General features: G+C 39.3%; 7 protein-coding genes and 1 long non-coding RNA gene across 18 annotated transcripts; 5 read left to right on the top strand and 3 right to left on the bottom strand.

Moving 5' to 3' along the window:
* The first annotated feature begins 8,618 nt into the window (after positions 1-8,618).
* On the top strand, positions 8,619-30,188 carry gne (glucosamine (UDP-N-acetyl)-2-epimerase/N-acetylmannosamine kinase). Of its 5 annotated transcripts, none has more exons than XM_028018066.1 (15): positions 8,628-8,769; positions 16,488-16,511; positions 16,623-16,697; positions 18,549-18,697; positions 18,772-19,018; positions 19,124-19,331; positions 20,557-20,709; positions 21,806-22,018; positions 23,977-24,064; positions 24,540-24,750; positions 25,326-25,455; positions 25,560-25,781; positions 26,629-26,811; positions 26,898-27,014; positions 28,235-28,470. In XM_028018066.1, the coding sequence occupies exons 3-15, from the start codon at positions 16,641-16,643 to the stop codon at positions 28,468-28,470; spliced, it is 2,214 nt and encodes a 737-aa protein (XP_027873867.1). In that variant the 5' UTR covers positions 8,628-8,769; positions 16,488-16,511; positions 16,623-16,640. The 5 variants fall into 5 exon arrangements, with proteins under 5 accessions (XP_027873866.1, XP_027873867.1, XP_027873864.1 ...); XM_028018063.1 differs by lacking the exon at positions 8,628-8,769 and adding an exon at positions 11,810-12,009; XM_028018065.1 differs by lacking the exon at positions 16,488-16,511 and having other exon boundaries at positions 8,619-8,769.
* A 2,430-nt stretch (positions 30,189-32,618) lies between these two features.
* On the top strand, positions 32,619-42,578 carry clta (clathrin, light chain A). 3 transcript variants are annotated; one of them, XM_028017774.1, is made up of 7 exons: positions 32,619-32,908; positions 33,527-33,555; positions 34,456-34,573; positions 35,538-35,649; positions 36,091-36,144; positions 39,501-39,536; positions 41,504-42,578. In XM_028017774.1, the coding sequence occupies exons 1-7, from the start codon at positions 32,731-32,733 to the stop codon at positions 41,673-41,675; spliced, it is 699 nt and encodes a 232-aa protein (XP_027873575.1). In that variant the 5' UTR covers positions 32,619-32,730; the 3' UTR covers positions 41,676-42,578. The 3 variants fall into 3 exon arrangements, with proteins under 3 accessions (XP_027873575.1, XP_027873576.1, XP_027873578.1); XM_028017775.1 differs by lacking the exon at positions 39,501-39,536 and having other exon boundaries at positions 32,620-32,908; XM_028017777.1 differs by lacking the exons at positions 36,091-36,144; positions 39,501-39,536 and having other exon boundaries at positions 32,624-32,908.
* A 2,900-nt stretch (positions 42,579-45,478) lies between these two features.
* On the top strand, positions 45,479-49,672 carry nansa (N-acetylneuraminic acid synthase a). Its single transcript, XM_028018885.1, has 6 exons — positions 45,479-45,730; positions 46,593-46,808; positions 46,893-46,992; positions 47,789-47,943; positions 48,426-48,692; positions 48,799-49,672. The coding sequence occupies exons 1-6, from the start codon at positions 45,599-45,601 to the stop codon at positions 49,006-49,008; spliced, it is 1,080 nt and encodes a 359-aa protein (XP_027874686.1). The 5' UTR covers positions 45,479-45,598; the 3' UTR covers positions 49,009-49,672.
* Positions 49,673-53,394: 3,722 nt separating this feature from the next.
* On the top strand, positions 53,395-70,724 carry slc24a2 (solute carrier family 24 member 2). The gene is made up of 10 exons (XM_028018981.1): positions 53,395-53,583; positions 55,384-56,531; positions 66,876-66,911; positions 67,060-67,171; positions 67,269-67,352; positions 67,516-67,595; positions 67,797-67,934; positions 69,107-69,196; positions 70,209-70,375; positions 70,475-70,724. The coding sequence occupies exons 2-10, from the start codon at positions 55,608-55,610 to the stop codon at positions 70,722-70,724; spliced, it is 1,881 nt and encodes a 626-aa protein (XP_027874782.1). The 5' UTR covers positions 53,395-53,583; positions 55,384-55,607.
* Positions 70,558-75,054, bottom strand: LOC114145427 (uncharacterized). Of its 4 annotated transcripts, none has more exons than XR_003595688.1 (3): positions 74,922-75,054; positions 70,862-70,966; positions 70,558-70,720 (listed from the first exon to the last, which is right to left on the bottom strand). It is a non-coding gene; the product is annotated as an uncharacterized LOC114145427 (long non-coding RNA). The 4 variants fall into 4 exon arrangements; XR_003595686.1 differs by having other exon boundaries at positions 70,862-71,146; positions 74,918-75,037; XR_003595685.1 differs by having other exon boundaries at positions 74,918-75,030.
* Positions 71,062-77,953, top strand: xpa (xeroderma pigmentosum, complementation group A). Its single transcript, XM_028018984.1, has 6 exons — positions 71,062-71,205; positions 75,004-75,411; positions 75,497-75,602; positions 76,446-76,611; positions 76,985-77,102; positions 77,178-77,953. The coding sequence occupies exons 1-6, from the start codon at positions 71,115-71,117 to the stop codon at positions 77,330-77,332; spliced, it is 1,044 nt and encodes a 347-aa protein (XP_027874785.1). The 5' UTR covers positions 71,062-71,114; the 3' UTR covers positions 77,333-77,953.
* A 907-nt stretch (positions 77,954-78,860) lies between these two features.
* kpna7 (karyopherin alpha 7 (importin alpha 8)) lies at positions 78,861-82,880 on the bottom strand. Of its 2 annotated transcripts, none has more exons than XR_003595684.1 (12): positions 82,735-82,880; positions 82,526-82,663; positions 82,369-82,451; positions 81,059-81,227; positions 80,860-80,959; positions 80,694-80,776; positions 80,462-80,548; positions 80,207-80,383; positions 79,826-80,081; positions 79,319-79,501; positions 79,067-79,213; positions 78,861-78,993 (listed from the first exon to the last, which is right to left on the bottom strand). XR_003595684.1 is itself a non-coding variant. In XM_028018982.1 (12 exons), the coding sequence occupies exons 1-12, from the start codon at positions 82,798-82,800 to the stop codon at positions 78,907-78,909; spliced, it is 1,554 nt and encodes a 517-aa protein (XP_027874783.1). In that variant the 5' UTR covers positions 82,801-82,876; the 3' UTR covers positions 78,861-78,906. The 2 variants fall into 2 exon arrangements, 1 of the variants encoding a protein (XP_027874783.1); XM_028018982.1 differs by having other exon boundaries at positions 79,848-80,081; positions 82,735-82,876.
* Positions 82,881-110,687: 27,807 nt separating this feature from the next.
* On the bottom strand, positions 110,688-114,770 carry LOC114143981 (fibroblast growth factor 9-like). The gene is made up of 3 exons (XM_028016397.1): positions 113,479-114,770; positions 112,095-112,198; positions 110,688-111,786 (listed from the first exon to the last, which is right to left on the bottom strand). The coding sequence occupies exons 1-3, from the start codon at positions 113,873-113,875 to the stop codon at positions 111,541-111,543; spliced, it is 747 nt and encodes a 248-aa protein (XP_027872198.1). The 5' UTR covers positions 113,876-114,770; the 3' UTR covers positions 110,688-111,540.
* Between the last annotated feature and the right edge of the window lie 6,379 nt (positions 114,771-121,149).

Raw genomic sequence — 121,149 nt, 5'->3', positions numbered from 1 at the left:
AAGTGGACTCGGCTTACTTATAAGGTGACTTTATGATATCGAGTCAAAGTGAATTTTATTTAGGGAAGACGGTGAACAGAAAAAGAAGGTTTACGTTGGCTGTTTGTGGCGACTGTCTTGTTATTCAGCCCTGCAGGAACAGAGGCTCAGAGAGCTGAATGTGCTCTATAGAGGGGCATTTCCATCTGAGGAGGCAATTTGCACTCCAGGCAGTTCCTTGCCGAGTACATCTGACTGGACGTTGATGTTTAATGGATGCTCCTTTCAAAAAAAAAAAAAAAAAGCAGACAAAATCTTTTATCAGAGATTTGGATGTTTTAATCTTTGTTAGGAACAAAGTGTTTTGCAGAAGAGAGAAAAAAAGGGGCTAAATGTCTTCCTGAGGTATCCTGCTTGGTGTTCTTTGAGTTAATCTCACCAGATTTCATCCCAGTGATTTAAAAAAGAAAACAAGAACAGTCCCAACCCGGAGAGAGCGAGGCAGGGAACTACGGGACTCGGCATCATCAACGTTGTGTTGCGCAAGGAAGGCATAGATGCAGGTAGAGGTGAATTTGGGTGTGCAGTTTTTTGCAGGAGAAGCCAGTTTGTGTGTGTGTGTGTGTGTGTGTTCGCTGGCTGCTCACAGAAGTCATCCTAATTAATAGCAGAGTGTGTTTGGCTTAAAGCAACATTCCTTAAATTAGAAAGCACAATGTTGTCCAACTTGGCCAGATGAACGACACACATTAGTGCCCGTATTTCTGTGAATATTACTAATGTTAAATAAATTATCTCTGTCTGTAATATGTCAATATTCATGCTTTGTGAGCTGCAGTCGTCACGTTTTTATTTTTGTCATCTTTCTATTTGCGTAGTTCCTTTCTTCCGCCTCTGCCACCACCACACACACACACACACACACACACACAACCTCCATGCATTGATGGCATTGATGAGGACGATTGTGCTGACACAGCAGTCTGGCAGTAACCATGTCTAATGTCTGACAGTGAGAGTCTGTTAGGGTGTAATGGCAGCTTTTTGGCCAGCGGAAATTATTAGTTTTACATATTTATATATATATCCTTTCAAGAAAAAAAATTACTTTTGAATTAAATTAATCATATGATAGTAGATTTGTTATGTCTTATTGGTAGCATATCAGGAAATAATTCACCTACCCTTATGAATGGATTAAGCAGCTTATACATAGTTTTGCATTCACACCTCCTTTTCCACATTTTGCATTGTTACAACCACAAAACCTCAATGGTTTTTCTTTTGAGTTTATATATAAAAAAATCAACATGAGTTGATTTTTTTTAAAACTTTCTCTGTTTTTCTGTCTTTGTGTCCATTACTTTTGAAATAAACCAAAAGCCAATTTCTAATAAAGTGGCGAAAGCCGTAATGAAAACAGTTGTGGAGGCCGCAGCGTCGGACACGTTGAGAGAGATTAAACGACATCTGAATCACTAATGTGGGGAATTTCAAAGAAAGTAGGTTGCCCTGGGGTTTTACTAAGAGGGATCTAAGTAAAGGGGTCTGAAAAGAATATATGCTCACCACACTTTTCAGATTTTTATTTGCGAAAAGGAAGCAAAATGTGCCCTGTTCTTTTCCACTTTGCAATCATGTGCTGCTTTGTGTTGATCCATAAAATACACTGACGTTTCTGGCGATAGCCACACAAAACATGAGGAACTTCAAGAGGTTTGAATACTTTTGCAAGGAACTCTGTCCTTTTAAAAACATTTCAATTTCAATTGTTTCACTTTAAAGTGTCGTTCATGACACACGAACGCACAAAAGACTCTCTCTGAATTGGGTTATTGTTTCCTTTCAGAATATCGATCGTGTTGCCCGCCTCGCTCTGGAGACAAAAACACACTGACGGCGAAGCGCTGATGGTGAGCTTTCCGGCGCTGTGGCCATCTGTGAATTCATTGCATGCACTCAGAGGGGCCCATGCATATTTGATGACTATGAAAAGGTAAGGCTTTGGTAGAGTGTAGTTTTGATAGTTTGCTTATTACTGTTTCTACATTGTAAAAAAAAAAAAAAAAAAAATGTTTTCAGGGTTGCACAAAAAAAGAGCAAAAGGTTTGCATAAAAATTCAAATCAAGGAACTTTTGGGTCTGATTGATTGAAAGCCCCCTCCTCCTGATGCAGTCCTGTACTTATGATTGATACTCTCTCCTATTTAAAGCTTCACCTTTGAAAATGTGCAAGGGCAGCTTTTTAAAGGGTCCCGCTGCTGTTTTCTGCTGATGTCTAGACAACACTTTAGCATTTTTAAAAAAACATTTATTTTCCTCCCCCTTACTGTCCACTCCGCATGAATGCTGAGGCTAAAAACGCGCGCGCAGCCTCTCCCTGCCTCACATGTGACTTTGCAGATATGATGGGTGCCCTTGAAAGGAACCTTGGCTTGCATTGCAGTCATTATGATGGCTGAGTGCAGAACTTTGACTACACTGCTGCCCCCCTGTGGCCAATGAGAAGAGTTGTGACTCGGGCAGAGATTTGCCTTGTTAGCCGGAGCTATTTTAAGTCATTTGATCGGGGAATTCCCCTGAATGACTGCAAGGACAACATCAGCAGCCCGGCCTGCAAAAAAAAAATAAAAACAAGTTTAAACAAATAAATGAAACCTATTACAAATTTAAAATACAAGAACATTTGTTGGAGCATTGGCACAAGTGCTATGAACAAACTGCTTTCAATATTTATCTCCAGATCTGCTTTTTTTGTCACCCTTATGCCTTTCAGATCCTTAAACTAATTTTAATATGGGATAAACATAGCCAGAGAACACCTAAGATACACAGTTCAAACAATGATTTCATTTATTTAGATGAAAATAGCTCTGCAAACCAAGTTGGCCCTGTTTGAAAATATGATTGCTGTCTTGTTCAATTATGAATTTTCTGTTTTAAATGCATTTATTTTTTTGTTCAGTTTCACTAGTTTACTGGTTACTGCCTCACCTGTAAAAAAAAAAAAAAAAAACTTAAATAGAAAAAACTAACAACAAAAAACATGATATGTCAATTTGTAGACAGGGCCGGATTTACCAGGATGTGGGCCCTTGGCCAGAAGCCACTTTTTGGTGCCCTATTCACTAAGGAAATTTTGATTTACTAATACAAATCACAGAACTTTATTTAGTCCTGCACAGCAGCAGGTATGAAGTGAAACACTGTAGCTTTAATACATCATCTAGCCAATAACTCCATGTTGTTTCCAAATAAGTCGGAAACATCATTTTCTTCATCATAAAATGGTGTTTTATGACTTCATCATTTTCAAATACTTGAATTTTTTAATATATTTTTTTTAAAGTACAAAAGTACAGCAAAATAGTGCAACTCACATGATTTGGGCTCATGAGTTTTATCTAAAGTCTTGTTTTTGCAAACATTATACACACACTTATTAAAAAAGACACATTTTTGGGGCCACCCAAAAAAAGGACGCCCTGGGCTACTGCCCCTTTCAGACCTTTGTAAAGTCTGGCTCAGGTTGTGGAGGTGGTGGTGGTGGTGTGACGGTCTGGGGCTGCCTTACTACTTCAGCAACTGGATGACCCGCTTTAATTAATGGAACCAAATGTTCTGCTGTCTGGTTGAAATGGCTACCTCAAGCTCAAGCAGCAGAAAATATCCAGAACACACCAGAAAGTCCAACTGGTTTTGGAGTGGCCCATTCAAAGTCTGGAGAAACTTTATCAAGATTCTTGGGTGTGACTTTAAACAATCATTAATGCTAGAATATGTTAAAATGTGTTTATTTGGCAAAAAAAAAACAACTAAAAAACTAAAAAGGAAGAAATATTACTACCTTCCTAAAATAATGGCCTAAATTATTTTTTTTTGCCAAAAGTAACTTTGGCCAATAAAAAATACTGAAAGACTTAGACTATTATTTTATTTAAGATATTTAAGGAGAGGAATACCTTTCAATACACTGTGTCTACCATTAGACATTTACTGATAAGCCATTGAACATGCACAGTCTTCATGTGTGTTTAATGTCATGCTGTTAGCGTCTTACTGCTAAACCTAATCAGCAGAGCTCCTCAGTATACTGAATTACCATCTGAGTGCAGGAAACACCAGATACTGTATTACCGTTTAGCTGTGTTTGATTGGTGGTGGAATGCTGTGAAAAAGTATTTACTTCTTTGTATAGTTCTTCTGTTTTTGGCTAGTTTGTCACACAGATACATAAGAGGGTTTTCCAGCAAGTCTATGCATCAGGTCATGTTCCAATGTCTCAATCAGATTCCAGTCTAAACTTTCACTGTTCCACTCCAAAAACCAACAGAATGGGACAGTGTTGTGAGAAAGTTGTTGCCCCCCCTACCTTAAAAACTGAAAATCTGACAAATATCATCTGAGTGAACAGAAAAAAGAACATTAATAAAGCAGCTTAAAACAAAGTGTGTTTGTTTTAAGTTGCTTTATTATCGTTCTCTGCTTCCTCTGGCTTTAAAAAAGTTTACTTTGAGTCTTCCCTTCCACACTGAAGAGTGTTTTTGTAACTGTGACCTGGGTAGCGCTCGGTTAAAGTGCGTTAGCGGATCAGAAGAAAAGATTTCAGAGTTTGCGTCCAGCTGCCGAAGCTAAAAATCAACTGATCCTGATCTCCGTGTAACTATAAGAAAACCTGAAGCATTCCCTCATGGGGGCGTAAACAAATCACACAATCAAAGATGGTATTCCTTTTTGTATAAAAACACAGACACTTAGTCCGTCTCCCCTTAATTTTTTATTTGAACTAATCCCGTTGGAGCCTTTTATCACTGCAGAGATAACGACCCAGAGAAAGCAGAAGCATTTTCCTTTCCTGAGCCTGAGCAACCGCACAACAAACCCGGCAGATAATCAAACTGTACCTGGAGTCACACACCGTCGGTCTTTACTGATAAGTCCTGCGACGCAGTTTTGTTAACGTGGTTGTCCGTCCAATTGGATCAGATTATTAGGAAGTGCAAGGCTGCGGTTTGTCACTCAAAAGCATGATAACATTCTCCCTCTGCTCACCAGTCAGCTGGACTGACTTTCTCACTCAGCGATCGCCATGCATAAATAAAATAAAGTACAATGAAATATAAACGGGTCAAGATGAAGGAAAAAGTGCTCTAGAGGTGTTCTGCTTCAAGACAATGGTTGTTCTTCCACTTCTTTTTCAGAAAACATTAAATGGTCAAAGTGTGGCCGTGCTAACCCCCTGCGCCACCACAGCACGCTCCACGTTTGGAGGCCTTAGTCCTCGATGCGGACGTCGCAGGTTCAACTCCCGGTCCCGACGACCTTTACCGCATGTCTTCCCCCCTCTCCTTACCCTCCTTCCTGTCTGCCTACTGTGGAAAAAATACGAGCCACTAGCGCCGCAAAAACTCTTTGGAGAAAAAAAAAAAAAGGTCAAAGTGTGTTTTTTTTTTTTAGGCTGTGTGAATTAGAGTCCCTCATGTTGCTCTACACAAAAGAAAATGTGCAAAGCATGAAGTCACAAGGCCTGCACATGAGCTGGACCTGTTCTGCAGCAGATACTTCCTCACTGTGAGAAACCTTCTTGCTGCAAGGCAACGGTGCTACCAGACCATAAACTAAATATCAATCAACGAATCCATTTAACTTGAAAACAAAAGCATTTAACTTAACGGCTCCAGTGAGTCGCCTTCCATTGATGATAAAGAATAAATGAATCGGGGAGAATCTCTTTTTCACTGGACACCTTCAGAGTTTCGATTCAATTTCACAATTGCGCTTCAACTTTAAAACTTTGAAGATTTAACGCTTGCATAATAAATGCTGATTAAGACGGCAAATAACAACTCACACTCCAAAAATGAAATGGATACGAAGGCACGTGGAATATAATCTCATCTTCCACATAGCTGTGAAGGTGAAAGATAATGGGGCATGATTTTTTTTAGAGTTGAGGTATAAAACAATATCCTGGTGAAGGACAGTCCAATCCATCATTTGAAAAAGGAAAAGCGTATGGCACAACTGCAAACCTACCAAACAAAAAAAAATACAGAAAACTGAATAATCTTTGTTAAAGGCTGCCTAAGAACTTCACCCTCAAGGAGTGGGAATAGAATACTTTTGCAATCGCTCCGTGCAGGGGTCAGAGAGTTGCTGCCGGTTTGTTCGATAAGAAACGTCCACTTCCCCTGAATACTAATGCTCGTGTCAATAAGCTGAAAAAGCGAGGAGGTGCAGTCAGAGAGCCCATCGCTATAGGCAGCGGTCAGTGCTGCAGGGCAGCACTGCTGATGGAGCAGATGTAGCTGAGAGTCAGACCCAGACTGAGAAAATCCCCTCAGAATCACGTCACTCGCTAACAAGGAACACAGACCCCACAGATGTATAAAAAGCAAAGCTGTGTTTTGTGTGTGTGTGTGTGTGTGTGGGTGTGTGTGTGTGTGTGCGTGTGTGTGTGTGAAATCCATGAAAGAAGAAACAAAGCAGAGGAGCTATAGCAGAGAAATTTTCTCCCTGTGCATGTCCCACTGCGTCACACTCTCCCTCACTGTGACTCACTCTCACACCACCTCGCCCAGCCTCCACGCCTAACTATTGATCTGCCAGATCTGGAACTGACCCTCTTTATCCTCCGTGACTTCCTGGTCCTGCTTCAGGCCCTTGATCCTGAAAACTACCCCCCCCCCCCCCCCCCCCCCCCCCCCCCGCTCTCATGCCCATGCCCTTTCTTTTCAAAAAAAATTTCGGCCTTTGTCATCCCACCCTGGCCTCCTGTTCCCGGCCTCACTCCCAGAGAACGCCCTAACCCGCGGGAAGGAGAGTTCTTATGCAACCCCAGCCTAGCTTGAGGAGGGGGAAACAACCCTGCAATGCAGCAGAGTAATAAAATAAACAGCAGCTTGTGAGGGCGGCAGCCCAGACAAAGCTCTGCAACCGTGACCGGTGCTATTTGCTGTGCACTGGTTGCTGCTATGAAGCCAGCTTTAAAAAGCTTTTATTCACATAAGGTTCTTCAGGAATTGTTTTTTGTTTCTCCTCCTTTTTGCCTGTACGGAAAAAACTTTTTTATTTTATTTTTTATTAAAGCTATTCCATCACCTTATATGTCTTTATCAAAACACACACATGTAGGCATTTCATATCTTTTTTACAGATTCAGGTTTTCATACGTTATGCTTCCCCGGACGGACCCCGTCTGATGCAGAAATGCATCAATGTTTACATTAGCTATGCATCTATACCACGTGACTGCATTTCCAGCAGTGACAACCTTTATCTAGGCACGCCGTGTGCGCGCGCATTCACGTTCCCTGTTGCCAGGCTTCCAGACGTAGCAGAGCTCTCAGATGCGCAATCTAGTAGAAGTAACTACGAACACTTCCGGTTTCCGGTCCAAAAAATAAAAGCTTTGAAAACATTCAGGTTTTCAGCTTAGTTGTAGTGCGTGAAATGCTAAATATGTTCTTTAGTCATAAATTATTCTTAAATAGCAAACTAGTTAATATTTATATTAAAAAAAAACCTATCATTCATTTATTTATTTCTAACAAATATACAAATGTTATTTACTCATTTACAGAAATTGACAAAATTGAATAATTGTAACAGTAATTATGTAATTTCTCATTTTTTCCCACTTAAGTGAGCAGCACTATTTTAGAAAATATGCAACAATCTAAAATATATATAGCTTTATTACCGGTTCAAGCTCGTTTTTATAAAAAGTTTTGGAATCTTTTCTTCTCCACATATAACATAAATTTGTTTTCACAACACTAATTTTAACAGTAAATTCAAACATTTTGCAATTTTACAATTCAGACTGTTCTGTATATATACTCATTATACATAATCATAGTTTATCTCTTATAGGAGGTTTTTTAAATATATGTACTATTTTTCCTCAAATAACATTTTTATATTTATACTATGTTTGCCTTATGCATAATATTTGGGATAATTAAAAATCCACAAAGCTATAAAATGTATTTAATTAACAAAAATAAATTAGGTTCCTCTATTTATAACCTTACTGATAATCAATATGGCTGTATTAGTAGTGTTTTTGTTTGCCTTCCTCCTCAAACAGTAGGTCATAAATGAAATTAAAAAGAACTGTTTACAGTTCACTTTATAGACTGATATGGCTGAATTTTTTATTTAATTAATGTATGACTAATAATATTTTTTTTTTTCTGTTTAGGATCACTCCAAAATATTAATTGCAGACACTAACACTTTTATGTAATTTAATACAATTTATCAAAAGTTTAATAATGTTGATAAACAAATATAAAGAGTTTAAATTTGAAAGATTATGCACCATACATACAAAGAGCCTTCCTTTTCATAGATGTGGCAGTCCACTCTGGTAAAGTCCTGGATTACTGTGACCTCGTATAATGTGTTGGATTTGATGTAGCTGGCTGAAGATTTGAGGACAGAGCCAAAGCATAATGACTTAAATGGGTTAATTAAAGCATTTAGGACTTTTTAAAGAGACTTGTAATAAGCTAATGGGGGTTCCGATAGTAAGGTTTGCTTTTTTACCGGCAGACGCAAAGAAAACGTCTAGTCAGAGGGCTTTTATTTTGAAAGCTCACACCTCGAATATCCGGTTTAGCTCCGAGAACTGTTCGGGAAATTTACAGAAAACTTCCCCGACCTCTGTACCACTGCGGCATGTTCATGTTGGCTGTTATTATATGAAAACTCGCCGCGGAGGACCGAGTGAACCTAACAATCGATGACTTCAGCCTGAACTACTCACAACGCCTCTAGTTTAAGGTAAACCTCATTACATTTGAAACTACGCTGGCGCACAAAAACCACGTATCCCAAAACATCGAAACTTTAACGAACTTGTGTAGGACTCTGGCTAGCATAGACTAAGCACAGGCCACTGCGAAACATCCAGTCAGTGAGTGAGGATGGTTTTTGGCCAACGTGTCCGTCACAGGAGGAGTGGTTAGACTGTAAAAGATAACTTCGCGGACGTAGTTATCTTTTGTTTACTCCTCCAACATGCTAGCTGATAGTAGCTTAGCGCCACTGATAAGAGTAGCTCCTTCATCTTAACTGCCAGAGCGGTTGCGACAAAATCAGCCGAACAAGAAAGTGAGAAAAGAAGAATTTATCTGGTCTTTAAAGTGAAATCGTTTCAGGAAATCCTTGACTTGATTTAGTGTTGGGTTTTAGCAGTGGGTGAAACTGCAACTCGGAGATGGGCCCTAAGTGTGGTCTTCTTATGGAGGGACAGTAGATGGCATTAGAAGTTAACAGTAGGTGTGAAGGTACAGGAACAGCAGAAAGACGTTCAAGTTTTTAACTGGATCATTACACACATCTACTTCTAAATAAAATACTTATTACTGGTGCAGTTTAAAAAAGTAGAGTAGCTTCGAAAGTGGATTGATTTAATTAACACCTAAAGTGGTGTCATAGCATAAAATACTCTTGTTTATTGATTTGATCTATTAAAACAAATACTCTGATGGAGTGAATTGATGTAGTAGAGAAATTACCTGTTCAATGACAAAGTGTTTTAATGCATCTATAGATTCAGTTAAATTACGTTCAGTGCTGATGGATGTGAGCAGGAAGGATCTTCTGTAGCAGTCTGCATTACAGCAGTTCTGAAGAAGCCTCTGACTTGAGAAGAGGAATCTTGAGGGTGTCTGTTATTTTCTTGATTTTATTACCAGTCTTCCTTCAGAGGTTCCCCTGTCATCCCCACCAGAACAGAACCAGCCTCCTTTATCGGGTTGTTTAGCCTTTTTAAGTCAGTGGTTCTGACTTAAATGCTGACTCAGCAGAAGATGGCAGAAAAGATTACACTCTTTAAGGATCAAGTCATCACAATTATCCATACAACTCAGTGTGTAGTTCTTTATTCAGGCCTCAATGACATAATCAAAATAAACTACGCCTAATTAGTAATACGTTTTGAAAGAACACTCTCCAGTCAAGATTTGTAGACTTTCTATGTCAAACTTGGAAACACAAAAAACTTAGTTGTGCTTTTAAATCCCACATATCCTGCATTAAATCCTTTAAATCTGATCTATAGGTTGTAAAAGGAGGCAGATCAAGGGCCTTTTTTATATTGTAAAAAAAACAAAAAAACTTCCTTCTAATAAGCAACATTTTTGGAAATAGCTGTCAACAAACTCCAAACATTTTTTCATGTAAACAGCTGTTTGATATATGTTCTGCTTAATTGATGCTAATCAACCGTTTTTTTTGTTTTTTGCATGTCCAACTTGTCAAAAATAAGTGATTTGTCTTTAACTTTGTAGGTGACTCCATTAATCTATTACAGCTTTTTTGTGATTGAAATCCTGGTGTGTTTTTAATACAGAACAATACATTAAAATCTATTTGAAAAAATCAAAAAGTAAAATTAATAAAACCCTTATTTGTCTTTACAATTTCTCCATATTACACAGCACTTTTCATCTGTGTGTTTTGTCTAAAAGGGTTTGTGTTACAGTCTATACTTGGAGGTACACTCCTCTCTCGCAGTGTTTAAACATAAACTCTCACCTTGTTTCCTACACACAGCCAGAACATAATATATCTCCTCTACTGACAGACTCTCTGTTCCTTCAGGTTACATGAGCAACCCCAACAGAACAATACCTGGTGTATTATGACTCTGCAGGTAGTGTTAACTTTGGATCAAGGCTGAAGTTGGGAATGTTTTGAGAACTCTCATTCTGGTCTTGGTTGAGTTAGTGATACAGCGCGTACAGCTGTAAATTGATCTTGCACGAGAATAATTAAAATCGGACTGAAATCTGTTCGATTTTTGCTGAGATTGTATTGCGTCAATATCGGTATCGACCAATGCTGAAAACTGCAATTTCAGTATCGTATCGGAACTGGAAAAAGTTGTATCACTTCTAATTTAAAGTAATATTTCAATTGTGCCAACACATTTCCTGTTACTGGAAATGTAAATAATAAATAAAATAATATTTTGGAGTCCTGGTATTCAGGGTACAGATTAGGGTGATGGCACAGAGACTCTCCAAACTCAGACTTGAGGTCCACCTCAGATTTCTTGGTTGAAAGACCAACAATCTCACTCTGCCAGGGTTACGAAGACCTTGTACCACTTCCAAAAGTCTGTAGCGGTATGAAAAGATGCAAAGTTAAAAGAAGAAGAATTTAAAACAGCTTGGATCAGGCAGAGTGGCTGTAAGTTGAGCTGAAAAACGATTGTAGGTTTCCCAGTAATGCTGTGGAAAATGCCAGAACACTGATGGGTGCACAGTTCATGGCCTATGGCTTTGTTTGCCTTTTTACTTCACCAAAGTAGCTTGACATGGAAGTGACTCTTTTGTGTACTTTGATATCACAGTAACTACTTTTTTCAGGGGGAGTTAGACCAGGATGTCGCTACCGTATCAACAGTTTGCTCAGCTTCGTTTGCAGAGCTGATGGCGTTCCCTCATGTCACACATGGAGTGACACGTCGTCAGCTGTTATCTGCCTAATAAGTTCAACATGTTTGGGGAGGATATAAATCACATCACAATCATTTTCCTTTTGGGTATATATTGCTCATTTAGAGTCAGAATGGTTTAATGTAAGATAGTTACTGTCTGTGGAATTGGATTAACAAGCAACCCAAAATCTAAGAGTTTCATTTAGATGAATGAAAGAGGAGGGACTGTTCTTTTCCACTGTCCTGTCTGCCTGCAACGCGTGCTGTTGCTGCTTCTTCCTCGTGCTCGTCCAATCACGAGCCGCGACTCGAGTCGTTGTCCTGCCTTCGTCTCACGCGGCCCCTCCCCCCATCCGTCTCCATGTCTCTGTCACCAGACCTTTCTCCCTTTCTTTCTCCTCATGTGTTTGCTGGTTGGTGCATGCTCTCCCTCTGCTGCTTAATGTTGGGATAAAAAAATAAAAAAAACCGGAGGATTGAATAGAAAAAAAGAAACCTGGAGGGGATTTTGAGCTTCTAATCAGCACATGTAGAAGATGGAAAAGCAGCCCGGTGCTTTGAGCAGAAACCCTCATGTGAGTCAGACAGCCTTTTTTTTTTCTTCTTTTTTTACCCATTCGTGGATCCTTTTTTTATTTTATTTTATTTATGTTGAGGTTCTTTTTAAAGCTTCCTCTTTCTCACTTTTGCCCGTTTGCGTGTTCGTATCTGTGGTGTGTACGTCTGCTTCGGCTGCTGTGTCATCTCTTGCGTCCTGCATGCATCCCTGCCCCCATGTCACACCGTCGGCTGCTGATGTTGTCTTGCGATGCTCGAGCGGAAGCCGCTTCGTTTCTGAATCTCATTCGGGTCGATCAGGCAACGTGTGACACCTACTCAGTGAAATTGATCGGCCCACGTGACACAGATGTGCCAACATTTTTTTAAAATGTATTTATTTAGCATTTTTAGACACGCAACACCTAGCTTATTGGTAGAAATTGACCTGAACTGATTCAAGTTCTAAGATGCTTCAGATGCCAGCCTAATTGCTTCTGATGGGGACTGGGGTTGAAGCTGATTCTCGACTGGTTCCAAAAAAAACCCCACACATGGACATTTTTTTCCCACATCCAGGAAGTCACACCGAGTTATTTTTATTTCAGCGGTGCGCCGAGTTTCTCTAAAAGAAAGTTTTCTATATTTCGCAGCGTTTTTCTTGTTAGCACAACAAAAATATTTCTTAGTAGTACGTGTAAAATCTGTTTTATGCAACAGTCTGTCAGTATTTATAGATGGCTCTGCAAACAGATGTTGTTGCACATAATTTCACGTGGTATCTACAAACACCAGCTGGTAATGCTTTTCAACGCTGATATTGTTTCAGCATGAGTACCAAGCCACGTTCATGAATGAAAATGAAACCACGTCAGTCAGGGTTAACAAGGTGACTTGGTTTTCTACCATAAAGATAAGAGAACATGAGTCGTTTTCCTGCCATGACTGACTTCACATCCGTGTTGGAAGCTCAAGAGTTTTTTTTTCCCCTTTTCTTTTGATCTTCAAATCTTAAACTAAACGATGCACAAAAGTATAATTTTTTTTTTTAAAGCAATAGTTTAGATCTAGCTAATGTGTGATTTTACTAAAGCAGGTGCTTTAGTGATCTGATACTTTATGCACACAGGAGAGAGAAAAAAAAAACATACTGGCGAGTTTGACTTGTCCGGTCAAAGCTGTAACAAAAAAGCAGGCGAACCGGGTGAGTGGAAGATTTTAGTAACAATCCCTCTGTTGACAGGTCAGTCAACAGAGGGATTGACTCACCTGTCGCTGTACCTGTACAGCGACTTCTGAACTCTCTGAGGTTCAAGAATGAAAACAGTTCTTCATGTTTCGAAGTAATTAATTTTGTCGTCACAGTGACGTCAAACAGAGCTGCGAAAATGCCTCGAAGTAACGGCTCTGTTTTTCACAGAACGACCTGAACGAGTACGACAGCTGAAATTGCTTCTAGAATTCAGATGTTGCAATTGTTTTGTGTGCAGAAATGTCAGACATGAATAGTTTTGCCCTGGGGAGTTATTTAATTGACTTTTGTGGTGTTGAAATTTCTTTAGTTAGGATTTCTGGTGACAGAGCTGCTCCTTAAATCAGCAGGGCGTTTTTCACACGGTACATTTTAATCTAATTAAATCAAAAGTTGTTTATTCAGGTGGCTTTTACATGTTCATACAAGTTAGTTTTAAAACGGTCAAGGAATGAAAACTATGTGTAAATGTGATTTTCCATATATTAGGGATTCACAATATATTGTAAAATATGTTCTGTGTAGAACTGCTTGGGCATCACTAAATGTGAGCTAATTATGAAAATGTACTGATAAATATCTGCTCATGATTTTTCTTTAAAGCAGCAGAAAATAATTTAGGAGGCTATTGATTGGTTCTGATAAAGCCTTACTATTTCAATTATCTAAACTAACCGGTTTGTAATCCTGTACCTAAACCATGACATACAAGGTTATGAATGGATTTTTATTTATGGGACAGTATACAATGTACATTATTAACCACTGATGGAGAGATGTATTGTACCAGATCATAGCTACAAATGCTACTTTCCACCTGTAGTCCCCATTTAAAATAAGTTTTTCCACAACACAATCACAGGAAATAAAATTGTATTGCACTCTGTTTCCAGTTATTCTGGTTTGAAAGTGGGATGCACCAATTTGAAAATTTGCTTGACTTAGCTACAGTACAGTGTAGAACTTATGTTTTGATTAACCATTTAATAATTGGACATCAAAAGTTGCTTTTTAAAATTATTACAGAATTTGAACCGGGCGAAGCTAATACCATGCCACTTTTGGAGTGCAAGATATTTACAAAGATTATTTTCTATCTCAAATGCAAAATGTATATAGATTTGTACAGTTTTGGCTTAATTACTACATTTAGGATGTTGTTCTATCAGCAAACTGTCTTTTTTTTTTTTTTTGAGTCTGTGTACTCCAGTTAATGCGAGATTTATTTCTAAATTAGTTGACGATTATTTCAATAATCAGTTAATCACAATTAATTGTTTCAGTCCAAAATTTGGTGACGGCCAAAATCGGAATTGGTCGGTAATCGGCCAAAAAACTGCAATCGACGCACCCATAGCGAAAACAAAAAATATTTTGAGTCTTCTATTATCGACGCAGGTATGAAACGTTACAATGGATAAGAGGCGAAGCATGGTTGTTCTAAAGTGTCACGATGCAACAAAACAAACACAAAAAAAATGTCTGCTTTGTAGAAAAGCACAAAAAGATTTGCGTGCTTATGGTGCTAGGTGAGTGAGTTTTGCTAAGAACCAGTTCTTTGTGTTTTGACTGCTGAAGCCTCAGTATCAACATTGAGCTGAAGCCTACTGAGAAGTAGAGCTGGATTTCAGAGCGGGATCAAATGCCAAATCTGAAGGCCCTACACATTGAAGAACTCGGGGCTGGAAGATAACCAACTTAACTCTTGTGACCAGTACAAGGTTCTTAAGAACACGTTTTTTTTCAGCAGCATAACTCAAACACTGTTATCGTTTTTTAAATTTTATTTATTTATTTATTTGCTTCTTTAAATTGTTGTCCTACACGGAATCTAAAGAATGTGCCAGTTTGAGCATCAAACGTATTGAAAGAGACTTTGAATGATGTGGCTTTCTGGCTGTGGAGAAACAAACAGGTTATTAACTGGTTTTTTGGACACAAGAGTCATGGAACAACTCTGAGATCAGCCAGGGATTAACGCAAATGACAGTAGAAAAAAAACGTCAAACACTTACCTTAAAAAAAACACAAAAAGCCATGATGATCCAAAAAAACACATTGTAACAATTTCATTTGACGTTTAGCACTGGCTTATCACTGTTTCAACATGTTAAATTCTGAAAAGACTTCTGAGTCGGATCAGTTATAAAAAAATAAGCTACATTTCCTTAAAGTTTGCTTAACCAGTTAAGTGGCGATGCATTACTAGATAAATATGATACACATGAGCATTGAAAATTAGCCATGGCTATAAGTGCTAATGTATACAACAAGTAAAACATATTTATCTGATGGGTTTAACTTCAAATAAATTAATCAATCAACCACTGCCTGATCAGGCTTTTCCTAGCCGCTACCAATTTCTGGTTTTCTTTTGACTCTGAAGTTAGAGAAAGACATTTAGCTTTTTTTATTCATTTATTTATTGGATAGATTAGAGGGATTTAAATCCAGCAGAAAATAGAGGAATTATAAGATTATCCTCAAAGTATATGCTCATTGTGTATTGTACATGTATTGTACATCGTGTATGCGATAGTGTATTGAATTCTTATTCAACTGTGACGAGTGTATTAATTATTTTTAGTTGACCTGCTTAAATGGTTCCTTTGTTTCCGACTATTGATTGAGTAGCAGAAAAATATATAATTTTTTGGTATTTGACTGGCCTTTTCGGGAAAAACTGGCCAATTTTCATACCTCTGGCTGATTAGTTGGTAGATTTCTAACACTGTTGCTTCTTATTGTCAGTGTACCGCTGAAAAAGCTGCTCGGACACTAAAGAAAGTTGAAAATTTCTGAGTTTAGATTAGTCTCACATTTTACTTTAATAAGATGTCAGAATATCCTGGTGTTAGCCTGCTGTTGGCCTGTTTACACTAGCATTATGTGTAATTTTCCTTTGTTGAATAAGGTGAGTTTGACACGCCTGTCCAAATAAATGCACTTATTCAAGTGACTGAGCATGAAAGTTTGCCACACCTGCATTCATGTGTTGTTCAGAACATTAGCTGTTAAAACATGCTAACAGGTTCTCCCGGCCAGTCCACATTCAAGATTCACCTGTCAAGATTTGAAGTTGAGGGGGCGGGGGAGATACTAGCTGTCAAAAACACTCAATATATCTGAAATAGAATAAAATAATGTGTATATATTTTTCTTTAGTGAAGTTGAGGCTTGAGCAGGAGATAAAGCTTCTTGGCATGTTTCATGTATGTGTCAATTGCTCTTATAGTGCAGTTTTGTTGTATTTTCATGCTTCAGACTCTAAATACATGGAAGGCTCAGGTGAGTATGACCCTATGCTTGGACCTTGGAAGGTCTACAATGATTAACCTGCTTTAGCAGAAATATTAACCTGGAGGATCATCATCTAAGCTTCTGGGCTTTGTCTCCTAGGAGCTGTACTATCTGAGAATGCAAAGAACCAAAGAGAAGATGGAGCGGGGAAAGACTGAAGTAGACCTTTACCAGGTAGGACGCTTCTGCCCAACTGGATGAAGGGAGTTGGCTAATTGTGGCAAATTTAAAAATACCCCTTATATTTTCCGCATTTTTTTCACATTAAATAAAAAAAACAATGTATTTTAATTGGATTTTTAATAGTGGCGCACCAATTTATCGATCAGCCAATTTATCGGTGCCGATTTCCTTAATTTTGGGAGATCGATGATCGGCCGATTTTTACATATCCACCGATCTTATCTAGCTTGGCAAAGGTCTAAGAATCAACCACTGTCCTTTTGTTCTCCAGTGAGGAAGGTTTGACTGACCGACCGGCCCACCAAGTTATGTCTGCACGTCTACTATTAACAATAGTCACCCCACTGTTGCCAACTCAACAACCTTCTTGCTATATTCAGCAACATTTCAGACAAAAAAAATTGAATCGGCTAAAATCAAAATCGGCAGGTTAAGCTTTATAAAAGATCGGTATTCAGCAGTCGGCTAGAAAACTGCAATCGGTGCAACCCTAATTTTTAATGGTAGATCTATGCAAGGTTACACAAAATAGGGGCCTGGAGGGAAATATGCATGATTATCATGATTTCCCACAAATAAGAATCTGAAAAGTGTGCTATGCGTTCATAGTCAGCCCTCTGACTGAGTGAACTCACACATTCAGATGTTCATTTCATGTCCATACTTTGACTAGGGCTTTTCTTCTGCAATTAACTAGTTCTGGACAATAAATTGGTTTTCTTCATTTATCAAATTTTCTGTTTTTGAAGATTGAATTTTTGGAAAACCAGGATGTTTTTTGTCACATATGCACGCTTTGGGATGTCATAGTTCAGAGCAATGCCAAGCCCACTCAAGAACTACCATTGTGTTTGTTTGACAAGCGTGCTTAGAGAATCGATGTATTTCAACTTTGAAGTCAGGTCAACTCAAAGAATGATTTAAATAAAAGAAATTTTTTTAGAGATATTGTCTGTCATTTCAATCTTTTTTTAGAAGAAAACATAGGGAAAAAATTATTTTTAATAATAATTTATTAATGAGTAATAAAATACTCATCTTTTCCATCTGTATACCAGCTGTTAAAGTCGTTTACAATAAAGTGTACGTTTCTATTATTATTCTTTTAAAAATCAGAAGCGGACCTACAAAATCCGTGACAATGCTTGAATAAAAAAATTTTTTTCCAAGGTTTGATAAGTGTTTGATTTCTGTATTGTCCTTGAAATTGAAGAAGAGACACTTTTTTTTTCTCGTGGTCTGAAGTTAAGTCAGACCAAACATTTCTTATTTACATCAGTTAGAATTACCAAACTTATTTCCATTTGCCAGAAAACCAAGAATATTTTTTGGTAACTTTCTTTGTATATATTGTGTTTAATCATTAATTTGAGCAGGAAGGTTATTTACCTTAAACATTTGTTTGGATTGTTTCAATGTAATGAATATTTAATATTGATGTTGAAATAAAAGTTGGTTTATATTTTATGTTAAACAATCCTGAAATTGTTTTTTTTTTGGTTAAATTAATGTTTAGTTCTCTGTGTACTGTATATGGTGTGTGTGAAAGAGACATTTCGTGTGAAAGAGACATTTCAAAACATAAAATTTTGTCATGTTGTAGTTTACCTGGAATACTATTACAACACATTATTAATAGTGATAAATTATAAAAAAAAATAGTGCATTGAAGTTGCCTTTCTTTTTTTTTTAGTTCACTTGTATTGTTTTTATCTCCAACGTGGTGCTGGAAAAGTTTGAAAAATTACCTTGAAAATGCTTGACTTTTACTGTGTGAAAAGTGTAAGAACCCTGTAAATACAAAGTAATGGTGACTCTGTTTGGCTGTCATTTTTTCTGCAGAACAAGAATAGACTGAAAGTGTGTGTGGCAACATGCAACAGAGCCGACTACTCCAAGTTAGCCCCCATCATGTTTGGGCTCAAATCCCACCCTGAAGAGTTTGAACTGGAAGTCGTGGTTCTTGGTTCCCACCTCATCGACGATTACGGGTGAGAACCTGGAACAACTTTCCATCCGTTCTTCATGGTCGTCAAGGTTTTAACGTTCTCCGCCGTCTCCCTAGAAACACGTTCCGTATGATAGAGCAGGATGACTTCGACATCGGCTCCAAACTTCACACCATCGTGCGAGGAGAAGATGAAGCGGCCATGGTGGAGAGCGTCGGGCTGGCCCTGGTGAAGCTCCCCGACGTCCTGCAGAGGCTTCGCCCCGACATCCTGATCGTCCACGGCGACCGTTTTGACGCGCTCGCTCTGGCAACTGCTGCCGCACTGATGAATATTCGGATACTTCATTTGGAGGGAGGCGAGGTAAGAGGACGCTGTATTTTCTGCTCTAATCTGAACTTTATCGTGTTTGTTCTGAAAATTAAAAACTATGCATTTTCTCTGTCATCTCCTTCAACCCCTGTACAGGTTAGCGGCACTATCGATGACTCAATCCGACACGCGATCAGTAAGCTGGCGCATTATCATGCCTGCTGCACGCGCATGGCAGAGCAGCACCTCATCGCCATGTGTGAGGACCACTCGCGCATCCTGCTGGCCGGATGCCCCTCATACGACAAGCTGCTGTCCACTTATCACCGGGATGACTACATGGATATCATCAAAAGCTGGCTAGGTGTGCACAGATTAATTTGGTCCAATCAAATGATGTTTATTCAGTTGCTATATCTTTTTTAAATGTATTTGCAGAATGCATTTTTTTAACATGTTGAATCCCTCTTGTCTTGCATAGATTTTTTATATATATATATATATATATATATATATATATGTAAGGCTACATAATTTTCTCAAAAGAACTCCAGCCACTCCTAACAGGCAACTTTCCGTTTTTGTTCAATTCAAAAATATATTAATTATCCCAAAAGGAAATTAAATTATTAAATGTCATAATTCATTCGCTCTCCAGTAGCAGTCAGTTTTGCAACAAATCCAAAGACACCTCTGACTGAAGACTGTTGCTGTATGACATGACATACTAACAGTCCAATATCCACGCAGAACCATGACACCATCAGTAGTTGGCAAACTACTAGTCAACCTCATTTGCTTTTGCCGCTCCTCTTTAAATCTGTCTGTTCGTCTAGTTAGAAAGGTAGTTAGAGCGATGTTGGAGTTGGGGATATAATCCTTTAGGATCCATGAATCTATGGATTTTGATTAAACAAAATAAATCCAAATTTTACATGTCTGTAAAAAATGCTAATGCTAACGGTTTCCAAGAACAAGTAGTTTCTGCTGTGGGAATACAGTTGACTACAATCAGAGACAATAGGCTGCCTTTGAAAGTCATTGAAGAGTCTTTTCTGAAGGAGAACAATCAGAGCTGATTGGAACAGCAGTCTGCAGAGTCAGGTTAGCATAATGCTAGCTACAAAGGATTCTGCAGGTGTGGCCACACTAGTCAAAACACAGCAGAAATTCAAGGAGATCAAACAGTTTTACTTTAACAATAATAAAAAAAGCATAACAAACGTGGTGGAGCATGTTCTTTATTGTGGAAATTAGTCTGCTCTCCCAAACCAGGATAAGGATCAAGAACGTCGGACGTTTGTTATACTTTAACAAGACGCTAAAGGCCTATGGCTCAAAGCAAACACGCAGGCGGGCCCAGTTAAGGCCATAAAATCAGATAAAGTTAAACTCTTCACAATACATTTTATAGAAGGGTTATAAAGTTGAGGGTATAAAGCTAAGATTGAGATTTGTCAAAGTGGGAAAAAACCCTGTTTGTCAGATTACCTTGCAGGTTTATGTTCTCACATTAAAAAATATATTGTGCAGGATTGAATTCACTTCAGTTTACAGAAGAAATTTGCTGTTTTCTGATGGCTTTGCAGGTGACAAAGTGAAGGAAAATGACTACATTGTGGCGCTGCAGCACCCCGTCACCACAGACATCCAGCACTCCATTAAAATCTATGGACTGATGCTGGACGCACTGATCTCCTTCAACAAGAGGACGCTCATCCTCTTCCCTAATATTGATGCCGGTTAGTTACATATGTCTTACAATTAATTATGTATTAGAATATAATCAAAAAGTTGATTTATTGTAAGCATTTAATTTGTTAAATGAAACACACATTTAGATTGATTAATCATACAACGATGTATATTTTAAATGTTTAGTTTTGTTAATTTAATGACTTTTTTTTACCGTGAATAAAATTGCACGCATGAAATGTTTGGGGGAAATTTACAGTATTGCATGAAATCAATGAAAAATTATGTTTTACTTACTTAGGAGGTATGTCAAGGTAGGCTGCACTGCAAAAACATTAAATGTTACTAAGTATTTTTGGTCTAGTTTTGAGTGAAAATATCTCAATACACTTGAAACGAGACAAAACTAACTTAAAAGTAACTTTTCAGCAAGATATCCGAGTTTGTTTTAAGTCAATTTCTTAACATAGATGAAAAAATTTTTGTTCTATTGGCATATTATTTCACTTATAACATGCAAAAAATGTCTAAAAATTATCAGTGAAATAATCTGCCAATGGAACTAGTACTTTTTCTTCACTATCACTGGATTATTGACTTAAAGCAAACTCCATCTTGCTGAAAATTTCTTTACAAGTTGGTTTTGTCTCATTTCAAATGTATTGAGATATTGCAGCAAAATTACCTGGTACAGTTTTGTTTTTGTAGTGTGCAGTATGTACACACAGTACTTGGTCTAGTTTACTTTTGCATGAATTACTGTGTCTGACATGGAGGAAGAGCATCTTTTTAGCAATATTTTTATTTTTTCCTTCCTCTGAACTTTCTATTAAGACCCTCAGAAGCAACTTCCTGTACCGCTAGCGTCTTTAGTAGTGACCTTTCCTTGCTTCCTATGCATGTTGTCAGTTGATTATGATGTCTTAATTAATATTCAAATTTAGTTCGAAAGGAAATTTTGGATTCTCAGAGTTGAGCGCTTGAAATAAGCTTGACATTTTAAAGCAAATTTCTGAAATATATTCTGATTTGCTGAGATGCGCAGCAGTTTTTGTTGAACCCAAATAATGCGTTTAGATTCATCCAGTTAGTTGATTGGAAACTTGTCGCTGCGACTGAAGCAAATCCGTCTCACCTAAACAGGAAGCAAGGAGATGGTGCGCGTCATGCGAAAGAAGGGCATCGAGCAGCACCCCAACTTTCAGGCAATGAAGCACATTCCCTTTGAGCAGTTCATCCAGCTCGTGTCGCACGCCGGCTGCATGATCGGAAACAGCAGCTGCGGCGTCCGGGAGGCCGGGGCCTTCGGCACGCCGGTCATCAACCTTGGAACAAGGCAAACAGGGAGAGAAACGGGTAGGTTTCACTAGCTCTAGATAGCTGTTGTCATGGTGACACCTTTAAGAATGCATTTGATTTACAAAAGTATATATATCTTTTTTTTTTTCTTTTTCCTTACGGAATAATTAAAGTCAGAAGTGTTAGAGGATATGATCTCAAGTTGCTACTTATGAAATATGTCAGAATTATTTTGCTCTTCAGCCAGAATGTATGTAAAATCATCTTTCTTTATACAGGCAGCTTATCAATTAATAATGAAAAGTAAGGTCAAATAAGTTGTAGCATTAATATAATCATTTTGATAATATTAAATGTAATAAAAACAATATCATGTAGTGATGACGTTGTGGGCAGAATACTTCCAAGACCTCCTCAATCCCACCAACATGCCTTCCATTGAGGAAGCGGAGCCTGGGGACTCTGGGTTGGACTCTCCAATCTCTGGGGGCGAGGTCGCCGAGGTGGTTAAAAAGCTCCTCGGTGGCAAGGCCCCGCGGGTGGATGAGATCCGCCCGGAGTTCCTTAAGGCTCTGGATGTTGTAGGGTTGTGTTGGCTGACACGACTCTGCAATATTGCATGGACATCGGGGGCAGTTCCCTGGATTGGCAGACTAGGATGGTGGTCCCCCTGTTCAAAAAGGGGGACAGGAGGGTGTGCTCCAATTATAGAGGGGTCACACTCTTAAGCCTCCCTGGCAAGGTCTATTCAGGGGTCCTGGAGAGGAGGGTCCGTCGGATAGTCGAACCTCGGATTCAGGAAGAGCAGTGTGGTTTTCCTCCTGGTTGTGGAAACTGGACCAGCTCTACACCCTCAGCAGGGTCCTGGAGGGTGCATGGGAGTTCGCCCAACCGGTCTACATGTGTTTTGTGTTTTGTGGACTTGGAGAAGGCGTTGGACTGTGTCCCTCAGGGAGCCCTGTGGGGGGTTCTCCGGGAGTATGGGGTACCGGGCCCTTTGATACGGGCTGTCAGGTCCCTGTATGACCGGTGTCAGAGTCTGGTCCGCATTGCCGGCAGTAAGTCGGGCTCGTTTCCGGTGAGAGTTGGAGACCCAGGACCCAGGACACGCTGGAGAGACTGTGTCTCCCGGCTGACCTGGGAACACCTTGGGATTCCCCCAGAGGAGCTGGAACAAGTGGCTGGGGAGAGGGAAGTCTGGGCCTCCCTTCTTAAGTTGCTACCCCCGCGACCCGACCCCGGATAGGCAGAAGAAAATGGATGGATGGATCATGTAGTAATCCATCCAGTAATCTAGTAATATTTTTGAGCCAAAAACAATCTGCTAATAAATTCTGGCACATGATACCGATACTCAATTGCTGTTGTATTTTTGTTAGCGCTAAAATTTAGATTTTTTTTGTATAGCTTTGTTTAAAAAGTTGGGCGGAAAAGTTTTTTTTATTTATTTATTTTTCCAAAGGCTGCTTGTCACAAAAGCCAAAAGATCCCATTTATTACAAAATGCTTAAGTAAGTTTACTGAGAGTCCACACATCTGAGAAATATATTCTGCACTGGAATATTTTTTGGAGTTTAGGAGGTTTTTAACGCCTGAATGATTCATGAGGTCACATTAAGTGATTTAAAAACACAACATTTTGAGGATGGCTAAGATATGGACAAAATAAAAGCTGAAAAAGGAGCCAGCCCATAGAAAAAGCATGAAGAACTATTACTGTCTTAATATATTATAAGACAATCTGTCTCCTTGGAAACAGAACGTTAAAACATGAGTGCCACAAGTTTCCAACACACCCATATTTTCCACATTATGTAACACATTAGCAAATGCTTTTTCCACGTTTGTCAATCTAGCAAAGGGTTGATGTTAACATGTAGTTATTTTGTTAAGAGAACACCTCACTCACAAAGAATCAAGTTACGTTTCCTTATTTTACTAATCAACCCCTCCATGTTTTGTCTTTTTAAGCATGAGTTTATCTTTAAAACTGCAACAACATTTCTGTCTTTCAGGTGAAAACGTTTTACATGTCAGAGACGCTGACAGCGATAATAAGATCTACCATGCTTTGGAGCTTCAGTTTGGAAAGCGATATCCGGGGTAGGAACTTCCTGAGTTTCCCACCGGATTGATGGGCTCCACTTGACTGTAAAAAAAGTTTATTCCAGTTTTAAGTTAAAACAAAGATGTAAACATTGATTAAGTAAGCTGGAATCCAGTAAAATATTTTTTAAATGTGGATTTAACTTGATTGACAAAGCAAATGGCACATCGTTTTACAGAGAGACGCCGTGATAGCCTGATGTTTTACCACATTTAAGAAAATCTAGTGTGACCTTTACTAGAGGGGGTTGAAAATTAAGTTCACTGAATTCTTCAAAAGTAAAAAAATTACCCAGTTTAGCAACTTGTAAAGAAATTTGTCTTTGAAACAATCATTATAGGCCCTGCGTGTTATTTAAAAAATGACACGCATAAACATGTGCATTTGTAACTACAGCTCGTAGTTAATCGAGTGATTTGATCAAAAAGGTATGTTTTTAAGAAACGTAATGACGTTAACATTTATTTACAGCTCTAAAATCTACGGTGACGGCAATGCAGTGCCCCGGATTCTGAAGTTTCTGAGTAGCATCGACCTGAAGGAGCCGCTCCAGAAGACCTTCTGCTTTCCTCCTGTGAAAGACACCATCTCCCAGGACATCGATCACATCCTGGAAACACAGAGCGCTCTGGCTGTCGACCTGGGCGGCACCAACCTGAGGGTGGCCATCGTCTGCATGCGGGTAGGGCTAAGAGACGATTACCTAAAGAGACCGATAGCGCTCACAAATTTAATGGAAAAGTTTTATTAATTTCAGTAATTTAATTCAAAAAGTGCTTTGTCATGAGAATAACTGCTGCTGTTCAGAGTGCTATAGCAAAGCATGTCCCTGGAAAGTTGCGTGGAAGGAAAAACTGTGGTGGGAAAAGACTGCATCTGTATTATTATTTTCACAGAGTTGTTCCTTCAGTTTTATTAATATGAGGATTTCTTTTAAAGTAGAGCTTGAATTTCATGGAGAGAAAAAATTTGTGAACTTAAATCTGCGATATGGACTGAAAGTTTTGTCATGATATTTTATCGTTCTATAGCACAATCTAAAACAATTAAAATGGTTGGAACTCTTTATAAAAGAATTTAAGGCTTTGAACAAATGTTAAATGAAAATTTTTATTATAAGAAATTTATTGCGATAAATGATAAATGATCTACACAACATGTAGATTTATTACCTTTCTGAATGTTTAGCTGTATATTGTGAAAATGAAACGGTTGATTCAATAATTCCCATTCTTTTCCCTTTCTCTCTTTGTCCAGGGCAACATAGTAAAGAAATACACAGAGCCTAATCCGAAGACCTTCGAGGACAGGATGCATTTGATATTAAAGATGTGCAAAGAAGCAGTGCAAGGTGCTGTGCGGCTCAACTGCAGGATTCTGGGCGTTGGTATGGAAACGTGCAGCTCCTCCCCCTGCTGGACCTAAAACAGCTGTGAAGCTGAGCTACGGGAATCTCAAACATATATTGTTTTTTTTTTCTCCACACTTTAGGAATTTCTACTGGCGGCCGTGTGAACCCGCAGGAAGGCATCGTCCTTCACTCCACCAAGCTGATCCAGGAGTGGTCCTCAGTAGACCTGAGGACCCCCATCTCGGACGCCCTGGGCCTGCCCGTCTGGGTCGACAACGACGGCAACTGCGCCGCGCTGGCCGAGAAGAAGTTCGGCCACGGCAGGGGGGTGGATAACTTCGTCACAGTCATCACAGGAACAGGTGAGAAAGCGAGTATTGCGTAAAATCACTCATTCAATTTTATGTCACATTTACTACTAACTCGCTGTTATGACATCAAAATTGAGAATCGTCACTAACACTGCAAAAATACAAAACTTACCGTGTAGTTTTGGTCTAGTTTCTAATGCAAATATCTTAGTACTGTTGAAATAAGACAAAACTGACTTACAAGTAACTTTTCAACAAAATATAGCTGGAAAGCTTTGAAAATTATTGACTTAAAAGTATGTTTTAAGTCAATGACTTCCTCAGTATTGACTTTTAAAAAGTACTAGTTCCACTGGCAGATTTTTTTTCATTTAAAACATGGAAGAAAATGTCTGGTTATAAGTGAGATAATCTGCGAGTGAAACTAATACTTTGTTTTAATCCGTATGAAGGAATTATTTACTTTTAACAAGCTGCTATTTCTTGCTGAAGGTTAGTTTTGTCTTATTTCAAGTTTACTAAGATATTTGCACTACAAACTAGACAAAAATACTTGGTAAGATTTTGTGTTTTTGCTGTTAACTGAGCATAATTGACTAAAGTTGCTTTAAGAAACCTTATTGGAAGTGAGGTGGATGTTTATTTCTACCTGTAATGACATTTTTTCACTAAGATTTAAAATGTAAAAAAAACAACATTCATTTAAAAAAAACTGAAAATGTATATAATTATATTGCATTTATGCAATCTTTTCAAGGTTTTTTTTGGTTTGTTTGTTTTTTTGGGTATTTTTTTTAACCAAGTTTAACAATTAAAACCATGATTTCTAATTCGTCACTTGAATTGTTGTATCAGGTGCACTGACAGCTTAAAAAATGTTCATATTTTGCCTCCCTAGGTATTGGAGGAGGTATTATCCATAACTCCGAGCTGATTCATGGCAGCACCTTCTGCGCCGCTGAGCTGGGTCACATCAAGGTTTCTCTGGACGGCCCAGAGTGTTCCTGCGGCAGCCAGGGCTGCATCGAAGCCTTCGCGTCCGGAATGGCCCTGCAGAGGGAGGCCAAGCGATTGCACGACGGTGAGCGCCATCATGTCTGCTATTTCATTTTCTTTTTGACAGCACTGTTCAAAAGGTTGTGACCTGTTGGGGCTTCCTTTCTCCAGAGGAGCTGCTGAAGATGGACGGGATGGATGTGAAGCTTGCCGAGCCGATCACCGCCGCCCACCTCATCAGCGCAGCCAAAAACGGCAACTCCAAGGCCAACGCTGTCCTGGACAAAGGTTGGAGCACAGACGCTGACACAATCACATATGCAGAATTTTGGTTTAAACTGCAAACCGTAAAAAATGAAAAGCCTATATTGACAAAAAAAGTAGCCATCAAGACATCTGAAATTGTTTTTAAGCGTCTTATTTTAAACATAAAATAAGGCGCTGATTATAAACACACCAGTTAACTATAATAATCGGAGTTGTAGCCATCGAAGTGATCAAAATTATAGAGAAAAACATTTTACTGTTTTATTTAATATTTCAGTTATCAAAGAACTTCAGGTTGTGAGCTAATGAGGCATTTGGGAGGATTTAGATTTTTAAATACATTAAAATGATTCATCCCCATTAACCGAGTCGCTGAAAAATAAATAAAAAGCATTCACTGAAGTTCAATATTTCATAACGTAGCTAAACATATCTTATAAAATTATTACATTCAGTCTTTTAAAATATACTAGTGACTAATGGGATTTATTTATTCTTTCTTAATGTGCAAAGATTACCCTGAGCTTTCAGCAGGTGGTATTTTTTGTGCACAAAGCTCTGCCCTTTGAGAACACAAAGCTGTTTGGTCTCGGTGTAATTGATAGACTGTACATAAATACGGATTAACTTTTTACTATACTGCTCTACATTACAATGTCACCAGGTGACTCTGAACATTTCCAAGCTATGAATTGATGATTAGAGCAAATTGTGGATGTGCCATAACTTTCTCCACCTGAAAAGAAACAAAACCGAAGTTATCATCTTTAGAAGTAAAGAGGAACAATTCAGAGTCCTCACTCAGCTTCAGTTGTTAGCTAGAAACTAGTGAAGACAAAGCGATGGTCCCAGACCTGAACCTTCAGAGACACATAAAGACAGTTACAAAATCAGCCTTCTACCACCTGAAGAACATTTTCAGGATTAAAGGACTAATGTCCCAGCAAGATCTAGAGAAACTCTGTCTATGTGTTTGTCTTTAGACACATTGATCACTGCAGCAGTGTATTCACAAGTCTGCCTAAAAAAAATCAATCAACTGACCCAGAACGTTGCTGCTACTTACAACACACAAACTCTGCGTTTTGGTCATAAACTCTGGTCACCCGTTTTTTCACTTGCGAATAGCTTTGGTCATTTTCTCATCAGCGAGTTGAAGGTTTATTTTTGCTTTGAATTAAGAAGAAAGCTGAAAAATTAGAAGGAAAATCCAACCGTGTTGTGTCTTCTTCCTGTCGCAGCGTCCCTGGCGCTCGGCGTAGGGATCGTCAACATCCTCCACATAGTCAACCCGTCTCTGGTGATTTTGTCCGGAGTCCTGGCGTCTTACTACCAGGCCCCGGTGCAGCAGGTCATGTTAGAGAGAGCGCTGTTCTCCGCCCAGAGCATCAAGGTCGTCAAGTCCGACCTGGAAGAACCGGCCCTGCTCGGCGCTGCTAGCATGGTGTTGGACTACGCTACAAGGAGGACGTACTGAGAGAACTGGAAATGCACTTGGAACATGTTTTACCAGAATATATCAAGTAAACATTGATAAAAGGAGGAAGGGCTTGTAGTAAAGACTTGAATCTTGTATTGCAATGAATCCTTATCCTAATTTAAGTTTTTTTTGGGAGAACAACCCTAGAAATCGATTGCTTGTTTACAGATATTAATGACTGTGGTTTGAAACTGGGGAGGGCTGAAGAGGTGATTAACTAGTTTATTGCACAATATTCCGAGGTTTTTTTCTAGCTAAATTATTGGGTTGTTTTTTTTTTAATCTTTGTTGTCATTTGCCATCTAAACTGTGAAGCATTTTCCATTTGCCTTTGTGTTTTGGTGAATTTAGGCAAATCTAATACTACATGTTCCATAAAGTTTATCAATATGTCGTCTGCTAACATCAGCAGCATGACGATGGCTAAGCTGATTCCACTATGGTTCAGATTATAAACCATTTGAAGCCTTTTATTTAATTTTATTTCCAACAGATCTGTACTAGTTCTTGGCTCCATCAGTTGAAACAAAGATGCTCTGGATCTACTGAATCTTTTGAAACTTTAAGCCAAATTTCTGTGTGCAATATGTCGGTGGCAATCTTACTGTTGTAGCGAATCTGTCTAATGTGTGGAAATTGGTGAAGAGGAACAACAGAGCAAATTACATGTCTGCTAACCATTACTCAAGAGGATGTTGTTTTCTAGAGAATGAAAATATTCACTTAGCTTTTAAATGTGTTTTTTTTTTTTTTTTTTTTTTACTTTTTTCCCCAATATGCTCAGATTTATGTTCTCCCATCACAGGATCTTGTGAGTTCTCCGAAACCTATTCCAAACCCAAATAGCGCCCTTGAAATAATCCCCAGACGTTCCCATGTTAAAGAGCTGCAATTCCCAAAATATTCCCTCATTTTCGAGGTACTTTGCTTCAGTTTAAAGCTAGCAGTCTTTGCTGTAAGCCCAAACTCAGTGGATCACTTTTACCTGACTGTTTTCTGGTATTAAATCTTGACTTTAGTCTTGTTTTGACAAAGTGGACCTTATTTCTTTCACTGCAGTAAAAAATCTGTTTGTTCTGATCAAATTTTATCATCATTTTATTGTGTTTGAATGTTTCTGGTGCTATTTGGGCTGCAAAATAAAAGTACTTATATGTGTTTTGGGTGGGAGAAGGAAATACTAGTTCTAAACTGACATACAAGTGGTGGGAAGTAGGCAGAGTACAGTTCCTTACTGTAAAACAAAGTTTACTGAAGCTCTTAAGCTTTGGGGGTAATTTTTATTTTTTTAACAAAACTCAGATGTGACCAAAGTGTTGAGACATTCTGCTGAATGTTCTAAATCTGTTAAACCGGCTTAATTTGTCAGGTTTCTCTATATAATTTATTATTGTCTTGTCTTCCGGAGGGGGAGGGAATGCCAGCTATTGTTGTGTTTAATGTTATGAATTTTATTTAGACTGCACATCACATGAGGCTGTACTGACAGAAAACCTTCTTACAGCTGCTACAGGCTGGATGTATAGAATGTTTTCCACATTACCACTGACCTTATGAAAACGTTCGGAGGATGCCTTTTGAAGATAAATAATGAGATTTGTATGTACTTCTACATGTGTTGTACATTATGTGCTGTATAAACTTTAAAAGTATATTTCTAGAAGCTTAATGATTTTGTTGGTCCAATTAATAAAACATTTTGCATATAAAGAGTCTTTATGTGTTCAGTTATGTTTCGCGTTAGAAGGTGGTGTCCCTCAAGGATCAGTTTCAGCACCACTTTTGTTCAACCTTCATATAGTTCATAATGTAAAATAAAACTTGATTTTGTGCATCATTTATGAAACTTGGTTGCATTTGTACACTTTCTGGCCCACCTTCATGATTTTAAGGCTCACTCAGTTTACGCTCATGTTGTAAAACCCAGCCTTTTTTTCCCTCCCACCTGCATACTTCAACAGGCAGGTGAATGTTTGCTTGTCACCTGAGATCTCAAGAGACTATCGGAGTTAATTATTAAACAGTGGGGCACAGTCCTTTAGCAGGACACAACTGTTTTGTTGCAAGGACGGCGCTACAATGTCAGCTTGTGCGCTACGGAAGGAAGGGATAAAGCTCTAAATGGATACTTTGTGATTTTGTAAAGGCAAACCTAGAATTTGCTGGGGTCAGATTAAAGTAGTGTTATGTCTCTGGTAAAAAAAAAAGTATCCCTCTTACCAAGTATGTGTTGTCTAGTTTCTAGTGCAAATATCTTGATACACTTTAAAATAAGACTAAACTAATTTACAAGTAGCTTTTTAGCAAAATATAGGAGCTTGTTTTAAGTAATTCCTTAATATTTATTTAAAAATGCTAATTCCCGTGGCAGAGTATTTCACTTACAGCAAGACATTTTTTCCTAAAAGTGAAATAATCTGCCTTTGGAACTGGTACTTTTTTTAATCAATGCAAAAGAAGGTGTACGAGGAGCAGAGAAACATACCTCTGAATCTTATTTTGTCACATTTCAACACAAAATCAATAAATTTTACAAGGATTTTATGTGACGATTTAAAAGGGATAGGAGGAAGCATAATTTTCTTTTTTTTCTTCCCTCACAAAAAACAGTTATTTCCATTTTTACTTATCTTTTTGGGCTCAATACTTTTATCCACCATGACCGTTTCACCCTGATTACAGCCGCAGGTCTTAGATTTACGGTATGTCTTGTCTTCACCGTCGAGACAAACATTTGCCCATTTTTCTTTGAGGAAAAAACTCAGGTTCTGCTAGATTCTAAAAAAGTCCACTCCACAGCATGATGCTTCCTCCACTCTGTTTCACTTGTTCTCCATAAAGATATTTATGCCCATGTTGTCTTCATGGTGGTACTTGCTCACTAATGTTCTCAAATTAAACTTTGAGGCCATCACACTTATCCTGAAATTATACTAAAACCAATTGTACTTGGTTTAGAAAAATGGACTATATTAATTGGTTTAGGGGTCTCAAACTCCAGTCCTCGAGGGCCGCTGTCCTGCAACTTTTAGATGTGCCTCTGCTGTGCCACACCTGAATATAATAATTAGGTCATTAGCAAGGCTGGGAGAACTGATCTACACAAGGAGGAGGCAATTAAGCCATTTCATTCCAGCGTTTTGTACCTGTGGCACATCTAAAAACTGCAGGACAGCAGCCCTCGAGGACTGGAGTTTGAGACCTCTGTCAATCTGAATGCAGATGGTTGCATAAGTGTTGAAAGGAAATCAGGCTGCAATACTCTCAACTTGTTTGCATGCTAAGTTTTTCAAATTATTTTGTAAAAATTAATAAATAGATAAATGAACACAAAAATATATGGTATTTATGCATTACTTTGTTTTGGTCAATCCCTGAAAGTTAAGGTGAAATACAGTGGAATCTGGGATTTTAATTAGACAAAGTATGAAAAGGTGTCGATGTTTGAATAGGCTACTTATGCAAGGCAATGTGTTGTATGTAAGCTAAATTAAGAGAAGTGGAGTACTATCCTGATAGTATTATACAAGTAGAAGGAATTAAAAGAAAAGGCTGAAAGCGTACCAGATTAAATAAGAATCTCTCAAACCTATTGCGACGACACACCTGTAATATGTATTTAAATTCTTCTGGACTGGAAGGCCCATACCGGTTCATATGGGATTCTGAACAAAGGTAGTTATTATTCTGGTTTAAATTGAGAACGTTTCTTATTAGTACTTACTTAATTTTTCATTAAAACAGTGTTCACAAAGACACAGCCACTCTTTAACATAGACTCTTTAATTATTTTTCAGAACAACGTTTACGAATAAGACATTATTACATGACTTTTGTTACTAACGTGTCAACAGAAAATCTTTTCTTGATCCCTTATAAACTTTAAGGGAAATAAAACAAGGAAATGTTAAGAACTTAACAGTATATCAACAGAGCTGTATGTAAACGCTACTTATAGTCTCTGTAACTGCGGGGAGGGTTAACAGCTTTTACACACGTAGTTGATCATGGGACCAGCAGGCAATGATTAAAGAGATGTAATTGGTCCAATTCTGATGTAATTTGTCACTGATTGGCTACTAATACTGCCAATCCGCAATCCTGCCTTTTGATTGGTTGTCCCCCTGTTTCCGCTTGGACAGCTATAGATTCGTCACCCCTCCCCTCGCCCTTCTTCCCGTTTAGCCGATAGCTCTCCGTGGGTCCCAGCACCTGCTTGTCGTTTCTCCCGTTTATCCTCCCGCAGGCTCTCCCGACATGGATGATTTTGACATGCTGAACGCGCCCGCCGCTGGAAACGGCGTGGGCTCGGACGAAGACCCGGCCGCCGCTTTCCTGGCCCAACAGGAGAGCGAAATTGCGGGGATCGAGAATGACGAGGGCTTCAGCATCCTGGACGGCGGAGAGGTCCCTTCGTCGCTCAGAGACTCCAACGGTTCGTCCCCGCTGCGCTCCGACGGAGGGACCGTAACGCCTCCATTCAGGGTTATTTCGCTGGTCTCTAGCTACAGTTAATACCTGGGGATATTACGGAGGTAGAAGACGTTAAATTATAAATGCTCGCGGTAACACAAACCGTAATTTGACACGGCATTTGGTGCGCCTAGCTAATGCTAATGCAGCTGTCATTTGTTTGCTGTCGGGTTTAGTTAAGATTAATTCGAGTTCCTGAAACAGTTCAGAGCTGGTATTATGATTCGGTGTGGTTTCATAATGTGCTTTGTTTAATAAATGCAGTATTTGCCATTGTTTCATATGGGCTTAAAGGCTTGTGATAACATCACCTTTCTTGGCCGTGCCATTCATTGCTGGTTGCCTTTCACACAACGTTACTAATAACCGCAGGAAGACATTTATGTAGGACGCGGCAACCTTTGACCCTAATGTGTCATTTTAACTGTTGGTTAGAAATGCTGACATGTCATACATAAAATTGTGCCCATATGAAACTCCTAAAGCGTTAAACATTATTACTCGAAATTTTTCCCTTTGTGTTTTTATATGTATGGTTTTATTTTCTAACTTTTTGTATTTTTTATATGTTTTTTAATAGACGGCGCCATCAATGGAGAGTTTCACGGGGTAATACTTCCATTATTTTCTCCTATAAGTTTCTGTTTCCCCCCAGTTTGACTGAATTCGCAGCTACTTATGTCTTTTGACCTTTCATTAAAGAAATGTGTATTTAGCCTTTACAGGCTTCACAAACCGATGCAAACGGATGTTTTAGTTTGGACTTTGTTTCTTTCTGTGGTCTTGATTTTGGGGGGGAAAAGTAAAAATTTCTACCTCAATTTTACTGGAACCCAAACTTTATTCTGCATACCTTCTTACACTAAACTTAATGACTTTTTTTGTTTTGAAGCTGATGAGAGTCATAGAACCACATTTATTTTTTTCAGTAGAGCATGAGAAAAATCTTGATAAATTGTTTGTTTTCCAATGTAGATACAAAACCTCCTCAAAATGAGTTTTGGAATTGACACTTGCTTGATGTGAAACTTTGCATAGAGACAAGCTTTGCACATTTTCAGGCTGAAAAATCCCCAACTGGTTTCTTTCTGTATTTTTTTTTGTTTGTTTGTTTTCTTGCGAAATGATAAGGTAAAGTCGGAGATGAACGTAGTAATGTATATGGTAGAAAATTCTCACCGACTTTCAGTTTTTCCTACATCATTACTTCAGTGTAGAACTGTGTGCCTCGAGGTTCTTGTAGTTGATGACTCCGGCTTCCTTTTCCTGTGCTGTCATTGCAACATTTCATCCTTTGCACCGTCAGGACTTCTGGCAGAGAGAGAGAAGAAGCCCACTTTTAGGAATGGATGTGGTGCCTGCAAATGAGAAATAAAGGACGAAAGATGCCAGATGCAGTGTTAGGATTATAGTCAGGAGGAATCTGTTAATCTTTCAGAAAGCTATTAAATAATACGTATACATATTTTTATCAGAACGTCATTGAAAAGTTAATGTTTTGTTTTGAAGGAAAGCAATGGCCCATCAGATGCCTATGCAGCCATTTCCAACGCCGACCGGCTGCAGGCTGAACCTGAAAGTCTCCGGAAGTGGAGGGAGGAACAACGAGAGAGGCTGGAGGTGCTAGGTAGGTTCAGAGAGACGACTCGGTTCTGAAGCAGCTCATGAACGACTTTCTGTGCTGCGACAAGTAAAAACCCAAAGAGTCAAAACCAGTAGTTCTTTCCTCTACATGGTGTGATCTGCACAGAGAAACGGTCACTTAATTTCTCTGATTTGTTGATCATCTCTTGAGTCCACTTGTGATTCATGTAGCCACATCTCTATCGGTTATCGTATTCATATCGCAGTCATATTTATTCATAGTTACATCGACCTCCTGCACTGAATTTGCAGCCTGATTTAAATGGCGAACCAGTCATTGTTTTTCCGTTTTCCTATGTTGAATAAAAATGACACATCCAGCGCAGTTTCTCACTGAAATAAAGTCTGTGCTAATGTAACATTTTTGTTTTTCGTATCAAACTTGTCAAAAGTTAGTCACATAGTAAAAATGCTCAAAAAGGCTTTGCTCAGGGTTCCTGTGCAGTCTGGAAAATACACTTTGAATATTTTATTCCTGTCATGTAAAAGTTGAACCATTCCTTATATCCTTCCTTTTTCCTTTTATCCTTTTTCTTTTTCTGTGCCATCCTTTCTTACATTTTCTTCTTTCCTTCCGATTTTTCTTACGTTTGTCCTTCATTAATCCTGTTCATTCGTCATTCTCTTGGTTTTTTTCACCTTTCATCCTTGTTTCCTGTCTTCTTTTCCTTCTGCTCTTCCTTATTTCCTTTCAATCCATCCTTCCTCCTTTGCTCCTCATCTTCCTACCATCCCTCATTTAACTTGATCCTTCCTTGTCCTTCAAAAAAAAAACTCACGACGCTGAAAAGAACTAACAAAACAAACAAAAAAGACAATTAATACAGAAATGAACAACATTGAAATTCCTTTCAATGGTAAAAATGCAGCGTTCAAGAGTCAGAGTTTAATACGTTTTTGTCTCATTTTTCATTCTTCTCCCGTGCCTCGCCGCATTCCCTCTGCAGATGCCAACTCTCGCAAGCAGGAGTCCGAGTGGAAGGAGAAGGCCAAGTTGGAGCTGGAGGACTGGCATGCCAGGCAGAACGAGCAGCTGGAGAAAGCTAAATCCAACAACAGGTAGAGGCTTTGTGGCGGGATTCCAAAACGGCAACCCAATACGGGTTTACGCTTGGGAGGCCCTCAGCTGTTACTGCAGCCTGGAAAACACGTAGAATGTGTTTAACTGTTTAGATTAAACCGAAATCAAGCATATTTAGATTAAGATTTGAATCAGCAAATCTTAATTTTAGTTAGTTTCTCACTCATCTTACTGAATGTACGCTGCTCTGCGGTGTCCTTGGTAACGACAAACACAATCACCTGTGAGCCTCTCCTCTTCTTTGAGCTGGTGAAACTCTTCATTTTTAAGGTCAAAAAAAGCTGATGGTTGGACTTTACATCTGAGTGCTAACCGATGATAATGTCTGTTTTTTTTCTATCCCCTCCTCCCTGTTACTGTTTTTTTTCTCGCCTCCCCTGCCTTCTCGCTGCTCTGTCGTTGGGCGGATGTTTGTCCAGAGTGCTGGATGAAGACTTCTACAAGCAGCCCTTCTCTGACCTCATTGGTTATGTGTATGTTGCTCCAACTAACATCCTCCTTCTTAATACCTTTTTGTTTCCCTCTCATATCGCTCACGTTTTCTCCACAGCACACATCACAGTTATCTCATAGTAAATGAGTCACCCTTTAGTATTGCCATGTTTCTTTTAAATCCAATTTATTTTAAGTTTTAGATTTCTCCCTTCATAAATACTACGTCCAGTGATGTTTACAGACCCATTCGTCTGCATGTCAACTGAGTGGATGCCTTTCATGACGCTTATTAGAACTACTAATATTAAATATTTATTAAAATGCTAAACCACTCACTTGCATGTTGTTGCACCAGAGGTAGACCGATTGATTAATTTGTCCAAAGAGGATCCTGAAATTGACTCCCAACTAACTTTCTTGTCGTTCCCAGCAATTGCCAGAAGGTTGATAAAACTGAAATCTTATTTTAAAAAAAAGTCACTTTTTTTATTTGAATTCATCGGAGTGTGAATAAAATTTGAATAAGTACCAGTGCTGCGACCGACAATTATTTTAGCAATCGATTATTCTGACGCTCAATTGATTGGTCTGATTTGACAAATTGGCACTTTCTGTAGGTTTTTTTTTATTTAACAACTTGCAACTTTCTGGACAATATTAGAGATAAATTAAAAGATGCAAATGAGCAAATCAGTTATGTTTTTGAATATGACAATAAAATTCTGTTTCCTAAAATGCAATGTGTACAGTAGCATTTCCTTAGTGTGTTCATCTGCAGCCAAAAGAATGACAGCTAATCTGCAGATTATTATTATTTTTTATTTATTTATTTAATTTTTATGAATTGGACAACAAAAGATGCTTAATAGGAGATTTTTTATTTGTAATATTTTTTACAGAGTCTGAACCAGGTGAAGCTAAAAATGTGATTGAGAAGTTCTGGGTAAAAGAGATTTGCAGACAACACAAAGTCTCATCGCAAATATAAAATGTATTTTATCTTTTGCACAGTTTTGGTTTACTTGCTGCCCTGACTGCAAATTCAGCAAATGGCCTCTCTTAGAGTCTGTGTACTCCAGTTAACAATTAATCTATTACTAAATTAGTTGACGATTATTTCATTAATCGCTTAATCACGATTAATTTGATTGTGTCAGCCGTAATGAGAACATGCTCAAACTGTTCAGAGGTTGGAATACACGAGTCAAAGTCGAGAGTAAAGGTTTTGACTAATTAGCCAATTAAAAGGAAAACTGCATCTATTTTTGTTCTTCTTCTTTCTGTAGCTTTAATACGTCGGCCCTTTAGTTTCGGTCCACTTCAACATTAAAACATGCCTCACAAGTCGTCAGTCACATTCATCCACATCGTCTCCATTCTTCCAAAACTGCTTGTTTTCATTCTCTGTTCATCACTCACACCTGTGCCGTTTTCTCCTGAAGTTGCATCAGGATATAGGAAACCTTACCAACAATAATTTGCTTCTGTTTTTGTTTCGAAATAAAGTGTTTTCATGTTTTTCTTTTACATTTTCTCTTTGACGTAAACTTACTGAGTAGGGTGCTTAAGGATTCGCTTGAAGCAGTTGTGCGTTTGCATTAATCAGTCTGTGATGTTGTAGATGATCAATTTGTTCACCTTTTGGTGTATTTTTAAACTTTAGTGCTCTGTGGTTCAATATAATGTAGCTTTATAACGTTTTAGATTAAGCTTCCCTCACCTTCAAGATAACTTTGCTTCTGACAAACGGACAACTGCTTCAAACAAGACAGCTCTCATGCTGTTTTAGAAATGTGTTTTGTAGCTGCTGACGTGCTGATAGTCGAATTTCATGGCAGACAATTGAAGGTGAAATGGGATGGCTGAAGTCGTCTTATTTCGAGATGCACCAGGAATTTGATTGGTGGCTGGATTTGATCGATTTTCATCTTGACTAGCCCGAACCGGAGAAAAGGCGGGTAGTGACTCAAAGATCCAAACTATGTCTGATCAGTGAGTTCACACTGACGACTACACTCCTGATGTTTTAAAAAGATGTCAGAAAGATTGAAGAATATTTAGGGAAATAAACCAAACTTTTTAAACACGTGGAGACGTGTCTTGAGGTTGTGAGAGTGAGTGACACTTTGAGAAGAGTGTTAAGGAGCTGATTAAAGAAATGTTTTGAGCTTTTAACCGCCTGTTTATGGCTGCAACTAGTGATTATTTTAGTTATCAGTTATATTGAAATAAATTGGCACATTCTGCAGACTTTTCATTTGACTACTAGGCTTTCCCGCCCCCACAGTATTAGAAATGCATTAAAAGATGTAAACAAAATTTTGTAAAATGAAAAAGGTACAGCCTAAAATTCAACAACACAGTATTCCTTTAGTGAATGCTTGATTATTTGTAGCAAAGGATGCATCTGTTGCTAAAAAATACTGCTAACTTATTTTGATTAATTGAATAGCAAAAGGAGCTTAAAATGTTTTTTTAAATTTATGTTTTTACATAATTTGAACCAGTTGAAGCTCAAACTAGGTAGAACATATTTGTAGACAGAAGTATTTTTGTCTTTGCAGTTTGCACATATGTTTTTGTACAGTTTTGGATTAATCATTTCTCTGAGTGTTTTTTCTTTTAGCAAATGGCCATTTTTACAGTCTGCACACTCCAGTTAATGATTAGTGGATTACTAAATTAGTAGAAGATTTCAATAACGGATCAATCATGATTAATCGCTGATGACCACTCGTGGCTAGAAGAAGGTTTTCAGTGCCGTTCTTTGACATTTTGTATTAGTTTTGTGAAGAAAAATCAAAATGTACTAAAGTCAGCTTCAGGATGTCAAAGTTTTAGGAAGAAACCGATTGAAAATGAGCCACTCATTTCTGATTGGTGCATCTCTAGTATTACAGGGGGCTGATTACCACTTTATGGAAGGTTTGTTTTGCACATCAAATCAGCATGTGGGGGTGCTGAGGTGGGATGCAACCCACTTTAATACTCCTAGCTCAAAGTATCTGCTGTGAAACGGGTTGATATGCCATAGACATGTGCAGCCTTCGGTTTGGACTTGACCTCGGAGCTCTGACCTGTATGAGGCTGATTGACAGTCGGCGTGGTGAGAGCTGGATAAAATGCTCCTTCTATTTGTTCTCACACAAATTTCAATTCATTGGCAAAGAGTTTTTTTGCTTACTGAACCAAAAGCTGCACAAAAATGATTTCTGTTGGAAGAATAAAGAAAACTGTTGCTTTGGCATGTTTGGCTTCCACATCTGCAATGAGCTAATTTTTGTTGTCTTTCATTTCACTTGCCCCTCTCCTTCTCTCCTTCTCTCTCTCTCTCTTTTGAATTCTGACTGGTGAAACTGTTTCTCCCTGTTTTCTTTTCCTCTGCACCTCAAAGCACACACATTAACCATCCTTGCTACCGCCTAGACCAGTTAAGTAAACAAACGAAACCCCAGAAACTTTTAAGTATTTGATATTTTCGAGGACGGAATCCATCTTGTGACTGTTCCTTTTTTTTTTTTTCTTTCTTATTTGTTGTTCAGTTTAGTTGCTTCGTCTTTTAGCTCCACTGATTGCTGTAATGTCCCTTCTTTGACGTCGTTGTCCTTCTAGTCCCTTGTGTTTGGTAGATGGTTGTGACGGTGAATGTTGGTTAGTTTCCCATCCCCCATTTTACTGTGTTTACTTTTTTATCATTATTATTTTGAGCTGAATTTGTGTTTACGGACAGTGTGGGAACTCCGAGTAAATCAGTGTAAATAAAGATCAACTCTGGGGGTGGTATTATGTGGGTGGGTGTTAGGACAGTTTGGGTTTTTTTTTTCATAGCCTGGAATGGATCTCAAAAGGTCTTGGTGATTAACTTTATTTATATATATATATATATATATATATATATATTTTTTTTTTACACTTTTCGGTCCGTTTTCAGATATGTCCGTTTAGTTTTTTCACACACAAGATGAAAGAAAACCATACCTGCTCCTTTGCCGCAGCACAGCGCATGGCTAAGTCGCAGTAGCTTGGTTAAAGAAAAAGGGGGGGGGGAAGCCAAAGCTTTCTGCTATTGGTCATATATTTAATGAATGTTCTCTACCTGGGTGAGATTTTTTATCAAATGTGCACCCACCAGGCAAGCTTTAGCGTATTTGTATGAGTTAATCGTGTTTAACCAGCTAAAACTCTTTTTCAGCCTTTTATTTATTTTGGCTAAGTTTGTTTTCCTTTTTGATTTAATCGGTGGTATTGTACCTCTGCTTGCTGTTGTGGCTTGTCTGACGAGTCGGGTAATTGCGGTGTTATGTGTGAGCAAAGGCGCGGCCGTGTTGCAGACAGTAAAGCTGTGGGTGTAATTAAACTTGATATTTATGATGGGACTAACCTGTGCTGAGGCCGACTCTGCAGAGCGAACAGTCCAACCCAGCCAAAAGTTGAGAAATCCTCCTGTCGGATCTAAATGTTTTGAGCAAAATGTCAAAAGTGAGGAGCTAAAGCAGAATGAAGCATGGGTGCACCGATAAGCCAGTTGGATGATAAATCGACCCCAATAATTTTGGGTGATTGGTTATCAGTCGATACTTGACTACCTCTGCAAATTTCAAAAAAATCAGCCACTGTTCCCTTTTGAACTGCTGCCAGAGACTATAGCCTGCATGTGTGTGGTTAAACAATAATCACAATAATTAGTAACAAGTTGCTATATTTAGCAACTTTTTAAAGAAAAAAAACAAAACAATATTGGCCAAAATCGGAGTTGGCAATTGAGACTTTTTAGAGATCAGCAATCAGTCAGAAAAAAGGAGTCGGTGCATGCCTGTCGTGATGACAAATTTTCCTGGGCGATAAAATTGTCCCATAAGTTATCGCAATAACAATTGGTCTCAAAACAATATTAGTGCTTATTTCAATTACCATTAATGGCATACATAATGATGCAGGAACACATTCTCAAAGATCAATAAGTTTTAAATACCAGTGAACATTTAGCACTGAAACTGGAAAGCATTTTTGAATAACCAGAATAAATAAAAAACAAGAACAACAAATAAAATTAATTATGAAGTCTCTGTAGGTAAAATTGTCTTGCAAAAGTAGGACTTGTGACGAAAGCGCCAGACTGAAAACTTGTCATGTAGTTTTTGGTAGAAAGAAAGAGATATGATAAATCATAGAAATGGAAATTGAGTTTGTTTTAATTTACCAGCTGATTAATTGATTTATTGCTTATTAGGACAGGCCAATCGGTGCACTCTTTACATGAAGGTGACCCAGCATAAATCTGTGTTGGCTCTCTGCAGAGGACTTTCTCACGTTGTTTGTTGTTTTTTTGGGATTTTTCACTTCTTCCTCCACTTACCGACCCGTTTTTCCCCTTCCACCTTCTCCTCCTCTCATCAGGGCGGCCGAGGAAGCCATGATTTCGGATCTGGACGAGAACAACCCCGGCACAGAGTGGGAGCGGGTGGCTCGGCTCTGCGACTTCAACCCCAAGTCCAGCAAGCAGGCCAAAGACGTGTCCCGCATGCGCTCCGTCCTCATCTCCCTAAAGCAGTCCCCGCTGGTCCGCTAGAGGCCAGAGATCTGGGGAAGTCCATTCCATGTCATGTTTTCCTTTCTTTTTGTTTTTATTTTTCCACCTCACACGCCAACTACTGAATCCACATCTTTTGTCTTCGAAGGTGAAGGGGGACAGCCCAGGTTTCCATTTTCACACAGGCCTGTAGAGATTATCACTTCTCTGACCCCTTTGAAAGCTTTCTGTCTTTCCACCTCAGACTAGTCAAAACCTCACGTTTTGTGGCCCCATGTTGAAGTCTCGTTGGATTTGACCAAAGTGTTTGGTCTGTGGTCCTTCGTAACACTGTAAAGGATGGTGAGTTGGGACACTAAAAGGGAAAGATTGATGTTCGTATTTTTTAAGGCTTACAGCTACACTACATCCTCCGTCGCCTCCAAACAATATCAGAATGCTGTTGTATAACCTCAACATGTCGATCCGTCGTTTGCCCTCCAACATATCACTTCCTGTCCTCCTTTTAGTGAAGTATTAGTGTCCGTTTTGTATTTCTTATCTTTCTTTTTTTGGGGGGACCAAACTCCAAATCCAGTGTACTTTACTCTGTGCAGTGCTTCATTGTGGCATATTGTGTTCAAATTTCCAATCTATGCATTTTTTCTTTTTTTTTGGAAACTTCTTTTTCCCCTCATCCAGTCAGAAGTGAAGGAAGTCCAATCATTACAAAACGTGTGACCTGTTTGTATGGGTGTTGAAACCCTAACAGTGTGTGTATGTACTTTGAGTGTACCTATGTACATATACAGAAGGCTATGTATACAGTATATAAACATTTATGTCACTAAAATTAGACCGTTGTGGTTTTAAAGACTAGATACTAGCTAGTTGTTCCTTGACCATGTGTATTCATTGTCCATTTGATTTCAGTACAAGTAAAAAAAAAAAAGAGGATGAGAATTTTGCTGTCCTGTCATTTTTCTGCTTATTACTGTATATGGAGACTGGAGCTCAGTTACAAGTGTCTCAATATCATATGTGTAGTATCCTTAATATGACAAATGCTGATGGCACCGGACTTATCACTCTTAGACTTAAACAATTGACAAAGTACTTTTTAGAGTAAAAAGTGAATTTGTAAAAGTTTATGTCCAGCAAAGAGATGAAACTATGACCAAGGTTTTGGAATCATCTTGGAAAAACATTTTGGGCATTTTTTAGTTTTTAAGTCTATAGAAAAGAGGCAGAAAATCATTTATCAAACCTGATTTGACAACTTCTTTTACTCTGAACCTTTTCCAAATGTCTGACTATTCATGTCAAATTTGACAAATCCCACACACAGAAGAAAATGATGAAAATCCATGGTAACTTTGGACCCTATCCAAATGATGCTATCCAGAAAATGCCAAACTAAGTATTTTTTGTTTTTTTTCAAATCAAACTTAATACTTGGCCGTCTTCCCCTAGTTGTCCACCATGTTGGGCACGACTCGCTCATGCTCACCCACTTCCTGGACAAGGAAGTCTTGGCATCAAGGAATAAAAAATATGAATAAATTACTTGGGGGAAAATGTTTTTTGCTTCTACGTGTCAATATCGTCCTACTTAATGCGTGTTTATCAGCTATGGAGGACCAAAACTGACAAAAATAAAAGAAATCTACATTTTTATTTTTTTTTTATTATTTCTTGTTGACCAAATACTTTTTCAGATAGCTGCGTATCCCGGTTAAATAAAATTGATCTAGTGTGGTTTATGAAATTGCCCTACAGTCCAGTGAATATAACATAATGTAACGCCATTGTTTTTTTTTTTAAATTTTATCCATTTAATTCAGCTTATTCCGGTTCTGCTGTGTCTAAAACAAGGTATGTTTTGTCTGGTAGACTTTCTTTCTTCCATGTTTCACAGTCACCAGTCGTCATTTTCAAGTTTGGCTAAATCAAGATAAGATCTCTCCTTTAATTTTGCAAAATAGTTTTAACAGCACTGACCTGTCTGACTAATGACTTTCTACTCTTTGAGCAAGTACAAAGAAATGTGTGAAATGTGTCTTATTCATGTTGCAGAGCCAAATTTTTAACCTTACCGTAGTTTTCCCACACTATGGTGCTGCTCTGTTGTGCTATTGAAACCATAGTAGCCAAAATACGAGGACCTTGAGGGGCAAGAAAACAGAAAAAGTAGACAAGAGACAGAAAAAAAACCACACAATTTGATCAAAAACACATTGTAACGTTTTTTTTTTACTTTCAGTGAAAACTAGTATTTCATTCAGATCTGGCATTGTTTGTCTGAAAGACTGGCACAAATACTGATGAAAGGACAAGCTAACTTATTTGGAATCAGCAAAGAAAAACACAATAAGTATTTAAAATACAAGTAGGTTTCTCATGCAAGCAGTCAAGACCAGTTTCATCTTAAATAGATTAACTTTTTCTCTTCCCTCATTTATTGTCCTGCACTTCCACTGATGTGTTGTTTCTGTTGCATTAATGTGTAAAGAAGCCGACCAAGTGTCGATGGCTGCTTTAATTATGGCTGACTGGGGCATTCATAGAGTCCTAAAGGAAGTTATGAATCCTGTGCAGTCCTTTGCTCCTGCGCAGAACATTGCTAAGACAGAGTGTTTGTACTTATTCCAAATGTACAATATAACGGAGAAGCCATTATATAGTGACAGAAAAGTAATGGCACGGTGTCCTTTGTTTCTCTTTGTTGGAGTTATGTTAAACTGTACATGTTTAGTAGGTGGGTGCAGACGTCTTGACAAGCCAAACAAATATGAACAACATGCAAAAGAGACACAAATCTATAATCTAATTTATGAGAAAACAAAACAAACAAAATAAGTTATTATTTTGCACTAGTGGTCTTTATTACCTCAGTAGCTACACAGGAATGACAGAGAGAAAAGGGGAAGGCATGGCATAAAGGAACTAAACCCTGGACAGCTGCAACTAGGAGTGTAACCTTAGTATGTGATGCAGCTGTTCTTCCACTGAGCCACGAGACATAAGAAGGATTTTTTTATTAGACACCAATGTTGGGGGAAAAGAAGGAAGTGAAAAATCTAGGGGGAGTTTTTTCTTTGTTTGTTTTATTTTTATTTTAAAATCAGAACTAGGTCGAAGCACCGAGTTTCTTTAAATCAAGACTATAACCCACCTGTTTAGAGTTTCCTTTGAACCATAATAAGTCATAAATAATAAGTAGAATTTTAATTTTATCACAGTAAAACTAGTGTAGCCAGCAAACAGCAAAAGACATGCAAATTTAATTTATACAGTTTTTTTTACCAACCCTCCACCACCACCACCACCACCCTTTTCTCAAATGAATAGTTAGTATTTTAATACAAGACTCAAACATTGGTTAGTTTCTGCTAAGAACATTGAAACAACTAAAACATGAACTTCGTGACGTTTTTTCTAGGTCAAGTAATCTGGAACAAAAAAAAAGTGGAAACAAAAAAAAAATGAACATGTTTTTGTTCATTTTTGACAGTAGTATTATGTTTTAATGATTTTAAACAGAATACCAAATGAAGTCATGTTTTGCTCATTTTGCTTTTGACCTAGCAACCATTCATTCATTCATTCATTCATTCAATCGTAGCAACAAAAAAACAACAACTCCCCCCCCCCCCCCCATTTCTGCTTCTTTTTTTATATTTTCAATAGTTATTATAATATAATATATATATATAGTTTCAATAATATTAATATTTGAGACAATCAGCTTTAAATTTTTGTCATAATTTTGCTTAAAGATAAAATAAAATCCTGAATGGCCATGCTTTTACTTTGAAAACCCTTCCGGCTGCTACGTGGAACACGTACGCTCTACAAAGGCGGAAGTAGTTCCTGAACGCAAAGCACTCCACTCGGTCGGGTTAGGCTGCACTGCCAACTGAGAGCACGTCCTGCTGTCCGCGCTCTTCTTTCACAGATTGTCACCATCCAGCGCCACCAAGATGCCTCTGGAGTTTGAACTGTGTCCCGGTCGGTCCATCGGAGGAGAACATCCGTGTTTCATCATAGCCGAGATTGGACAGAACCACCAGGGAGACCTCGAGATCGCCAAGAAGATGATTAAAATGGCAAAGGTGAGTGAAAGTTTGCTTTGTTTGGAAGGATTTGAGTGCAGGCTAATTATTATCAGCTCTTTCACGCTTCGGTTTTTAGCTGATCTAATAATAGAAATCAGTGGGAAAAGTGGAGTAAAGCATTGGCGAGTTTTTATGAATGGAGGATATTAGCTAAACTGATAGAGACGGTGGATTTAATATCTGGTTGGTTCACAATAATGAAGTTGTCACGCAGAGTAATCCTGTAAGTTTCAAACTGTGTCTCTCCTTCCTGGCGCGCTGCACCTGTAAGGACGCTGACAGGTTCAGGTGTGGCGATCATAAAGGGCCAGTCTGAGCGCCACACATCACTGCTGTGTGTTTTGTACTAGTTTAACCAGTGCGGGTCTTTCTTTCTTTCTTTCTTTCTTTCTTTCTTTCTCTTTGATCGAGCTCCATGCTTCATTCCATGTGGTGGAATTAATTCTGACATTAATTCATGATGGATTAGACGACATGCTAACAGTATTCCTAGCAGTGATATAAATCATTGAATAGTGGTTTAAAGAGTGTTTCTAATACTGTAATTAACAAATAATTGGCATATAAATATTTAAATCCATTTTATTTAATGCATAAATTTTTCACTTTTTAGAAAAATATTGAAGTTAATATTTGTTGGATCCCCAGTTAAGTATAATATATAATACATATATTCGTACTAGTGGAAGTGTGTGTATTACACCTTCCAAACTACAACCGTTGCCCAAATACCTGTCCTCCAACAATCTATGCTCTTTAAAACAAACAAACAAAAAAAAACTTTTTACATAAAAGCATAGAAACATTTTTGGTTCAAAGTTAAGATATCTGATGTATTTTCACATATTCGCCAAATCAGGACTGCGGTGCTGACTGCGCCAAATTCCAGAAGAGCGAGCTGGAGTACAAATTCAACAAGCGAGCCCTGGAGCGTCCGTACACCTCCAAGAACTCCTGGGGCAAAACCTATGGCGAACACAAGCGCCACCTGGAGTTCAGTCATGATCAGTATAGGGAGCTGCAGAAATACGCTGCAGAGGTGGGGATCTTCTTCACGGCTTCGGGGATGGATGAGGTAAGACGGGTCTGAGTTCCGAGGGTTACTTTCTTATTTGAGCTGCTCGGTCATTTAACTGCAGTTCTGGCCTGCGTCCTTTAGATGGCAGTAGAGTTTCTCCACGAGCTCAAAGTGCCTTTCTTCAAAGTTGGATCCGGAGACACCAACAACTTTCCTTATCTGGAGAAAACGGCCAAGAAGGGTGAGACCGTCACCTGCTGCTTCAGGCTGAGGCTTTGGGTGTGATAGGAGAGAGACGTTGCTCAGGTTTCGAGGAATGTTGAAAGCAGTTGTTTCTTAGCAATGTATGCAGTGTATACAAACAAAACCAAGCTGACAAGAAAAGTCACAGAAGAAGAACTATTGTTTGCTACTGCCACATCTACTATCCTGTAATGCTTGTTTTATGAAGGGCAAAATTTTGAAAAACAAAGTTCCTAAACGGCTGAAAAGATAACGTGTAAACAGCAGAAATTTGTTAATTTTTCATTTTGTTCACTTTTTCTCATCATTTTCAGGTGTACCTCAAAAACTGACCATTTTACGCAAACAAAATAGTCTTGATTTATTACTCATTTCCTAATATTTTGCTTTTAAGAAGCATAAGAAGGTCGTGGGAAATGTTTTTGTCTGAGCCACTAAGCTCTAACCTCTTCAGTCATCAAAATACCCGTAAACTAAACAAATTTTTGCTGAATAGATTTTTTTTTTTACAAAGACACAATATGTTCCTTCTAGTTATTCTCATGAGACAAGCAGCCTATATTGTACAGTAGGCAACACAGAGGAACTCGTTTTTCTTCTTCTTACTTTCAATAGAAATAAAAATAACAGTTTGATATTCTTATTTATATTAAAAGAAAGCAACCACTTTTAAGTTCCTGGTCTTTCTTATTGCAGCATATTTGTTTCTTGGTGAAATCAAAGTCCTGGACCTCAGCAGCCTTAAGGAGCCACGTAAGCCTTTTATAAGGACGTTCTCCTGTCGTTTGCGCCAGGCCGTCCCATGGTGGTGTCCAGCGGGATGCAGTCGATGGAGACGATGCGTCGCGTCTACAAGACGGTGAAGCAGCACAACCAGAACTTTGCCATCCTGCAGTGCACCAGTGCGTACCCTCTGGAGGCTGAAGATGTCAACCTCAGAGTCATCACGGTGAATGAATTTTAGTTTTTTTTTTTTCCTATGTGTCCACTTGTGACATTTGGGTGGGGAGATACAGATGATGTGAAACAAAGATGTTAAATTGTAAAAATACTGCTTGTTTTTTTTTGCTATGCTGCACACGGTGACGCTTTACAACCACAGACTTCACTGTGTTTGTAGTTACTTTATTCAGAGTTTGCGTGAAGTAACACAAAGTTACGCATAATTGTCAAGTAGAAGGTAAATGATGCCTTCATTCTAAATGATTAGTTTTTCCTGATTAATATCATAGGCCTCTTTTGTTAGTTTATCATGTAAAAAGTCAGTAAAATGGATGAAAGTTTGCAACCAGGAAAAAAAAACTAAAAGTGTTTTACGTATGGATACTTTTGCGAGGGACTATATTGGAGAGTCTGAAGAAAGCAACAGGCGTATCAGACACAATACATGTTATCAGTCGAGAACAACAGTGTTTCTGTTCTTCACCGCAGGAATACCAGAAGGAATTTCCCGATATTCCCATCGGGTATTCCGGTCACGAGTCTGGGATCAGCATCTCGGTGGCAGCTGTGGCTCTGGGAGCGAAGGTCATCGAGCGTCACGTAACCTTGGACAAGACGTGGAAGGGGAGCGACCACGAGGCCTCGCTGGTCCCCTCTGAGCTGGCGGAGCTGGTCCGCGCCGTCCGTCTGGTGGAGCGGGCGCTGGGAAGCGGCGCCAAGCGGATGTTGCCCTGCGAGAAGGCGTGCCACGACAAAGTCAGTGTGACCTTTTCCTCTGCGATGAGACGCGCAAAAGTTTGGCGGCAAAGAACGTTTTCATTATCTGTAACAACGTTGCTCCCTGTCGTTACTTGTCCTCCAGCTGGGCAAATCCGTGGTCGCCAAGGTGAAGATCCCCCAGGGAACGGTCCTGACGCTGGACATGCTGGCGGTGAAAGTGGCCGAGCCCATGGGCGTCCCGGCAGAGGACATCTTCCAGCTGGTTGGGAAGACGGTGACGGAGCAGGTGGAGGAGGACGACAGCGTCCTGCCGGAGGTGGTGGACAGCTACGGCAAGAAGGCCAAGTGCTGATCACAGCAGACGGTTGAAGCTTGTTCCAAATAAAAGGCACTTATTTCTTGAGGTTTATTTTGGGGTTTTTTTTTATTCTAAATGGAATAATCTGGATGTTCACACATTAAGTACGAGGGTAATTTTACTTCCTAATCATAAATTGGAAAGTGGAGTAAAATAGCTTAAATCTTTTGATGGATGATTAAAAATATATATTTTTCAGAAAGTGGTCTTAACGCGAGATGTTTTCTGGGTGTCCTCATTTCTTGTCGGTGCCTTCAGAAGCTGCCAACCAGCAGGTGGAGCTGTAAGGAAAAACATTCTTTGCACTGAACCTTAACCCTCCACTGCAAGAAGAAAGTCACGTTGAGCCCATGGAGAAGCTTTGATCATTTCATTCAGACTGCTGAGATCAGAGCCTGTTAGCTCAGCAGGCACTGTACTGTCCATGCAGCTTTTTAGGGTGTAACAATTAAATAAACACAGACCTGATTTAAAAAAAAAAAGTTTTTTAACTGTTATTCTTTTTCCCTGTGTGTGTGTCTCTGGTACTCCTGTTATAAATCTGCCTGAAAGTATAATTTCCCTTTGCCAAAAACTTTAGCCCAGGTGTTTTTGACGCATTTGGGTCTGAGTTGTGTCTTAAAGAAAAAACCTTCTAATAAAATCTTGGCAAATATTAGTGTTGTCCGTTTCTCATATCGAGTATTTTGGTCATAAGTCTGGTAGTGATATAAACGCTCGATTTGGATTTTTACCATCCAGACATAAAGCATATTTTATTTTTGACATATGTGCTATAATAAATTTAACATACTTAATTTGCTTGTGTGCTACCGTAACATCTGAATTTGTTACCCTGCGAGGCTAAATCTTCCTTTTGGTGCAAAACCCTTTGGAAATATGTGAGACATTTTCCACATTTGAACACTTTTAAGATGTCAAGTTTCAACTTTGCATTAATGAATATAATAAGCCAATCAAAGATGACAGAAGTAGCAAGTCATGCTTAACTTCCAACCACATCACAGTAGTTTGTATGAAAGGTATCAGATGCAGTGTAGATTTGGGATATTTTAAATCCCTCTACTGCAAATTAAAAGGCAAATTAATCTAATCTTTTGTTACTTAAAACATCTATTTACTAATATGTGACATATTTTCACTGATTGATAAATCATAGAACAGGAGCTAATTGCTCTCTAAGCATCTTGTTTCTATTGGTAATAAGAACTCATCACCCAAGGCTCAAGAGTAAAATCACCAGGAGTTTCTGGTTAAATCAAAGAATACATTTGTCAAATTTTTATTGCATCTCACTGTGGATATTTCAGTCCAGCTGCAGAGCGTGACCCCTCTGTAGCTGGAATGCACTCCCTTATTGGAGGACCACCACCACCCCGGTCCGCCAATCCAGAGGAACTGCCCCCGATGTCCACGCAATATTGCAGAGTCACCCAGGTGCTTGACTTGACGGCGTCGTTTAAGTCACATGTGTTGTCACTGATCAACCCCTTCATCCTGAGAATTATTTAGGTCATCGCCATCTGTGAGTCGCTTACTTACCGGAGTAACATGTGAGATGAAGCCTATCAGATGAGAGGTCAAATCTATTTAAGAACCGAGAAAGAAAGTCATGCTGCCTTCTGCCGAGGCATCTTCTAAGACCCGTTTGCAAGGAAGCTGAACCGAGTCAGAGGTTTGTTTTGAGAGCTTGATCACTGTCTTTCTGTCTGTAATGTTGCACCTAAACATTCTTTAATTCGCAACATTCGTGAAAAGCAAGAACCTCAGATAAAAACCCTTGACATTAAAAACCTGTGTGGTTCTTTGTAATCAGTCATAGTAATATAAGTGGGATGAGCTCATTTAACAGTCAGCTCTCATGAGAGGAGATAAAGACCCATTATATTGATCTATCTGATTACCTCAGCTATCCGTCCTCGTAGAAATAAGGTCCCTCCCTTTCTCCATATAACTTAGCAGCTATTTAAAGCAGAAGCTTTGCTCGGTAAGCTGCTGCTGATCCCAGCTTGCAAAGGGAACATCTTTCATTCTGACTTTCTCTTTCTGGGAGTCCAAATAAAACCTCGTCTGGCTCTATTGAGTTTTTTTAACAGAACTAAACCAGAGAGTCTGATAATGGGAAACCCCATGCACAATGACAGATTCACTGTATGATCTTACCTACCTCTTGAAACGTCAATAATTTTGCATTTGTGCAATAAGCTGAGATCCTCTTAAAGCCAGCCACTTGAGTTTGACTACTTGAGTATTTGTTGATGTAACAAAAGTATATGAGATAGACCGTGGTGCTCTTGTGAAGGTTTCTTCTGCTTTAGTAACTTGAAGTTTGCCTAAGATGCACCGCGACCATAACCAGTGTGAGGTTTAGGTCAGCTTGCTTGATTGTGTAACTAGTTTAGCCCGTTCAGAACAGTACATGGTGCTTAACATAGCAGATTACAACCTACATTCATCACGGCTGAGGTTAAACTCTACAGTCCCCAACTAAGTGTGTCCTCGGGTCATGTCTCGTTATTTCACAGTAGCAAAAGTGAAAAATGAACTACAGAGAGAGGAAGGGTAAAAAGGGTATTTGTAGTTTTCCATTGTTGTTGTGAGATAATCTCTCGGACTCCAGCCGGCATGAAGGAAACTTACCAACAGAAGTTAGAAGTTAGAGAAATTTGTTGGAGAAAACTAACTGGAGAGTGGTGAAGCTTTTCAGTGTTGGATGACATGGAGGTGCTGTTAGCGTTGGTCCATTGCAGCAAGAGGGCTCAGGGTTTTGCATCACTCCCACAGGTGGAGTTTGCATTTTCTCCCAGTGAATATATGTGTTGTGTTCAGGTGGCCAAAATATTCCAGGATATGTCTGATAAACCACCTTTAAATTGCCATTTGATGAGTATTTGCATTCATGGTGATCAGTTTTGCCTGTTTTTGTTGTCCTGATTGGTGAACTGCTCTGGGTGCTCCTCTCACATTTCAACCATTGAAAACAGACACTAACACCCAGAAATACAATGGATCGGTGAATTACTTGGTTTTCAGAAACACTTGTGCTCAGTTTTTAAAACTCTAGTCCATATTTTTCTCAGTCTGTTGATGTTAGAAACCTGTCATAGACCATTGGCTGTGCTAAAGTGATGCGCCATGAAACAATATGGAAAACTTGGTTTTCCACGTTCATACAATCATTTACTAGCTTGTAAATCATATTTACAAAGGTCACATTCCTAATAGTTTACAGTCTTTATTTGTTCAAGACAATGACTAGAATGAAGCCAAGAGCGGTCAACCCTGGTAGGGTTTCCAGTGGCAAATCCTAAGAGCGATTCAAATATTTTGACTCTCTTCTGGAGTCAGGCCTTTGGGGTAGTTTGTTGATGCTTTCTGGTAGTCAAACCAGGGCTCCTGGTGCTTGACCTGCCTCTGCCAAACAAAGGCCCCCTACAAGTTGGCCCAACAACTTAAGAAGAAAAGTTTAGGCTTTGTGCCACACAGGCTGGATGTCACCAGCTTGTGTGACATCCAGCTGCCACAATCAAGTTTTCTATTGCTTTTGGTCAAGACAATGCTCTGTTTATTGGCACCTTTTAGTAAAGATATGTGTGAAGGGGACAAACGAGCTATCTGGCATTTTGGGTGAAGAAAAAATAAATGTGCTAGACTGGAGGCGTGCCCAGGGAGTTTCTCGCCTCTCATCCAGTGACAACAGCCGCCAGCTGCCCTCCAACCCTGAAAGGATGGACGGTATAGACCATAACTGAAGCTCATAAAATCCTTTTCTGACAACATGCAATAAATGAGAGAATTTACTGAGGTGCTGCTTATAAATTATATTTTTAATTAGGTCATAATAGGAAATGAAGAGATCACATGGGAGTTTAAAATATTTGCTGGTTGGATCAGAATGTGTCAGAACTGTTGTGCAACACATCATGTTGGATTGTCTGCAGGGAGCAGGTGTTGTACTCAGAGCCAATTACAGGCCAGAAGGATGTAAGAGACAGGAGGGAGGGTGAGGTCATTCCCAGAAGCTTGATATTTATAGCCAACATGTAGCACAATCATGGTTCTGTCTGAATGAACATAAGTGATGCTAAATTTTGATTTGTTTAAGAAAGAAATGTTTGGCTTTTGCAGTTCAAACTCCCCAGACCCATGGCGTGTTTCTCAAAAGGTGTTTGGTGTAGTTTCTTTGTGTCACTTGCACCATGTCTTAACAAGATGATATGTCACAGTTCCAAAAGAATCAAAGTGTGTCCAGCAAGGCCAGCTGCTTCTCTTGGATCAAGGATAAAAAAGAGACTGTGGTTACAGTCAAAGAGGAGGAACGCTGAAGGAGGGTGTGTCTTGCTCTGAGCCGCTGTCTTTGGAGCTCCACCTCTGCTCGCAGATGAAAATCCACGATGGATTAAGTGTTGGGACCTTCAGTTTGAGCACTTGACATTTGGGGTTGATCTGCTTTGGGAGTCAATTTACAGGAATATCATAAAAAAACAAAAAACAAAAAAAACCCCGCTGGATTTGACCGAGCAGCACCTGCTGGAGTCTTTCCTGCAGACCGGCGGCTATTCGAGAGTGGTAGGTGAAATGCGTTTTTTCTTTATTTGCGATGCTTCAAATGGTTCATTTGTTGATTTAACAAAGGGTTGCTCCTGCATTAAAGTTATATTATGAGAAAAGTCTAAAACGTTTTTTTTTAAAAAAATGGGTCTACAGTTACTAAAAACGATCATTTGCACCGTAGCTTGAAATTGTGTAGAACTTCAATCAAAAGTTTAGAGTTTTCCAAATGTTGCTCCTGAAGAACTTCAAAACAATGCACGAATGAGCTTTAGCTCTTCTTATTCTTGCACGGGGTTGATTTTATTGATGTCTGCTCTTTGACTTTGTGCATCAGCACCAGTGAGCACAGCCTCAGGCTTATCTAAGTATATCTTCTCAGGGATTAAACTGCGTCTTAATGAGCTTTAACTAATGTGCAATGTACAGTTAAAGGACGGCTCTCCAGTGAAGGTTCTCAATGCAAGAAAGCCTTGTCACTTTACAAGAATAGTTGCTAATGCCACGTGCAATTCGAAACATTCTGTGATTTGCACAATCTCAGGTTTGTTCGTATGATTTTCCTTGGTGCACCGTGGCCAAGACTGCAAACGTATGCCCCTGCTGCTGGGTAAATCTATGAGCTGCATCTCTTACGAGGCCTCCACGCCCAAAACAATAATGGTGGCTGTGTTGAAGTTAGTAACGCTGCCACAAGGGTCGGAGGCTCCATGAGAAGAGATTCGTGCCAAGACGCTGTACACTCATGGAGTTGCCATGTTCTCTAGATGTTTTCCCAGATTTTTTTTTTTTTTTTACAATTGTATTTTAAAATGAAGACGATAATGATACAAGGACCTCTCTAGCTTTAAGTTTGAGAAGGTCGTGTTGACTTTTCTGAGCGTTGAACCATATGGAGACGGAGCTGTTTGCTACTGCCCACGTTATGCAACATCTATGGTGAAATTCTTCAAACTTTCACCAGATGTGGATGTTGTCTCATTATGTGTAAAGACGACATCAGCAGCAGTTTGTGTCTCCCCTTAGCGAGAAGATGGAGGAACTCCTCTAAGCTCCGACAACCAGCCAGTAACGCTGTAAACTGCACTATTTTTATTTTATAAGAGTATAAATATATATAGATAGAGATTTGCAGATCTTCCACTTAGATTTTGCAATTCTGACAATTTCTTCTTCTGATGTGTTCATTTATCACAACTAACCATAAAAAGACAGCACTGAAGGCTGGAGGGAAGCTATTTTTTTATCCTTGTTGGCATCATCTCATTTGGGAACCAATTACATCACGACAATGTTTAGATTTTGTTAGAAATTGAGCAGATTATGCAATTTGAGGACAGATACAATCATCCCTGTTGAGCTGCAAAGACTTAAACTGATGCATTTTGCAAATCAGTGGAAATTTTGAGCTACAAATTGAACTGAAACGACAAACTGCTGATGACCAGGCGAGTGAAAACAAAGTCAGATCGGTCAGTGATCAGCCCTGCAAAGAAATGCAGAAGAAAATGAAAAGAAAACATGCATTTTATCCATATTTACTGATTTGTTTGATGTTTCCTGAGAGCAATTTTTAGATATTATTCCCTTTAGCACGTTATGTGCGACGTGATTCCATCCACCAGTGTCATTGCTTTTAAGCTGTTTTGTAATTTGTTTTGGACTTGTGTTTTAGTTTATTTCACCTTCGTGTAACCAGATTGTTGTGTGATGCAGATTTTTGCCCAGATCCCTCTGAAGAATGAGATCTAGATCTCAATGGGGCTTTTGCCTGATTAAATAACGGAAATAATAATGATAAATGTCTTTGTTTCGCAGGTAGTAATATGAGGAAGCCTTTGAATGTGCTCGATCCCGGAATAAGACCAGAGGACCTCCAGGGTGTTTAGACCGGGGAGCAGCATGCAAACCAACCGGTGAACCGCTGCTGCCTGCCGAACCCCCTCCCTTGACCTTTACCACCAGCACCACCAGCCCAGCTTTTTCTTTTCTTTTGGCGACGGGAATTCCAGACACCCCAGCTCTGTCTGCCAGCCTGCGCCATGGATTTCATGCTACCCATAAGAAGTCAAGAGATGATAGCTTTCTCCTGCTCCGATCCTTTCCTGGATCCCCACAGTGTCAACACCCGGTTCCCCCACCAGGCCGTCAAGAGAAAGCTGCGGCCTGGACGGATTCTCGGCTTCGTCATCAGCCTGGTGGCAGTCTGCACAGTTTGTTCACTGAGTGCCTTCTCGTTGGCCACAGCTGTGGCCACTGAACAGAGAGAATCAGTTGCCGAGTCCCCAGCCGACGCAGCAGTGCCCCAAAGAACTCTTCTGCAGCGCCAGAATGTGTCGGGCGCCCCAGAGGACACGCCGGTGGCCATGAAGTCTTCCCACCTGGACATGAACCAAGGAGACTACCCAACAGACTACTTCAGCGTGGAGGACAGGCGCCAGGGCTACGTGGTTCTTCACATGTTTGGAATGTTGTACATGTTCATAGCCTTAGCCATCGTTTGCGATGAGTTCTTCGTCCCCGCACTCACCGTCATAACAGAGAAGCTGGAGATCTCGGACGACGTGGCTGGGGCCACCTTCATGGCGGCGGGCGGCTCGGCCCCAGAGCTCTTCACCTCCATCATAGGAGTCTTCGTCTCCCACAGCAATGTGGGCATCGGCACCATCGTGGGCTCGGCCGTGTTCAACATCCTGTTTGTGATCGGAATGTGCGCCCTTTTCTCCAAGGAGGTGCTCAACCTCACCTGGTGGCCTCTGTTCAGAGACGTCTCGTTTTACATCATCGGGCTGCTCCTGCTCATCTACTTTTTCCTGGATAACCAAATCACGGTGTCGGAGAGTATCAGTCTGTTGATGTGCTACACCTGCTACGTGACATTCATGAAGTTCAATTCTCAGATAGAGAACCTCATCAAAACCAGGCTGGGGAGCAACCAGGTGGTCGAGCTGGAAGCCGCTCCAAAGGTGAGCCTCGTCCATCCATCCATCCATCCATCCATCCATCCATCCATCCATCCATCCATCCATCCATCCATCCATCCATCCATCCATCCATCCATCCATCCTTCAATCCTTCCATCCATCCACCCACCCACACCCATCCAGGGACGTCACCAGGCCTGTTTTAGGGTGGCTGAAGCTTCCCTAAAATATTCTTAAGTTCCTCTAAATAATTTGGTGGGTTTTTCGTTTTTAACAGAAAAAGAAACTACCGACAAATTCAATATAATGCATCCAGGATATGACTTTCACTAAATAATCACAATTTTAACTCAAACATGGACACTAATTGGACATTTTCCCTTTACTTCATGTTATAATAATATGGGTAATCGATATAAAATATGGCAAGAATTGTTCGGAAGGTAATGCAAGCAGGAACGTTTGCACAAATGGCCTGCAAAGAGTACTTAACAGTTTTTAGGTGTAGAGCCACAGAAAATTATGATTATTTTTTGCTACAAAATAGCGATTAACTGTAAATACTCATATTTTGTATTATAAATGGTTTTTATTACCCTAAACACTATTTTAAAAGTGGAAAAGAAACATTACGCGCTACGTTTCTCACGCATGCATCTCCTGGGGGCTTGGCCCCCTTTGTCTTTAAACCTAGTGACACCCCTGCATCCATCCATTCATACATCCATCTATCAAATTCCTGCAAAAAAACATCTGATTAGCAATTTTATTCTTTTCACATTGCGTTTCTTTTTGATCAACAATTATAACTTGTCTGAGATTACCACACTTTATTTGTGTCAGACCTCTGATGTTGATCAAAGGGTCGCATATTGAAGCCAAGGAACTAAACAACAAAATTAAATAACAAATGAAACATGAAACACGATCAATGAAAATACAAGACAGTAATTACATTAATGTGATTCACATATTCTATTAAGTAGGCCCACGGTGAAAACCCAATGTGTCAGAATTGCAACATTTCTGTTCTGGAAATCTAACGGGGTTTAAGGGAAAAGGAGCAACGGACTGGAATCTGTTTGTGTTGGTTGGTATTTTATTTAGAATCTGTGTGGCTGTAAATAGGCATAACGGAACAGAGCTGGGACTTTTTCATGCTGACTAAGCCTGTACATCTAGACCTCCTCTTCGGTCTCTTCTTTTTTTGACCTTGTTCATACCAGAGTCCAATAAGGCTCTTAAGCAAAGGAGTGATGTAACAGTTCTGGGCCAACGTCTTCAAGTAAATCAGATTAAGGTTCTGGGAACTTTTGGGCTGGAATACAAACCATGCAAAGTAAAAGAGAACATGGCGTATTCTCCTGCGCAATGTAAACAAAAGAAACACGATCATCTGCGTTACTTTGCCAGCAGAGTCACTTTTTGCTTTTGGCTTTTTATTTTCTGCAACCATTTTCTGTTTATAGCTGAAAGAACTATGACGACTATTAATTATATCATATGAAGATTCAAAAAACGAGTGATTAGGAACAATCCTCTCAGTGTTTGAAGCATTAGTTGATGGGAGTTGCTTTTCTAATGTCCTGCAATAAATACCTGTGCTGCTCTACTTTATGCCAACTTTTACAGAAAACGGCAACAACTAAGAAACAGTTAGTTTAGGTTATGATTTAAATGAAGAATGTATAATATACTAGTTATTCTTTATTAAAAAATAAACCGTAAACATGAACTTTTAAAGCTGAAGCACTCAGGAGTTTTAAAATGAGACTTTTTAGCCTCTTGTAGTGGCTAGCTATGCAATTGCAAAGTTTTGCAATTGCATAGCTGGCCGCTGACCCCTTCTGGAACGAGGGGAAATGATTTTTGTTTTTATGCAAAATGAACAATAAGTAGTTTACATATACATTTAAGGGAAGAAAATCAATTTTCTACCCATGAATAATCCAAATTTGCAGCTTTAGCTCATGAGACCATAAATTACTTTCTAACTTCCGACATGAGCTGGCTGTGCTGCGCTGCTAATGTTGTTTTACGTAAACAGAATGACAAGAGAAGATTCGGTTTAGGCAGTGTTTTTTATGAAAATAAATAATTTATGTGTACATCTTAAGAAAAAGAAATTTAAACATAATGTTGTTTTTTTTAACTATTCTTTTCCAACTTCTTGTAGTATTTAGCTGTACTGCCATGTTAAGAGTAGCTTTTACATAAACAGGAATAACTTGTATTTGGTTTCAGAGTTGCTATCAATCCTCTTTTATACAGCTAAAGCAATGAAAAATAAATAGTTTTTATTATTTTTGTTGACATTGTGTGAATATTGATATTTTTATTTGCACCAGCTCCAGTTTCAGTCCCCAGTGGGATCCTTGACACACTCAGAATTGAAAAAAATATACCCACTCTGGCTTTCCATTATTTGATTTTTAAGTCAAAAACATGAGCAAACATGAGGATTATTTTTCAATGCGTTACATAAATATCTTTTTGTGTTTTAAATCTCCCAAAGCTTTTTTTTCCCCCGAAAAGAAACAAAGAGAGGCCACAATTGGGGGGTTTTACCCAATAAGTTACATTAAAGGCTGTTCAACATTCTAAAATATTCACACTTGTTGCCAAGAAACGTATGATTTACTACGACTTGTTTAATTCAGGAGTTAAACCTCGCTACGTTTATTATTGGAATACTCAAAGTTATTCTGTGTTAACGTCCTGGATCTGGGTGAGATATTCAGGCTGCACATCTGGAGAGAAAATTCCTATGAAATAAAGTTCACAAGGTCCTCGACTGGCCGCTGACCCCTTCTGGAAAACAAAATGTCATTAACCTCGATATCCTCTCCCTAAACTATTCCCCTGCTGAAGACGACACAGATCTGTCAGAGCATAGAAACTGTTTTTTTTTTTTTCCCAGCTGCCACTGGCACAGTAAACAAACACTAAAAATATAAAACCTCAGACTTTTCTCCTGTCACGTTATTACGCTTTTATGCTCTTTTATTTCAGACCTCAGCACTTTACTTCTTTAAGACACTAATTTAGGTTTTTTGCCGTCGGTGTGTTTGTTGTTTTGTCGGTGTCTTTTTTCCGATTTTACTACATTTCATTGTGTAACCACATTATATCACTGCGACACGACAACATTCGCAAAAAAAACAAACAAAAAAAAACAACAAAAAACCAATAGTTAAAAAATGTAAATATTGCATGAAAACTTCAAAACTTCCACGTTTGTTTGTTTTCTGGATGCTGCGAAAAAAGACAAATTCCTACAGAAAACCGCGGGAGGTTTTCTGTCAATGAAGAACGGAGCAAATTATTTAGTTTGGAAAGTTTATGATTTACACATCGCTTATGAGCAAAACTGCAGCACGTAAGCCCAGTGACTTCCTAGGAGAATGGTCCACACACAAGCACAACTGGTGCATTTATTTATTTATTTTTTTAATATATGCCATCATTTTTAAAATATTACATGTGCGAGCTTGTTTGTTTATTTATTTTGGTCGTCAAAATCAAAGCGAAAGTGAACCTCACGGTCACATCAGTCATGTTCAGGTGCGCAGAAAAAGACCAAAATGCAACACTTGGTTTTCCCAGTAACATTGATACAAAACACACGTAACGTTTACAACAAATAGTGACATTTAACAGCCACTAGGCCTGCGTTTGAGGTAAAATAAGTTAAAGTTAATGAACGGCTTAAAGGATGTAAAACGCCACCTGAGGAAGGCTGATCTTGAGTCCAGCAGGATCTGTCCGTCGATCCTCACTACTTTAGGAGATCTGCTTGAGTTCAAACTTAATAAAATCAGATTTCAGGCTAATAACACACGAGAACACGCTTGAGTCCAACATATAAAAAGGGAATGCAGTAAAGTCAACAAAACCTCTAAATTATTTATGTGATTGTGGTCAAAACCTGTTAAAGTGCCAACATTATTGAAATACAGAGGCAGCGAAGGAGAGAACCAGAACATTTTTCTGACTTTCTAGATGTGTGATTCAGAGCCTTTTTGGGCAGCAAACTCTTTATTTCTGAACTGATAAAAAAAAAGGCATGAGAAAAGTCTGCCTCTGACATTTCTGCCCTTCTGGTGACAGAAGGGAGCTGCGTCTCCCTTCAGCAGCTTTTCTCCTCCTGTCCCGGCACTTGATGTCCAGATGCCTTGCCCTCATGTGTCAGTAGCGGCTAAATAATCCCCCAGGTTAATTCTTCCCAATCCCATTAGAGCCACTAATAATAGCCAGACGCTCCCTCGGGGAGAAGGAATCATCAGAACCACAGAGAGAAAATGTCGGCCTGCTGCTTCTGTCCAACTCCAGGCAGCAGAGTCTGCGTTTCACCTTTCAGGCCTCGGCTGATGCCTGATGGGAGTTTACGGATGTCAGCTGGGTTTGTTGCTCAAGAAGCAAATGGGAGAGATCTGCGGGTTTGCTCTCTGACGGCGGTAGAGTCAGCAATCCTCTCTGATCCCCTGATCAAGCGCTTACCGGCCGTGACGACAGCAGTCAGTCACAGTCCGCGGACGGCGAGTCGTCCGAGAAAACATCAAATATGAGTTTCAGCTGGAGGTGTCGAGTTGTCTTTGGACGAACCCAGTTTGGGTTTCAATCAGAGTTGTTGCATTCGCTCAAATACATTTACCTGAGTAACAATTTTCTTTTAAATGTACTTTTAGGGTTTTTTTTTTTTTTTTTTACTACGCTGGAGTTTGATTACTGCTCTTGGTTGAGTGAAATTTCTGGATTTTCTACCAACTGAGTGAAACACAGACATGTTTCAACCAAACATTCACCACATGCAGACACACACCTGCAGTTCTTGTTCACGGTTCATAAGCTTTATCATTTTATATTATTTTATTTTATTTTTGTTGAAAGAAACTGATCTGGAAAATTTTTATCTTTTGCCTGATTTCGTTATTTTTTGTTACTTATATGAATTATTGTAATTTTCGTCCCTGAAGCACCAAAACTTCCACTTAACCTTATATTTTAATCCGACGGATTATGTAATTTTTAAACATGAAATGATTGATCCTTCTGATCAGTCACTCACTACTTGAGCAAATTTGTCTGCAAATACTTTTTTTTACTCTTAATTGAGTCATTTCTTGGACGGCTGTTGTTTGCTTGAGTAAAAATATGGCGAAGTGCTGCTCTTATTTATTGGGAACTCTACCAAACCTCTGGGTTTAGTATTTGTAGCTAATGCCACTGACTTAAGGGTGGTGGGGGGGTTACTGTAAATACTTAAAAATATATGAATTGGCGGCGGATGAAGGTAAATTGTGACGGAGCTTGGTTGGTGGTTACTGATGGAGTTCGCACGCAGGCTCGAAAATCAGCAATCTAAAAGTGGTGATCCCCGCGGATTAATCCTGGATAAGTCGCACAGCTCGACAGTCAGGTGGACGGCGAAGAAGAGACGCAGAGAGAGAGAGAAAGTAGATCTGATGGCGCCTCGGCGGCATGACGGCGATCAGGATGAGGGGGCGTGAATCTGCTGACCCGCGGTCGGCGCTTCTCGCCTCGGTCGGTGGGTTTGCGGAGAGACCGCCAGACTCCAGAGGCGGTCCGGTGGGGGGGGGGGAAGGAGACAGGAGTTGGGTGTTTGTTTATTCTTGTTCCACGAAAACGTGGGTGCTGTTGTAAATGATTTGACGAATTATGAGATTTCTGTAAATGCAACGTTTGATCAAAGTTATTATTATTATTTTTGTCTTATTAATTATTAATTATCCGTACGTGAGGGTAATTAATAATTACCCTCACGTACGGATGAGGGTTAAATTCAGATTTTTTGTTGTTGTTTAGAAAATTTTTCTCGTATCTATTTTCCTCGAATGCTGGAATCTTAAGGTTGCGTTTTAATATATTTTTTTAAATACATAATTTAATCTCAGTGCATGGAGTTTATTGAATTGTTGCAAAGATAAGTTAAAAGACAGAAGGACGTTTAACAAGACATGTCAAACATGTTCTTTGATTACATTCATGAATAAAACATAAACAAAGGCAAACCAAATTTCCAATTGCAGCAAAGATTTGTAATAGAAATCAAACTGTGAATCCAACGTGGCTGAAGAAGTAAAAGAGGAAACTTCACTGCAACTCATCCTCCGTTGTATGTCCCAGCAAAAATGTCATTTTTATGATGACCTTTTAAAAACTGTTATATTTTGTCTTTGCTTCCATCCATCAACCAAACTATTCCATAGATCCGCCCCACAACTGGAAACACACAAACTCTTTTTAGTTAAACAAACAAGCTTGAAAATCTTCTGAACAATTTTTAGATATTGCCTGGAAGTAAATTATTTCTTGCCTTAAACATAATTATAGCCTTCATGAATTTGATCCAGTTGACCGGTTTTCATGTTCAATGATGGATTGTTATTTTATGTGAAGGACCAACACAAAGCCCCACATCATGCTGAAGTTGAAAGGAAGTGATAAATGGAGTTGAAATTTTTTTTTTTTACTTCTTAAAGCTGGAAAGTGAACCACGTATTTCTGTTAAGCCCCTTTACTCTCGTACCCTAATGAAATTGATCATAATCAATTTTTTTTTTTAAAGAATCCCCTAAATTGGTCCACTGGTGTTAAATCTGAGTATAAATGGAGCTGCTTGGTCTTCAGGTTTAATCTGCTGACAGGGCCGCTGTTGTTCGCTCTGCGCGTTATAGAAAATGTTTTGATGGGAGATAAAAGGATATAAATGTAGATCAACCTGGAAGAAAACTTGTTAAAGGCTGCAAAATACTTGAAACTGATCCAAGGTTCGCCTACCAGCTGGAAAAAACAAGCCGTCAGAGCCTTTAATAACGCTAAAATAAAAATATTCATGAGTTTACACGGCTCAGATCGAGACCAGTTTCTGACTCTAAATGACAATATATGGAAAGGTGAGATTCACAGACAGTGGTGACTCTTTTAAGCTAGGCATTAAAAACAGCAGATAAAAACAGAGAAACAGACAAGTGTCTGATCGCTCAGTTGGGCTCTGGACAGGTTTTCTATTGGTTTGTTGCTTGTTCAGTCGACGGGGAGTAGCCGTCCCAGTTTGGTCCTGAAAACAGGGAGACTAGATTATGTGCAGGACGGTACGATACGTCATCCCCGCCCAGAATCTGAGATCATTGCCAGCATTTTTATTGTGTGGAGGGGAACCGACGTGATTATCTGAACAGAATCACATCTGTTCAGATTTGAGCTGATTTGTCAAGAAGGATGTTCGTATTTTACTTTGGTATGTGAAGACAAATGGGAAAGAATCCGGTGCTTTAATGCAGAGAAATGTGGCCTTTAACAAAAAAAACAAACACAAAATAAAAGAACTAAATGTCAAAAAATTCTGCACATTGCTCTTTTAAATTTTAGCTCCTATCTTATTCTTATTCTTGTGAATTTCTGGCTCCATGGTGTATTTGGAAAAGACAGACATGAATAAACTATTATTATTATTTATCATCCTGTTGTTTGAGCAACTGGACATACATAACATTAAATTGTTTCACAAGCTCTAAGGCCTGTTAAGGACTTCAGGATGGTTCTCACTAAACTTACCTCCTTTCTGCTAGTGGATTTGGATTTTATTTATTTTTTATTAAGTAGAATCACATGTTAGCAGCTATAGTAGATCTTTGGAGAACCAGTCAGCACATTTTTATGACGCCAACTCTTTGTAAATCTGGCTAGATTTATTTTACTTCTGATGGCATCTGATTTTATTTATCATTCCACCTTTAATTATCAAACATAAGGTTTCAGCTAACATTCAGGATATCAGGATGACGTCATACCCAGCTCAACAGGGCTGCAAGCAGAAAAGTTGTGGAATTTGTAAATGTGACCTCCTCGGTTATCAGGATGGCAATACAAGCCAGTTTGTAATTTAGCATTTGCAACACACATCAAAAAACAAAACTTTATCTCCGTTTTTACTGTATGATGTATGACTGATTTAAAGACACAAAACAGCCAGAAGCAGTTCGGTGACCTACAGCATTTTACAGCAGTTGCCTCTTTTTTTTTAATGTGCATGGCAGCCATATTGGATTTTGATGTTTGGTTTGATGGGAGAAAATCTTAAGGGGTTTAACTTGAGGGATCACAGCATGGGGACTTTCTGAGTGAGTCTGGGGTGACAAGCTAACAGCAGCCACTCTGGAGTCTAACATTAAATGTTGAAATCTTCATTGTTAAAAGAGTTTGCTGAATTCATTTTTCCTGAACTGACATTTGTTGCTAGTTTTGTAAATCATGTAAAAGTGAATACCAAGAGACGATTTAATAACGTGATGGGGCAGGATAATTATTCTGTCATATTCAAACAAGAACATCACATATAAATTAAACAAACCATTGACTTATATCGAGTTGTCGAATAAGTACATGTGGAAATAGTCAAAATGTTATGTTCAAAAGAGTTTGAGTTTTTTTTCAGGTTAAATAAATAATATTTTTTCAACGTTAGTGCAGTTAACATAAATCTTTCATTAAACGTGTGTATTCTGTCTCGGTGACAGGGCCTGGTTGCAGGCTAATGCATCATATTTTTTTCAAATTATACTTCCATAATTTTAGAAACATGGAATTTTGTATTGTTTTTGTTGCACATATTTCCCAGGAATGGATTCAATGTTAAACGTAGCACATAGTTCTTAAACATTTCAACATTTTGTTCACTTTAAGTTAAAAACACAGGAATCAAATTTTTTGATTATGCCTATTACGCCTTACCAATTTATTATCATATTTAGAATCAGTGAAGCCCTTCAAAACATGGACCCTCATGCTTTGCAGGGCCAATCCAAACTTGTGCAGGGCCCTGGGCATTGTTTGATCTACGGGCCCCTTCAAGCCTTTTGGCTACAACTCACCACCACAGTGTCTTTGATTTGTTTGTTCTTGTTTAATTTGGTGTTTTTTGATTAGTTGTGACATTTGTGTTACTATTGTTTTGAAATCAAATAGTGAGTCAACAATAAAGAGGTATCTCAAATATTTTAAAATGTGGTTCTACAAGGAGTTAGTATGTTGTCTGCTGTACAAATAACATTTAAAAATTTGCATTTTTTTAAATTTAAGTTTTCCAGGAGGCTAAATTTAGTTAGAATTGAATTTGTATTCTACCATCTTAAACTAACTACACTTCCAAAGTTTTATGAGCTTTTAATCTTTCATAACAAGCATATTTTCAACGTCTCTTTTAAAGTTTATGCCAAGTGGCAATTCTTTAGCTTTACTGGCATGTATCTTCTGACTGGATGTAATATTGATGCCTTGGACTGACCTGGCCAGATTCTTGATTTGAATCTGATAGATAATCTGTGGAGGAAGATAAAGATTAGGGTAATGGTAAGGAGACCTTCCTACCTCAACACCTACAGCTCATTTCCAAAGACAAATATCCAAAATCCAGAAACAGGCAAAAAGATGGCCAGCAATTATAAAAGGAGGTTTGATTCTTGTGATGACTTTGTAAGATTTTTTTTTTGTGAACTATTGAAAAGATAAAATGTAAAAAGATGCAATTTTTTTTCCCTTACACTGACACTTTTTTTTTTTTTTTTTACATTGTTTTATCTTTTGAAAGATTTCTGCAAAGCTGGTAATATGATTCAGTTTGTCTTTAACATCCTTCATCTGAAATTTATTTAGGGTATGAAATTCATAAACAAAGTATCTACAGGGTCTACGATATCTGCAATGAAATAAATTAAATATGATGATGTTACATTGGTATTTTCATTTTGTTTTTATGATCATTGACAGTTTCCATTTTTATCTAGAGTTGTGAAGAGGGGATGAAGTCTTGGTTTATTTTATTCCAAGCAAACATTGGTGCTTGGTTAAAGTCTTTTCTGCTGCAAATGTTGGACTTCTTGTTGCTTCCTGGTCATTGCTTTCTTTTCACTTTGTGTTTTTAAGGTATAACTCTGTTACAACAACAAAAGAAAACAAACAAATAAATGGAAAAACTGTGTTGAAAGCCTACAGTTTTATGCAACTCAATCCATAACCTGCTATTTAACATTTCATCCTTAAAATTATCTAATTGATTTTAAATGTTGTACAAATAGTTTCAGGTAATTGTTTTGCCACCTAAGTTCACTTATGATATAAAAAAGATGAGAATCTATAATCTGATATTTTAGCATTCATGTCTCATATATTACGTAAATTATCTATAATTTACTTATTTAGTTCCTCAGTGCACAACAAGACGACCCTAGTTTATAAAATATACTGAAGTGAAGTCTTCAAACTGAAGATAGTCTGTGTTTTTTATAATCCTCTGTAAACTTAGTGAGTTAGATTTATGAATTATTTAAATGTATTCATCCATTCTTTTCCCCTTTTACTCTGAAGGCAAATTCATCAGGAGACGATGAGAACAAGTTGACGGTAAGTTGGTCTGAAGTGTTTTAAAGAAAAACTATTTATTCATATCAAAGTTACATATTGGTAGGTGTTTTCTTTTGTTCTATATATAATATAAAAGTATGTACATTAATGATATCCTGCGTCTTGTGGATTCATTTTGATCTCACAGGCCAAACCCCGGCTGCAGAGGGAAGGCAGCTGTGCATCGCTGCACAACTCTCTGATGAGGAACAGCATCTTCCAGCTCATGATACACACACTCGACCCCCTCAGTAATGAAGGTTCGACTCGGGGAGAAGATGCAAACTTTTTGCCTAACTCGGAGCATGCTGCTCCTGTCCTGTGTCCAGACGTTCACGGATCTGTGGTTTCTTGCAGGACGGTTTAAAGAGAAGGCTTCCATCCTCCACAAAATGGCCAAACATAAGTGTAAAGAAGAAGCTGCCACGGCCAACGGTGTTGGTGAGGAACGGCAACAAAATCATACACCAGCTAATTCATTACTTTGTCCAGACTTAAGTTGCTAGCAAAAATGATTCAAGATGACGTAGCCGTCTCTCTTTTCTCTGCATTTTGAACAAACTCTCACTATTTGTCATGTTTTGTTTTGTTTTGGCCCTGAAAGTTGATAAAAAGCTCACAAACAGCTCAAAGGTCGCCGTTGAGGTCACGCCGCCCATGAACGGAGTCGCAGGAGGAGATCAGGTACGACTTTCTGTCCACAACCTTCAGTTCACGACATTCTTGACTCAAAAATAAACGAAATCCCTGCAAAAAAATAAAATAAAATCAACATATTCCTGCTAATAAACTACATCTTAAAACAGTTTGCGGTTGCAGGTTCGACGGTACTGAAATGCTGTTGTTCGGCGATATTAATGTGTCGAATATTTAACTTCTCTTCAGGAGGGTGAGGAAGAGGAAGATGAGGACCAGCCTCTGAGCCTGGCCTGGCCTGACACCCCGAGGAAACGGATCACCTACCTGCTCATCCTGCCCATCGTCTTCCCCCTTTGGCTCACACTGCCCGATGTCAGGAGAGAGGTGAGGGAAACAAGGTTTTGGTTGTTTTTTGGGTTTTTTTACACGACGTGCAATTATAACATACTGCACTGAAATGATCCTCAACGTAAATTAAGCTTGCTGGCAAAATTCTTATTTGTTCAGGTATTTGTGATAAATAAATTACAGGAGAACAATTAACAAAAGTAAAATATTATATCCAGACTCCACATTTACGAATCAGGTGTGGTTTCAGTGGCTCCTTCTGCCGGGTGTCAGATGGAGTATCGTATCTGACTGGACCGGGTCAGGAGAATTGTCCAAAAACACCAGAGAAGAAAAGATTGTTGCACAAAACAAGGAAGAAAAAAAACAAAACAAATAAAAACCAAAAATCCTAAATGTATCTAAAGATACAGCTAGAAACTATCGTAATCCATTTTTTTGTGCTTTTGGCTGTAACTGTTGTTTATTTCCACTTTATTTATTGTTTTTGGTTGTTGTGTTTTGTTTGGGATATTTGAAATATCTTCCAGTTCCAGTGCTAGGTATTCCTTGCAAAACTGAAGTTTATTGGTCTTTGAGAAGGTAAACTCGCATTATTAAACTGTTATCAATACATTACTTGAAAATGGTCTCAAAACAACATCATTGTTTATCTCAACAGTGAATGTTATGGTGACAGGCCTCGTGCTAACTTGTGCTTCTGCAATAAATGACACAGTTTTCTTAAGGATTATGCAAGCATCTTGTCATTATGCCAATAAAAGTGAACTTTGTTGTAACCGGAAACACGCAACAGTGGAATATTGTAATTTCCAATTTCCATCGTTGCATGACCAAGCTCTGATTTTGAACAGTTTAAGTCTTCGAAGTGACAACTGTGACATTTTGAACAACGTGGCTCCATAATAAAAAAAAAAGATTAGCAATAATGATGTTCAGGTGGTTTGACCAAATGTTTACTGTTGTAGCGATTTAAATTCATCCATTCATCTATTCATAAAATAAGCACATGATAGTTATGGTACATATATGTCAACATTTGCATCATTTGTATTCGGTTATTGGTTAAAGAATGCTTTGTTTTAGCTTTTATTTTTCTTAACTCTATAAATTATCATCAATCATTCAAAGTGTCTCAAGTGAGGCTGTCACCTTGTCTGAAGCTTGAAAATTTGATGAAGAATGTTAGTTGATGTTTTTTTTTCCAGACGTCTGAAAGGTTCTTTCCAGTCACGTTCATCGGCTCCATCTGTTGGATCGCGTTCTTCTCCTACCTGATGGTGTGGTGGGCTCACCAGGTACCTGACAAACATCCACATCAGACTTCATTAACCTCACATTAGTTCCCTACTCTGACTTCTTACAATCTGGATAAGTGCAATTATCAGGACTGTGACAACTAATCCTAATCAATAACCCCTCTAGATCAGACAGAACTGAATATTGGGTCTGCTGAAAGTATTTACTATAGAAAATGTTGCAAAGGTTTGGCATTTATGATATTAGAAGTACAGTACTTATGTATTGTATCGGTTTGTTACACTTGCATGAAGCTGAGGAGTCTGAATGAAGGAAAACATTCTGCAAAAATGTCTCGGTTATTGAGCGGATGCAGGTGGTTTATTGGTTAAAAATGTTAAAACAGCTTCGAAACCAGAAATAAAGATGTTCATAAAATTAATTCTCTCTTTTCAGGAACTGTCAGTCATTGTTTTTATTGAGAGTTTGTTTAAATCATCTGGTGGGAGCCAAAAATATCAATATAGATACCAAGTCGGTATCAGTCTCGGACTGATACTGCCATGTTGCGATACTTGATGCTTAAGTTTCAGATTAACTCTTGAAATTGGATTTTTATTTATGGTTTCTCAACTTTACCTCAAAAAGATTTTGTTTTGATTTGCTCTCAAGTTACAAATGTTTGCCATTTGTTTTTGATTTCTCTTGTCAATGTTTGCCATATCAATATGATGTTAAGGTATTTAGCAGACAAATTCTGTCTTTAGCAATAATTGGTTTTGAGCAAATAACTCAAAGGAAAAATAAATAAATTGAAGTTTGACAATATGTCAAACTTAAATAAAAAGTATTGGTATTGATATTGGTGATCTGGACCCTGTATTTACTTGTTATCTGATCAATAACAAAATATGCCGTATCGCACACATCTACTGGTTGAGTCCTCTAAGCTTTTTAAAATACCACCAGTATAATTATACCATTACCAAAACAAAGAAAAGCTGTCCAAGACAGAAACCTTGAGGAACACCTTTGAAGTAATTAAACTCTTAAATCGTCGCTTTATTTAAGGTTGGAGAGACTTTCTGGATCACAGAGGAAATCATGGGTTTGACCATTCTAGCAGCGGGAACATCCATCCCCGACCTGATCACCAGTGTGATTGTGGCGCGAAAAGGCCTGGGCGACATGGCCGTGTCCAGCTCCGTGGGCTCCAACATCTTCGACATCACCGTCGGGTAAAGTCCCCCCTCTTTATGTTAACCAATAACATCCCCAGAAGACACCTGTGAAAACCTGACCACCTCTCTTCTTCTTCTTCTTCTCTCCTCCGCCAGCCTGCCGTTCCCGTGGCTCCTCTACAACATCATCAACGACTTCAAGCCCGTGGAGGTGAGCAGCAACGGCCTGTTCTGTGCCATCGTCCTCCTCTTCCTCATGCTCCTCTTCGTCATCATTTCCATCGCGGCTTGCAAGTGGAAAATGAGCAAGTTTCTGGGCTTACTCATGTTCCTGCTCTACTTTGTCTTCCTGGTCGTCAGCGTCATGTTGGAGGACAAAGTCATCATGTGCCCAGTCACCATCTAAAGAAATAATGATTGCAAAAAAGAACATAAAGTTGGAATTTGCTCTTTAACAGTGCAATAACAAACTGCCTGTTTTATGTCTCACACTGTACTGTACTGTACACACACACACACGCATGAATAAATACACACACTTACAAGATGTTGATGCGGATCAAGCAGGAGTTGAAGGCCCGTTGCTTAGGCCGCCCAATCAGGAGACTCTCTTTGCGCCATGTGACTAGGCGTCACAGTGAGGACTGTCTGAGAAATGTTGAAACAAAAAAAAGAACTAGGGAGGAAACGGAAACTGGAAGATGGGAGGAACTTTTCTTTTTGAACAAAGGACAAAGACTGAACGTCTCAGTGGGGAGATTCAGAATATAAACTTGACGTGGACACACAAAGAGACATGATGTTGTTGTTGTTGTTGTTGTTGAGAAGCTTTGGCTTCCAGATCAAGGGAGCCGTCGTGGGAAGAACGGAACAAAAGAAAAGCCAAGGTAAACTTTTAATTTTGATAGCAGCTTGTAGGCTTCGAGATGTTAACAATATACAACGCTTCAGATTTTACTTTGCAATATGATAGAAAGAAGGATATTGTCAATGATTTGACAGGATTTTCAGACAGCTCTACATGTCCATCTCATTCATAAAATGTAAAAAGTTTAATCATAACTGGGTTCTCATGTGTGCTAAAAAGTATGAACGTAATTTTCTATTCTGGCTGCCTTTATGTGCACTGCTTTAGAAAGGGGAACATGTTGATTTGCTGATTTTACTGTTTGGAAAGCACTTGGTGGCAAGGATGTCTGGTTTTTTTTATGTGCTGACTGCCCAGGGCGGCATTATCTTAGGGGGCAACTTGACCACAAAACTGATTGCACACTGCTGGAGGGTAAATTGGTATTGGGAGTCAGTTCTCTAATTTGAGCTAAATTAAAGGGACCTTTCATTCTTTTTGTTTTTTCTTAAGTAATTTGGACATCTCTTGTTGAACATATAAAACATTTATCAAACCTGAGCTATGAAACATGTCATCTATTTGTAAAGAAAAAAAAAACAACAACCAAAATTATGTTTTGCTTTTTGGCTTCAGACTGAAATAAGCATGACAACCTCGGAACTTGGACTGGAATGTTTTACTGTGGCTCCAGTCAAATTCTTTAAATTACAGTTTTAATCTCTAAACAAATGGGTGCAGAACGAGGGGCAAAAACTGTCACCGAGTGATGGACAAAAAGATTAGCCCCCTCTGTTGTGTCGTTCTTGTTTAACTCTTTAATACCTTTCTTCAGATTAGGGATTAATTTAAAAAAATAAAATGTTTCTTACCAGCAGGTAACGCTGATTTTCACCGCTGATTTTCTGATGTACAACAGATTGCACGTACTGTAATTTCACTCAATTTTCTGTAAGACCACGACTCTTATTGCCATCTAAAAGAGGAAGTAGTGTTCTCTTGTGCACTTCGAGTCCGGAACGTCTCCACAGTCGGTCGGCTTAAAGTCTGGAATCTGGGTTCATGTGTGCATGTAGAAAATCTCAGTCTTTTTCATCCTTTTTTTTCTTTTCTTTTACAATGTATGCAGACGTTTAAAAGCTTTTAAAAATATTATTATCAGCAACTACTGCAAATACGTTAACCATGTAATGACGTTCTATAAATGGAAACATTGTTGATGTTCTACAATAAAATAATCCCTTTCTGTACTTGCATTACCTCTCATTTATTGAGATTCGTGGATGTGTTTAGCGGATTCGTGAGGTTTTCTGAAGTGCCAACAAAAGCATGAGAAACTGAACATGGCATCACGATAACGACACAAAACCACTTGATTCAAAGAATTAAGCAGCGTTTCCACGTAAGGCCTTGAGAAGCAAGAGAAGTTGTTTCCTGCTGTTTCTGATAGAAATCATTACCAAATCTCCGCAAGGCCTGTCACAATAACTAATGTTTCTGGATGATTAATCTTCCCAGAAGTTATCGCGATGAACGATAATATTGTTGTTTTGACACAATTTACTTGTAATATATTGATAATGATCCAAGAACACATTCTCAAATAATTTAATTGACTTTAAATTCTAGTGAACATTTCACACTGGAACTGGAAGACATTTTAAATATCCGAAATAAATCAACAGAACAACAGAAACTACTAATGAAATGAGTTATGCAGTCTCGGGAAACAAAATTATCCTTCAAGACGATAAATCGTGAAATTGGAAATTATTGAGTTTGTTTTAACTTATCATGCGATTAATTGATATATTGATTATTGTGACAGGCCTCCTCTCCACTAACTTTTTTTTGTGATAAGTAATAGGCCAAAAAAACAAAAAAACCCCAACAATTTGAGTCTAGGAAATTCTGGTCGGTGACCAAATAAGAGTATTTCTAAAAGCAGATATTTACCTTTTTTTGTTTATTTTTTGCAGCATCTCAAACTGATTTATTTTACCCACGTTAAAATGTTCTTTATGTTTTTAAGAGACCGTGCTCAGAACCTTTTTCAGTAACGTACGTGTTGGGTTTTCATTTCTCCGTGCTGGAACAAGGGAAGGACTTTTGGTATGCGCTTGCATTTGTCTTGCTTTGTCATTATTGAATATTTCACTATTAACACCAGAATTTTATTTTTCTTTTAAGGTATAAACAATAACACATTTTATATTTATATTTTATCCAAACATTATTTACATTTCCTCACACTTTGAAAACAGAAAGTATTATTTTGATTTTTGGTCAATATTAGTGAAGTTGTGTTTAATATGTAAACTGAGGTACATGAGTTTAATTTAATAAATGTAGTTGTACCTATGACATCAGGTTCTCATCTAGCTTGCATGTGCAATATAATTTGTGTTTTTTCCCTGCTTTTATTATATTTGGTTTAGATTTTGGAAACTACACATTGAACAAGTGCATTAAAAATATCCCCAAAATCTGCAGTTTTAGCACATTAATGGACTAAGGGATCATTTGTTTGAAAGTTTAGGATCTTAATTATGTACTACTTGAATCCTGCTGTAAAATTGTATGTATTATTTACATCTGTAAAAGATGTCATAAATAAAAAGGTAATAAAAACCTGAGACAACAATTATTTATTTTTGTTTATTGTGTGAAATTGTCTAAAATTCACAGCTGGAACCAGTGAAACCGTTAAGACTGTATTGGTAGCATAATTAATACGACAGATAATACAGGAGCACAAATTAAGCTTCCTCATGTCTCCAGTCAGATCTGCAGAGTCATCTATCAGTTTTGTGCAGAGCTTTACTTTGACACAAGCTCCTTACAGAGTTATATGTGGCTTGCCGCCATAATCAGCGCGGTGGGACAGATTAACTGGACCTCTGAGGACAGCCAGAGCGCTCACCTGTGCACCTTTTTGTCCACATGCCTGTTCAGTGACATCTAAGGACATGTGCCGTCCTTGTCTTCCCATGGACACAGAGTCTGTGCTACTGTGCGAGTTATTTGGATGTCAGACTTTATATTGGGCTTTTATGGAAAACAAGCAGTGAGATCAGGTCATAAGAGGTCAGAGGTTTGCCTTCCAAGAAGAAAACGATCATAGATCATCAATGTTCATAGAAACTTTGTCGTGACTGAGACTCAGATTGGCAAAAATTTTAGTTGTACATAGCTGGTAGAGACATCCCCTACCTCAACATATTTTACTCAAGTATGACTAAAAGAGCATTACACAAAAAGGACAGATAAATCAATCAGGCTTTTTTGTATAGCACATTTCAGCAACAAGGCACTTAAAAGTGACATATTTGACAAAAATTTTAATTTAAAAATTAAAAATTGTATACAAATAACACAGCTACAATTACAAACAAACCCTAAACTCAAACTAATACAGTAATTGAAAAAAAAAAAACAAAAACAAAAAACTGCAGTGCTAAATAGCACATCAGGCTAAGCACGTAGAAAACAGCGACAAACAAAGAAGAACTTTCACTTTAATTTAAACTGCACCCATTTCTGCATCTCCTGCAATTTTTTGTAAAATTTTTGTTTTCATCATTCAGGAAAGTTACTCAGTGAGTAGAGTATCCAGAAATTTTACTCAAATAAGAGTAGCAAATAAAAATATTACTCAAGTTCAGTAAAACTACTCGTAAAAAGATATTTTTCCCCCCCTAAAAAAACGTATTTAAGTTAATGTAGTTGAGTAAATGCAGCCATTTACTTACATACATTGGTTTATGTCGTGAGTACCGCCATTAAAAGAAATGTTTCGTTTCCCCTCCTTTTGGCTCTTCTCACTCCAACTCGACAGGTGGCAGCATTGCGCCAATTACTAAAACGACGAGGAAAAAACAACGGAAGCCTTCAGCTGTCAGTTTCATAACAACAGTCCGATGCAGCGCTGAAACAACGCCGAGCCCTCTCTATGAGACCATTATGGACCGGTCCGAGTCAGAGGGAGCTGATGCTGCCGCTCCCCCGCCAGACCAGAGCCCCAAACCGGAGCTTTCTGCCGCCATGCGGGCTAAGATAGAGAGAAACCGTCAGCGGGCGTTGATGCTCCGCCAAGCGCGGCTTGCGAGCCGCCCGCTGTCCGCCGTGGAGGGGGCGACCTCGGCCAAAGTGTCCAAGACGATCGACTCTGGTGCAGGTTTCTTTATCGAGGAGGAGGAGGGCGGCGAGGAAGAGCGGAAAGCTAAGAAGGTGGTGCATCAGCCAGGTGTGTTTTAGTGGAGACTGTGACTGTATAGTGTGTGTTCAAGCGCGTTTCCTGACATCGGGATCTCTTGCGGGTCTGTCCTCAGCTCCGGTGATTGAACCAGACTATCTGCTGTGTGATGACTGTCAGAAACCCTTCATGGACTCTTTCCTCAGCAACAGCTTCGACTTGTCTGTGTGCGACAAATGCAGGTATTCAACCTAATGATCTCTGCAGCTCCTACAAAGTTACCATGAACCTCTGGGCTGCTTCTTTGATTAATGCTCAGTTCAGCTGAATGACCATGTCTGTGTAGGTTTGCAGTTGTGCCTTACTCTACATTTCCAGGTGATGAATTGGACAAGAAGTAAGCTTAGTTTGGGATACTATTTTATAATCAAACTGCTTTAAAACTTCTCAACATCTTCCTGCTGCGTTCCTCGATCTTCGTGATGCCATATTTTTCATTAATGTTCTCAAACATCTGGATTTATGATTAAATTAAATTGATATCTGATGTGTAAAGATTTTAGCGTGCATCCTTTAAAAAAAATCTGTAGTCTTGTGTCTGAAATGAAAGTCTTAAAATGTCTTAAATTAAGTTTTATAAAGTAAGTTAGCCTTCAATACATGATAGGTCTTATATTTTGTCTTTGACAGGACTACTTTATTGTGTATATTGTATGTATTATTTTTTTCAAGGGAATTTTCTGTCAGGCAAATGTTTGAGTCGCTCTCACACATCTTCATTGCGTTATGACTCGAGACTGTTGAGGCTACTGCTAACTCAATGCTAACATACCCCTGCTAGCTAGCTTTTTTTTTTTTTGCGTCTTCCATTGGTAAATACAAATTTATGGCCAGTTGGCTGGACAAAGTTGTGGAAATACAAGTCTTAAATTTAATTCATAATGGTTTTAAAAAGTCTTACATTTGGTGTTGGGAGAGCATGCAGAAACCGTGTACTGAACTGATAGCCAAGTGCCTCAAAATCTCTCCAACTGCTCTGAAGAGTTGATGGTTTCAAAATGACTGAAAGTCTTTCTTCTCTTCAGAGACAATGAGGAGAAGCACAAGCTGATCTCCAGAACTGAGGCCAAGCAGCGCTACCTGCTGAAGGACGTCGACCTCGACAAGAGAGAGCCCCCTCTTCGGTTCATACTGAAGAAAAACCCTCATAACCCACACTGGGGAGACATGAAGCTTTACCTTCTGCTGCAGGTGAGATGCATGTATTGTATCTCTCTTCCTGTCATTCTGCTTTGTCTACAAGCAACCAAACTTTCTTGAAATCTTCTGAGGCTGTTTTGATCAGCAATTTCAACTCTAGTCATCACACTGGTATATTTAAGACATTTAGCTAATTTAACACCACTCCCAGACATTTTGCAAATTTGAAGCTTTTACTTTCATGCCCAAGAGTCTAAAACTACAGTATATAATTGTTATGAGAAAACTGAAAGCCACACAGCTGTAAAAATGCCCTCCCATGGATTCAATGTTTAGGAGTCAAAAACAGTCAACTGTGGATGTTTTGACATGAAAGATGTGTTGGAATGTAGAGATAAATGTCTGAAATAATTGTGTACCTCAGGTTGAAAAAAGATGTATGGAGGTTTGGGGCTCAGAGGAGGCGCTGGAAGAGGCCAGAGAAACGAGGGAGGAGAACAAAGAGGTCCAAAAACAAAAGCGCTTTAACAAGAAAGTCAGAGGTTGGTTTCCTGTTTGACGCACAAGTCCTTCGCCGGCAGAGCCGACTCGTGATGTTAAATTTGTTTGTGTGTCAGAGCTGCGCAGGGCGGTGAGGAGCAGCACGTGGACCAAAAACACCAGGGCCCACCAGCACGAGTACGGACCAGAGGAGGTGGTGGACCCAGAGGAGGACCTCTACAAGAAAACCTGCACCACCTGCGGACATGAACTCACCTACGAGAAGATGTAAACGCACAGAGAAAATGTTGCAAACTCAAATGGACCAAGATAAATGGGGCTTCTTCAGGGAACGGTGAAGCTTCTTTCAATAAGATCTTAAGTGGAAATATGACAAGTTTGTATAAGCTGGATATGTACATCAATTGGAAGAAGTTTTTGAAACAAAGCTTGCATGTGCATCAGAAAATTCAGTATTTTTACATCTTGAGACATTTAGAAGCTTCCAGCGTGGGTTTGCTGGTAGTTTTAGAAAATGTCGCTGACCTCTTAAGTGCCTTGAAAATGCATTCATAACCCTAAAATTTTAACCAAACTGTCAGGCAGAGAACCTGGCATGCAGTAAACTGCTGTGGGTTGGGAATCAAACATGCTTCAGCTCCTTACAGCAGGCGCAACAAATGCAGGCTGCTGCCCTCAACCACCGAGCCAAGTGGTGCTTCAGAAACCACATTAAATGTTAAATCATGCATCATTTTACATCCACTTAATGCACTGTGAAAAATCTGGTTGTATATTTTAAGATTCATTAGCAATTCCTTGTGACATCCACATACATTGGACAATGTCCAAGTTTGTTGGAAAGAAAACCTTGTAATCATTTTTTGCAATAAAATAGTTTATAAAAGGTGAAGTACGTTTTAAAATTGTTCTAATTGTAAGGATTTGTCAAGTGATGGCATAAAAGGTTTGTTACACAGATCCACTATGACTTATTCCTACAGTTTTGAAATTAGTGGCAGAATGAGTTGATTACAGTTAAAGACAAAATTTGAACATCCTCTGTAATTTACTCATTCCTAGACTCAGAACAAACATCTGTATAAAGGTCAACCTTTTGAGTGCACTACTTGGACAACTGAACTGGCCCAGCTTGTGATCCAGTGGAACTTTGTGCCTGTATAACTTCTGGTTTGTAGTTTAGACTGTTTTCTTTCCAAGATTTTTGCAGTAAGGGAAAAAAAAAATCCAATCAGATTGCTTCTACTTTGCAGGGGTGTTGTTTGTGCTCAATTTTAAAAGTGTGCTTTGGAAGTTATGTGTTTTAGCCATTTTTCTAAGTCTCAGCATCCAGTGACTACACAAAACTTGAGCACAGCCAGTCATTAAGTAATTAAGTTTTTGGAAGTGGACTACAAATTTCTACATGCAACACATGTTATGAAATTCTAAATTTCTCAAGAGAAACATGCAAGTTTCAAGTCAATTTGAATGCACCTCTGCCGATTAGCTTTATGGAAATTTGCATTTAATTTTTAGCAGGTCTTGCACCTGGCCACAATAGCAAAAGTATGAAAGATTCAATGGCCATTTGCATCATTACAGAAAATGGTCCAGACTAACAAAACCATGATCAGAAAACTTGTCAGTTTCTCTATTGAAATGCATTTCAGTTTTAAACTGCAGCTGTTCCCTGGTTTTCCTGAACCATGTTAGTTCACAGTACATTTACTGTATCCGATACAATTCACACCCATGTTTAAGTAGTCTAGTCGTAGCAGGTCATGCTTGGGGGCATTTACAGAATCAGAACCACCATCCATATTGTACACAAGTTTATTTATGATTAGCAAAAATGGTTTTAACTTAAAATTCAAAGGTTTTCTGGACATCAGGAGCCTTAAGCTCAAATTCAGTCTGGGTTGTATCAACCTGGACTTCCTCAATGTTGCCCTAAAACACAAAAATATATTTTTTAATCATTAAAGACTAGCAGAATTTCCCAGTTTAATGTGCAGAGACTTACATCATTGAAGTACTTCTCAATGAGGTCATGTGCAGTTTGGTACACCATCTCATTTTCATGGTTCTGCAGCATCTCGATCTGTTCCAGTCCTCCCAGCTCTTCAATTAACAGACTAAGCTTTTCGGTTTCTCCAAGTTTCTCTGCAGCCTGAAGTTACAGTACAATTAGAAAGATAAGATTTGTTTCCGGTAAAAGAAATTTTAAAAATGTATAAATAAAAGTTACTTCTGTAATGTAGGCGTTTCTACTTACGATGAACATGTTGTTGACTGCTTCCAGTATAATCAGGATGACTTTGGCATCCTTGACCTGCAGCAGGTTGATTATTGCTTCCAGAGCTCCACTTTGCACCAGACTCACCACCTGCTCTACAGTGCCCCCATTGGTGAAGTTTGTCACTGCCCAAACTGCTTCCTTCTGAGTCTTGAAGTCTCCCTTCAGTTCAATATTAGAGAAATTACAGAAGCAGTCAGTCTCATTTGTAAGCGATACTGTTTGGTAAAAGGGGTGGGATAAACAAAGTCTTTGAAACGCTAGCCGACTTAAACAATGGTTCAATTCTACACAGCTTTATTATGGAGTTCTGCTTAAAAATATGAGGTACTGTTCACGACCTGCCATTGTTTACCAAGTATCAGTAATTTGCCAGCATTGCTACACAAAAACAAATCTTTGAGATCTGGAAGTATAAAACTAAAGTTTTTTCCAGTTGCTATTTTAAGTGTAAAAAATCTGAAAATTAATATTTATGACCATTACAGCAATAGTTGTGTTGACTTGCATTTCTGAGCACTTCTACGAGAGGCAGAAGCAATCCGCAAGTGATGAGCTGCTGGATTTGCTGGCAAGGTCCTGCAGCGATGTTTGACAGAGCCCACGCTGCCTCTTTCTGCACTGTAGGTTTTGGGAGCCTCAACAACTTTGGTAGAACATTGAGAACGCCAGCATCAATTGCCATCTGGGTATGCAGGTCAGAGCCACTCACTATGTTCCCGATGGAGCGCAGAGCTGGAGTCTACAAGTCAATCGAATACCACAGATTGCAGTCGAGCACATTTCCAAAGTTAAGAGTCTGGGGTTAAAGCAGAATTATGTCTCGCAAGTACAAACATTTGTATAAAAAAAAAAGTTTCAGTTTACCACAATAAAGAGCTCCTTGTTGTTCATGAGCTCCACCAACCGTGGGACAATGCCAGTCTTCACAACTAGATCAATGCGATCATTACTGCCATCTGTGAGGTAAGAGATTGCCCAGCATGCATCAGACAAGATGTTCTTGTCACTGAGATGAAGCAACCGGACCAGAGGAGGAAGCATCTGCAGAAAATGCAGGTTGTTAATTCCCCCATGTAGAGAAACTTCACAATTCCAATCCAGACTGGTTTTTAAACACACCTGCTGAACTGCAAACGAAGGGGGACATGGCTTCTTGTTTCGGCACAAGTTGGACAAGGTCCAAGTTAGGTTCCGCAAGTAGCCAACCTGCAGATATGGAGAGTTTAGACCTTTAGGGTTCTCTCACCTAGTATTACAAACCTATGTAATCAATTGTGATTCACGCCACAAGTCCAAGCAGGTTAAACAACAAAAAAAGTTCCTGTAACCATCCTGCTTAAGAGTGGCTCACTGGTGTGTCTGGGGAAATGCGAGCCAGCAAGGCAGGGATGACATTGCACCCAATGAGGATGTCACGATAAGCTGGACCATCACCTGTAAAATGTCAAAGTAAAAATAGTTGGACATGTTTTCTGAATTCCTTCAGGAGTCAATGAAGTAAGGCAGAAAATTCTGACCTGCAATGTTTCCTAAAGCCCACACAGCCTGCTCGCTGATGTGCAACATTGGTGAGGCCAGCAAGCTGATGAAAGCTGGTACAGCACCATGTTGCACCACCTGCAGAACAACATTTTTTGAAACTGTTTCATAGGCCCATCATGACCAGTGGTTAGCATCTTATTAGTCTTGTGTTGCCTCATGTGCTGGCGTAGACACCTGCTGGGTATGCCAAGAATTTCCAGAGGCGATGTTAGTGAGAGCCCACGCTGATTCAAATTGCAGAGTCGGCTCGTCATCCATAGACAAGAAGGACACAAACCGTGACAGCAGACCAGCGTCAACGATCTCCTTGAGCGGAGGATCACAGCCCTTAGAGAGCAGCTTCCTGAGGGAAGAGCAAACAAAGTTCTTTTAACTGTATGAAGTTTGACTCCTTAGTCCAACACAGCCCAGCGATTTTCAGATTGAAGCCAGGGGAAGTTTGGTGTACATGATCAATACTGCTCAAGCATGGGATACATGCAACAGTCACGTGGCTTTAAGACCCAAAGTTTACCAGCAGAATAGCGCATCACATTGACTTCCCCAGAGTCTATCGTGGATCCATGTGTCTGCAAAGGAAAGTGACTCGTACATCATGCCAACCACATGTTGAAAATGTGATTCAGCAGACCACACCACTTTCCATTTCTTCATGGTCTAATAATCGTTGGCACCATCAATAGCAAGTCATCAGCACAGGCACTCTTTATGATCCGTAGTTATCAAATTCCAGACAAATTTAGATGCAGTGTGCGTCCAACACCTGCCAGAACCACAGTTATCTTTCAAAGCAAGTTGAAAGCTTTAGCTGCCCGTGTTATCTTTGGTTCACAATTGTTGAGATGTTTGTCTTACAGCTCTGACATGCAACAAATAAACTAGAGCAGGGGTCCTTCAAATTCAGGCCTTAAGGGTTAGTGTCCTGCAACTTTTATGAGTCTATGCTTGAGCACAAAAAGCAAATAATGCCAAGAGGATTTTAGAGCACTAGACCACATACTGAAGAGGCAAGTCAGATATTTGACTCCAGTGCATTGGACCAGGAACACATCTATAATCTGCAGCTCTCGAGGTCTGAATTTGAAGACCCATTGAGTTCAAATCTTCACAATTACATTATTTAACCACAGACTAAAGAACCATGCATGCAATCTTAAGCACAGAACTGCTTGGACTTTATACTTGGTAGGCCATTATATTTCAAGTGCCATGTGCTACAAACTGAAATCATGATACTGTAAGGATGGGGAGGGAACAAGGATAACACATGCAGCCTATAGTCACAGGAATAATCATATCATAACTGCACTTTTTAAAAATAATCTAGCCACCTCAATATATTACATCTGCCCAGTCTTTCTGCTTTAACACAACTATAAGAGACAAATGCAAACTTTCAGTCCCTTCAACCAGCAGGTGCGGCGATCATTTTACCTGTCACCATGTTTATGTTTGGTCAATGAGTGGGAACCCAATCCACCCACCTGGCTGCCTGACATCCTCTGGTCTGGGCCTCCCGATCCTCGCTGTTGACGTCTCTGATTATATCCTCGATTCTGAAGCTCAGCTATAGAAACAACGCTGTTAGAAACCCTACTACTGGTTTAAGTTGTAGTTCAAGACTCCGTGCAGCCAGCTGACCGTGTCGTTGTGTTCAGGTGAGAGGGCCTCCTCGTCGGGGAGAGAAGACAGTATAATGTTCCTCCTCTTTAGGATGCTCTCGTTCTTCTGAGCTTTGCGCAGCTCCACGCACTCAGACACCCGTTTCTCTCGGAGTTTCTACAACAGGTTTGTTTGTTTATTTAAGTTGCCCCAAAACCCAGCACTTTGAGAAACCACTAATAACTTACCGCCAGATCTTTCCCCATGTTTTTAAACTTGGAGACTCGCTTGTTCACGACGCTCTCGGTGGACATGTCGGCGGCTGCGTCCAGCGGTGTTGGACCTCGGTCGGTCTACGAACCTCAACGTTTGGAGGCCAGAGGTTATAGCTGGCAGCACCGCCGCAGGTGAGTCCAATTAAGACTAGCTAATTATCGTTCTCGCGTATCTGTAGGATATGGTGGCCCACATGTACCACAATTCAGCGAATACGTCATTAAAATCGAAGTATTAATATAAATAAAACTTAAGTTATGTGCGCTAAATAAACACATAAATCTAAAGGCATTTAAAATTTATATTAAATACAAATCACAAAAAATTAGATTTTTTCAACATAAGAAAAAGGTATATGTAGGTACCAAGTACTTCAATATGTATTTAACTTAATTGCTTCATAGTAGTGTGTTGAAAATCATCAAATGATTTTATCTGCCAATCATAGTCAGCAGGTGGCGCTAACGCTGCTCTAAAGAAGGTGATTTGATGTGCAGGTTTACTTATCAAACGTTTTCTTTTTGACAAACCATGTGATTTTTTTTAGAGTTTAAACAATTTTTTAAAAAATGAAATAGCTGTGTGTATTTTAACAAACTTCGAATTTAGGTTGAGGATTCTAAATGTACTATTTACATAATGTATTTATTACAGTTGTAATAATATTACTACATGCAGCAACATTTATCCAAATATATATTCAGGCTAATCAATCTAAACATGATGCAATTATTTATTACATTCAGTTCACAATATGTAAACGAATGGAAAAAATGCTCTAGACATTGAAATTACTCCACTATATATATATATATGTATATATATATATATATATATATATATATATATATATATATATATATATATATATATATATATATATATATATATATAAGTATTCCTGTGTTATTCCCCGCTTGTATTATTGGTCGAATTGTAGCATTTTAATATCTTAATCTATATCAGTGGTTCAAACTGGATTGTTCAATCATACGAGATTCATGAAGTTAACTGGACAGCCTCAGCCCGGAAATGCGTTGGTCCATCCTGACCAACAGATGGCAGCAGAGCATCAGCTTGTGTCTGAAGCTGCACCTTTCAGCAGATCCACTTTTTTGACACCAGAATAAAAGATTTAAATCGATCTTGTGAATAAAACTTCTGTTCTGTTCCACTTAAATCAATGGAAATGTGTTCAAATATACAAGTGAGTTTAATTCATTCATATCTATTAAAGAAACGGGTAAGAAAAAAACCCAAACAATTCACACTAAGGCAAGCAAAACAGCTAAAATTGTCAAATAAAAATTTTAAAAGTATTTATGCTGTATGAGTTTTGTTTTAATTTTGTTATGCTTCACCCACAGATGTTTGTAAGATAACATTAGTGAACAAACACCATCATGAAGATCAACGACCATGAAAACTGTACAGAAGTACGCTCTGCAATTTGCTACAAGAGCGTCAAATCAAACATGTAAAGGAAAGCCGGTGCAAAATAAAGTTACATGGGTTAGAATACTAACACTGCACATGATCCTGAAAACACCTTCCGGTCCTCACATGATGGTGGCAGCATCATGCTGCGGGGATGCTGTTCTCCAGCAGGGAAGCAGGAAAAAGACAGGAATGTCACCTTCCAGCTAGCCTAAACAAGCTGCAAGAGCTTCTGTTTAATAGTTTAGATTCAAGCATGACCATGTATTAAAGCGGCCCAGTCAAAGCCCAGATCTAAATTTAACTGGGAATGTGTGGCAAGACCTGAAAATGTATGTTCAGTCAAATCTGACTGACTTTCAGCGATATTGGGAAAAGCCCTGGCCAAAGAAATCAGTCTCAAGATCATTTGCCTCCTTCAAGAGATATAAAACCATAACGAATAATTTGATCAAAATGACTGAATCAAAGTCGAGATTTAATGCAAATATGCAAGTTTTACTACATTTCTTGTGATTTGCCTTGAGGAGACTTTTGTCATGTCAGTTGTAATTTATTTATTACATTTTTTATTGCCAAACTGTGTGAATTTTATGAAATGGAAACGAGCCACTTAAGGCTGCAGGTTGATCACATGATCAAATTCATTTTCCCGCTCTGTGGGTTTGCTGTGTGCTGACTCTTTAAGCGCTCACGGTTCCTCTGGCACACACCGAAGGGTGTGAACTGCTTCTCCCGATTGGCTAAAGTGAACAATGTGGATCGGACAGAGGACATTCCACTGTGTAGATTAACGGCTTCTCAAAAGTGTAAAAGCAACACGCAGGGGTTAAAAAGTTGTTAGTAAAGCATGGTGGGCCGCCAGACTTATAATACACTAAGGGAAACCCTGATAAAGTGTCTTAATCTGTACATCACTGCCCACTTAATTATGATATCTTTTTAAATAAGCTTTCTAAGAGTACATATATACAGTATATGTACATTTGTTTATTGAGATTATCAATGGTGCTACATTTGATTTAATGGTGTTAAATCAATGCACAAACCAGTTTGTGCTGGTTTGTGCATCAAAAATTGTCGTTTGTGCTGCTTTGGCTTTGAAACTATTAATGAAAGGTTAAAGGTCAAAAGGTCATCCAGCCCCCCACACTTTTATGAAATCAGACAAAGTTGGTGTCCAACGTTTTGCACAAACCAGCACAAACGTAGTCGAGTTAATTGACACCCATTTCGTCTGATTTGAGGAAGGTGGGGGTGCTGGTTGACCTTTGATGACCTCTAGAAACATTTCTTTACATCTATAAAATGATAGCAGCACAAACGAAAATTTGTGCTGCACAAACGTTTGACACCAATTTTGTCTGATTTGAAGAGGGTGGGAGGGGCAACTTCACTCAGGTGAGTATGGTGTATGTAGGATTAAATAGTTTGGTGCCCCAGTCAGTGTTGACTCACAGTTGCTAAAACCTTTATAAGACCGACTGATTTTAGTGACATAGTGGGTGTAAAATATTGAATAAAATGTTGTTTTACATGACTGGCTTTATTTATATTTAAACTTTATGACATACAAAATTACAAGTGGGTCGTCCATATTGTCTCCAAGTGTATTCTGGGTAAAGCTTGTCACCAGCCGTCTACCAACGTCATCATCAGTCACTTGGCAACAGACGGCAAACTAGCTAGAGCGTTTCTACGGAGTAAGTTAACATGAGTGGAAAACCATGGAGCGGCAAAGTGGAAAGGATGGAAAAAAGAGGGCAAGGAAAGCCAAAAACTGGACGCATATTTTTGTTTCTCGTCTTGGAGATAAAGCGGACTTTTTTGTTGGCAGCGATTCAGACCCGCCAAAACTGCCAGCCCAGCGAAGGAGCAAAACTGGTTACTGGTAGCAACTCTGACATTATTCGCAAAGTGTGAGTTAACTGTAGACTGATTGTAAACTGTATCAGCCCAGCTGCCGAGCTTCCATCCCCTTTTCTCTCTGTCAGTGGTACAGCGGCGATGTCAGGGACTGAAGGCTGAGTTATAGTCATTTTCAACAGTTCGGGTTGAGCGCGTTTTTGAGCCAAGACAGCAGTATGGCGTTTATAGTTAAGGTTTACATTGGAGCCGCCTGGAAGAGCATCCTCCAGGTCGTCCAGTTTGTGTGAACGGGGGCGACATAATTCACCACAGGGAGTTGATGTAAATATCCATACATGTCAGCCTGTGTCCAGTTTGAGTGAAAGGAGGAGCGCGCGATCCCCGCTGAGGTAAACTTCAAAAATAAAGCAGCGGCAGCGCGCGAGGTAACGCGCAGAGGCTGCAGCTGTGTGATTGGTCCGTTCTGTCGGCTTTAAATGCATAAAGTATAAACCTATATTTTAGGAATAAATCTACTCAGCCAGTGAAAAGCTCCGAGCTACAGAGAACCTTGCAGTGCGGCTTGATTTAAAAAAAAAAAAAATTAGTGTTTTTTTTTTAGCCTGGCGAGGGGGCTAGTAAGGCATGGTGGGCCGCCAGGCTTATAAAACACCGGAGGAAACCCTGGAGAGGTTTCAACTTTTTTTTTATTCCACTCAAAGAAATCAGTAAATTAAAGTGTTGCCTTAAGAGTAAAAATATTATGTTCCTTTTGTTGTATATACTAGGACTTAATAAGAAATCTTTGAGATACAAAAAAAAAGCACCACCAAATATCTTGTGATATGATGAAACTAACAGCAAAAACTGAGGTGTGTGGATATTTTTTTTACATCTGGAGAAAAAGGGGTAAGACTGCCAGCCTGAGAGCGTCATGAGAGTGGCAGCATCATGTGGTGGGAGGTATTTGGCAGCAAGAGGGACTGGTGCACTCGACAAAATAAACGGCATCATGACAAAGGAACGTTACGAAACATTGATCCAAAATGCCAGCTAACAATTGTCAGAGGTCCGCTGGAAGAAAATCCAAAATGTTAAAACCCAAAATCATACACGGGAATGCTGCTAAATGCTAACAATTATGTGTGCATGTAAAGAACGTTCAATACATCTTTTATTATTCTGGCATTTAGCAAATAAGATAGATCATTTTAACTGAACTAGGAGAGTAAAGACAGAGCAAGACAACTGAGAAAATTGTTTTGAATCTTTTCGTGCACTCTGCTTCCAGCTGCATGCTCCGAGGAGACACAGAGTTGTGCATTCGTAATTTAAAGTTCCCACACTTTCTGATTGATTAACAACAAAAAACTAACATTAAATATGGACCAGTTGCAGAATTCCTTTAGTATTTGAAACAAATATTGATAAAAAAAACCCCACAATAATCCCATAATATGAAATTGTCTTTTTCTTTTCAAAATACTTACCTTTGTACTGAGTTACGTTTATATTTTGAATTTAGAGTCTCTACAATTGATTCACTTGAACATAGATTTTTCATTAAGGTATTAATAAGTGATTTATAGACAATAAATTATGCACACACGTCTCTCTCTTTGATCTTTTCCCTCAACACCACTTCCTCCCCCTTTGTGGTTTTCAGACCAACTTGAGGTGTCCATGGGAAATCATTAGTATAGATTATCCTGCAGCACTGCGTCAATACACCCACACACACACACCCATACAGCGATTCCTTGCCAAGAATTTGTCCTCAGTAATGCACTTTAAACAAATGGGATATTTGAAACATCCCTCTGCTTAGATGAGATGCAGAGAAGTACACTCTGTGTGTGTGTGGACTGAGGAACACGGACAGACAAACTCGCTCTGATTTTACAAGAAGAAAAGAAGAAGGACGATGCAGTGTGTGGCAAAGACAAAGGTGGGCCTTGTCTGTCTGCAGGAGTCAGCGGCTCTCAGGTATCAAAGGAGAGAAGCAGAACCACAACAGGATGTGGGCCGGAGTGACAAAAGGAGAACGAGTGAGAGCTTTTAATTTGCGCGTTGTTTGACTTTTTACGTATCAAAGATGGTGGGAATTTCCACTTGGAATAATAATTTTTGAAAAAAAGAAAAATGACATTAATACGAGACATTTTTGGGGATTCTGAGAGCAGACTGTGATTCTTCTCATCCTGACCTCATACATTTCCAACATCTCTCTCTCTGGCCTTCTGGCTGCTTGTTACAGCACCGTTTAGCTCCAGCTGGTTAATATTTCATGATGCCGCTCCAATACCTGCCCATCGATGACCGGGACGAGACTCACCGCGGGTCCAATCCATCACGCTCAGCGCCGACGAGGCTTCACAGTTGGGTTACGTCTGTGTGTGCTGACAGATCGTTTGTTTGTGCTGACAAAGCCACAGTGGCTTCAGACAAATGGTCTCAACAGCTGGGAGGTCGAAACGAGCCATTCATCATCTGCTCGCACAGTCGGATGGTCAAGAGCAGAAAATGCACAAAAAGTAATTTACAATTATGTGGGAAAGTGAAAAAAATGTTCAGCTCCTCATGAGGAAATGTTACTTTTTGTCAATTGTTGGAAAAGAAGATGATTTAATTACAGCAACCCCCCACCCCAAAAAACAACTTTGCTTTATTAAACGAAAATACATTTTGTTTTATTCATTGGACAAAAGATGATGGAAAGATGGAAAAAGTTAGGCACTAATTGTTTTCATAGGTAACTGAAATAAAGGCATGATAACGTGAGCTTGTTTGTAATTAATAATTACTGAGATAAATTAACTTTTCAACAATATTCTAATTTCATAAATAGGTCTGCAGCACACACACACACACACACACACACACACACACACACACACACACACGCCCACACCCATACAAGCAGGTGGGATTTGTTAATGGTTGTTTATCCCAGCTAAAAATAAGAATAAATTGTTGACTCTGTTAATCTGCAACCTCAAATTGGCAGTGAGAGATTGTTACTATTTAGTACTAAAACACAATATTTTGGTTTAGGACTTTTAGACACATGGAAGTTTAGGCAACTGAACCAAAACCCCCCAACATGCTAAACGTTAGGAGAGCGCATTAGCAGAAAGGAAATATCTGATTGTTAAAGAATCAGACACGTGCCGGTATTAAACTGTGGGCCAAGAGCAAACAAAATCTCCTATAAAATACGTTTCGCAGACTCTGATAAGTCCTGACAGCAACGGCGCCGATGTGCGGTTGTGACCTGGAGCCAAGCTGCAGCTGTGAATGCTATAAAAGAGAACGGGAAGTTTTCCGTGCATTGTCCTTGAGCTTGTCCGGTCGGACGCTCATCAGCATGCAAACGTGAAGCCTCTTTTAATCCACATGTGTCCCTGCAAAGCGGCAGTGCTACTTCAGCACGTGGGTGACGCGCAGTAAAAAGTGAGAGCAGTTTAAAGACAAACCGTGGCTCTAGAGCAGGGGTGTCAAACTCCAGGCCTCGAGGGCCGCTGTCCTGCAGTTTTTAGATGTGCCACAGGTACAAAACACTGGAATGAAATGACTTATTTACCTCCTCCTTGTGTAGATCAGTTCTCCAGAGCCTTAATGACCTAATTATTCTGTTCAGGTTTTACTCTCACATGTCTGGCATTGGTAGCATTTTTAACACGTGTTGCAAAAGTATTAATGTTCATTCGACCTTTTTCATATTTTGTCAAATACCAGAGGTTTTGGGGTTTTTACATGAGAGATTGTCAAGCGTACTTTATTCTAAACAAGGGGTGTGTGAAATGCAGCTTGAGAGCCATTTGTGGCTCTGAATTGTGGTTTTCACAAAATAATTCTTAATATACTTTTTTTTAAGTCCATAAAGTATTTCCCTTTTTTTAACCAAGTTTTTGCTTTAATTTAAATCATGTAGTAAGTAAACCCCCAATTCCATATTATTGTTCAAAAGCTTCTTTTAGCCCGAAAATGAAATTAATCAACATTGTTATGTTTTGAGTCAAAAGTGATTTACAGATCGCTTTTTAAACACTATTAGTCTATGTTAGTAATTTTATTAAAATCTTATTTAAGCAGATAAAAATGTAAAAAAAAAAAAAAAAAGTCACACAAAAAAAAATTATATGTTCTGGCTTGACGTATGATACGTCATCTACCCAGAATGCATTGCAGCATAAACTATATGGTGTGTGACAACATCTTATTTCCATTCATGAAAACTAGAAAAATTTACAGTATTTTAACTTGTTTTTACAACAGAAATAAATCTTTTTAACAAACCTCTAAGGACTTCAGGTCAGCTCTGTTCACACTGACGTTATATTACAGATCAACTCTATTGTAACAATTAGGAGACTTCTGAATCAAGAAGTCACCTGTGGGTTGCTACATGACACAATGTTACAAAGTTTAAGGGTTATGAATACTTTTGCAAGACATCAGAATGCACAGAATTCAACTTTAAAAAGCCAAAATGAATTCCTGCTCTGCTTGGTTGACATCTGAACCTTCAGCAACATTTAGGCCTCGACGCGGCTGAGCGTCATTATCTGACCGTGAATCAGCCAGATCCCCAAAACAAGAAAGGGAGTCAAAGTGGTGGGAGAACTGGGTGAGGGGCTGCAAAGATGCAAGGCTGGGAATTTCAAAGGTGATCAGACAAATATGAAGCCAAGACAACAACCAAGAGTCCACATGGACTCTACAAAAGAGACGGAGAGAGGGTCGAGCGGAGGACATAGTCGACAAAAACATCCTTCATTCTTTACTGTGCGCAAAAAAAAAAAAAAAGAAAGCGCCAGCTGGCAGGCAGACAAGCAGAGCGGGGGGTTTTTGGGGGTCCAGACAGAACACTAGAGGGCGAGTGGATGCTGGTGTGGGGGAGCGTGAGGCAGGTATCAGGTGTATCTGAGCAGAGAGGCCCCCGACACGGGCTTCTTCAGTTCAGCCAGCTCCCCGGCCTGGACAAAGGCTGGACCTCTGGAGCTTCGCCGGCCCGCAGACAGACCAGGTAATATTAGAAGGACTTAATGGCTCCAAGACAAAGGGAAGCTGGTTAAAAGAAGTTTGCAACATGGGAAAATGTTGGGTTAAAAACTGTTTTCTAACGTCCTGAGCTGTTGTTGTCAACTGGGACATTTTTCCCACTATGAGTCCTTATTCCCCAAAAAACACACGAGCCGGAAGGAATGTAGATACATTTAGTTTACTAATTCTATCAATAACCAAGTAGCCAGTGTAATAAAACTGATAATTCCCCAATATACTAATATAGAAAACCACATTTTTAAAACTTTTATTTCTTCCAGTTATTTTTTATGCAAAATATTGCAATGATTTTTGTACAGAAATGCTTATGTTGGCAACAAACCATTCCCCCAAAATTAATCTTTGGCTTAATACACCTATGGTGTTGAGAGTTATCCCATTTAATGTGATGTCAGCCCAGTATTTGCAGGCTTAACAGTTTCAGCTTTGCTGGAAAAACAAGTTGTTGACATAAATCAGTCTGAACAGGATTGTAAAGGTTTCCCCCAAACTTTTATAATTCAAAGAGAGAGCCTTTATCGACAGAGGAAACACAGAGCAGCGATGAACCGCACAAAGACGGGAGACTCTACCAAAGTTACTCTTGGAGAGCATCAACGGCTCATCGAGGAGGAGAACTAAATGTGTTCAGGATTAAAGAATAAGAAACCCACTGGACATATAATCTATGGAGGAGGATCTGTTCTGACAGAACACAAAGTTCAGTCTCAAAAAAGAAAAAAAAAACATCTTAATGACCCACAAAAATTTTGTGAAAAATTCCTGAACCTTTACGAGACAAAAGTAGGACTTTTTGGGAAATGTGTGATTATTAGTGATATCTGATATAATGTTCTTTTACCAAACAGCATTTGGTAAAAAAACCCATATATGTCAAGATTAGATTACATCAAAAATAATAGTGGTAGCATGATGGTTTTTTGGCTGCTTTAATGCTTCAAGACCTGAATAAATTAACTGAATTTAACCATGAATTTTGCTCCGTATAATCCAAATTACACCTGCAAGTCAATCTCTGAATGGCTGAAAAAACAACAACAACATAAATAACAGTAATGTAAAAGTTAAGGTTTTTGTTTTGACAGTAAAAAATAAAATGCTCGTCCACAAACTCCACTTTTTCAAATTTCCTCAGGTTATCTTTGTCTGATATTGTTTGTGAAAGATTTAAATGTGACCAAAAAGCAAAAACAGATTAAATGTGTGTGGAGTCAAATATTTTTTTCTAAATTTGGTAAAAAAAATTAAAAAAAAGAAGAAATTGTGCTGATACAAGCTGTGCCAAATTGAAAAAAGTTAATTCTGTAAAAATCTGTTTTTATTATTAATGATTATTATTAGTCTAACAATCAGCCTGCAGTACAATTACACAATTGATAATATCAAAAAGCATCTGCTACATTTTAAAATACATTTCAAACGCGTTAGATGTCCAGAGAAATTTCAAGTGCTACAGTAAAAAAAAAAAAGAGAAAAGAAAGAATATGCGGATGATGGTTTTAGCCAGCCTAGCTGGCATATTTAACTCCACCTCTGCTTTGTGCAAATACTTTAAATACTCACTGATCTTAAAATGTTGGTGGGGGGAGAGAAAGGTTGAACACAGTTCAGTCAGCTACTTTTCTGAGCGCGTGTTCCTGACAGAGACGAGAGTTTGTTCATGAAACCGATCCGTGCTGCAGAGCCGCCGCGTCTGTGTGCGACAACACAACAACATCATTAACATCTGTGGAAGAAAAGACAATTTAAGGTGATGCAGACACAGAAACATGGAGCCGAATCCAAACAACAATTATCATACTTAAGTGACACGAGGATATGTTTGTGACGGCGTGTGCTTGCAAGCTGCTGCTATTTGCTTTACATTGTTCATTTGGTATTTTACCAAAGATGGAACATTCTAAAGATGAACAGCAAAACCTTTTCGTAACCTTTTTATGGAAAACAAATGTCCAGATTTATTTAAGTTTGGAGTTGGACTGGGCCATTCTTCCACGTGAATGTTGTCCACAACCATCTCTTGCAGCTTCTAACATGTTTTTTTTTTTCTAGAACTGTCTTGCTTTCAACTGCATCCACCTTTCCATCAGCTTTTTAGTACTTTGTTTATTTTGAAAAAATGAACACAAAGGTGTTTTGCTTTTGTTTGTCATGTTAATAAAGGCCCAAGCAAGGACTGAGTTTGCAAATTAGCATGTGGCTAACAAACCTTCGTACAAAACAACTGCTGCTTTTCTATCATGTAACATTCTTCACTGTGCTGTCCTTGATTAAATACACTTAAACTGAAAATGTAAAAATATGTTGTCAAAGTATTTTGGACAGACCTAGAAACTTTGTCCAAATCCTGTCCTAAGTTTTAAGAAGGCCAGAGGATTCATGACATATCAAAAGTATCGGTATCGGTATTGCAGATACTGATACTCTCTATTAATCTTTATACCGGTCTGATGCTGAAATATGAAATGTCTCACACCAAATACAAATGCACACCACACTGTTTATATTTTTGTTAATAAGGAATCTGTAAACCAAATATTTATTATCATCTTCCCATTTTGCAGTGATGTACTACTTCATTTTGGTGGGGTCACATGAAATCCCGATATAAACCATGGAAGGCCAACAGTTGCAGAGTCAGTCAACATGTTAGCAATGTGCTGCAGTCTACACCACTGAAGTCTGGTTTTGCATCTCCGCCTTTCCCAGGATTTCAGAATTTCATCTACTTTGGCAGAGAAGAGCTTTAACACTCACATGTGTTACAGTTATGTGATGCATAAAGGCATTTGCAGTAAAATTCTTCCAAGATTTCAGGCTTTAGAAAAATCTTGCAGTGGTGGCTGGTCAGCAAAATGAGCAGCAAATCAGCTGTTATTTCAGATGCAATGTATATATTATATTTGGGAACGGGGATGTAAGGAGCTACAGCAACAGGTGAGGACTCGGAGCGACTCAAAAAGTCGAGACATCAAAGCGCGGTGGAAGAGAGAAACAGCTGGTCAGTGTGTGTGTACATGAACACACCTTCAAAGGGGACCCTGGATGTCCTGGACCGTCTGACTTCAAGCACCAATATGGGACACACACACACACACACACACACACACACACACACCCACACACCCACACACACACACACACACACACACACACGCACTCTGTCTCTCTCCCTCTCTCTCTCTTGAACAAGCCCACCTGTCATTGAGTCTCGACGTGTGCCTGCATGAGTTCCTTCTGAGTGATTAAAATGTACAAAGTCGCTCAGAGATGAATCACGAACGCGCTGTGGATGCTCAGAGGGCCGAGCGTGTGCTGACTCGTCCAGGGCTCGATGCGCCAGATCAGCCGGGATTCCTGTCGTTCTGCAGGAGAAATGGGACCTTAAAAGAGGACACCAATTAATGCCTTTCAGATACATGTTTACGCCAACTGCACATCTATGTACAGTCGGGGTCATTTAAAGGCTTGTTGCACGGCGATTTTCAATAACTTGAAAATTGCAGTGCAACTCCCATAGTTCGTCACATTGTTGCGGAAAAAGTCGTTCAAATTCTTCTCTACAGCTACTGCTTTAGCTTGTTGAGGTCTGTTGGCCTTCACCTGAACCAGGTTGAGGGCTGCAGTTTGATTACACCAAGGCAACAGCTTTTCTTTTCATCTTCAGCCATTCGGTTGAGGAGTTTCAAATAATGTTCCTATCGATCATCCCATTTACAGCTGTTCCATGGCCTTACATTTGACACCTGAACACCTCGGTTTACAGAGGAGTGTCCACGTCAAGTGACTGACTACAAAATGAGCCCAGATCATCAGCCCTCCACCACAAACCCTAACAGCTGATATTTGGTATTTGTGTCAATGTGCTTTGTTTGGTCTTAGGCCAAACATCTCTATCGTGGTCTCACTTGCCCAAAGGACTTTGTTCCATAATTCTGGTGGCTAATTTTGACACAATGTTGCAAACTTAAGGCGTGCTGCCACTTTTTTCCAGAGAGAACAGACTTTCTCCTGACAATGCTTCCAAACTATGCTTGATTTGTCTCTACAACCTTTGGTGCCATGAACGTCAAGGGTTAGCATGCCTTCTAAAGAGTGTAAGATCAACTTTAATTTCTTCTTTTCCTTGCAGGTATTTTGGGCGTGGCATGGTCTGACCTTTAGGTACTATTCTCTGGGTAGACTGACAACTGTCTTAAGCGTTTTCAAATAGTGGACGGTCTTTCTCCTTGTACAATGATGGGCTTGTTTGGAAATAGCCTCATGACCGTCTCCAGACTGACTGGCAGCAACAGTTTTCCACCTTGACTCTCACCTTTAGGCTCCAGAAGGATGATCAAACTCCAGCTTTTACAGAGGAACTCTGACTTGCTCATTGGTCAATCAATATGTTTGGTTGCTAAGTTCCCTATTAAACCCCAACATATTTACACTGGCAACATTTTTGTTTAATAAATCATATTTGCTTTTTTGGCACTAACATTTTGATTTAAAACTTGTAGAATTCATTCTAGTAACCACATTTATGTCTGAATTTAACTGCATTGATGCCTAATCCAGACATTTTTCCTAATCATCTTGTGTTGACAAATGTTGCGAAAGTGGTCCCCTATAGTATTTACAAGCAGGGGCGCCGTATAGGGGGGAATAATTATGACAATGCCAAGTGCTCCTTCACAATTTTTATTTTTTTTGTTAATAGGAAAAAAAAGGGGCTCTGTCAACTACAAAGTTAATTATATTGCAGTCAAAATTAAATGTTACCCCTCCCTGTCCCAGACCAAAAAGTACACATTTGCCCTGAACCCCCCTGGATCTGCATGAAATGGTTCGTTCCTGCTTGGAGCTTGACGGTGTTCAGCAGCAGTCAGTGGAAAACAAGAACGACTGCGGCAATAACTATGCTGCCTAGAAAAATAATAAAGTTAGGTTTTCAAAATACTACTGAGCATAAAAACTGATAAACACAGAGAGAACAGAACTAAACATAAAATAATCCAGAAAATGGCTGCCCTGTTTGAATGTTGCCTAGCAACAGGTTTAAGGGATTCATCCTGCTCATAAACACCAGATGGCAAAAATAAAAAAAAAAACAACCAAATAAACAAACAAAAAAAACAACTAAAACCTGATGTTTTTGTTTAAAATAATATGACAACTCTTGTATGAGAAATTTAGCATTAAGCAATACAAACACATTCCAAAGTTCTCTTCAAACGACTTCTCAGTTTGAAGCTGTATGGACATATTAGCCCTTTTGAAATGAAAACTTTGATTTCTTTTCAGATGTACAATTTCTAAAACAGGCCATTGTGAATAGATGATCAGACTGGACTTCGTTAGGAAGCTAAAATACTTCCGGGTTTGGAACAAGATGCTGCAGATCTTCTATAAGTCTGTTGGTGAGAGCATCATCTCTTCAGCCGTCATCTGTTGGGGCAGCAGCATCAGAGCCAGGAACCTAAAAAGGCTCAACAACCTGATTCAAAAGTTCTGGTTCTGTTCTGGGGACGACTGTGGAGCCTCTGGAGATGATGATGCCAGGAAGGATTCTCCATTAAGCCAAGAAGATTATGGACAACCCTGACTATCCTGTTCATGAAACTGTCTTTGGAAAATAGAGCTTCAGTCAGAGGCTTCTTCAGATTCGCTGATGTCACACCGTCACAACAGTGTAGTGTGAGCTTGTCATACCGATCAAACTTTATCACAACCGTCTAGCAGCCGTTCGTGATACTTTTCACCTGAAAATTCGCTTCATAGTTCAAAATAAGTTTCTCAACTTTGAAGACCGATTTGTCTCAGAATCTGAAAGAATACAGTCAAACCAGCCAATCACTGAAATGGAAACATCCAATAAACATTTAAAAAAGCCATCACTCCATCACGTCTCTGCCAGTATAAAGAGAGAAGAGAAAACCACCCACAGCAGACTACAACGTGGGTCTCTGATATCTTAGATTTATCAGAGAGTTGGGGCCTAGGTGAGGGAAGTCTAGTTAGTTTTGAGTGTTTCAGCATTGTCTAGTTTTATTTAGTTGTGACTTTTTGTTTGTCTAATTTGGGTAGTTTTTAAGAGTGTGTTTGCTAATTTTTATTAGTTATTATTAGTTAAATATTGCTCAGTTTTAATAGTAGTAGTTTTATGCTTCCATCTAAAAAAGCACGGGCTGCATGGTGGCACAGTGTCTCTCTGTATGAATGGGTACTCTGGCTTCCCCCATTCAGTCCAACATCTGTATTTATCCACTGCATTCCATTCATCCTGATTCTAAACGTTGTCACCAAAAAATGGGGAGTTCAAGGGTCCATTAAATGTTAAATATACAACAAATCATGTATGGACGAGTGATGACTACAAATGGAATTAAGTACGAGACATTTCAGAGAAATTGTGACGATTTTCCACTTACTGCTAATGAAAACACGACTTGCTGAATGAATTCTTGTCAGTGCTGCAGTTTGTTATGCTACACCACCAAACATGACAGGGATATTTCCAATAAATAAACATAATATTAACCAGCAATAATGGGATGTAACATATCTAAAAAAAATCAAGGGCTGCATGGTAGCAGTTTTCCCCGTGTATGCACGGGTTCTCTCTGGGTTCCCCCATTCAGTCCAACATCCGTATTCATCCATTACAATCTTTATCTCTGATTCTAAACCTGCAACCAATTTTATACACACACACACACACACACACACACACACACACAAACCCACGCCTTCAAGCACACTGACACTTTTACACATACTTTGTGTCATCTCCCCTGTGCCGTAACTCCTCAAGTATGTATACTGTCATCACTAGAAACACCTCGGGTTCCTCCTTCAAATCTCTCTCTATTTAAACAGAAACACTTGGTGACACAATAATCTAGCTACCTCACAGGAAAAACATAAAACACACACACACACACACACGTGTCACATGTTTGATGGTGTCTTATTATTATTATCTACTAATTAATAGGCTAAATATATGGGTTATGTGTTTTGTTGATGCCACTGAGTGAACATGTACATATGTTTACGTTTTCACTGGCATTTTGATGATTTGTGCTTGCAGATTAACTCCAAGGCCTCCTTGGCATCATTGTAATCTGGAGTTTCTTCCACAGACTCTATCAGATTTAAGTTGGAGCTCAAAAATATTAATATTACTTCCAGTCCAAAAAATAAATATTGTAGAAGAGGTTTGCTTTACACCATAACTGTGCTGGTTTGAATTATGTAGCACTTAATTAGATACACTGCATTGATTTTACCAACTCAAATGTACACACAGAATCTGCTAAATCCTAAATAGCTCACATTAGTATCAGGGGGGAAGAACAGTTGTGAAGAATAGGAATAAATATTGAAAAACATAAAGTGAACAACTGAAACACTGCATTTCTATGTTGTTACCTCTGTTATTGTGGTTGTGCAATCCTGGTTTTTAGTAAATGCACCTAAAATTAGTCAAACCAATTCATGATATAAGCTGCGTTCACAGCATGAAGTGACACTATTCCGATTTTGTTTTTTTGACGTAATGCAACCTGTATCTAATCTTTTCATGACAGTCTGAACACAACAGGTCCGATGGTTTTCGATTGCGACCCAGGCCACTTGGGTATCCGATATGTATCCGATTCAAATGTGACCTAACGTCAAAGTCGCATTTGAATCGGATACGTATCGGATACATGAAGGACACTTTCAGGTCGTTTGCCCGTTCACAATGGAGAACAAATACAGGTCGTATTTATTCGGAAGTGTGAACGACCACTGCAAAACAAAAACAAAAAATCAGAATTGGGTCAGTTCGAGCTGCAGTGTGAACGTACCCTTTAAGACATCATTTTTGGATTAATCACACAAATGATTACATTGTTTATGTGCAGCATTGTGTTTATGTCCATGTTGTGCCAGCCCCTCGCCTAGAGACCGCTGGAGATAGGCACCAGCCTATAAGACAACACACACTGTCTGAACTCCTATTATTGTGTAAAAGTGTGGGGGAAGCATTCGTTTTTCTGTTAGCACAGAGCAGCAGGCTGATGTCCCGAGGACACCCGGGTCGCTGTTGTTGTGAAGTCATGTTTTGCTTTTAGAAACCTGGCAGGTTCTCAGCCTGACCGCTGTCTACACCTCTCTGAAAAGAACAGTCACACACACATCCTCATAAACACCGCCACACACATGCACATGCATTCCCACAGTTGCTTTGAGGTGAGGTTTGGTAAAAAAAAAAAAAACTTCCCTGCCTGTCTTTCATGTGTGAAGCTTAAGAGCTGTCACACTAACAGCAGGAAACCGCGTTGCTTTGATAGGCCCTCTGCGGAGGGCAGAAGCCTGTCAGCGGCAGGCCTGGGCCTGTGGGTGCGAGCGTTTGTTGATGCATCTGGGTACGGGTCAGGTGCTGCTTTTAAAGACAGATGGATATTTGGAAGATGTAGAACATGGTGATCAAACGACGACTGAAATGTGAGTGTGAAGTTAAAGTAAAGTAAATAGCACTTGTTAGCTAATTATGCTGATAGCCACAGGTGGGTTTTAGCGTGACAGCAGCTACTGAAGTGGTCGAAGTGTTGGTTTAACCCAAATAGATATAACACTCCCTCACCTGCCTTCACAAGCTGCGTTTCCATTAACCACAGAGTTACGCAAATTGAAATTATGAAAAAAAAGATTCACATAATGGAACCTGATTTTTTGTTTATAAAATTTTGCGTTTTTTCAGCCGTATTGAAATAGATGTATTTCACAGAACTGTAACCATTTTTGTTGCCTGGCCATTGCCGTTCTGTGCTATTCCCATCGGAAAAATTCTCAGTCACCACACATCCTGGGCTTTCTCCCCTTCACAAGAAAGCAAAATTTCTACTGGCCAAATCAGCAGACAGAAGGAGAAATTGTGAACGTTGACATCGATTTCCTGCGTTGTTTTAGTATTGCACTCTGCCTGCAGCTGTAGCAGTGTCAGTGGAGGAAGTGAACGAAGCCGTTCAGTCCATGTTGGCCACGCTAACAAACAATGAATTAGCATTAACAGCTGCCTCGTTCGGTTCAGCACTTCTCTCTTCGCAGTGGAGGTCGGTTGGCAATTTCCGGTAAGCTTCATAGCGAACTGAAACATTACATACGTCGCAGCCAAGTGTTAGCAATTGGGTAAAATTTTAAACTTCAACAGAGTCCATGAATCCAGAACGCAATCGTTTGTCAACACCCGAGAGTCCAGACAATCTGCACGAAGCGTCTAGCGTAGGACAAGAATATATTAAACATACACACAACGGTGCGTAGGAGTTAATATTTGGCAGGGTTAAAGTTGTGCGTCATTTGAAAACTTTGAAATCCCCTCATAAAGTACTAGAAGGCTGAAATGTGAGCGTGCAAGCAGCTTCACAGCACACTCACACAGTTGCAGACAAACACGTCGACCCACTTAGTATTGATTACGCGTTTGAGATAATCAATTAATCTTCAACTGAATTCACATCAAGCAGTTGGGACTGAAGACACAGGGGAAATGCATTTCAAAGGAGCGGCAGAGGCATTCTTCTCCTCCGCCATCAATGATGCGTTTGACATACATTTGTCATGTCAAGACCCTGAGGAAAATCCACACTAATTATTCAGTGCGGAAAGAAAAAGAAAATCCATGACTTTCTACTCCCCTTTGCCATTTGGAGAAAATCTTTGCTGTCACTTTTTCCTCCTGTCCCTGTAGGAACACCTATGTTATTAGGTTTTTATGATGACTGTACACTCTGAACATGTGGAAGCATCTCTCCTTCAGTGAGCACACAAATGCAGTTACATTGATCCGCTAATCTAGTGGGGCGGAGAAGTGCAAGACTTTCATTTGGCAAAAATCATTATCCACCGCGGCAAGAAGGAGAGAAGATAAAGGGATTTGGAAACGACGAGCTGGTAGCAAAACGTGAAAAATCAGGTAACAGAAAAAAGGAAATCATGAAATTAACAAAAAATAAATAAAAATAAGTGATTTAGTAGCTTAAAACATCTTGTGTATCTCTCAAGCCCGTCCTAGCATCTGACAGAGAGCACAGAGGGCTTTGCAGCAGGAGGCAGTCAATAGTGCTTGGCGAGTGATCTATCGACAGAGCGGGAAGCGCGTGAGAGATGAGTTCAATATACTTCAATTTAGCTCCACTTGCTTTAATTACTTCCACCATGTGTGTGTTTATATGTGTGTTTCCCCAGAGACCGGTTGGCTTAACACCGATAAGGAAAGTGCTGCTCTGGCTGTTTTTAAGGGGACTGCAGACTATTTCTGGAAGGACGAGAATTGGTATTTCATAATCACGTGAAGTTTTTTGACATCCTCTGGGGAGTTAAAAATGAAAAAAAAAGAGAGTCAATTAATTACAAGTTACAAAGAATAATTAGGTCACCCAATTAAAAATTCTGTTGTAGAAATGCTTAAAAATATTGCTGTCTAATGTTGCTTTCTTTAACCTCTGGCTAAATACGGGATTCATTTGCACTTAACAAAAACATTAAGCGTGCTCTACTCATTTAACAGAACAAAACAACCAAACTAAGCAAGAAAAGTAAGGACACCCTCAGTGTCTGACATCATTCCGTACAAAGTTTACCCCTCTTCTCACAGTTGGTCATGTCACAGGGTCCAATTCTTCTTTAACTTTATTTCATTAACGATGTCCAATTCTTCTGAAAAAAGTCCACCTTGACGTTTTTTTTTTAAATAAATTTCTCCTTCTCTGCCAGACATTGTGGACATAAAATTCAAAAAAATTAATTAAGTATTAATGTGCACGAGGACGGGCTTTGCTAGCAACATTTGCAAGTCCTAGCTTGGCTCTGACCATCCAATCAGAGGCCAGAAAACCTCTGACGACACTGTGGACGTTCTAACTGGCCCAGTGGGGCAAATTTGAAACCTGATTGGTTTTAAAAAAAGCGCTGCTGTATTGCTGGGTTTCAGATGATGTAGCACCGACGTCACCCAATGCAGATGGAGGGCAGGAAGTAAATGCGGCCCATTTATTTCTGTTGATCCAACATCAAAATGCCTAAAGTCTCTGTTCTGTACGGTTGTTCCAACCGTTCTAATAGAAAGAAAGATAAATGTTATTTTCGTGTTTCGAAGATAGTTGGTCACAAGGGAGTTAATTTTAAAAGACTCACTGAAAAAAGAGGAGGAAGGGGATCAACAATCTACAGCTAAAAACAGGAGGTGCGGAAACTAACAACACCAGACTTTGCAGCGCCACCTTCTAACAGGTTCTGATTGCATCGTTTAATTATATTTTTTCAGATATTTTATTGGACAGTTACTAAGAAGGACAAACATTCATATGTAAGGTAAGATATATTATTTTTATGCCCTAGCGTGGTTGTCCTCTGAGTGCTAATGTTGCAGCTAGCTCAGTGCCGAGTCACGGACAGAAAATACAGTATAATGTTTTTTCAGTGGGACTTTATTCCCAAAAAAAAAAAAAAAGCAAAATAAATTAAATAAAACCTACCCAACCATACAGTCACAGTAAGCTGTGATTATTCCCCCACATGCTTCGTGTCTGGACACGAACTATATTCTGACACGCACATAGGGTTTCTGTAGATCGCTGTGAATGGTTGACCTACATTGGACCTGAATCCAGCGTCCTACAACGACTCAACATTAACATACAACTCCAGCCTGAATTTGGGTTTACACAAGCTAAATAAATGATTTACCGGCAGATCCAAGCTCATACAAATAACCTGGGTTAGTTTGTTGTTAGCTATAGTATCGTTATCATAGATTAATTACTTAAAATAGCACAACTCACTACTCACCCGACAGAAACAAGTCCACAGCCATTTAATGCTTCTTTTGATCCTGAATTTGACCCAACTTGAAACTAAATGATTGTATTCTCCAGGCTTTTGAAAGTTTTCTTCTGGCTCATGGTATAATATGAGGTCTGTAGCTCCAGTTATGTGGATCACCTTGACACCGGGTAAATCCTCAAGACTATAAGAGAAGTCTTTTTTACAGAGATAATACGGATCATATCCTCAATATACGCACATTTTTTCGAGATGCCTTGTCTGTTCCAGCCTATTTAGGGCATTAGCTAATAATTGTGATCCATTTTGCTTTGTTTTGTACAGAAGAAATCCACTTCCGGACCTCCATTTGAATGTCATCCGGGTCACGTGTCTGCAACCCAGCAATAGTTTTATTAAAGTACGACCGCACTAATGATTTTGACGGATTTAGGCAGATTAGCTTGTCCCTGGTAGCACGAAGAGACTGAAACCTGATTGGATGAAACATCCATAGTCCCTGCAGACACGTACTGGAAAGCAGCGCAGCCAAGAGAAACGTTATTAAAAGGAGAACAAACTATTAGAAATTAATTAATAAGTTACAACAGAAGAAGGAGAGTGAATGAGAACTGTAGAGCGACCGCCAGCACAATTCTGTCATATGAGTTAATTAAAGTGTAAACTGTTTCCGATCGTAAACAAACTTTGATTTTAAGATTCCGTACACGTTGCAAATTACAGTGCTTTGGATGTGTTCAGAAAGTGATTATTTCTAATGCACTGAGCTCATGTTGCAATTTGGGAGCTAGTAAAATGTTTCTCAAACTAACAATAATGTTCATGATGATGAGAGATGGGACTTTTGATGTAAACATTTTAATGTGGCTTGTGTGGATCGTCCTCCTTTATGCCCAAACCGTCTTGCGTTATGTTGTTTGCGGTCTGAGTTGAAGGTGGTGGTTAGAGTATCTGACCTGGGATGTGCCTTCTGCTCAGCCTCATGTCCCCATAGCTGCTGAGCTGTTAGTGATCGCAGGGCTGAAAATATGCGCAGCAGTGGGAATCTTCCATCTGCAGCATGTCAGAAATGTCAAGTAACACTCTTTCATTGAAGCGTAGAGAAAAGAACAGCAGAGCGTGGAGCTACAAGTCACAGACATTTGGTTTATTTACTCGTTTGTGATGTGGTTTGACTCAGTTGTTTGCTCCGAAACAATCTGACAGGTACTTTCGTCACGTTATTTTCCTAGCAATAGCAGAATTAGAGCACACCCTCTTTTAAAAGCTTTAGCAAAAATGTCTGATCTTCGTCAACTCTTTTCTTCCACTTCTGGAACGATCTCCGGTCCGCTTGGCATTCGCGTCAAGCGTTCACTTCAATCAAACGGAGACCTGTGATTTCAGGCGGGCCAGAGTTCGCCTTTTTGATCCGCATCAGAGTTTGATTGTACATTCAAAAAGCAGATGCATAGTTTGTGTGTTAAACTAGTCTGGTCTAAATCTGGGTCTAAGCTGAAGCGAGAATCTTTGTCAGAATTCGAGAACTGATCTTCACAGACACTTTCCATCCAATCTGACCGACCTCCAGCTATTTTACAAAGAATGTGAATTTTTTTTTTTTTTGTCTTTTGGTGTGTAAAGCTAGTGCTCATGTAACCCTCTAGTCTTGCACCTGTAGTTGCATCAAAAGTTGTCTCTAAAAAGTATTGATTCAGGGGGCAGGATGAATCCAAATGCAGGAAAGCAGACAAAAAGTCACTCCCACAAAAATACAAAATTCAAATGACATCATGCCATTCATGATTCTGTTTCCCTATAATGTCACAGAAATCTGTGGAATAATCACAGCGTTTGAAAGAATTTACTGCAATTTATTTGTAATATTTAGAAAATATTTGACAATCTGACAGGACCCTATCAGAGATGTGATTGGTCAGTTGATTAAATCTCTTTTGGAAACCAAATTTATGACCGAATTACTTATGAGTTCGCAAGGAAACAACTAAAGTTTTTTCTAAAAGACCATCTTCAAGTGTGATTGATCATTACGGGTGAATGCTTCAATGTGTTGCCCTGAAACTGCTGGACTTTGAATAATGAAAAGCTAATAAGTAAGTCTTCCAAGCCAAAAATAGTTAAAACATGTTGATATTGGGTTCCCTGTTTCTTTTTTTTTTTTTTGTCTGACTCACTGAAGCATTTTTTCCTGTTGCACAATGGAGGTTTATAGTGATGTAACTGCAGGTGGGCAGGTCATAGTTAGGGGGATTAGGTCATTCATTCAGGTGCGATGCGTCAGTGCTGGCTCATATGTCTAAGAATTTTAGGAAGAACCCATCATGTATTTCCTTCTCTCTTTCTTTTTTTTTTGTCTGATATCTGCTGAGTCATTCATTGCTGCATTAATCTCACGCAAAGGGAAGTGCTAGTATACAAGAAAATAGCAATAGGTATTTTGTTCCATATAACACAGTAGGAGTGTAACAGGTAAAGCTTCTATGGATGCAAACTCGACTAAAAACCCACCTGTTTAGGATTGTATTTGAAACGTAATCAATTACAAACTTATTGATGGAACCTGACTTAATGTCATGTTTTTACTGTTGATTCTATGTTGCATTGTGTTTCTGTGTTTGATATGATGGAAAGCACTTTGAAATGCCTTGCTGCTGAAATGTGCTATACAAATAAAATTTGATTGATTTGATTGAACACTTGTGTGGACTGTGCCATACACTCACTGTGTGGGGCATAGATTGAAAAGGGGGAGGTGATTAATACCACCTTCAAACAAAAAGAAAAACAACAAAAAACATGACACCCAAGAGTCTTGGGTGTCAAACTCCAGTCCTCAAGGGCCACTTTCCTGCAGTTTTTAGATGTGCCACAGGTACAAAACACTGGAATGAAATGGCTTAATTACCTCCTCCTTGTGTAGATCAGTTCTCCAGAGCCTTAATGACCTAATTATCCTGTTCAAGTGGTGCAGCAGAGGCACATCTAAAAGTTGCAGGACTGTGGCCCTCGAGGACTGGAGTTTGAGACCCCTGCGCCAAGACTCTTCAGAAAATATTCTGTGGATTGAGTTAAATGGTTAAGTAGAAGCTTTACAGTGTGTGAGGAGTGAGTGGGTGGGCCGCACACACAAAGTATTACAGAACCATAACTGCTATGTAGTTGACTTAGCATGGTAGTTTGACTGGCAGACATGGTAGTCCAAACTACCAGTCGAACCTGGTTGTGATAGTCAAGTGATGGAGATCCTGCTCCACAACTTCTGCTCCAAAAGTAATCAGAAGGACAACCTTTGACCTCTGGATGAAAAGGTTATGACTTTCATAACAATTAATGCTCAAACACCCTCTAATGTGCTTTAAATAAAATAATTCTGCACAAGAAAGTGGGGTCGAGCTCATCCACAGTGATGGACTGGTCCCACAGCCAGTGGCAGAAATAGCTCAAGGGGAGGTATTATGTTTTTTTTCCAGGCACATAGTGGCATTTTACAGCTCTATGTTCCCTTCAATTGCTATAAAAGTGCTGAATTTATCATGTATGACATAAAAGAAATTTGACTTTGTAATTTGACACCTTCAAATTGGGCCTCTGTCTCTTTAAGAAGCTCCTGCTCTTTTGGACAATCTGCCTTCGGGAAGTCATCACAGCAATGTTTCTCTACTAAATCATGCTGAGCTCAGCTGATGTACAGTTCCACCATTTGTTTGCTAATTGCTGCAGCTGCTAGTCTGAAGGAGCTGAGAGTGAAAAGCATGTGTGGGGGAAAGCTCCTCCTCACAAAGGAGGAGCTTTGTGAGAGCAATTTGTTTAGGCACCCCCAAATGGTTGCTATGGAGATTAAAGTATTTCTCAAACATGCATGAAAGAATCAAAGTAACACTCCAGGTATGTTTTGATGAGGGAATAACATTATAACTTTATATAAAGCTCAAAAAAGTTGATTTTGCATAATACTCCAACATTAATAGACTTGGAGAACAATTATTTTCCTATAGGGTCTGGTTAGCTTTTATCCCCTAATAAATAGTAACTTTTTAACTGAATTTTGTATTTACTCATATTTTTCTAAAATTTGTGAGTGTGCAAATACTTTTTAACAGCGTTGTCACACCAACTGGGGAGAAAAAGAAGGTTTTTCTTTTTGACGAAGCATTTCCAACGTCTAAGGAATTTTCACAACTTTTGCGTAGTTCTCTTGTTTTTTATGCTGTGGTGTTTCCTCCGCAGAACATTACCTGCAGGATCACACAGTTGAGATCTAACCAGTCGGTGGAAAACCCCACAGTTGAGAGAAAGAGTGGAGCGGGGGCCGACGTTCGGCACTACACACACGCACGCACACACGCAGTCGGGCCTTCACACATCAGTCAGACAGCCCTCTAGTCAGGAGAACCCCTGGCTCACCTTCACAAAGATTTATAGATCACACACACACACACGCACACACAAGTTGTGCTGACATGAATTTATGCAGTCACTTTGACTCACATAAACATGCCTCCACCTCCGTGCAAATGCACTTACGTTCATGCACACACACACACATACTCCCTCACTTCAAAAGAAGGTTGTAACCTGATGGGCTGCCAATAGCCCACATGAACTTTTTAAAAAATATTTCTCTTCTTTTTGGAAACCCACCTGTTCCTTGCAAAACTTTCAACTCATATCTTTCTCTTCCCCCCCCTGTAATCCCAGCTTTAAGATCAGTGTCCGACACACGCTCCACATGCTGGTACTCAGGCACTGCTTGTCTGCACATCCCTCTTCTCCTGCGCTGTCCGCCCCTATCAGAGTGGTATACACACACCGACTGAGCCAAGCCCCAACTAGACACAATGTAGCCATCTTCGTCCTCCTCCTGCTGCTGCAGCGCTCTGTAATCTTATCTGCAACACGTTGCCGAGCTGATGAGCCTCTATGCTGGCTCCGACCTGCAAATGACGAAGTCTCCTTGATGTAAAATGCAGCTGTGCAGACGAACCTCACAGGGATGTTGTTTCCGCAGCATCTGGGCAACACGAGCCAGATGTTGGAGGTTGATGAGGCTTTGTTTTCTCCTGTCTGAGAGCACAGGTGTCACAAGAAAGGGCCGCTCCGATAATACGTTTTAACACCGAGCAATCAGTTCGATTGGGTGACGTGGATTGGTAGTCATACACAATCCCACTGCAGAGTTTTTAACAGCTTCCTGACTTGTCTTAGGCAATGACGTTCACGTCAGTCTCACCTCCATTTAAGGGTGTTTTCACGCCCGATAGTCTGGTAGACGCTGTTGGATTGGGGACCAAAGTGGGAACATTTGGTCATTTTTAGCTGGTGTGGTTTGCTTTCACACTCCACTGTGTCAAACGATGCAAACCCTTTGAAAAAAAACTGTACACTTCCTCACCTGTGGGGGCGCTTGACCAAGAACCATTGAAAGAACTGACACGAAAACCTCTGAACGCAACTTCCTGATTGACAAAATGCAAACAAAAATGGAGTAGCGTCAGAGTTACGCCGTCTTGAAGTTAGCGGTGGCTACATGTATTGGTAGCTCTGTTAAATGTGTGCAGAAAGCCTTAAAACTAATTTTTCTTTTACTGCCCAGTCATAATCTCTACCTGCAAATGTCTACGATTAACAAAATCATTGGCACAATTCGTGATATGTCTTGCTTACCTTTAATTTATTACTTTTTAAAGCTGATCAGAGTTTATAGTAACGTCTCATCATTTATCCACGACTGTTTCTCTGAGGTATAAATATGACGTTTTATACTCACAATCTGCTCCTTGTTCTGCTGTTAATTTGTGTCAGAAGGAAATGTGTTTCTCTAAGGTCTGCATGTGGAGGACACATAGACTTCGGTGATTCAAATGTTAAAATGATGAGGATTCAAACTGGATGTGGCTGAGAGATTCAATTAAACCGTCTCTGCTGCCCGGATCGAGAACAAACAAAAGCAAAATGATTATTGTTCCAGGTTTCGGATGCAATTATCACAAAATAAGTGACACTTATTTTATTTGGGTTACTGTGGCTTCTGATGAAGGATGTTGGTCTCGAGAGGCCACCACATCGTGACGTCAGCACACTTTCTCACCTTTGCTGCCTTGCTGTTTTACCACACGGTTCAGGTTTGTTATTCTCTTAAAGCCTTCTGTATTGCTCACCGTTATCCAGACTTAACAGGTGAGTCACACAAGAAGTTAAGAAGAGATGGAGGTGGATGACTAAGAAAGGATGAAAGAGAGCAGCAGATCTCTGGTCCCACTGCTAATTGCGTTGTCTGTCAGAGGGAGCGTGGCTCATCTCACAAATGATTTAATGTTATTTATTACCCATCTTTCTGTCTAGTGCTTAACCAACATTTCTAACTGTTAAAGACCGTGGTGATTGAAGAAAATATTGTTTTCCTTCGAAGTTTACTCATCATTGAAACAACTTTTATGTACATTTTCAGCTTCTGATGACAAAATCGAACTCTTCCTTAACTGATGATAAAACGTGCAGCTTCCATAATTTTCAAAATTAAGACCTGGCTGCACAAATTTTGAAGTTGTTGAGGATTTTCGTTTGCTCGTACAAGCTTGGGAGGAAGCATACAAGTTCTGCAAGTTTCACCAACACAGATTTAAGACTCTTTATGATGACAGAAATTTACGGAAGAAAATCGCACATGTTGTCAATTGCCGATAAATTTCCACATGTCCATAAGATACCTAAAAAAACTCATCTGTGTAGCTAACAAAATGTATATTAGCAGCTAGGTAGCGGTAGCCTCAACCACCACGAGTCGCAGGACGACATCTGCACGCGACTCAAACCTTTGCCTGACAGGAAAGTCACACAAGAAAGATTGAAAAGTCTTGCTGTGACAAAATTGAAGACGTGATTTGAATATTTTAATGCTAATTTACATTTGTTTATGCTAATTTACATTTTTTTTCTATGAATTTAAGAAATGTAAAGGCTTTAATTGTAGATACACAAATTTAAGACTTTAAGAGTTGTGCGTACACAACGTATAAATCCACCCTATATCAGAACCAGCTTTGATGTGTGCTTAAAAGATCATTGTTCTGTTAGAACGCTCACTTTACCATGTAGCTTTTGGTTTGAGGTGAAGTTTAAGAATTTGGAAGAAGTCCTTACTTTTCATGGATTTAAAATTTTTTTTTTTGGTTTGGGTAATGCAACAGCACCACTGACAGTAAAACAGCCCCATAGCATGATCATACCACCACTGTGCTTCACTGCATTATTAGGTTTGAAAGCCTCGCCCTGACTTCTCCAAATTTTCTTGTAGTTATTGTGACCAAATACATCTGTCTTTGACCATGAGTCGTTTCTACAGACAGACAAGCTGGGAAGACTTTGGGAAAAGGTGCCTCTGTTTTGATCAGTTCTTATTGAACTGCCCAAGTTCAATAAGAACTTGGGCAGTTGGGTAGTATCTTCCAGTTTATTTGATTGGTTTTGGTGGTTGAAGTGTGCTGCTTCTGAAAATCCTAACCAGTTCTTTTTTTTTCTTCTGAGTGGAATAGCGCAGACTGGTCTGTTGAAATTTTGATTCATTTGGACCTTCCAGTAACACAACGATCCCAAATGCACATTTTTACACACATATTAGAGTTGTAAATCAGTTTAGCAGTATTTCAGCAAAAAGCATAAAAACTTCATGTAAAACAAAAATGTTAATAGGTAAATGTAAAAAATGCAACAAAAAAATTCCGTTTTTCAGGGTATTTTTGTTTTATTTCACCTCATACCTGTAAAAATATATTCTTGAAATAAATAAATATATGAAATAAATATAATGTGTGCCCTAAGGGCAAAAAAACAACAACATATAAATAATAAAATCCATCTAAATGTTTGCCTTTTATCAGCCAGACGCTCGCTGTCGTGACTGCGGACAGTCAGGTGTACAACAGCTAAATTCCTTCACTGAACGAGTCCCTGGTGTTTCAACCAAAAAGACCCGTCTCTCGTTTCGTCATCCTCTCAAACTTTGCAGAGCAGTGGTAGTTTCTGAGCAGCAGCTGATTTCCAGAACAAGCATGGCTGCTTTCCAGTGCATGAAACTATTGCTTGTTTGTTTTTTAACACAAACAAGCCATAGCAGCCTCGGTAATGTTAGACAGAAAAAAACAACTAAAACATCTACTGATAGTAGTGGAGCAGTGAAGTCCCAGCAGACATGGCTGTGGAAGGCTACCAGCAGCTGGTGGTTAATCACACAACTATCAGATCCTGTCCATTTGAGCATGTATTTGGACTTTATCAAATGAAAACTAATAAAAATCCAAAAAATAAAAGAATTTATCCTCTTGGCCACCAGGGTCTTTCCATAGGCCAATGAGGAACATTTGAGGAACCTGCTCTGTGTCCCTTTGTTAGAGTCCACTTGCGTTTTTCTTCTCATATCCCAGACTTTTTTCCTTCCCTCTCCAACCCAACAGCATGGACTAGACTCAGTGCTTTCTTCGCGACCCTGTTCCGTCCAGATCCACAAGATCCTCCGTCTCCAAAAAAAAAAGGAAAGGGATGACTTTTGGCGCACTCAGTTGGCCTATTTCGACCAGTTTTAGCTGCATGAGGGCACAGGCGGCTTTTAACCCTCAGCTCTGGCCCAGTATGTCTCTGTACAGGTCTGGGACTCTCTCTGGATCGACGGGCCTCGGTAGGAAGTGCGTGAACCTCTGATGCCGTCGCGACCTCGTTCCGTCCCGCGACGTGCCATCTTTGTTCAGCCCAACGAAGTAGAAGGCCCCTTTCTCCCCATGCCGGTAGATGTTTGAGGAGTAAGTGTTGTACCAGTTTTCCTCAAACTGCTCCCTGAAAACGCACTCTGCTGACAGCTTTTCCTGTGAGAAAAAATAAGGGACGTTAGCTTTGTGATGCAGAAAAAAACCCCACTTTCACATTCTAATATGCTTGAACTCGTCAAAATCGAACTGAATTACTGTCCACTGCACAGAGATTTGCTAAAAAGACAATTTGAGATTAATACACTTTTATAAAAAAAAATGCACAAGCAAAAAAGCATTTCTACGTTTCTTTTTGTTAATTTTTAGCAATAGAACCACATTAGATTATTGATCTGTGTAGATGAAGAGAATCATTCAGCAAAAATCAGCACTGAGTGTATATTTACTAAATGTGTGATCCTTACCGATCCATACAGCTCCCCCTTGCTGTTCATGGCGAGGTAAAGGCCGCTGTCCACCCCTCTGATGCTGACCAGACCCACCGCAAGACTGATGAACTCCAGAATACCTGCGAAGGCAAAAGAGAATGAGAAAATTTACATCGAGGTTAACAAAAACATGGAAGAACAGTGTCCATATGTATAAAAAACAACAATAAGACTATAATGACCTCTGACACAGATCTGTCCCAAAATTTAGCAAACTAAGAAGCTGTTTGGCACTCCCATACCAACAGGGGGCCCCAAAGAGCACCTGAACTGTTACTCAAGTCACACATAGACATATATGATTCTTTGCACAACTGATACATTAGAAGTAGTCAAGTTAAACAAATTTGTGATGATTTTTAAAGCACCATGTGTACATGAGAACAGTCAGTGTGTAAAAACGTTTTTCTGACCAACATGGTAAAACGCTTTCGGACACTGGTGGCTCTACACCAGATTGAACACGGGGGGGCAGGGAGAGGTCCTTGATTTTTAAGTTGAGGAACAAAACAAAGACAATGAAATAATATATATATATATAATTTAAAGTAAAAGTGTGAAGGCAAAACGTGGTCCCAACAACCAATCAGTTGCAGTTTCTGTTCCAATGAAAATCAGAAGAAAGAAAGTGACTCTACAGGGTAACAGGGGCACTGGCCCCTGTTGGTCCCCCGTCTAGAACCGCCCGTGTTTTAGAATGAGGTTGAATGTTTTCTGCTCCATGTTGCTTTAATATCTACACAAGTAAACTGCTGAGGTAAGGAGAAAACGTATATATACGTATATATATAAACATCCCAGTTCTCTCTACATTTATATATGTGTGTGTGGTTGCATGTATAGATATTACTCATATATTCGCGCGGTAGAATAGCGCCCTGAGCAGTGAGCCATATCGCCCATCTCAAAAGTTGCCACTGAGCCTGAGACGCGCTGTGCTCTTGCATCAAACTGCGTCAAGAGGTGGAAGTGCTGACTGACTCGAGAACAAGAAGTTCCGCATCCCGGGAAGCACTAAGCGACCCCCCCCCCCAAATAACTAGAACATGTACGAGTGAGAGCAGCATCAGCCTTCATCAGAGGAATTAATGACGAACAAATGATCCTGCTTGACTTGAGTGTCGGAGTGTTGCGTGCTGTGATGTAAATGGCGCAGTCCTGCACTATTCCTAAAATGTCCTGACTAGTTTAAATATATATTTATTTACTTTAAAAGTGAGCCCAGTTTATTAAATATTGTCATGGCACTGCACAGATTTGGTCATTCTTATTTGTGTATTTATTGGGCTCTCCTTTACTATTACTATTACTACTGCTGCTGCTGCTGCTACCACTCTAGTGCCAACCGTACAGTCCCTACCGAATCTGCTGTGGTCTTTCCTGGTACCCTCCACTGTCCCGTCCGGATGGATTTCCAGGTGGAAGCCGGTCCTGCAGTAAAGCTGCCGCCGCCTCAGGATCCCTTTCAGATGGCTCAGGTCCGCCAGGCTCCGGGATAGCCTCTCCGCGGACACCAGGTTCTCCTGCTGCTGGTGGTGGTGGTGCTGCTGCTGCTGGTGCTGCTGGTGCTGCTGCTGGTGGTGATGATGGTGCTGCTGCAGCAGCGCCTGTCCTCCCAGCATCAGTCCCGTTGCAGAGTTGTAGTCCACGGCCCCCGCTGGGGTGAGAACGAAATGCGAACCGACCGAAGCCGAAGCGGCTCCAAAGCTATCTAAAAACCCGTTGGCGAAGCTCCCGACCTCAGCCACTGCCCCCATCACAAGATTCAGACGCCCCCCTCCACCCCCCAAAGACCCCCGATGGTTGCTTGCGAGCGCAGGAGATCCGAGGTCCGAGTGATGAGCGATGATCCACTGGTTTTCTTTTCTTTTTAATATTTACCGGTGAGGATCAACCCGGTAAAGTGACTGGAGAAGGAGAAAAAGTTGTGCGTAATTTTTTTTTTTTTTGGCGCACCGCTAATTAGATTGTCATTGTGGACGGTGCGGATGGAAAGGGAGGAATTAAACTCCTGCGTTATGTTGACTCGAATGAGCTGCAGCAATCCGCTTCCCTTCCTCTCCTCTTCTTTTTATCCGCTCCCTCTTCCTTCCTCACCTATGGTTACTCCCCCTTTTTTTTCAAACCAGGGTTCCTTCTCTGTCTCTCTCTCTCCCTCTTTCTCTCTCTTGCTGAATTCACTTAGCGATTTAAAAAAAAAAAATCTTCTCCTGCAGCAGAGCACAGACACAACTGCACCTCGCTCCTCGGCGCATTGGCTCGTGTTCACGCACCGAGTTGCCTCTTTATGCAAAGAGCGCGCCGGATCCCCTCCTCGGTGCAGCGTGGCTTATTTGCGCCCCTCTCCTCCATCCCTCTGCTTCTCCCGGCTCTTCTGCTGTCTCATCTTTGATGTCCCGTGTTTAGCGCGCTCGGACTCCTAAACCATGCAGGGCGCGACGACGGCGTGCAGGTGCTGCGACATAAATTTGGATGTTTAAAAATTGTATTTGTTTCCGTTATATGCAAACACTACGATCCAAGGCCGGATTTACAAGGACGTGGGTCCCTGGGCTAGAAAGACGTTTTGGTGCCTTTTTCACTAGAGAAAAGATATTTTGCTAATTCAATTTATAGTACTAGTCTTAAAAATACTGATGATATCAATAGATGATGGTAAGCTTAGTAAGTCCCAATTGCTTCATGTTGTTTCCACACACACACACAAAAGAAATACTATAATTTCATGATTTTCTAATACTTAAGTATTGTGTATATTTGCTATATATATATAAAAAAAAAAAATTCCCTTCTCACCCACCGCGGGTGGTTCTTATCCTCTACCAGAGGCCTGGGAGCTTGAGGGTTTCTGGACTGAGATGTCTGATGTTGTTCCTGGGATCTGTTGTAGCCATTAGTGTTGACTGGGGATGTCGAAGTAACCATTCCTTCACCAGTCTTTGCATGTAACCTCTCTGATTAGGGTTACTTGAGTAGTAGCATTCCAACAGATCCACATTTTCATCTCTCGCCCATTTCTGTCTTGTTCCAGTAGCCCATTTGTCATCAAGGTGCTCTGGTTCCCCAACACCTGACGCAGACCTTGTTTGGCCGGGCGACGTCTGAGCCGGCATGTTATGCATTTTTGTGTCTCTCATGGTATGAGGTAGGCAGTAGCTTGAAGGGTCTTGCCTAAGGACCCAGACTGGATTCGAACCCCGCCCTCTCGGGTGATATACCGATGCCTTATCTATTGAGCTATCCAGCCAGCTATATATATATAGCTATATATATATATATATATATATATATATATATATATATATATATATATATATATATATATATATATATATATATATATATATATATATATATATATATATATATATATATATACACTCACTTGATATGGACCTATGACTCTTCCATAAAGTACAATGTTTGCAAAACATTTGCACGTTCATTAGGAAAAAAGTGGAAATTAATAATAATAGTGATACAAAACAAGTCTATAGGTCGCCCCCAAACATTGGAGCCCTGGACTACTACCCCTGTACTCCCTTTCTAATGTCCGGCCCAGCTTATGTTCATTTACATCATTATTATGGCTGACAGCTGATGGAATCCCACAACTAAACATCTCAGAATATTACGACCAATGAAAAGTTAACATCCGATTTTAATATCAATGTTTCACTAAAGTGAGGACTGCTGGGGTTTTTAACAGTTGTCCAGCAGATGGACATCGACGTCTTCCACATGGAAGGTAAACCACAAAATATACGTTTTTTTCCCCCCTGAAGAGTAAGAGCAGAGCACAAGGTTTAGTGGAAGGAAAAAGTGCAAAGGCAGAAAAGGTGCAGAAGCAAGTAGTTGCTGCCGAATCACTCTGCCAGAACTCCCAATGGGGACTGTGGTATCGATTTGTTTGATTAGCTGGCAAACTGCCCCGACCTTAAACAAGAACCAGCTTTATGAGTTCAAATGGAAGATAAGACCAAATGATCTGTTGGTCAATTTCAAAAGCAACTTGGGCTTTATTTACACACCAGCAGAGCTGCAGCCTTATCACCACTGCACCGATGCAGCAATTTGCGCAAAAAGAGCTCCGATCAACTCGCACCCGAACATTAGCGCACTTTGCATTTTTAGCTGTTTGGTCATAATATTTGATAATAATCATATTCGATGAGTTTCACTCTTTAGCTAAATTACTGGCGAACTTTTCAACGAGACTCTAGTTTACTGAGACGAACCTACAGATTACGTCACCAGCGGAAAGAGATGAATTATGCGCAAATTTCAGGGCCACAAGAGGGAGGAGTGCGCCACTCCACAACACCTTGGGAGCAGAATAAACGGATGGTGCGATGAGGTGTGCGTGTATTTCTAAACGTGACATCGCCCCCATCCTAATCGTTTTGCAGCCCCGATTTCCAAATGACTCAAGTGCAGCGGGAGACGGGAGGAAAGCCCCCGTTTGCGTAATTTTCGCACTCGGCTGCTGATTTACTGCTTCTGTTTCATGTAAGACAGCCGCACTTTTACAACATACGCACACACAAACACCTGTGCAAACGACTACACATGACTGTCAATCCCTCATTGATCTTTCCATTATGCTTTGAACAGGGGAGAGGCCCATATATACACCTATCTTTAATTGTGGTCTTAAAAAAGAAAAATCAAAGACGCAGCTTCAAAGCTTGTAAGAGGATCAACAACTCGACTATAGCTGCGTGTTTGAACTCCAAACTTGCAAAATACCCAGACACTTGACACTTGAAGGACTTGAGGGTAAAAAAAAAGGGAAGTACCTGTGATTCTGATTCTTTAGTAAATAAATGGATTTTTATAGGCTTATGAATACTGGACGCTAAGCAGATGGATTATATGGACCTTAGATTTATCTAATTGTGGAATCAATTACCAGATGCGTGTTTTATGGGCCTACCAGATTGTTTTAAACATGCTTATGAAAAAGTACGATGCTTCTAACAGACACGTGTTGTACACAAATAGAGGAGTTACAGCATTTGTTTATTTTGAAGTATGTTTTTTTTTATGCAAGTGCATTAATCTAACAAATCTAAGGTCATCCAATGTAAATATGGACAATAAAACTTTACATTCGTCTGATAGATGTAAAGGCAAATATCGTGGCGACTATATTATTTTCTATGTCTGTATAGACAAATTCTACACGTGTCTATACATTTAGAGAAATATAGTGTAGTACATACTGTAGTATTGCAAAAGTATTCATAATCCTTAAGTCTTTTTGCGTATTGTTACATTACAGCAAAGTATTTCATTTAGATTTTATGTGGTAGAACAACATCAAGTAGCATGCAACTGTGAAAACGAAGGAAAACACAGCAGCAGAGTTGTAGCAACCTCAGTTATATTTGCGTATTATTTTCTTTTTATTCACATTAATGCATTACTTTGTGTTGGTGTGTCAAATACAACTCCAATAAAACACACCAAGGTGTGTATTAGCAATGTGACATGTGAAAATGTTCCAGGGTCATGAAAACTTCAGGATTAAAGAATATTATTCAATTTAATTTTTTTATTATTTTTTTTTTTGGCTAGATCACATAGTTTGTTTTGTAAAACAGAGAATGCAGCTCCCACTAAATAAAATGTGTAACTTGGACATAAGTAATTAAATTAAGTTTATCAAACGCCATACACTTCATAAATTAACTCAGATACATTTAATTTGATTGCTTGTCATATTTTTAAGTTGAAAACACGTTCTTTTTTTTTCAGTGTATATATCGAGGGTGGGCGTTTCTCGTATTGTCCATCATTTATCCTGATAAATTTCTTATCATGATAGGATTTTGATTTATCGTCGTCATGATTACGTCCAATTAATGATGTTTTAAACCTCCTCAAACTGTGTGTATTGTTGGGATTGTTATTTCTACCATTTTTCTCCACTCTTTGTCTAATAAAGACGTATCAATAAATTAGACAACATGATTGAATACAGTTACTGCGTGCATCTTAGTCACATAAATCACACTTCTTTATGTGGCTAAGTGTCCTAAAGAAGCATGTTATAAATAGGAATGTTTTTCAAGAGCAGTATCTGTGTTTGTGGGGCTATAATTGATGTGACACACACATATGTATGAAATCCTTGTTTGTTGTGTTATATTTACAGTTTAACATGAAGTTATTCAACTTTTTGTCCATGCAGGTTACAGAATCCTATATGTGGAATTGATTTTGGCAGCAACACAGACTTGTACTCCCACAGCCTCTGCTGCCGCCCCGCCTTTTCCCCTGCGTCAAATTGATAAATGGGGTTCAGACGCGGAGGTGTGTACAGCGTGGTCACTTCATGTTCCCACACCTCAGGTTATGCAGCTTGACCAAAAGATATAGTAGCTCATGTGTTTAATACAGCCCTACGACTGTGCACACTTTTATGTGTATTTGTGTGATGCACAATCCTCTCCCTCTTTCCCTTAGTTCATTAGTATTTATGACCAACACAAAAGATTTCTTTTTTCTCTTTTTTTCTTAAAAGAGGCCGGATCAATCGGAATCGCCTGAGGCTGATCAGACGTATTGGATATCGACCTTGCCTCAATGAAGACGTCAACTTCACGTCCCCACGCTCACTCACAGCAGAGCAATTCCCAGGGTCACATGATTTGTTTTAAATTATAGCAATGAAGTTGTTTTCTTCTCTTCACTATTGCTGTGGCCACGGAGAGAAATGAAGCATGAAGCGACTGCAGTATGAGGATGAGGAGGACCAGGAGGAGGATGAAGAGGTGGGTTAAAGACATACCCCCCCCCCCCCCCCCCCCCCCCCCCGACTCCCCTGCTCCCTCCCAATACACATAAACACACAAAGAGATCGCTGCTTTTAATGGAAAAGCTGGGTAATGGAATAACTGAAGGAAGTAGCCTGGAGGTTATTAATGCAAGTGATCTCCAAACTGATGTCTGGGGAACTCCTGGGGTTCACAGAGGCACAAATTAAAAGGTCAAATTAGAGGCACTCTGTATTTTTGTTGTTGTTTTATGTAAAAATAAAAAATATAAAAACTCTTATTTCATAGCTTTCACATTTGTACATATTTTACATATATGTTGCCTTGTTACAACCACAAACCTAAAGCAGTTTTTTTTTTTTGTAATAGCTGTTGAATCAACGTTAGGTAGAGGCTAACTGTGAGCTGAAATATAACGCTTTTAGTGAAAAGGAAACTCTGAAAAGTGTGCCATCCATCCATCAGAAACACGTTCCACCTGTGAGTGATTTAGTCCCAGTATAAATCCAGCTGTTCTGTGAAGGCTTCAGATCTTCGTGAAAGAACATTAGTGAACAAACAGCATGCTAAGACCAATGAACACACCTGGACGGCCTACGTTCAATTTGTGGAGTTTAAAGGTCGCAAAGCAATAACTCAAACTCATAAATCTGACAGGTGGCCTTTCGATCCATCATTTGAAAATGGGACATGCAAAACCAACCGTCTACCTGAGCTGGCAGAAAAAGCATTCGTCAGCATCCAAGATATCCATGGTGACGCCAGAGGAGTTGCAGACTTGAAAATCTACATCCAAAGTCAGTTTACATACAGTGACTGGACTTGATTACAGATTACAGAAATTATTGACATAAGGGGCTGAAAATAAATGCACACCACACTATTCAGATTTTTATTTATACATTTTTTCTAAGAACATTTTAGCATTTTTCTTCCACTTTGCGTTTATGGAACCATTTTCTGTCTATGTATCACATTATCCATCCAGCTGTACCACTGCGCCGAACCCCTAGGACATATTTCAGTAAAATACATAGGAGTTTGTGCTCAATGTTGCAAAATGTGGCAAAGTTCAAGGGGTAAGAATACTTTTGTAAGACACAGAATCGTTCTTTTCCTAGACGTTTTCACAAACGTCACCCGACCATTTATTTGTTCATTTAGACGTCTTATTTCTGATCTGTAAATAATCCGTGAGCAAACAAATTTGTAAAAGCAATTTTAAACGGACTAATTGGCACAAAAGGCAGAATTTGTTCTTATGACTCTAGTTGAAAGTATAAAACTGTGAGCATGTCATCACCAAGTTGATCTCCAAAGGATTAGCAAACAACAGATGCATTGCTCAGGTGTTGTACGAGGTTTTTGCTGGATTTTTACTATTTCTCAGTCAACAATTTGTTGTAAGAAAATGAGCGGAACAACAAGAAAAAAAGCCAGAGTGAAATTTTTTTGAAAGACCTTCACAAAACTAACTATTGATTAAGACCATACAATGAGCTATGAGTGAAAAAGAACCATGTAACAGATTAAGGACTTTTAACAACCAACCGTCATTTTTATTTCAGCCAAGACATTTTGATATTCGTTGTTTGATCTGTTTTTAGCTAAGTACCGGAGTGATCCACTGAGCTTCATGTGTGAACAGGTGACAGGCCCCTCCATTAGACTTCCACTCTTTATTCTCACAGCATCAAAGCCTGAAGAAAAGCCCCATCAGGTAAACATCAGTCCTGCATGCGGAGACTTAAAATGAAGACTCCATCTTTGATATCTGTTTGATATCTGTTTCCCACAGGCTGCTTTGATTCTCCACTTACCCTTGAAAACTTGACACCGCGCTGACCCTCAGTGAGAGACGATGACTGACACAAGTTGATGTGATCGGTCATTCCTAATTTTCCCACTATGTAAAGTGAGATGCCTTTTATGCTGGCTCCAGAAAGTGTTCGTACGCCACTGTTTTAAGGGTTGGAGGCGTGGTGAAAGAAGCCTCGTGCTGCGGTGATGGGAAGATTAAAGAAATAATTTATGCATTGAACTGTGTTATGTTACAGAAAAGACGAACATATGTATTTATTTTAAAACATGGGAGCAATGAGGCAAGGAACGGCAAAGTGTTAAACCCACTCTTTTAAATTTAAAAAGCTTAGATGAAAACATTTTAAAGCATGTTTGTAATTTTAATATTCACAAAGAGATTAGCCATTTTATGTATTTCCTATAGAGCTGCATAGTTCGGCCATTTT

Source organism: Xiphophorus couchianus, chromosome 5 (assembly GCF_001444195.1).
Source record: "Xiphophorus couchianus chromosome 5, X_couchianus-1.0, whole genome shotgun sequence".
Taxonomy (NCBI): Eukaryota; Metazoa; Chordata; class Actinopteri; order Cyprinodontiformes; family Poeciliidae; genus Xiphophorus; species Xiphophorus couchianus.
Note: the sequence above shows the minus strand (reverse complement) of the source record. Positions and strands in the feature narration are given on the sequence as shown.

Bases quoted from the DNA above. Each gene is read 5' to 3' on its own strand.
- gne (XM_028018063.1), top strand. From the start codon at position 11,971: ATGGAAAAGCAGCCCGGTGCTTTGAGCAGAAACCCTCAT. The intron at 19,019-19,123 runs GTAAGAGGACGC...ACCCCTGTACAG, and splicing joins TTCATTTGGAGGGAGGCGAG to GTTAGCGGCACTATCGATGA. The intron at 27,015-28,234 runs GTTGGAGCACAG...TTCCTGTCGCAG, and splicing joins CAACGCTGTCCTGGACAAAG to CGTCCCTGGCGCTCGGCGTA.
- clta (XM_028017774.1), top strand. From the start codon at position 32,731: ATGGATGATTTTGACATGCTGAACGCGCCCGCCGCTGGAAACGGCGTG. The intron at 33,556-34,455 runs GTAATACTTCCA...TTTGTTTTGAAG, and splicing joins TCAATGGAGAGTTTCACGGG to GAAAGCAATGGCCCATCAGA. The intron at 35,650-36,090 runs GTAGAGGCTTTG...ATGTTTGTCCAG, and splicing joins AAAGCTAAATCCAACAACAG to AGTGCTGGATGAAGACTTCT.
- nansa (XM_028018885.1), top strand. From the start codon at position 45,599: ATGCCTCTGGAGTTTGAACTGTGTCCCGGTCGGTCCATCGGAGGAGAA. The intron at 45,731-46,592 runs GTGAGTGAAAGT...TCGCCAAATCAG, and splicing joins AGATGATTAAAATGGCAAAG to GACTGCGGTGCTGACTGCGC. The intron at 46,993-47,788 runs GTGAGACCGTCA...CGTTTGCGCCAG, and splicing joins GGAGAAAACGGCCAAGAAGG to GCCGTCCCATGGTGGTGTCC.
- slc24a2 (XM_028018981.1), top strand. From the start codon at position 55,608: ATGGATTTCATGCTACCCATAAGAAGTCAAGAGATGATAGCTTTCTCC. The intron at 56,532-66,875 runs GTGAGCCTCGTC...TTTACTCTGAAG, and splicing joins AGCTGGAAGCCGCTCCAAAG to GCAAATTCATCAGGAGACGA. The intron at 67,172-67,268 runs GTTCGACTCGGG...GGTTTCTTGCAG, and splicing joins CGACCCCCTCAGTAATGAAG to GACGGTTTAAAGAGAAGGCT.
- xpa (XM_028018984.1), top strand. From the start codon at position 71,115: ATGATGTTGTTGTTGTTGTTGTTGTTGAGAAGCTTTGGCTTCCAGATC. The intron at 75,412-75,496 runs GTGTGTTTTAGT...GTCTGTCCTCAG, and splicing joins GAAGGTGGTGCATCAGCCAG to CTCCGGTGATTGAACCAGAC. The intron at 77,103-77,177 runs GTTGGTTTCCTG...TTTGTGTGTCAG, and splicing joins CTTTAACAAGAAAGTCAGAG to AGCTGCGCAGGGCGGTGAGG.
- kpna7 (XM_028018982.1), bottom strand. From the start codon at position 82,800: ATGTCCACCGAGAGCGTCGTGAACAAGCGAGTCTCCAAGTTTAAAAAC. The intron at 80,960-81,058 runs GTGTCTACGCCA...GTTGTTCTGCAG, and splicing joins ATTCTTGGCATACCCAGCAG to GTGGTGCAACATGGTGCTGT. The intron at 78,994-79,066 runs GTAAGTCTCTGC...TTTGTGTTTTAG, and splicing joins TTGAGAAGTACTTCAATGAT to GGCAACATTGAGGAAGTCCA.
- LOC114143981 (XM_028016397.1), bottom strand. From the start codon at position 113,875: ATGGGGGCAGTGGCTGAGGTCGGGAGCTTCGCCAACGGGTTTTTAGAT. The intron at 112,199-113,478 runs GTAGGGACTGTA...TTGCCTTCGCAG, and splicing joins GAAAGACCACAGCAGATTCG to GTATTCTGGAGTTCATCAGT. The intron at 111,787-112,094 runs GTAAGGATCACA...TTTTTCTCACAG, and splicing joins AGGGGGAGCTGTATGGATCG to GAAAAGCTGTCAGCAGAGTG.